General features: G+C 45.6%; 5 protein-coding genes across 6 annotated transcripts; 2 read left to right on the forward strand and 3 right to left on the reverse strand.

Annotated features, from left to right (window-relative positions):
• Nucleotides 1-13,294: 13,294 nt before the first annotated feature.
• Nucleotides 13,295-32,622, reverse strand: LOC140360445 (uncharacterized). Its single transcript, XM_072445651.1, has 11 exons — nt 32,390-32,622; nt 23,375-23,527; nt 22,290-22,397; nt 21,011-22,217; nt 19,635-19,865; nt 16,975-17,084; nt 16,422-16,569; nt 16,213-16,265; nt 15,873-16,139; nt 15,086-15,370; nt 13,295-14,395 (listed from the first exon to the last, which is right to left on the reverse strand). Exons 1-11 carry the CDS (start codon nt 32,408-32,410, stop codon nt 13,310-13,312), a joined length of 3,669 nt encoding a protein of 1,222 aa, XP_072301752.1. The 5' UTR covers nt 32,411-32,622; the 3' UTR covers nt 13,295-13,309.
• Nucleotides 32,623-49,974: 17,352 nt separating this feature from the next.
• LOC140360674 (hexokinase-2-like) lies at nt 49,975-81,401 on the reverse strand. The gene is made up of 11 exons (XM_072446000.1): nt 81,337-81,401; nt 78,789-78,858; nt 61,071-61,233; nt 59,822-59,970; nt 57,494-57,613; nt 56,899-56,994; nt 56,731-56,830; nt 55,439-55,622; nt 54,554-54,709; nt 51,616-51,849; nt 49,975-50,866 (listed from the first exon to the last, which is right to left on the reverse strand). The coding sequence occupies exons 2-11, from the start codon at nt 78,813-78,815 to the stop codon at nt 50,680-50,682; spliced, it is 1,416 nt and encodes a 471-aa protein (XP_072302101.1). The 5' UTR covers nt 78,816-78,858; nt 81,337-81,401; the 3' UTR covers nt 49,975-50,679.
• Nucleotides 81,402-83,594: 2,193 nt separating this feature from the next.
• Nucleotides 83,595-96,591, reverse strand: uimc1 (ubiquitin interaction motif containing 1). The gene is made up of 19 exons (XM_072446003.1): nt 96,558-96,591; nt 95,331-95,440; nt 95,128-95,218; nt 94,095-94,213; nt 92,617-92,856; nt 91,032-91,850; nt 89,853-89,962; nt 88,850-89,489; nt 88,222-88,326; nt 87,698-87,747; nt 87,234-87,421; nt 87,086-87,138; nt 86,908-87,007; nt 86,172-86,354; nt 85,974-86,037; nt 85,803-85,908; nt 85,613-85,664; nt 85,459-85,513; nt 83,595-84,734 (listed from the first exon to the last, which is right to left on the reverse strand). The coding sequence occupies exons 2-19, from the start codon at nt 95,424-95,426 to the stop codon at nt 84,500-84,502; spliced, it is 3,306 nt and encodes a 1,101-aa protein (XP_072302104.1). The 5' UTR covers nt 95,427-95,440; nt 96,558-96,591; the 3' UTR covers nt 83,595-84,499.
• Nucleotides 96,592-98,529: 1,938 nt separating this feature from the next.
• LOC140360679 (TRPM8 channel-associated factor homolog) lies at nt 98,530-107,888 on the forward strand. Of its 2 annotated transcripts, XM_072446004.1 has the most exons (12): nt 98,530-98,628; nt 99,349-100,002; nt 100,556-100,763; nt 100,835-101,126; nt 101,443-101,741; nt 101,824-101,998; nt 102,972-103,066; nt 103,687-103,900; nt 104,714-104,950; nt 105,068-105,297; nt 105,813-105,923; nt 107,523-107,888. In XM_072446004.1, exons 2-12 carry the CDS (start codon nt 99,371-99,373, stop codon nt 107,772-107,774), a joined length of 2,745 nt encoding a protein of 914 aa, XP_072302105.1. In that variant the 5' UTR covers nt 98,530-98,628; nt 99,349-99,370; the 3' UTR covers nt 107,775-107,888. The 2 variants fall into 2 exon arrangements, with proteins under 2 accessions (XP_072302105.1, XP_072302107.1); XM_072446006.1 differs by lacking the exon at nt 98,530-98,628 and having other exon boundaries at nt 99,308-100,002.
• A 17,653-nt stretch (nt 107,889-125,541) lies between these two features.
• znf346 (zinc finger protein 346) lies at nt 125,542-134,398 on the forward strand. Its single transcript, XM_072446008.1, has 8 exons — nt 125,542-125,642; nt 126,793-126,896; nt 128,074-128,163; nt 128,507-128,789; nt 129,363-129,514; nt 130,278-130,347; nt 130,429-130,528; nt 131,793-134,398. The coding sequence occupies exons 1-8, from the start codon at nt 125,585-125,587 to the stop codon at nt 132,085-132,087; spliced, it is 1,152 nt and encodes a 383-aa protein (XP_072302109.1). The 5' UTR covers nt 125,542-125,584; the 3' UTR covers nt 132,088-134,398.
• Nucleotides 134,399-143,452: the final 9,054 nt, after the last annotated feature.

A 143,452-nucleotide genomic window follows, 5' to 3' on the forward strand; every position in this document is an offset into this window, starting at 1 on the left:
CTGGTTCCGTCTCTGGTTCCGTCTCTCTGGTTCCGTCTCTCTGGTTCCGTCTCTCTGGTTCAGTCTCTTGTTCGGTCTCCGGTCGGGCGTGGCGTGTCGGTCCCACACTGGTCCCATGTTGGCCCCACGCTGGTCTGCAGAGGTATGTGGCCCCAAGCCAAAACGGGGGTTCACTGTTTGAAGAGGGGCACGGTCTCCACGGCAACCACCTCCAACGCTGACGGAAAACACAAAAAACCCTGAGAGACCGAATAAAGTGAAGAAATGTCAAGTCCTCCGAATACAACAAAGACCGGATGACTTCATTCACTTTTCAGGATGGTTTAGTCCTGGTTTACCCCTGGTTTAGTCCTGGTTTAGCCTTGGTTTAGCCCTGGTTTAGTCCTGGTTTAGTCCTGGTTTAGTCCTGGTTTAGCCCTGGTTTAGTCCTGGTTTAGTCCTGGTTCAGACCTGGTTTAGTCCTGGTTTAGTCCTGGTTTAGCCCTGGTTTAGTCCTGGTTTAGCCCTGGTTTAGCCCTGGTTTAGTCCAGGTTTAGTCCAAGTTTAGTCCAGGTTTTGACCTGATTTACTCCTTCAGTGTTCATTTCGTCAGAATCATAATTTTATTGACTAAAACTAAATTATAAGAAGACATTTTGTCGATGGAAACGAGACTAAAACTAGAACTGATTGATTTGGAAAGAGAAAGAAACCGTGTAAACAGAGCTAGTCTTATTTCGCCTAGTTCGTTCCAAACTAAATATAATCATGTTCCTCGTGTCGTCTGAATGTTTCTGAGGCTCAAAACTCAAACTGTGAATGTCGCAAGATTTAAAATATAAATGTCAAACTCAAACTGAGAGAGCGAAACTGACAAAGGCTTTAATCCAGCAACACACCAGGGTCTATTATTAGGCCCGAGCGCCACAAGCTGGCGAGAGGCCTATTAGTTCCGTAAGCCCGTGCAAAGCACGGCTGCGAAAGCGCACGAAATCGAGCGCGAAGCGCTCGCCCACTTCCAAACACTCACTAACGCACTCCTCCACTCATGCACGTCCCGTGCATACTAATTGGTAGTAGGAAAATGGAACATTATCGTTGTAAATTGGCGAAGCCCGTGCTAAAGTGCGCACCAAATAACATGGGTTTAGGGTTGACGACCGCTTCGCGCTCGTTTGAGCTAAGTAGCTCACAAATACATTCCCCATCTCTTGCATGTTCCGTGCATATAAGCATGTAATGCAAAAATTGAACATTATTACTGTATAGAGGACCACAAAAGTCAAAATTAACGAAAGTTAAAGACCAGGGACCCACACCATGTATAGTTTATGATATTTGAAAAATGGGAAATCTTCTTTTTTCTTCTTCTCGAGACCAACCCCCCTATTTTTCACCCAGTGAACATTGACGTAAAGTCCCAAAAATTTGCACACCTCTAAAAATTGTGCCTCTCTACATTCTGGCTATCTTCCTTTTCTATAATTAAAAGAATTGGCGCGTCAGCGCCCCCCAAATATCCAAAAGATGCATTGAGAGATAGGAAATGGCAAAAAAAAATCTGATTGTAGAATCATGAAATTTGGACGAGAGATAGATGGTGACAAGAGAAGTAAAAAATATCATTACGCAAACGCCGCCCGCCCAACCAAATGTCGGCCATATTGATCATCCATCCATCCATCTTCTGCCGCTTTATCCGGGGCCGGGTCGCGGGGGCAGCAGTCTGAGCAGGGACTCCCAGACTTCCCTCTCCCCAGACACTTCCTCTAACTCCTCCGGGGGGATCTCGAGGCGTTCCCAGGCCAGCCGAGAGACATAGTCTCTCCAGCGTGTCCTGGGTCTTCCCCGGGGCCTCTTCCCGGTGGGACATGCCTGAAACACCTCCCGAGGGAGGCGCCCAGGAGGCATCCGGAACAGATGCCCGAGCCACCTCAGCTGGCTCCTCTCAACATGGAGGAACAGCGGCTCTACTCCGAGCTCCCCCCGTGTGGCCGAGCTCCTCACCTTATCTCTAAGGGAGCGCCCAGTCACACGGCGGATGAAACTCATTTCGACCGCTTGTATCCGCGATCTTGTTCTTTCGGTCACTACCCAAAGCTCATGACCATAGGTAAGGGTAGGAACGTAGACCGACCGGTAAATCGAGAGCTTTGCTTTTCGACTCAGCTCCTCCTTTACCACAACGGTCCGATGCAGCGACTGCATCACTGCAGCCGCTGCACCGATCCGCCTGTCGATCTCACGCTCCATCCTTCCCTCACTCGTGAACAGTGTTGGTGAGACACGGTGTTGGTGAGACACTGCTTCCCCCTCCTGAGGCGCCGGACGGTTTGCCAGAATTTCTTTGGTGCCGACCGATAGTCCTCCTCCATGGCCTCCCTGAACTCCTCCCAGGCCCGGGTTTTTGCCTCTGCGACAGCACGAGCCGTGGCTCGCTTGGCCTGCCGATACCCGTCGATGACCTCCGGAGACCTACAAGCCAGAGTGGCCTGATAGGCCTCCTTCTTCAGTCTGACGGCATCCCTTACTTCCGGTGTCCACCACCGGGTTCGGGGGTTGCCGCCACGACAGGCACCGGAGACCTTGCGACCACAACTCCGAGCAGCCGCATCAACAATGGAGGCGGAGAACATGGTCCACTCGGACTCAATGTCCCCAACCTCCCCCGGGACATGGGAGAAGCTCTCCCGGAGGTGCGAGTTGAATACCCTACTGACAGAGGGCTCCACCAGACGTTCCCAACAGACCCTCACAATGCGCTTGGGTCTGCCAAGTCTGTCTGGCTTCCTCCTCCGCCAGCGGATCCAACTCACCACCAGGTGGTGATCGGTTGACAACTCTGCCCCTCTCTTCACCCGAGTGTCCAAGACACGCGGCCGGAGGTCTGATGACACGACAACAAAGTCGATCATTGACCTCCGGCCTAGGGTGTCCTGGTGCCATGTGCACTGATGAACACCCTTGTGCTTGAACATAGTGTTCGTTAAGGACAATCCGTGGCTAGCACAGAAGTCCAATAACTGAACACCGCTCGGGTTCAGATCGGGGAAGCCGTTCTTCCCAATCACCCCTCTCCAGGTGTCACTGTCATTGCCCACATGGGCGTTGAAGTCCCCCAGTAGAACAACGGAGTCCCCGGTCGGTGCACTGTCCAGTACCCCTCCCAAGGACTCCAAGAAGGCCGGGTACTCTGCACTGCTGTTCGGCCCGTAGGCCGCCACAACAGTGAGAGACCTGTCCCCCACCCGAAGGCGGAGGGACGCGACCCTCTCGTTCACCGGGGTAAACTCCAACACGTGACGGCTGAGCTGAGGGGCTATAAGCAAGCCCACACCAGCCCGCCGCCTCTCCCCGCGGGTAACACCAGAGAAGTGGAGCGTCCAGCCCCTCTCGAGGAGATGGGTTCCAGAGCCCAAACTGTGCGTGGAGGTGAGGCCGACTATATCTAGTCGGTATCGCTCAACCTCCCGCACAAGCTCAGGCTCTTTCCCCCCCCAGCGAGGTGACATTCCATGTCCCCCATATTTGATCAAAAAGTGCCAAATAAAGTCCGAAAACTGTTAAACTCTTTGCCCTAAACCTACTTGAAGTGAAATTAATAAATTTGGCGCGACAGCGCCCCCTACAGATTTTATATGGAGGGTAAAATGTTTAGTTTAGCTAAATTTTACAACATTTTACACAAAATTCAATTTTGGCATCCCGATGACAAATGTCAACGAGATCCATGTCATAATTGTTATGGCTTTGCCGTAGCGATGACAGAAACCACCCGTTATTCTAATGGGGAAATCGCCAGATCTCTGAAATTCGAACATGCTGACACTTTATACTTTCACAAACTCCTCCCAGGGCGTTAGCCCTATTAACCTGAAATTTGGTGAGACTCATCTTCAGGGGTGAACCATCAAAAGTTATCCACATTTTTATTCAAAGAGTCACGGTCTCTGTGCGGCTTTGCCGCACATTCTGCCAAGAATTCAAAACAAAATTGCTTTTTGAATGGTAAAACAAAGGGGAGAAGATGTGACAGCGTCACGGATTCAGCAGTAGGTGTAATAAAAGGACAATTGGGGTGCGTTAGCGCCCCCTGAAGATGAGTCTCACCAAATTTCACGTTAATAGGGCTAACGCCCTGGGAGGACTTCATGAAAGTATAAAGTGTAAGCATGTTCAAATGTCAGTGATCTGGCGATTTCCCCATTGGAATTACATGGGAGGTTTCGTCTCTTGCGGCGGCGGCGTGGCAAGGGCCGATCATTGTCATCCGATCATATATTTTTATTATCATTTTTATTATGTTTATTATAATTATTATTATTTAACTGGATTATTATTATTATTATAACTAATACTGGTGAGATATGTCCAGACATGTAGGCTCCTCCCTCTAAAAAAACATGTAGGCCCACCCCTCTAAACATGTAGGTTCCTACCTACCTAAAAAAACATCTAGGCTCCTCCCCACAATAAGTCATTCGGAAACACATAAAAGCTATAACAATAAGTCATTAAGAAACACATAAAAGCAGTCACAATAAGTCATTAAGAAACACATAAAAGCAGTCACAATAAGTCATTAAGATACACATAAAAGCAGTCACAATAAGTCATTAAGAAACACATAAAAGAAGTTACAATAAGTCATTAAACACATAAAAGCAGTCACAATAAGTCATTAAACACATAAAAGCAGTCACAATAAGTCATTAAACACATAAAAGCAGTCACAATAAGTCATTAAGATACACATAACAGCAGTCACAATAAGTCATTAAGATACACATAACAGCAGTCACAATAAGTCATTAAGATACACATAAAAGCAGTCACAATAAGTCATTAAGATACACATAAAAGCAGTCACAATAAGTCATTAAGATACACATAAAAGCAGTCACAATAAGTCATTAAGAAACACATAAAAGCAGTCACAATAAGTCATTAAGATACACATAAAAGCAGTTACAATAAGTCATTAAGAAACACATAAAAGCAGTCACAATAAGTCATTAAGAAACACATAAAAGCAGTCACAATAAGTCATTAAGATACACATAAAAGCAGTCACAATAAGTCATTAAGATACACATAAAAGCAGTCACAATAAGTCATTAAGAAACACATAAAAGCAGTCACAATAAGTCATTAAGAAACACATAAAAGCAGTTACAATAAGTCATTAAGATACACATAACAGCAGTCACAATAAGTCATTAAGATACACATAAAAGCAGTCACAATAAGTCATTAAGATACACATAAAAGCAGTCACAATAAGTCATTAAGATACACATAAACGCAGTCACAATAAGTCATTAAGAAACACATAAAAGCAGTCACAATAAGTCATTAAGATACACATAAAAGCAGTCACAATAAGTAATTAAGATACACATAAAAGCAGTCACAATAAGTCATTAAGAAACACATAAAAGCAGTCACAATAAGTCATTAAGATACACATAAAAGCAGTCACAATAAGTCATTAAGAAACACATAACAGCTATCACAATAAGTCATTAAGAAACACATAACAGCAGTCACAATAAGTCATTAAGAAACACATAAAAGCAGTCACAATAAGTCATTAAGATACACATAAAAGCAGTCACAATAAGTAATTAAGATACACATAAAAGCAGTCACAATAAGTCATTAAGAAACACATAAAAGCAGTCACAATAAGTCATTAAGATACACATAAAAGCAGTCACAATAAGTCATTAAGAAACACATAACAGCTATCACAATAAGTCATTAAGAAACACATAACAGCAGTCACAATAAGTCATTAAGAAACACATAAAAGCCGTTACAATAAGTCATTAAAAGTAACACCGACACCGACACAGAAAGAACATGCAAACACTGACTCTCTCTTTACAATCGAATCCTTTTTTTCCCCAGGCAGATCTGTATCTGAGCTTTTAAGAGCAGGTATCCATGGAAACGCTGCCACTAAAAAAGAAAGGCTTCCTCCTGAAACACGGCTCCACTTCCTGCTAAAAATAACTTTCCAGTTTCGAGTGAAAAAGCTCTGGAGCCGCGGGAAATGAGACATGATTAACATTCAGAAAGTGAGGAAAGAAATATCTGCGGTCGGTACTTAAGGTGCACTGTGTAACTTTTATCATCACCATTTTTGGCTCTAGCGTGTTAAATCCAACCACATAAACCTGGACTGAAGATCCGACACGTCTCAGTTTACATGAATTGTGCGTTTCCTCTTTTCTTTGGATCTTCTTGTTTCTACGTTATAAAAGTCTGGAAAAAACAAAACAAATCCCACCCCCAAGTTTCTTTGTGCAGCAGCCGAGGGAACCACATCGTGCCCGACGGGACAATGAACCGGGACGAGGGGGCCCCGTCCGCTGTCGCACGTCTGGGAGACCGTCCTGAGGAAGTCGGACTGCAGATGGCGCCGACGAGACGCGTGACGTTCTGACGACAACCGAACCGACGACGAGTGGTAAAGGTCGACGAAACAAAAAGTCAAAAAGTAAATCTACACATACATTTCACTGTTATTTGGTCGTGGCGTTGGTGTAATCTTTGTGAATAATTTTATAATCACAAGGTTTTTTGACACTAAAATGCAATATTGAGACGTTTGATTGGCTGGAAAAGGCCTTGGCTTTCATGAGAAGTGAAGGTCAAAGATACTGCACTCTAAAGATTCTGATCAGAAGTGACAACCCGCAAAACCCGATCTAAAACGAGACCAAAACTAAATGCTGACAGTAAATGTGAAATCAAAGAATGTGAATGAAGCGCTTCTCTTTTTAGCGCGAGGTTCATGATGAAGCAACGCCACCTAGTGTTCAATTGGAGGCATTACACCCGGTCAGCAGCAAAGTGAAAAGTCTGGACTTGTGTTCGGGTGAAGTCTTCATAAAAACTGCCAAAATGCACTTGTTCCTCTTTGTGTCATCATCTTTCACAAGAAGAACCCGTGAGCCCTTTATTTTATGATCATTTCCTTTGTTTGAATTTCAAAAGTAGAAGAAAACAAACACAATGGGAGCAAAAAAATCAATAGTAACAACGGTAACAAAAACGGCACAGTATGAGAACGTAAAATAGTAAAAGAATTACGGCAGAAAATGTCCTAAACAAAAGTTCCATTTGGTCCAAAGTCAGTCAAATTTGTCAATTTCCACATTAAGTCCGAATGTCATTTTTCCTCATTTGTTTAATGTCTGTTCCTCTCCCAGTCCAGCCCTCGATCGTCGGTGATGTTTGTGTCAGTCATTTTACAGACATCTTTCTTTGTGATGGACTTTTCCTGTTGCCTAAAGTACGTTCCAAAAGTATCCGTCTGTTGTGTCCACGGCAGGAGTTCTGAGGCACAAATTAAGTCTATAATATATTAAAATAAAAAAAATAAAAAAAAGATTAAAGCAGACTTTACTGTTGACGAGGCCGTTTCTTGACGTGTTACTTTACCAACTTTTCCTCTCACTTATGATTTTTTGGAGCATTTCGTTTTTACATTTGTGAAGCCGGTGTCGAGTTGACGAGTCTGCAGAAAACAGCAGTACCTTTTTCATACCACCAGCGGGCGCTGTACAGTGGACAAACACCTGTCAACGCTCTCTTCCTGAAGCCCGCCGCAGACGCCACGTGCTCCTTTCGGTTGGCATTAGATCAGACCCCAGCTGGCTCACGGAAGTCAGAATTCCAATATGGCGGACCGGTCCCGCTGATGCAGCTCAGGCAAGTCTCTTGGGTCCAATTCCGCTCTCTTGACCCGAACCCTAATCCCGACCCAAACCCAGTGTCTGAAGCGTATCGAGGGCCGCCATATAATTACATTCTTTTTGGGCCGCCATATTGGAGCCAATTTTGACTTCCGTGAGCCAGCGGGTGTGATCTAGTACTGACCCTCTTTCCCTTCTTAGTGACCACACAGCTGCGACGTCCAGAGAAAAGACGTTCTACACAGACTAAAAAGCCATGTTCAGGTCCAGGGAATCGCTGCAGTGTTGACCACGTGAACATTTTACACTGATCAATCGACTTTGGAAATGTAGAGCGAAATGTGCTCTAAACTATGGCCCATTTTTTTATTTGACAATTTTTCTTTGGCCCTCTGGCTTCCTGCAATGTTGGCCCAAACAACAAAAAGTAATAATTTTAGTGTTGAATTGTAAACGGTCAAACATTTTCAGGTTATAACATCCTAATATTAAAAGTGTGGAGGCGTCGAAACATTTAGAATGAGTCACTTCAATGTCGGTTGTGAAAAAAGTTTGATGATTTAAATCAGCGGCGCTCCCGCTGGAGAGGCACAATTACAGCGGGAAAGAGCTAAAAGTGGGTGGGGCAGAGTAACGTCAACACACAGTTTGAGCGCCTCGTCTGTCGTGTGCGACGTTTACTCCCAGTTTCAAATTGCAAAATCCCACACAAACTCTCGCCCTGTCGTTACAAAAATGTGGCACAGGCAGAACATGCAAACTCCCCCCGTGTGGAACAAAGAGCGCAGACCAGCGTTTGATATCGTGGTATTTTATTATAAATATACAGTGTGGAGATGGAATGGTACCTGACACGAGCTTCTACAAGAGAAAAGAGCGGCTTCGACTTCCACTCGCCAAAGAGAAAAAAGAAAATCAGCCCAAAAACCTGTTCAAGTCTGGAGCAGTTCACGGCCGCTGTGGAGACGCTGCGGATCACAAATCACACCCTAGATTTTAAAAAGCACAACAGGAACCAGAAAAAGAGCCGTAAAGATTTTTAACAGGTTTGAATTTTGGCGTTTTAAAAAGAGTCCCGAAGGTTTCAAATGACTTCCACAAATTTGAAATGTCCAAATGTAACAAACTGAACTTTAAGAGGCACGTTTTAAGCAGAATTAAACTTAACGTTGCATTATTCAAGCGTCGACTCAAAACTGACGAAACAATTATATTTATGTCTTTAAACGCGTTAGTTGAGGTTTGATAATCAAAAGGTGAAATGTCTGTAAAATGTATCACAAAATTACAGAAATATCGCCTTAAACTCTGATTTGAAAGTTTACGACGTAAACATAAAACAACAACTTTATATTAAAATGATCTAAAGTTCGATAATTATCGTCAACCCCAAGTTTCCTTTTGAAAAAGTGAAAAAGAATGAAGCTTTTTAAACTGAACATTTCACATGCAAAAACTCAATCTCTACGTTTTTTAATTTATTTTTGATACTTTTTGATATTCCCCAATAAAAACGAACGCTTAATTTATCGCTCAAAACATCAACGTTAAAGTGTTGACATTTGGGTCAGTTTTGAGTCAAACTTTGAGTATATTTGATACATTTTATGCATGAAAAAAAACCCTGATGTTGTAGAATGTTTCAAACCAATAAAAACATCAACTTTACGGCTCTTTTTGGTTGAAATCCCAGTTCTTTATCGTAAGAATCCTCTAAAAAAGGTCCAGTTGTTACTATTTTACACATTTAAAAAAAAATAATCAAAATGGTTCAAGTTATTGATTTTAGCTTTAGCGTCTTCTCAGATTAGCCGACATCACATTTTAGGCACTTTTTAAGAAATACTTTACAATTCGTGCCGCGTGCAAATCACCAGGTTCACCGAAGGCGTCGCATGCCAAAGCCACGGAAACGACACCACGTCTAACGGAAACTTAAATAAAGAGCGTCAAACACGTAACAATAGTAAATCCCTCTCGAGTCGGCCCAAACCGCACGCGACGACGTTTCAAAAACTAAAACCATCGTTCAGCGTTCACTCGAAAGAGTCGGATCGGATGAGCGAATGTCGCGCCAACACCGAGAGCCTCCAGAACGGCGAGGAAAAGACGACCATATTCACGTTTTTTGCTCTAATTTGGCTTTGGTTTTGTCCCAGCAACGTTTTTATTTTGACCAAAACATTGAGACATTCATTTATTCGGTTTAATACTTTAACGGTTTGTCAAAAAGTGTTATCGATGTGGCGGAAGTCAACGGTGATCGATTCCAATATCGCAACACTCTAAACGTAAGCGTCGTAATGTTTATCGTCTTTAAAACCATGGTCATAACTTTATACTGAATGTTTTAATGTGGAGAAGCGTTTCTACCGATCAGTCGTGTTTTCATTGTGTGTAACAAAACGCCAAAATACACATCAAATTTCGCCCAATTTTGTACAGACTTAAAACATGAATAAATCTGCCGTACAATTCACTAACGACAAATCCGTGAAGCGAATTTCGTCAAAATCTCGTCCAGTTTTAGACCGCGCGGTTTGGCGAGTGTCGGAGCCGCTTTGAGGGGAGCTTCCAGTGTGAAAACGCACTCGGAAGTTTACAACGTGCCAGAGAAATCTATGGATGAAGCGGATTAAATGACAGAATAAAACAGTTTTACGGAGCAGATTGGACACGTTTGTCGACACTTTGTGCGTCCGTTGCGTTCGTATGAAGTCGAATCGTTCCGACCCGGCTGTTCCTACGTCTTCTCTGTCGGGATGAACTAACTAAAAAAGGCTATTTTTTTTTCTCCAGAAAACGGCGCCGTCGTTGAACCTCGAAGGCGCGATCGTCGTCCGCTGAACGAACTTTGCTCCAGAAGATGAAAACCGCACGTTCCCCCTCGGCGAGCTTCGGGCATTTGTGAATTTTCCGTTCGAATACTTCAAGGAGACGTATTCTGCGTTACTTTTTGGTATTTCTATTGTCCTTTTAAAACTTGCTCTTGCACCTTTTTGAATTTAAAAACGGCAACTTTTTCTCCGTCAGGTGTGTTTTTGTGAGGCTCGCCGTTAAAAGGACCCCGCGAAAGGGACTATCGAAAGTGCGTACAAAGCTAAAAACGCAACCGCAGCCACGTTTTTGTTGGGAAAATAAGTTTCCTTTTTTTCACCACCGACGTTTGACCCGATTGTTTAAAAACTCTCAAATTCCCTAAAGTACAATTATAATCTTCAGCCGACCATCTTGTTCGGACCTAAAAAGGCAAAACGCCGACTCCGCTTTTCAAAATATCCAAAAACCGCGAAACGTTTACGATCCGAACCGACCCTCGAACGCAACAATTTAAGCGAATACAGGGTCAAACGCACAGAAGGTCTTAACTTTGTGTTAGCGTTGTTGTTATTGAAGTAAAAATAACCTAGTCACATCCAACTCGCTTTCCTTTGGTGTTTTTTGGCCTCGACAGCGACAATCTTTCCACATTTTCAGCCCCAAAAAACATATTTCACAAATCCAAAGAAAAACAAACAATAAATGCTCACTAAACAAAACTAAAACGCTAAAAAAAAAAAAAAAAAAACTCCCGCGCCGCCGCTAAATGGAAATATTTGCATTAGATAATAAAAACAACCCCAAAAACTAAAAATCCCATCGGTTAAAACAGCACCAATTGATCTCGGCGTCGCGGTCATTTTACCGACCGCGAAAGTTCAAAGTTTAAATACGTTTTTTTTTTCTTTTCTCGCCTAGGACAGAGGACAGAAGTGTGCAAATATAAAGGAGACGAGGAGGCAGGAAGCGGAGAGATAGTTCAGGGTTTGGAGGCTGCGCTTTACACAATGGCACTTTGAAAAAACGACAAAAAAATGACAAAAAAAAAGACGAAAACGACTAACGGTGGGTTAAAGGTGCATCGCCAAGCTCTTCCTAAAGGAGGCGCATTTGAGCGGTAAAACACTCGAGAAGGAGTAAGTTCAATGCCACAGATTCTTTAAAATGCATCACAAAGTTCAGAATTGTAGATTGGAGGAGACTTGATGGTGAAAATTAAGGTTAACTAAATCTACGCTACAATTGTATTCGAGCTTCACAGAAAGTTATTTATGGCAAAATATGTAATAAATCTTGTCCAGTCAAAAAAAAAAATCGTAAAAATAATTCACCAAAAATGCTTAATGTCTTTCATAATCGCCAATTTGAAAAATATTGAAAAAACAATCTTCGCGATTATTTGAATCATAAATGTTTGAAACGCCAGAAAAACAAGATCATGTTTTGGGGCTTAACGTGAACAGAATTTGATGTTTAAACGTTTAACGCTTAAATCACAAATATTAAATCACGATTAATTGTTTTGTAGTCGACAGTCGAGCAATGACTTCTATAGTTTTAAGTACATTTTGAATCAAACAAATGTTGAAATGTTGCGACTGGCAAAGAAGAAATCTATTCGTAAAGTGAAATTGTCGATGGATTTTTTGGCGTTTTGACTAGATTGCGGCGCCGTCCGTCACGAAACGTCTTTATTTCACGTAAAAGCATCGACATCTTCCGCTTTCGAGTCCATTTAGTCTTTGAAAAACAATGACATGAACAGATATTTCAGAATGAACGTCCCAATCGACCCTAATGCATGCTGGGAGAACAAAAAGGGAATGCGTTAGAACTGAAAGAGCCTGAGGTAGTCCGGGTGTAGTGCTGACATCTAGTGGCCGCGTCGCTGAATGACAGGAAACAGGGCTGGGCTTCTTTTTTTTTTTTTTCTTCCCCAGAACAAAAACTAAATTCTGACCCGATGTTTTCAATCTCATGACAAACATTTGATTTTTTTTTTTTTTTAAACGTTTCTCGTTTTTGTCCATTCTCCGTTTTGCTGAAAAAATATGTCGTATTTACAATGGACAAACAAATCGAGCCGTAAAATAAAACTTTAGCACACATTCGACTCGTTCATATACATTTGTTTTTGTTTTATTAAAAAGATAAATTCTCAGAAAAAGGTTAAAATCCAATGCAATACCCGCCCAGCCCTGTAGGAGGTCGGAAAAGCAGCAGCAGCAGCAGCAGCAGCCAACGCTAAAGTATCTCTCCATTTTCATGAGTTTAAGGCACATTTGTATAAGAAAAAGTTATATATGTTTTCATAATTCCACGAGCAGACTAGTATAGGCTTCACGCAACAAGCTATAAGTGAAACCGCCCGTTAACATCGAGCTAACACGCCTCGAAAAAGAACTACCGCCGCACCAAGTCCAGAGGTTATAATGACACTAAAGGACTAACAGTACAAGGAGGACGCCCATATTTGGAACATCATGTTTTCTTAATCAATATTTAGGTGTTAATAATAGTGTTATAATAATAATAATAATAATAATGATGAAGTTATGGCAGTGTTTTCAAATCTGGAGAACAAAAAAAAAAAAAAAAAAAAGAAAAAAAAAAAAAACAGGTTTAAAAAAAGGATGATCCTCCACGCGCGACTGTCAAAGTCTCTGTCTTCTGTCGACCAATCGCAGAGCGGGGGGTGTGTTCTTTTCCAAACCAAAACGGGAAATGAAACGGCGTGAAATGTCGCGCGCAGGATCCGCGTCGCCGTCTCGTCAGACCTTAAGAGTTTTGAGTCATTTTTAGTGTCAGCTGTGTTGCGCCAGGACCAAAGTCGACGGCGGCGGCTTCAGGACGTCGATGTTCTCCTCTGCGATTCCGTCGCCTGTCGCCTCCTTTCCGCCAAACTCCTCTTTGACAAAGACTACTGCCTCCTGCTCGTCTTCGTCGCGCTCGTCCTCCACGATGATCACGTCGTCGTCGTCTTGCCGCTTCATGCCCAGGTTCTCCACCTCCAGCCGCCGCGACTCCTGGTTCAGCCTCGGGAAGCGGGCGCCGTTAAGGTCCTCCTCGAGCTTCACCTGGAAGGGCGGGAGGCCCAGGAGAAACGCCCGGATGCGGCTCGGCGAACTCAGGTCGGCCGGCTCCTCCTGCGCCCGCAGCTCCTGCCCGCCGCCGTGCCTCGACCCAGAGTCCCCTTGCTGCCGCTGCCGCTTGGCCTCGCCGGCCTGTGCGCTCGCCCCTGCCCCGTCGCCGTGCGCCCGTTTCTGCGGCAGCCGCTTGCTCAGGTTCAGCGGCAGGTTCTGCTCGGGCGGCGGCGTTATGGGGGAACACGGGACGGGCTTGGAAGCGACGTCGTGGGACAGCGCCTCCGAGAGCCTCCTGGTGAACGTCTGGAACTGCGTGGAGCCCAAGCGCGTCCTCATCAGCTGGCGGACCTGCACGCTACAGTCCAGGTCGAGGGGAAGCACGCGCAGCGGCGGGAGCGGGAGCCGGTTACGAGTCGCCTCCGGGTTTTGGGAGACGTTTTGAGAGTTCTCCGCCATCTTGGGTTGGATGGAATAGACGATCTGGTGATGCTGCGGTTGGAGGTGCTGCGAGGGGTCTTGAGGGCGACTTCGGAACACGTCGAGGGGACAAAGACCTTTGATGGGGCTGAACCCGGAGACGAAGTGATGGGGCAGAGCGGAGAGGATGAGGCCCTGAGGGGGGACGGACACCGCAGCAGTGCCAGAGGTATTGTTGGTGGAAGAGGACTCAGGACGGTTGGGATCTTGAGGTTTTGATTGGAAGGTGAGGAAGGGGGCGGAGCGTGGGGAAAGGTCCGGGGTCAGAGGCATGTTGACCGAGATGAGGGCGGGCGCAATTGGCTGAGGCGTGTGCAGAGGTGGGACCTGAGCGGGGCCAGAAACAAAGAGATTAAGAAAGACGGAAGAGTAATTAAATAATATATAAATAGATCTATCTATAAATCTATCTCTATATAAAAATACCAACTTATTTACAACAATATTTCAGGTTTTAAAAAAAGGAAATAAGCACAAACAATGAAAGAAAGTAAAAGAAAGAAAGGAGGAAAGAAATGAGGAAAGAAAGAAAAGGAAGAAAGAAACGAAAAGAGAAAAGGAGGAAATAACCAAGGACAGAAGGGAGGAAAGAAGGAAAGGAGGGGGAAGTAAAGAAACTAGAGGAAGGAAATGAGGAAAGAAAAGACTGAAAGAAACAAAAAAGGAGGAAAGTAAGAAACAAGAGGAAATAAAGGAAACAGGGGAGGAATAAAGAAGGAAAGAAGGGAGGAAATAAAAAAGGAAAGAAAGAAACAAAAGGAGGAAAGAAATAAGGAAACAAGGGAGGAAATAAAGGACACTAGGGAGGAAAGAAAGAAACAAGAGGAAAGGAAGGAAAGAAAAAAAAGGAAAGAAAGAAGGACAGGAGGGAGGAAAGAAGGGACAGAAGGGGGGGAAAGAAACAAAAGGAGGAAAGAAAGAAGAAAACAAGGGAGGAAATAAAGGACAGAAGGGAGGAAAGAAAAAATAAGAACAGAAATAAGGGAGGAGAGAGGAAAGAAGGAAAGAAAGCCTTACCCTGTGGAGTGAGGGATGAGCGGGCGGTCTCCCTCTTCCCACTGGTCCGGTCCTGATCCCCGGTCCGGTTCTGATCCCGATCCCCGGTACGGTCCTGATCCCGATCCCTAGTCCGGTCCTGATCCCGATCCCTAGTCCGGTCCTGGTCTCCGTGGTAACAGTCCTGTTTTTGGCCTGTTGCTGGGACAGCAGTTTGGCCTGAGCGATGAGCGTGGCTTTGTTCTTTTTCCCCGGCGGACGCCCACGACCACGTTTCACCACCACCGTTCCATCAGGGTTTACAATCTGAAACGCACAAAAGGTCACAATCTGAGGCCAGAAAACGCACAAAGGTCACAATCTGAGGCCAGAAACAACTGCACGTAACTAAGCTAAATTTACGCTTTAACTCGTTTACAAGAATAAAGTCAGCGATCCCAACTTTAAAGTGAAATTAAAGTCCTATAAAAATCAGAAAAACTAAAGTATTCCTCACTTTCCTGACACTTTCTGATGAGTTCATGACAGAGGCCAGAGTGGAGTTAACGGTAAAGCTAACAACAACTAGCATGCTAACAACAATTAGCATGCTAACAACAACTAGCATGCTAACAGTGCACTTCCTGGTTCGCGGTTGATGAAACGCTTAATAATCTGAAGCTGACAGCAAACGGCCCCAGACCCCAAGGGATGATTTGATAAAGTATCTGATATTTGTAGTCTTTTGTATTTGTTGTCTTTTGTATGTCTTGTGCCATTATTAGACAAAAAGAGCCTTTTCAGGTCATGTATAATTAGATGTCCTCACCGTCCTCGGCCCAGAGGGGGCGCTGGACTTCTTGTCTTTTGGTTTGGGTCCTGGTTTCCGCCCGGGTTTTCGGCCCCTCATCCCTTTGGCCCGCACGGGCAGAGGGAATTCTGGGATGCGTATTTCGATGCCGCCGGCCCTCAGGTGCTCCTCGTATGGCAGCATGAGGCGCTCGTAGTGGCGGCGCGTGCACGTGGCGGCGCTGGTGCTGCCGGGGCAACCGCCCAGCTCGTTATAGACGATCTTCCACAGGCGGTCGTTAGTCACCTGCCAAACACAGAGCGGGCGCGGTCAGGGGGGCTCGGGTCTGACAAGGGCACGTGTGACAAGCTGCGCGTACCTGGTCGTATCCTCCGAGGCGTTTGACCACAGAGTACATGCGGAACAGGTCGACTGAAAAACAACAACAGAGTTCAAAACAACAACAACAGCAGCGTTCAATAACTTCAATTATCACATTTTACTATTTAAAAAAGCTGCTGCATGAGTGAGTTTCCCAGCACGCATTTTCATAATAATCAAATAAACATAATAAGTGAGAGTACTGACTCTTCTTGAAGCCAAGGTTGGGCACTTTGTGGATGGGCACGCCCTGTTTGTCCATGAAGGAGAAAAGCTGATCCAGGAAGAACTGTTCGTCTGGGTGAGGAAGCCACGCCCCTTCGCAGCCCGACTCCACACTGCCCATCACATTCTCCTGTAAACACACGGCCCAGAGGTCAGGCCTGCGCGTCAGGCGCACACACGTATCACTTCGCGGCCGCGCGCACACAGGGCACGCACGCACATTGCACGCGCGCACATCGCACGCACACAGGGCACCCGCGCACACAGGGCACGCGCGCACATCGCACGCACACATCGCACGCACACAGGTCACGCGCGCACATCGCACGCACACAGGTCACGCGCGCACATCGCACGCACACAGGTCACGCGCGCACATCGCACGCACAAGTGTCACGCGTGCACATCGCGGCCACGCGCACGCGTCACGCGTCACACGTCACACGAGCACACACCGCGCCGGATACGTTACACACGCACATTGCGCCCACGTCGCACACACGAGCACACCTAAAACTGGACAAACGGCAGTGACCTGCATCCGCTCGATCCAGGACTCTGATTGGCCAGACGTGGGCGAGTCTTTATCGTCACGACCTTTTCTTTTTCGAGGGCGACCTCTGAGGCTCAGGGAAGGGCATCCGGCTGAAAAGAAACAAATAAAAGTTTAATTAATGCAGGAAAACAGCCAAATGTAAATGACAAAACTCTTCCATTACAAACAGCATCGTTTACACTTTATAATCTACATAAATTAAACAAAAATCATGTTGATTGTAAACAATTCTAATTGTATTTTGATCATGAAAACGTTTCTCTGGACTAAAGCTTTTTAATTAGGGAGTGTCTGCAGTGCCGCGACACGCTGCCGAAACTGACAGGTTATTTTTGTGCCGGCCGCGCGCCGCGGCTCCTGAAACTGCGCCGCTATTTGACCGTGTTTTAGCGCCGTTTTAGACCGCGCCGGGTTAAGGTTAGGGTTAGCCATGAGGCTATAAAAGGGAAATGTCGCGGTCCCCAAAACTGTGCAGCAATTTGACTGCGCCGCGGCTCTCCAGCCACGACCTTTTAATAAAGACATTAAAACATGAAAAAACCTTTATTTGGTTGAAAGTCCCAATGTTCAATAATCGTCGCAGAAGCGTGTTAATTTAGTTTGTTTTGAGTCATATTTTGAAAATCGAATGTCATCATTTCCGCACTTATTCTGTTTTTTTCTTGAAGAGTTCGGTAATGTCGTCCTCAGGGTTTTTACGGCCGTCGTGACTTTATCCAGCAACTTCTGGATTCACAGAGACTTTTTATAAACATTTTCTGTAAAAAAACGCAGTGACTGAAGCTTCAAACGACAAAAAACAGAATTCGATTGTTTTTTTGGAGTCTATTTATCTAGAAAACAATTATAACGATCGAAACACGTCATTTAATAGTTTCCCTGATTGAGATTTGCATTTCAGGAATAATTACTGTTGTTTCAAATTTGATTTTTTAAAATGTATTTATTTTAACCACAAAATGCTGCTGTAAAACAAAACAAACTTGCTTTTAATGAGTAAAAAAATATTTTTTTGTCAAACATTTCAGCACATTTGTGACACGGGACAAGGTTTTAAAGTTATTCAACTTCTTTAAACGACTTTAAACGTAATCCAAGCGTAAAGCGCCCCCTACAGGTCGGACCACTCATTGAACTAAAACAGTTAATATATTTAGAATTTTTATCAAAATAGCAAAATCACAGAATAGCACAATTTTTAAGTTTATAATTTCACTTCCTGTTTGTAATTGACACCACACTAGGAAATTACCCAGAAAACACTGGGCCAAAACTCAACATTTTACATCTACTTAAAAATGAATTAAAAGTTGAATGGACGATTTTTTGACCAAAATCTGAGTCTTATTTCCTCGTGGCGTGGACTGCCGATTAATCTTGCCACGTATCAATCATAAAACGCACCTACCGCTCACCTTCAGCCGCGTGTGGCTCATCCCCCGAGAGCAGCACGTCTCCTCGTGTCTAAGGGCATGGATCTATCATAATAGTTCCCTCAGTGTATGGGACAAAATGAAGACGGAGAAAGACTGTTCGAGCTGACTCCTAAGAGACGGAAATCTACGGGAGACGAGAGATGCGATGCGATCCGTCGCGCAGATAAACAAACGCACGTGTGTGTTGTATCAGTCCGCACGGGGGAGTGCGCATGCGCACTTCCGCCTGCGTTCTCAAATCGCTGAAAAATCGTCCATTGCGCCTTTAATATGATTTTAAATGGTTTACGGAATGTGGAAAAGCGATACAGTAATTATCGCGACAAGCAAACTTTTAACGACCAATAAATCAAAACACTAACGAGCATTTCTACTGCGGTTCAAGACTAGTTTTTTTTACCAAATAAAAAAGTTGGAATATGACTTTCTAAATGAAGCAAATAACGACGTTATGTTGTTGTATAGTTGATTATTCATGATTAGTCCATTGATCATTGCATCGTTCTTAAGGCCTTAGTTATTTTATTACTTGGTTTACGGATCCGCCGCACATAGATGATTTATTTCTACAATATAAATAAAACTATTTTTTATTTAAAAAAAAAAAATAAAAAAATAAAAATAAAAAAAAAAATCATAAAATACCGCCGAAAGCGCAAAATAGCATTAAATTAAATGTAAAAAGCGGTATTAAGTCAAAAGATAAGAGCGCGCTAAGTAATTTCTCGCCAAACTCTTGCAGGAGTGAGAGACTGAGGTTTCTCCGAGCTGCTCTGTTCCTGGACCGGCTCTCGCCGGGACCGAGCGCGCGCCCGTCTCTCGGTCTGCTGCGCGCCTTTATATCGCAAATACACATTTTAAACCCGTTTACCACATTTTCTTCAGCGCGTTTTGCCGTGACTGGGTGGGTGGGGGAGGGTGCACACTTAAGCGTCAGTTCTGTCTGTCCGTCTAAAACACGCTAAATCTACAGTTACACGCTCCTGCGCGCCGCGTCCCACGACATTAATAACGAGAAAAATATTAAAGATGTTATCGTTATTAAGAACAAGAACATCTTTAAGAACGAGAAACACATTAACGAGAAAAACATTAACGAGAACACCATCAATAACGAGAAAACCATCAATAACGAGAAAAAACATTAATAACAAGAAAAACACAAATAAGAAGCTTTAAGTTGTCCAGAGGCTTTGCACTGACCGAACTGCCAGGAGAAGCTGGCATTGTTTTCCAGGGCCGGGTGGTTGAACGTGTCCCGGCAGTACATGACCCGCGTGTTGGACAGCGCCACCTTCAGGCCGCCCAGAGCCAGCACCAGCGGGTCCTGGAACTGGAGAGTGCCCGCTCCGCTCTGCGTCCGCCGCTGGAGCGAGCGAAACCTGCAGTACTGAGGGTAACTGAGCACCTTCACCCACTGGCGCTCCGACAGGCCTGTGAGGAGAGGAAACTGTGGTTACGGAGAGGAAACTGTGATCACGGAGCTTCACAAAACACACAACACACAATACATCTTTGGATAAAAGGAAAAACAATTAAATGTTTCTGTCAGTACTTAAACTACAACTATAAACTACAACAGTAAATGCGTTTAAAGCCGGCTCTGATGTCTGAGGCTTTTCACTTGGACAAAAACACCAGGATTTGTCCCATTTTGTGACATTCTGAGGTTTCTCCAGTGAAATCACGTCATGTTTGTCAAAATGTTGAGACTTGTCAGTCATTGCCAAATACAAATAAACTTGTTTGAATCATAAGAATTGACCAGTGTGAATAAGAAAAAGTCTCTGTGACTTAATTTTGGCCTGAGTAAAGTGAGGCCGTTTCCCACCAGCAGAGGGCAGACTCTGACACAAACAGTGACTCACCTCTGAAGGACACTTACATTACATCCAGGCTTTTATATAAACCTAGTGTCGTTACGAGAGCGGTGTAACCCTGAACAATCCTTCAAACTGCAAAAACATACATTTTTCACACCTAATTTTTGCCATAATTCCACTCTGTTAACACGGTTACGCAACATGTATTTGTAATAGTCGTTTGTCTTGATGTTTCAATGCGTGTTTCATCCACAAAAGAGTTCACATTAAGACAAAATGCATAAATAAAAGACAAAAATGGAGCGTCCACCGTTTAAAACATGAATCTACTCAGTACAATAAATAGGAGATGAATTACCGTATTTTCCGGACTATAAGTCGCATCTTATTTTTAATAGTTTTGGCCGGGGTGCGACTTATATTTATACTTATGTGATATTATTTGTAATTTTCACACTCCAGTGCAATTTATGTTTTTTTTCTTCTCTACGATGCATTTTTTTGCTGGTGTAACTTATACCCCGGAAAATACGGTAATAAAAAAGGTAATAAATACATAAAGATGCCTGTGCGTTTGGACATCATGACGCATCATCATTATTGCAGTATTTAAATATGAGACGTACATGCTTTAATTTAGAAGTCGAAATGGAAACAAAATTAAGAATAATTTTGATTTTTGACACTATCCATTTGAGATCGTGTCGCTCTAATTTGTCACTTTCAGATTTTAAAGAAGTTGTAAAGGCTCCTCACCCTCGACCTTCTCCTGTTGCAACGCCGAACCTTCTTCTGCTTTTAGCCCCACCTCTTCAATCTTAAGCCCCTCCTGCTTGATCTTTAGCTCCATCTTCTCCTCTTTCACTTCCTGGTCTTGGGTTTTGTTGTCTGTCCGTTCTTGGCCATGGTTTTCAGTTTGGGTCTGGGTATTTGGATGTTGGACAGGGTCTTGGCTCTGTGGTTCATTGGCGGAGTCCTGTGTCGGCGGGTCCTGTGTCGGCGGGTCCTGTGTCGGCGGGTCCTGTGTCGGCGGGTCCTGTGTCGGCGGGTCCTGTGTCGGCGGGTCCTGTGTCTGCGGGACGTGGGCCGGGTCCTGTGTCGGCCGGACGTGGGCCGGGTCCTGTGTCGGCCGCACGTGGGCCGGGTCCTGTGTCGGCCGCACGTGGGCCGGGTCCTGTGTCGGCCGCACGTGGGCCGGGTCCTGTGTCGGCCGCACGTGGGCCGGGTCCTGTGTCGGCCGCACGTGGGCCGGGTCCTGTGTCGGCCGCACGTGGGCCGGGTCCTGTGTCGGCCGCACGTGGGCCGGGTCCTGTGTCGGCCGCACGTGGGCCGGGTCCTGTGTCGGCCGCACGTGGGCCTGCGAGTCCTGGGACTGCGAGTCCTGGGACTGCGAGTCCTGGGACTGCGAGTCCTGGGACTGCGAGTCCTGGGACTGCGAGTCCTGGGACTGCGAGTCCTGGGACTGCGAGTCCTGGGTATGCGAGTCCTGGGTATGCGAGTCCTGGGTATGCGAGTCCTGGGTATGCGAGTCCTGGGTATGCGAGTCCTGGGTATGCGAGTCCTGGGTATGCGGGTGCAGTGTCTGCGGGACTTGGGTCTGCGGGTCCAGGGTATGCGGGTCCAGGGTATGCGGGTCCAGGGTATGCGGGTCCAGGGTATGCGGGTCCAGGGTATGCGGGTCCAGGGTATGCGGGTCCAGGGTATGCGGGTCCAGGGTATGCTGGTCCAGGGTATGCGGGTCCAGGGTATGCTGGTCCAGGGTATGCGGGTCCAGGGTATGCGGGTCCAGGGTATGCGGGTCCAGGGTATGCGGACCCCGGGTCTTTGGACCTTTGTGGACTCTGTTGATCCTGTGTAGACCTTGTGCACTGGAGACTTTCCAGCAGTCGTCCTCAGAACACGACCATCGCACCAGATCCTCCACTTTCACCACCATTTTCCTCGAAACCGCCAAAACTTCATCCTGAAAAAGCATCAAAGCAGAACATAAGGCGAGTTCATTCTTTTATCGTCGACACATTTCAAGCGAGCGCACCTCTCCATGGTCCCGGGTTCGACCTTTCGGCGTGTCCTCGGGCAGGAAGTATAGTCTGGCGCTGGCCAACAGGTGACGCTGCGTCTGGTCCTCCCACAGCAAGGTCACCTGAAAAACATCACTACTTCTGTAACTCCTACAACGGAAACGATTGATGGAATGGACTTTCGACTGCGACAAAAGAGATGGACGACCGAGGCGGAGGTCAAGGACCGGACTGAAAGAACTCTGGACACTGGGACAGAACGTGACGAGACAAAAGAGGACAAAACGATCTACTCTCGCGTCTTGTTTCAGATGACGCCTGTCAACATTTAAGTCGCTCAAATTAAAAGGGGCATTATGTAACCTTTCTAGATTACGATCGTAGACACTGATCATGGTCGGTCGTGGGTTCCGGGCCTTTTGTTTTCTTCCCGATTTGAAGTATTTGACAAGGAAACGGTCGTCATGGCAGCAGCACAGTTTAAATCTTAATATCATATCGTCCGTCCCAATCCTTGCACGCCGCTAACGAAGCCAACTTGACCTCCAGCCGTGTTTTTGAAGACGGGGCGGAGATAAAAACTGTATAGCGCATTTCCAGACTGCATTTCCGTGACGATCCAAGCCATTGTCGTGCCCTTTTTTAAATTCATTTCTAAAAACGTGTGTCGTTTTCAAACCGCAGCCGGTCGCGCTCCCGTTCTGGATTGATCTGGATCAATACCCAACGCTTTCCTCGCTCTGTTCTCGACCTAAAAACGCTCGACGCGCTCAATAATCAAACACTAGACGCGGCGACCTACTTAACGTCACAAGCTTTAGATTCACATCAACCCAAATGATGCACTTTTGACCATTTTCAGTTTTGGCAGATTTTTTGTTTAAATTTAAGTTTCATCCAGGGTTGATCATTTAAAAAGGGTAAAATATGATACAAATTTGACTTTCAAGAGCTTTTCCAGCTCATGAATTCAATAATAAATAATTAAATCAGATTAGTGTTTTACTTTTTAAACAGGTAACGACCAGACAAGAAACTGTCACAATGTGGAAAATAAACATCGCCATGGAGACGGCTTTGAAAAGAGTGTGATTCTGACCTCGGCGAGGCACACGGGCTCCTGAGGGCCACAGCGGATGAAGTAGAACTCGCCCAGTCTCCAGGTCTGGACCGGCCCATCGGGGCGAGTTCTGCTGCCCACCGACTTATAGAAGGAGAAGGAGCCTCTCTGACACGAAGGAGCACCCAGCCACTGGGGGGGAGAGGAGGAGAGGAGAGTTAGCTTTCAAAAAACAAAACATGTGGATTTGACGTTCATCTGAACTAAACGCAGACGTTTCCTTCATCAAACTCACTGAAGCCGAAACAGGAACAATATCAAACTTGTGGAGTTGCAAACGGAGCAAACTGAGCGCGTCGAGCCAGTTTGACCCGGAGTTTAGATTCAAGAGAAAGAGTCGTTTAAAAAGGTTTGAAAATGTGCTTTTTGATTATCCATCCATCTTTTGCTGCTTATCCGGGGCCGGGTCGCGGGGACAGCAGTTCAAGCAGGGACTCCCAGTACTTTGTTCAATTTTATTTTATTTACCTTATTTAATTTTTTTCTCATTTAAAAATTGTATTTGTTAATTTATTTAACCAGGTAAGAAAATAAATTCTAATGCATTTTGTTACAGGTGTCAGTGATTGTGAGGCTCAGAGAAGACGAGCTCTCGTAAACAGAAGCGAGTTTAAGAGGAAAGGTGTTGAAGAGAAGAGTGAGAGGTGAAGACTCAATGTGAATGAAAGTTTACACAAAATAATGTGAATGAAATGGAGCAAAGTGTTGATCGAGTTTGTGTTGTTCACTTTTGACGCTCTAAATGTTTGGAATAATCCTTAATCTGAACATGACACGGTCCAGAGTTCAAACACATTCTTCTGTAACGTGTTGAGAACGACCAACGTCTGAACAAACACTTCTGTTAACCGTGTTAGCGCCACCTACAGGGGGAATTACAGTCCCATGGGAAACAAACTGAAGTCCCTCAGGAGCATGTTTAATGGCCCAAAATACAAATGTGTGTAACATTTGTACTCCTTAACATCCGCATATTTCGCCCTGTGCACAATGGTTGGACAACGATTGCTTATTAAAAGAGGATGTTACGTTCCACATGCGCGTGTGATGCATCATTAGAAAGCTTAGGCCTTCTAGTTTCTGCAGATGTGCATACGACACTATCAGGGCTTCAGAACTCGCACTACAGAAGCCCAAACATACAAAATACATATTTTTTTAGTCTCGCCTGAATTTGTAAAGGTCCTGAGCATGACATACTTCATTGTGTGCTTATGCTGTTCACTGTACATTACGTTTATCTTGTTGACAACAACTGTGTAAAGTTTCAGATCTCTAGGAACAGGCATTTTGGTGCTGTTGATCTTTTTGTATCAGAAAGTATTTTCGGAAAAAGTGATCCAAATATGTGCCAACTGTGCCAAACTGTTTTTACAATTTTAGCTCCTCTATGATCATAAAACATTCGGATGTTTTGAAGACCACTAATACCTATTATAACTGCTTAAAACAATGTATGTGAAAATGTGTACGAGATGAAAAAAGAAAAATATTTTTTGGTATAATAATTCATATATCAAACGAAATTCGCGTCCTGGTGCCGCGTTAAAGCCAGAGAAGAACCACGTTTGACTTCAGTGTTTTTTGCTAAATTGATGGTTTAGAAACAGAAAAGTCTGAATCATCTCAACATTTGTGTTCTTATTCCAGAAAGTTGTTTCGACTTTTATTGCACTTGGAATGAAATCGGACGTGAATCCCGGAAACACAATTTGTTTTACTCAATGTCGTCCAGAAACAGCACATTTAATCTTTTCATCATAACGGGTTCTGACGGTTCCAGAAAAACAAATTAATTTATTTGGTTTCTAAAAAGGTCTTCATCCTGCATCATAAACATGCACCGCAAAGCACTTTTCAAAACGCATTTTTGAGCAGAAAGGACTTGGTTTTGCTTCTAAAATGGTCACATTTCTTTTAATTTGAATAAAAAAAAGACCTAATTGGAAAATTGTCACTTTTCTACAAATTTTATTCAAAAATAAATAAATTTACTTCTAAAAGGTCACGATTATCGAAAAAAAAATCTATTTGATAAATGGAAATAAATGTGGAAAACACTTTAAAACGGTAAATGTCACAAGAGCAACACTTTATTTAATCCCAATAATTTTATTTATTTGCACTTTTAGTCCTGCTCTCGTCCGGCCCCTTTCTTGAAATTTCATACAAAACAATAAAAATATAACAAAACCCGCCGTGTAACCTGCAAAACAAAGAGCCTAATGTAATTTTTGTGTTTCGTTTTTAGTGATTCTGTCGAGATTATCACGATGTTCACGTCCGACTTCACGTACGTCAGATGTGAAACCGATATTTACTCAAACTATTTGATCTTAGTTTGCGTTCCCTTTGAGCTCAAGGAGGACTTATACTTCTTTAACTTTTATGATGCATTAGACAAACTAAACTCTTTAACGTTTCATTCTGACATTTCCTGCTCATTGTGTTTAATTTTGCCTCGGATTATACCGTATTTTCTGGAGTATAAATCGCACCAGCCAAAAAATGCATAATAGAGAAGAAGTCACACTGGAGTATGAAATGCAGTTGCAAGCGTGAAAATAACAAATAATATCACATACAAGTCGCTCCATAGTGTAAGTATAAATATTAGTATAAGTCGCACCCTGGCCAAAACTATGAAAAAAGGTGCAATTTATAGTCCGGAAAATACGGTAATTTACTCCGATAAGAATTTAAATTACATCCGGTGTTTCTTTGTTAAATTCCGTCTGAAGTTTCTCCTGTTTTTCCAATTCTGACTAAGTTTGAAGATGTAGAACCTGTGCTAAATATGTATCACAGTTTGACTTCTGTTTAGTTGTAGTTTGTGAAGAAATTTAGAAAGAATTGCGTTTAAAATGACAGGAAGTAGAGTCGAGTCACTCTGATGTCATCAGTGTGCGACACAGACAGTTTAAACCATGGTTGGACTAAATAAAGGTTTTTTTTTTAATGGTATTATTGTGTCAGATCAGAAATGTTGTCATTTATGTGGATTCTGGCTCTTGTTTACAGTCTGGTTGCTAGGCAATAGCTGTGGAACGACCTCTAGCTGCATCATATCTGTGCTCACGTCCAACCAAGAAGTACAACAATAAAATTTACTGTGGAAAAATTGGCAAAATTTCGAGTGTTTTAGTGAAATGTGTGGACAAAATAATGTAACAAATATAACTGGTAGTAACGCGAATACTCTGACTCCCGTTTGTGCTTTTGTTGGGTTTTATTTCCTCTTAAAGTTAATTTGAATAAAAATGAGTTTTGGCAACTTGTTCCAGGCAGAATCCACAAAAGTTATATTAAATATTTTTGGTTGTTTTATTGTTTGACTGAAAATAAGAGTTACTCGCTTAAAAACGCCCCTTAAAAAAAGCACTTAAACTCTGCCAAACAAAAGCTCTGGTATATTAAAAAAAGGAAAGTTAAAATGTCAGATTTGTGAGCGGCAATTTCAAACGAATTCAGAAAAATAATCAATTTCCGTTCTGTATTCGACAAGTTAAATATTCCAAAACGTACGATATCGGTCGGGTTTAAAAATATTGCTAAATTTAAACATTTTCAAGTCATTTTCACACAATTGCGCCTTAGATTGAATCATGGAACTTCTAGCTCATGGAGCGTTTTGGAGACAGTTAGGCCGCAGTTATTTTATAACTTTGTTTACGGATTTTTAAATGAAATATATTGCACAGGCGGACGAAATATAAATATAATTTCAATTTCAAAAAGATGTTTTCTTCCGGGTTTGCCCAAAACGCACCACGGGAGGAGAGAGAGGGGAGACGCGCGCGCAGGAGCGTGTAACTGTAGATTTAGCGTGTTTTAGACGGACAGACAGAACTGACGCTTAAGTGTGCACCCTCCCCCACCCACCCAGTCACGGCAAAACGCGCTGAAGAAAATGTGGTAAACGGGTTTAAAATGTGTATTTGCGATATAAAGGCGCGCAGCAGACAGAGAGACGGGCGCGCGCTTTCGCCGGGACTCCCGCCGGGACCGCGCGCAGTGACAGACTCGCTCCGTCACAGACTCCCGCAGGAGTTTGGCGATTTTTTTTAGCGAAATTGCTTTACACGCTCTCGTCTTTTGACTTAATACTGCTTTTTACATTTAATTTAATGCTATTTTGCTTTGTCGGCGGTAATTTATATAAAAAAAATATCAATTTTATTTTTATATTGTAGAAATCAATAATCTAAGTGCGGCGGATCCGTAAACCAAGTGATAAAATAACTAAGGCCTTAAAGATGAATACATTAAATGTATTCATCTGTAAAGGCCTTAGTTATTTTATTACTTTGTTTACTTCATCGTTAAGTCGTAGTGCTTTGTTTGTTTACTGCACGAGTCATAATTAGACCGAGAGTTATGAAAGTAAACACAGTGACGGAGCTAACGTTAGTCGCTTAGCTTGGCTTGTGCTGGTAAAAGATTGACTGTTTCCCTTCAGATGCAAAAGCGATAATGGTAATAAAAATAATCATCATCCAGTCCGTGAAACAAACCCTGAGTTTGAGTGAGTTTTAGACAAAGTAATGTGACAAAAAGACTTACGTTTACTTCTAAAATTGCCATTATCATTTATTAGTCCTGAATCTCGACACTCCTGGTCCATAAAGTGCTGCAATATTGATACAATTGTGATTTAACATTTCTGTTCAATTTTTAAAAATGTATTCACGCTGTAATGCTACATTTGTAAAAACTTACTAAACCAGGGTCTAAAGCACATATTCGGATGGTTGGGCTCAGCTCAAACACGACAGCACGAGCCTGAGCAGGTTTGAGCTCCTGAAACACACGCTTTAATGTCACATGTATTTATAATGTAAAGAGCTGTGAGCGGGCCTTTCCACAAATAACACTTTGTAAACGTGAACGAGACGCTTTTACCCACAGACCCCCGAGAAACGAGCCGGTTTTACCCTCACAGACCGAGAAATTAACCGGTTTTACCCTCACAGACCCCCGAGAAACGAGCCGGTTTTACCCTCACAGACCCCCGAGAAACGAGCCGGATTTACCCTCACATACCCCCGAGAAACGAGCCGGTTTTACCCTCACAGACCCCCGAGAAACGAGCCGGTTTTACCCTCACAGACCCCCGAGAAACGAGCCGGTTTTACCCTCACAGACCCCCAAGAAACGAGCCGGTTTTACCCTCACAGACCCGAGACTCTAGGCGAAACGTCACAAGAACAGCCGCCATTTTGAACCACCATAAACAATCTGTAGTTTGTACTGTTAATCTTTAACGGTTTGTGGAAAACATAAAAAAATTTAAAAGGCCCTTTGTTAGATGAGAACTGCGCGGGAACAACTGACTAACACGGTGCTTTGTAAAACTTTTAATTCAATATAAAGAGCGGAAACTGACAATGTCGAGTTATTTCTATTGCACATCGAGATTTATAAATTTAAAGAGTCAAGTTTGAAATAAAGTGACTTAAGACGCTTAAGATGAGAATATTTACGAATAAAGTGTGTTTTAAAATGTTTTACGTCAATCTTGGACCAGTATGATTGCATTTAAAATAAATAAAAATTTTAAAAAACATTTGATATTTGGAGTCAAGAATGCTGACATCTTTGTGCATTTCAGACACTGCAGAATTCAGATTATATTCATAAAATGTATCATAAGTAAAAGAATCACAACTGCAGCGTTTGCCACAGATTTCAAACTGTGGTTTAAATGTTCTTTAATCCGCCCTTTTTTCCCCCAATAGTTTAAATGTTCGACAAAACAAAAGGGTGAGAACGTGTGACTTTGTATTAAACCGCGGCGACGGGACGATAAACAATAATATCCTTTATCGCAATAAAAAAGGGCGGATAATAAATCGATCATGGTTCATTTTGTAGAATTGTGATAATCGCAAAACAAAAAGACACTAAATCGCCCTTTGAGCACAAAAAAAACAAAGTTAGACATTGTTTTTTTAAAACAAAATCCAACTCTAAAAAATGTAATTTAGAATATATAAACTATAATTACGAATATGAAATCTGAGTCCACGCTTTTGAAAGACCCATCGAATCTTACGAGTAAATTTTCAAATCGAAATTAGGTCAATTTATTTCAATCTATGTTGAAAAAATAAAATAAAAACATTTAAAATCAGGAATACAGATGAAGCTGATGAACGCAGCGATATTCATAACTTAATATAAACGTTCCTCACGTCGTTCTGATGGAATTCCTGCTTCGTCTGAGCCATAAAACAATCACTTTTCCACAGTGCGAGCTCTGGTCCCGGTCTCAGTCCTGGTTCTGACACAGACTTTGGTTCTGGTTCCGACACGGACTTTGGTCCTGGTCCTGGTTGCGACACAGACTTTGGTCCTGGTCCTGGTTGCGACACAGACTTTAGTCCTGGTTCTGGTTCCGACACAGACTTTGGTTCTAGTTCTGGTTCCGATACGGACGTTGGTCCTGGTTCCGACACGGACTTTGGTCCTGGTCCTGGTTCCGACACAGACCTTAGTCCTGGTCCTGGTTCCGACACAGACTTTAGTCCTGGTCCTGGTTCCGACACAGACTTTAGTCCTGGTCCTGGTCATGGTTCCGACACAGACTTTAGTCCTGGTCATGGTTCTGACACAGACTTTAGTCCTGGTCCTGGTCCTGGTTCCGACACAGACTTTAGTCCTGGTCCTGGTTCCGACACAGACTTTAGTCCTGGTCCTGGTTCCGACACAGACTTTAGTCCTGGTCCTGGTCCTGGTCCTGGTTCCGACACAGACTTTAGTCCTGGTCCTGGTTCCGACACAGACTTTAGTCCTGGTCCTGGTCATGGTTCCGATACAGACTTTAGTCCTGGTCATGGTTCCGACACAGACTTTAGTCCTGGTCATGGTTCCGACACAGACTTTAGTCCTGGTCATGGTTCTGACACAGTGTTTGCATCAGATTCCCACATTTGCATTTTTCATTTTGGGGTTTTTGCATCAAAACTGTGCAAAAAGATGATTATTCAAGAACTTCAGAAAAAAACGGATTCAGAATCAAAGCATTTAGAGAAATGCCACATTAAGTACGAAAAAAGAGATTGTTGTGGATAAAAGGGTGGATTTCTGCAAAATATTAAATTAAATAAGTCAAACGCTAAATAAAAGGTTTTTATTACATAAATGTATATTTATGAAGCGCTTGTGTTTATCATAATGCTCTTCTTATTCATTTGTGTGTCTAAATGTATCACTGTTTTATTTTTTTATACCTTTTTTTCAGTAAATTGGTCATTCGTCAGCAATTATTTTCACACGTCACAAATGCTCCTTTTGTACGAGTTTGATTACTCCAGATAATGACAATGATTATTTGTTTATAGTCGACTAGTAATTATTAGTCGATTAATTCTTGTTGTCCTAATGTCATTTTTATTTATTTGTGTTTGTTCATTGTCGTCCCCCAAAAGGAGCCGACATTTTGACCGTTTAGAAGAATGCATTATTTTGGCCTGTATTGAATAACTGCAGAGAAAATCCCAAAATAGCACAATATCAGAGTGTGTGCGATATCACTGTCAAAACGTACACAAAAAACACACAAAACGCACACAAAAAACACGCAACAAAACACGGCTAAACGACACCATCCATGCGCAGGAATGTACGTGAAAGACAAACATAAATGCTGTTTTTGTGTAGGTTTGGGCCACATGTAGCAGGGGCCGGCCTAGCGGTGGAAACGAGGTACTGCAGGAAATATTGGAAAAAAAAAAAAAAAAAAAAAAAAAAAGAAAGAAGCCAGAGTATATAATATGAGCCTTGAGACGAGCCTCGAGCCCCAAACCGACGTAGACACGAGCTGAAGGTGGAAAACACGTCGATTGAAGCGAAGCGCCGCGTCGACACTCACGCATTTTTCAACAAAAACTCATTCATGTTTTGTTTTTTACTGTTTTAATCTCGATATCACATTTTACAGGGAGGAAGAGGGAGAGGAAAGGGACGAATATTAATAACACAAATATCCCCAGATTGCAAAATAAACTAACACATTCAGTCCAATACGGGCAGATTGACATTGTGTGCCGTTTCATACAAATATTTTCAGCAAAAGAGCAGAAAACAGAGCAAAAAAAAGTCTATATTCGGTGCATTTCTGATTTAAAAAAAGCAGCATTTCCTCTTGAAAAATGGCTGATCAAATTAATAGTTGATTAGATTGATATCGCGTCATCTACAAAATCCTGACCTCAAACTCAAATATTACATTAAAATGACATTAAAATGACATTCCTGCTTCAAAAAAAAAAAAAAAGGTGCAAAATTGCGCCGGGCACAAAATGTCGAGATGTTCCGTCCAAAGTAACAATGTGTTTCTTCTCCTAAAAAACACGCCTCATCTTTCGCCTGTCGACAATTATTGCACTCAAAATATTTGGCGTCAAATTCGAGCACATTTCGTGACTTTATCGCGCGGAGACTCGAGCGGAACCGAGCCCCGTTTTTGTCCAAAAATCGTCGAGCCGGAGAAAAGTTTGCGGATATTTTGAGTCCGGCGCGAGGCCAAAAATGTCATTTTTATTTGTCTAATGTTGTTCTCGCGCGGGTGGGGGAAGGTAACCGGAGACGCGCACGGGCGACACGACACACAAAGAAATTAATCATTAACACTGCGAAAATATCCCCAATATTAACGTGGATTCTAGCGCGGGGCTCGTGCGTGACCCGCCGCGACGGAACCACGCGGCGCACGGCGGAAAAAACATCCGCGTGAATCCCCGCAGCATCGGCCGCGGCGGCTCCGGGCGGTGGGGGAAGGAAAAGTTGCCCGAATAAAAAGTTGTAATTGCGGCGCAGCTCAACTCCGTCCGCGGCAAAACAATCACCGCGAACCGGGCGAAAGTGAATGAAACCGGACCGAGGGACGGCGTCGAATTGAGCAGACGCCGCGCGGGAGCCGTCCGGACGTGGCCCCGCGTGAATCGAGCCGTGTCCAGCTCAGTTTGGGGGACATTAGTGCGTGATTGTTACCTGTATTGCATTGTGCTCCATTGCAGTCCTGCATTCCCTCTGTAAAGGCCCACGCTCCGCTCCGCTCCGCCGCCGGGACGCAACGACACGCGAACAAACGCACCGCGGGAGGAGGAAAAAAAACTGCTTTTTCACGGAAAATAGGACCGGATCAAGGCGTGGTCAAAGTTTGCCACACGGACAAACTTAATCCTAATATTGAAAAATGATTTCCCCCTTTTTTTCTTTTTTTTTTTGTTACTGCGGCGACGGAGCGACGCGTTCCGGCTCCGGAATCTGCAACAATAAAGTCCGAATAAATGTGTCGAATCCACGCGACGCGGGCCCGGGCCGAGCGCCAGTGCTTAAGTCCAAAATCCGCGTCGCGTTCACAAATCAAAATAGTTGAGGCGATCCCGGAGCGGCGTGTGCATTATCGATGTGTGCGTGGACTGCGCATGCGCGGGACATAGACGCATGGCGAGAGACCGCGACGCAAACGCAAACTGGATCAAAGCCCAAATTTTGAGCTTCTTTCTTTTTTGGGGGAGTTCACGCGACACGAGCGGGGCGATGTGGCGCGTGCGTGGCGTCCCGCTCCCAAAACGCGTCACTCAAACGCGCGGGGATCGTTTAATGTCGATGTTTGGATTCTATATATTGAAGCTTAAATATTTGGGAGGCGCTTGTTTCTGCTCAAAACACGGCCACATCAGCCTGTGATGACACTGCTCCACCGCCAGGGCGCAAATAAGAGCTTTTAATATATTCTATAGCAGCCATATTGAGAACAAAGACGTGGGCTCGTGTTCGTCCCCCTAAAACTGCTGCAAAAAGACATGAAGCAAACATAAAGAAATAAATACAGGAGATATTGTAGTTTCTGCCTTAGCGCTTGTGAGAAAGCGTTGCAGATGACAACCATTTAATGTATTTACCATGGAAACCAAAGGGCGTCTGAATATTAATAACTCTAAATATGGAAGTGTGTGTGTGTGTGTGTGTGTGTGTGTGAAATTCCAGTGTTGGTACAGAAGTAAATAATAATAAAAAACAGATAACTAAAACTACTCTTATAAAAAGCTCTTATAAACCTTTTAAACTCGTAATAAATAATAATAACAATAGTAACACTCTTATTTACAGCTGTTATATGGCCAGAGAATATTGCACCAAGATGATTAACATTATGTCAAAGTATTGCACATGAATATGACAGTATTGCACATGAGTATGACAGTATTGCACACGAATATGACAGTATTGCACATGAGTATGACAGAATTGCACATGACAGTGTTGCACATGAATGACAGTATTGCACATGACAGTATTGCACATGACAGTGTTGCACATGACAGTGTTGCACATGAATATGACAGTGTTGCACATGACAGTATTGCACATGAGTATAACAGTATTGCACATGAGTATGATAGTATTGCACACAAATATGACAGTATTGCACATGAGTATGAGAGTATTGCACATGACAGTATTGCACATGACAGTGTTGCACATGGAAGTATTGCACATGACAGTATTGTACATGGCAGTATTGCACATGACAGTGTTGCACATGAATATGACAGTATTGCACATGACGGTGTTGCACATGAATATGACAGTATTGCATATGGCAGTATTGCACATGACAGTATTGTACATGAGTATGACAGTATTGCACATGACAGTATTGCACATGACAGTATTGCACATGACAGTGTTGCACATGAATATGACAGTATTGCACATGACAGTATTGCACATGACAGTATTGCACATGAGTATGACAGTATTGCACATGACAGTATTGCACATGACAGTGTTGCACATGAATATGACAGTATTGCACATGACAGTATTGCACATGACAGTGTTGCACATGAATATGACAGTATTGCACATGACAGTATTGTACATGGCAGTATTGTACATGAATATGACGGTATTGCACATGAGTATGACAGTATTGCACATGACAGTGTTGCACATGAATATGACAGTACTGCACATGACAGTGTTGCACATGAATATGACAGTATTGCACATGACAGTGTTGCACATGAGTATGACAGTATTGCACATGACAGTATTGCACATGACAGTGTTGCACATGAATATGACAGTATTGCACATGACAGTATTGCACATGACAGTGTTGCACATGAATATGACAGTATTGCACATGACAGTATTGTACATGGCAGTATTGTACATGAATATGACGGTATTGCACATGAGTATGACAGTATTGCACATGACAGTGTTGCACATGAATATGACAGTACTGCACATGACAGTGTTGCACATGAATATGACAGTATTGCACATGACAGTGTTGCACATGAGTATGACAGTATTGCACATGACAGTATTGTACAATGGCAGTATTGTACAATGGCCATATTTGCACATGAATATGACAGTATTGTAGTTATTACTGAAACTCAGAAAGAGTTGATTTGTTTTTTGTTTTTGTTATACATTTTGTTGTAATAGTCAAAATAGCTGAAAGTTTATGAAAGCAGGTCAGAATCCTCAGTAGAACTCGCTGTGTCAGAGGTCAGATGGTTCATGGTTCCTGTCTTCGTCATCACTGGTTCTATCCACATGTAACAAAAACTGACTCAAAGTTGAACGTCTTCTCTGTCGGTGTAAATACACAAAAGTGCAATATTTTTTTTACAAAAGTGGTGCCATTATTCTTTATTATCATTATTAGGCCCGAGCCTAGTTACGTAAGGCCGTGCGAAGCACAGCTGCAAAAGTGCGCACGTAGTGCACACGAAATCGAGCGCGAAGCGCTTGACTTCCAAACACTCACTAACGCACTCCTCCACTCATAGTAATACCGTAGTAGGAAAATGGAACATTAGCGTTGTAAACGGGCAACGCCCGTGCAAAAGTGCGCACTAAACGAGCGCTTTATATGGGGATGACGACCGCAACATATAAAGCGCTCATTTGCGCTAAGTAGCTCACGAATACGTTCCCCATCTCTTGCATGTTCCGTGCATATAAGCATGTAATGCAAAAATTGAACATTATTATTGTATAGAAGACCAAAAACACAAAGTGGGCGGAGCCCACTCAAAATTAACGAAAGGGCTTTCCGAAAATGTATAGTTTATGATATTTGAAAAATGGGAAACATTGTTTTTGCATCGGAATATTATTCTTTCTTCTTTCCTTTTCTTCTTCTCAGGACCAACTTCTCGTCAATGTTCCACCCAGTGAACATTGACGAAAATGTGCAAACCTCTAAAACCTCTAAAAATCGTGCCTCTCTACATTCTGGCTATCTTTCTTTTCTATAATTTAAAAAAATGGCGCGTCAGCGTCCCAAAAATGCATTGAGAGATAGGAAATGGCCAAAAAAAAATCGGATTGTAGAATCATGAAATTTGGTGCAGAGGTAGATGGTGACAAGAGAAGTAAAAAAAAAAGGTTATTACGTCAACGCCGTCCACCCAACCAAATGTCGGTCATATTGGTTCAAAAATGGCTAAGCTTGACTAGGGAGTTTTTCCAAACGTCATACTTTTACGAACTCCTCCCAGGGCGTTGGCCCTAAAAAGCTGAAATTGGGTGAAAATGGTGCTGAGGAGTGGGACATCAAAAGTTATTCAAATTACTTTGATATCTCTCACGGTCTCTGAGCGGCGAAGCCACAAACTGTAGCGAGAATTTCAGAAATTTCCCAAATTTTAAATTTGCTGCCGTTTGCGCAGATAAAGTCCGAATTGCGTCAAATTAGAATGAATTGTTTAACTCTTTGCCCTGAACTTACTTGAAGTGAAATAAGAGGGCGACAGCGCCCCCTACAGAGTGAAATACCATTTTATATGAAGGGTAAAATGTTTAGTTTGGCAAAATTTTACGAAATTTGGCACAAAATTCTATTTTTTCCATCCCGATCCAAAAAGTCAACAAGACCCATGTCATAATTGTTACGGCTTTGCCGTAGCGATGACAGAAACCGCCCATGTTATTCCAATGGGGAAATCGCCAGAACATGTTTACACTTTAGACTTTCACAAACTCCTCTCAGGGCGTTAGCCCTATTAACCTGAAATTTGGTGAGACTCATCTTCAGGGGTGGACCATCAAAAGTTATCCACATTTGTATTCTAAGAGTCATGGTCTCTGTGCGGCAAAGAATTTAAAATGAAATTGCTTTTTGAATGTTCAATAATAATAATGTTCAATTTTTTATTACAAATGCATATTATATATGCACGGAACATGCAAGAGATGGGGAACATATTCGTGAGCTACTTAGCGCAAACGAGCGCTTTATTTGGGGATGACGACCGCTCTTTCCAAACCCGGGGAGCAGATTCTAGTGATGACGCTCATTTTAGAGGCTTTTGTTTTACTGCAGGTTTGGCCTTTTTCTTCCCGGTTCTTTCTTTCGGCTGGAGCAGGTCTATCGCCATGACAACGCCGCCATTCTCCCGCTGTGGAAAGCACGGCGCGTCTTTGGAGTGAAGCCTGTTCATAAATGTATGTCGACAGATGTGTGACGGACACGAGGAACTATGAACCCCTCTGCTCTGAGAAGAACTATGAACCCCTTTGCTCTGAGAAGAACTATGGACCCCTCTGCTCTGAGAGGAACTATGGACCCCTCTGCTCTGAGAAGAACTATGAACCCCTCTGCTCTGAGAAGAACTATGGACCCCTCTGCTCTAAGAGGAACTATGGACCCCTCTGCTCTGAGAAGAACTATGAACCCCTTTGCTCTGAGAAGAACTATGAACCCCTCTGCTCTGAGAGGAACTATGGACCCCTCTGCTCTGAGAAGAACTATGAACCCCTTTGCTCTGAGAAGAACTATGGACCCCTCTGCTCTGAGAGGAACTATGGACCCCTCTGCTCTGAGAAGAACTATGGACCCCTCTGCTCTGAGAGGAACTATGGACCCCTCTGCTCTGAGAAGAACTATGGACCCCTCTGCTCTGAGAGGAACTATGGACCCCTCTGCTCTGAGAAGAACTATGAACCCCTCTGCTCTGAGAAGAACTATGGACCCCTCTGCTCTAAGAGGAACTATGAACCCCTCTCCTCTGAGAAGAACTATGGACCCCTCTGGTCTAAGAAGAACTATGAACCCCCTGCTCTGAGAGGAACTATGAACCCATTTTTTTACTAAACCAGGACTAAACCGGGTCTAAACCAGGACTAAACCAGGTCTAAACCAGGACTAAACCAGGACTAAACCAGGTCTAAACCAGGACTAAACCAGGACTAAACACAAGTGAAGCTTTAATACAGTTTGAGTTACAAACCGTGAGTATTTAGCGCCATCTTGTGGTTCATGTGCGAAATGCCTGATTGGAAAATGAAAAGCACGTGGTCACGTCGTGTCTTTCATTTCCTGCTTTTTAAGTCGATAGGCTAGAAAGGGCTTAGAAAATACTTTTTGTTATGGTTTCTATCAAGTAAAATAGTTAAACTTCTTCCACCAAAAGCTCCTCAAGCGGGAACTTTGCAGTTAATGGGTAAATCGTCTGTTGAAGTTGGGAAATGTACGAAAATATGCAAATATTAGCTTCTGATAGCATCTTAGACGATACAATGAATATTTGATATGTGAAATATCAGGTCGATGGGAGTGGTCGTCTTGAATTAGTCATATATTAATAAGCCATAATTTCAAAATGATCTCATATTGAAACAAGCTCACCATTAGGGTTGTGTTCAAAATATCGACACAGCGATGTCGCAGTATCGATATTTTTTATCTAAAAAAATTAAAATTATTTAAAAACAATTTAAATATATATATATATATATATATATATATATATATATATATATATATATATTAAAGTTTTGTGGCCCGTAGGCTTTAAACGAGGTGGAATAGTTATTTTATTATGCTGTTTGTGCTGTGCTCCTCTCGGCCGAGGTGAGAAGGAGATGTGGACCTGATCAGAAGCTGATCTGTGCAGAAGATGCTGCTGCAGCATGTTCAGACCATGAAACATACAATACTTTACTAGAATGTGTTCCATATATTTATATTTGGATCAGTTGGTTGGATGTATGAAGTTATTAGAGCAGAATGGATTACAAGTGCTTTGTGGATAAACATGGAGTAAATTTTTAAGACCCTATTTTTAAAAATATATCGGGATGCATATCGTAATGAGGGAATTGTATCAGAATATACAAGTATTGGTATACGTATTGTATCTGTATCGAGATACGTATCGTATCGCAAGGGTCTTGGCAATACCCAGCCCTACTCACCAAGGGGCCTAATTTTTCACATGCTACATTTCAGATTCAACTTCATTAGGCCCCTTAACTGATACTAATAACAAAATATTAAAATAAGTTAATTCTTTAATAATAAAAAATATACCAATGTACACAAATTCAATAATCAAACAGTTAATATCACGAGCTCCACAATAGGCTACTAGCAGAAAATAGTTTAATTATGCATAACCATCATACTATCAAATAAAAACTGTATCTAGACAAAAGATCTGGACAATTGTGATCAATATCTAAAGTGTTTCATCATCACTGTCGTCGCGATCATAAAGAATGTCCTCTTGACCAGCTGTTCTGGAAGCATTCTGACAGTTCTTGCAGCCACAAAGGTCAGCACAATTCAGGTTTGATGATTTGCAGGAGCACATTCACCTGTTTTACATTTACAGCTAATCAGCTTCAGCACATCTTTAGGAGCAGGATCTTTAGTCATCCAGTTGATAAACAGTTGATTTTCATGGATATTCTGATGCACCCACTATCCAGGCAAGGATGTTAAAAAGTTCTTGAGGCACAACATTAGATATTGGTGACATTAAACTCATCAGAAGTAGGAGGCCATGTCCACTGAACACCTGGCTTTTGTTTAACGGCATTCTTGGTTGCAATTCCAGCAGAGTACAATGTGTAGAGGAGGTCTCTTGGCTCCTTGTCTAGTCCTGAAGTCACATGCTCAGAAGTTCATAAAAAGATCTATCTTTCTGATGCAGAGTCTAAATCATCTAAAACAGTCCCAGTTGAAAGTGTTTCAACAAACACAAGTTCACTCTTATTCCTCAGAGTGGTCGATGTAAGTTGATCTGAGGATAATCTGCTTGAATCTTTGACTTGAGCTGGTCATTCCTGTCATTAAAAAGTCCCGGTAAGTGTGATGTACAATAATTCCGTGGAATGCTGGAGAATGAGATTTCAAAGAAAAAAACATAAATTGACTTCAGATATTCCCAGGTCAAGGCCCAGTCCTACAGAACTGCATTGATGATGATGCTCCAATGTGTTTTGGATTCATGGACCCACAAGTTCATTATTCAGTCCAAAACAAAATCTTACAATTGAGGCTCTTTGAAAAGGACTGTTTCCTGAGCCAAAAATCAAAATCAATTCAATAGCAAAAATATTTCTTTACTGCTGGTGATATTCAATAATTCTCTAAACAAAATTGTGTGTACCTGTAATTGGAGGCATCCAATGACTCCTGCTTCTGCACCATTTTCTTGAAGGTCTTTAGAAGACTCATCCCAAGAACTTCCTCTATCTTCCTAAAATCCTCTTGATTAATGACAGTATCACAGAATATCTTGTATCAGACATCTTTCCGACTCTGTAAAATGCATCATAGAATGACGATTAGTTTACAAGTGAATAACACTAGCAAGTGTGACCCCATTTTGAATTTTCTAATGGCCCATTCACTCCGCCCATTCACTCAAAGTCTATGTGGACGCGTGTTTTTGCGGCGTGAATCCTGCGTTTTGAGCGTCTGACACCGCTGACAGCGCTGGAGCGCAAAGCACTCGTTCAGTGCGGCTCGCAAAGTGGCGCCACTGAACGCTCGAGCTCAAAAGGAGGAGAGGGAGGGAAAGAGAGAAGAGGAGACAGGTAGTTCCAGAGCGTAATCTTACCTGTAAATGCTTTTTTATTCTTCACAAATCTGTTTGTTGTTGGCGTGAGCCAAAGGAAAGTCTGAAAGTTTCAAGCCCCTACCCCGAGCTGATCTCACTAATAAATGATATAACGCTTTAAAGAGCTACAATGAGGGGCCAATAAGCATACTTTTATATTATTTAATCCATTTGTGGTCATTTTATTTTTAAATTAATACGCTGTATTAAAGATTAGGGAAGTTAATTGTTTAAAAAACAAAAAATACAATATAAATGTTTCCTTACTTTTTGCTGATAATTGTGAATAATCGTAAAATTGTGATATTTCCCCTCATGATCATCGTGACTAAAATGAATATTGTGACATCCCTAATAACGAAACAAACAAAAGTCATCAAGTGTATGTAGCACTTTGCTTCACTGTGACTGAGGTGGAGACGAGGAAAGACCACCGTGTCCACTGTGTCTTCAAATTTTGGCAGTGACAGCATGAAGCCAAATGAATTACACATCAATAAAACACACACTCAATTCAGAATTAGCCATGACAGTTGACAGATGTAAAAATAGGCTTGCACTAGTCAATAATTAAAGCAATATCTAAGGAAAATAAGAGCCACTGAGGATAAAAATATCAAGATTCAGTGGCTTGATTAAAATGTAAATATTCCACAACAATTCCCTCAGCAAAGTTGAATTCTATCAGGTGTAACTTCACATTCTGTAAAAACATGTTTTGGGGATATACATGTCTCATGAATACATACCTTCCTGTTTCAGACTGATTCTTAGAAAGGAATCTAGTAAATACTCTGTAGCAGCTATAGTGATATCTGGCCTCCTCTGCTACACAATCTTTCCCATGGATCTGCATCAAAATTGTCTCATCATGCTTTAGCTCTGCTGCCTCCCCCAGTCGTCCTGAAAAATGTAATTCAAATTATATAAGGACTAGGCCCACTATTAATACAAGTACAATGTATAAAGAATCACATGTAGGCCTAGTAGAGACATAGGGGTCTGGACTACCACTACTAGTCAGCTCAATCTAAATGTTTTTGAAGTATGCTGTAGGCCTTAATGTGACTGCCTCACTTACAAATACGTCACAAGTTTTGATCTACTTTTGCTAGAATTTATAATTATTTTGAGTGACAAGGGAAGAAAATAAATAAAATACATTAAAATAGTAAACATATACCTACAAACATTGGAATACGAGACTGAAACATTTGAGATATTCCAAAATTTAATTACGCAAAAATACAGACTTACCGCAATTTTCTGTTTCTGCTTTGGCCAATTACTCCTTCACTCTCGTCCCCTTGACCACTGTAAAGCTTTCCTTTTTCAGACTTCAGGAAGAATTGCTGAAGATCCCTGAATTTCAGATTTCGAACGCAATCTCTCAGGGCAGCAGCACTCTCTGAAAATAACATTAATATAGTTTACAATTGATGCACTTTAATTTAAATTTATTATGATGACATGTCCCCAATATTTTCCCTCGGCTTATAAGATAGCATAGGCCTTGTAATAGAAATGCATTTTAACTTATTATTTTCTATGTATTGTCACGAATGCCACTACTACGTACACACGTTTGTTATTAAATAAAACGAGTTGTGTAACATATATAAATTGAGGTTTACAGGAACGATAGCAGGGGAGCGTTTCCAGTTCACTGTACTCGCTGTCCCACATGTGTACGATCGGCAACACGTCGTTGTTCTCTGTCCCTTTCAGCGAGATCCATTCTTTTGCGATCGTCCTGAATGTGTTCCATCTTGTTCGAGTCACGACACAGGTATTTTCGTCACAATTATCTACAATATGCATACAGAAAACTGTGAGGAGACCTTGCTCAACACCCGGTCGGGAGAGAGGGGAGATGGCGGAGGAGAGTGGATCGGTGGTCGAAGACGTTCTGGACGGCGTGGAGGAGCAGCCTTTTCTGCCTGCACGTGCCCGGAAACGTAAAAAGTCCCTTAGCTCGTCCGAGGGTTCTGGGAATGAGCAGCAGGATGAGGCTGAAGCTATTGATGTCCGGGGTGAGAGCAGAGACTGTAAGGTGATCATAAAGCTTGCACAGGATAGTGCATCCTTTAAGGAGTGGAATTCAGTGGCATTGTCAAAGAGCCTAACTGTAGCTGTGGGAGTGATCAAGAGTGCGAGTGTCCTTAGAGATGGCTCGCTGCTGGTCGTGTGCAAGGACGCGGCTCAGCAACGGAAGGCGATTGGAACTAAACGTCTGGGTGGAAAGGACATTCTTGTGTCTAATGCTGAAAGAAACACGGTCAGAGGAGTTATCGTAGGTGTCCCTACGCCGACGTCTGTGGATGAAGTTAAGGAGAATTTGACGGGAGTTACGGTGGTGGACGCTAGGCGTTTGAAGGTGACCCGGTTTGGGGTAAGATGTGACAGCTTGTCGGTAATGGTAACACTTGAAGGGAGGTGCCTGCCTAGTAAGGTGTTCATTGGGTACATGTGCTATAGCGTCAGGCCATATGTTCCGCCGCCCCTGCGTTGCTTTAAGTGCCAGCGCTTTGGGCATATTGCAGCGGTCTGTAGAGGGAGGCAAAGGTGTGGTAAATGTGCAGGAGATCATGAGTATGGGAAGTGTGACGTGGGTGCAAAACTGAAGTGCTGTAACTGTGGGGAAGAACATAGCTCTGCCTACGGGGGATGCAGGTTTAGCAAAAGAGCTGCTGAGGTGCAGAAAATAAAGGTCTCTCAAGGTATATCCTATGCAGATGCAGTCAAGAAAGTTTCAAGTAACAAGTTTAGAGTAAATACAGAGAGAGGAGCCAGCGCTGCTCTCAGCCAGGGCGAAATGAGAAAGGCCAGCGTGGCTCCCAAGAAGTGTGAAGGTTTCAAGAGTGGAGGTCCCAAGTGTGCAGGTTCCAGAATTAATGAGAATACCCTGGTTGTGGATAGAGAGGATTTTGTACTCTTTATGGTGGATGTTGTAAACTGTGCTGCTCAGACTCAAAGCAGAACTGAAAGGATCAGGATCATTGCTAAAGCTGCAGGGAGATTCCTTGGAACAAAGGAGCTTGATTGGGCAGATATAGAAAACAGGCTAAAGGCGCTAAATGGGAGTCGGAGTGATGGGGGTCTGCTTTTGGGGAGTCAGAGTGATCAGAGTGACGAGATGGGGGTGGGGGTGGTCTCCTGTCCTCGTCCAGTCTCGTAGACGCACGGCTACCAAGCGGCGACATCAGTGGACATATTAAAGCCTATAGAATGAAGCCTGAAGAATAAAGCTGTACGGTGGAAGCACCGAACGTCAAAGAAGGAGAGGAAGATGAAGAAGAGTCTCCCTGGAATAAAGCCGGTCACAAAGACATATCATGACCTCATGGGCTTTGTAACACCAAAGCAATGGAAGGAGTACTTTTACGGACTACGACAGAGTCTGAGGACTACGACAAAGTCTGAGGAATAAAGTCTGGCGGTAATGCAACACTTGGATGCCAACCGCCATAAAACAACAACAACAACAACAACAACAACTACGACAAAGTCTGAGGAATAAAGTCTGGCGGTAATGCAACACTTGGATGCCAACCGCCATAAAACAACAACAACAACAACAACAACAACAACAACAACAACAACACGCAGGACTTCCCTCTGGGTTCGGCATTGCGCGCTGCCGCGTTCGACAGGGCGCCGCCATCTTTGTTTACAAAAAGACCGGAAATGAAATCATCATCTTTACCGCTGAATGGTCGAACCGTGCTACATTTTCAGAATATGTTAAGAGATTCTATTTCCCAGGACCCTGGAACGGAACGACACGATACAGAAGCTAGCCGATGGCCTGTTTAAAGAAAGGTTCAAATGTGGTGGTTTTATACATTTCTGTAGTGAAATACAAACCACAAAAACTATTTCAATAATAAAAGGATAAAACATTTTTATTCAAATTAAAGTTGGACATTATGTTGGAATGTTTAGATCATATCGTGAATGTTGTTTGAAGATAAGCAACATTTTAAAATGTAGTTTTATTTAAATTAAAATTTAGACCCACAGACCCGAGACCCACAGACCCACAGACCCACAGACCCGAGACCCACAGACCCACAGACCCGAGACCCACAGACCCACAGACCCACAGACCCGAGACCCACAGACTCACAGACCCGAGACCCACAGACTCACAGATACACAGACCCGAGACCCACAGACTCACAGACCCACAGACCCGAGACCCACAGACTCACAGACCCACAGACCCGAGACCCACAGACTCACAGACTCACAGACCCGAGACCCACAGACCCACAGACTCACAGATACAGACCCGAGACCCACAGACTCACAGACCCACAGACCCGAGACCCACAGACTCACAGACCCACAGACCCGAGACCCACAGACCCACAGACTCACAGACCCGAGACCCACAGACTCACAGATACACAGACCCGAGACCCACAGACTCACAGACCCACAGACCCGAGACCCACAGACTCACAGACCCACAGACCCGAGACCCACAGACTCACAGACACACAGACCCGAGACCCACAGACCCACAGACTCACAGACCCGAGACCCACAGACTCACAGACCCGAGACCCACAGACTCACAGATACACAGACCCGAGACCCACAGACTCACAGACCCACAGACCCGAGACCCACAGACTCACAGACCCACAGACCCGAGACCCACAGACTCGCAGACCCACAGACCCGAGACCCACAGACTCACAGTCCCGAGACCCACAGACTCACAGACCCACAGACCCGAGACCCACAGACTCACAGACCCACAGACCCGAGACCCACAGACCCACAGACTCACAGACCCGAGACCCACAGACTCACAGATACACAGACCCGAGACCCACAGACTCACAGACCCACAGACCCGAGACCCACAGACTCACAGACACATAGACCCGAGACCCACAGACTCACAGACACACAGACCCGAGACCCACAGACTCACAGATACACAGACCTGAGACCCACAGACCCACAGACTCACAGACACACAGACCCGAGACCCACAGACTCACAGATACACAGACCTGAGACCCACAGACCCACAGACTCACAGACCCGAGACCCACAGACTCACAGACACACAGACCTGAGACCCACAGACCCACAGACTCACAGACCCGAGACCCACAGACTCACAGACCCACAGACCCACAGACTCACAGACCCACAGACCCACAGATCCAAGACCCACAGACTCACAGACCCACAGACTCACAGACTCGAGACCCACAGACACACAGACCCGAGACCCACAGACCCACAGACCCACAGACTCACAGACCCGAGACCCACAGACACACAGACCCACAGAATCACAGACCCGAGACCCACAGACCCACAGACACAAAGACCCACAGACCCGAGACCCACAGACCCGAGACCCAAGACCCACAGACTCACAGACACACAGACCCACAGACTCACAGACCCGAGACCCACAGACTCACAGACCCGAGACCCACAGACTAACAGATACACAGACCCGAGACCCACAGACTCACAGACCCACAGACCCGAGACCCACAGACTCACAGACTCACAGACCCGAGACCCACAGACTCACAGACCCGAGACCCACAGACTCACAGACCCACAGACCCGAGACCCACAGACTCACAGACCCACAGACCCGAGACCCACAGACCCACAGACTCACAGACCCGAGACCCACAGACTCACAGACCCACAGACCCGAGACCCACAGACTCACAGACACATAGACCCGAGACCCACAGACCCACAGACTCACAGACCCGAGACCCACAGACTCACAGACACACAGACCTGAGACCCACAGACCCACAGACTCACAGACCCGAGACCCACACACTCACAGACACATAGACCCGAGACCCACAGACCCACAGACTCACAGACCCACAGACCCACAGACTCACAGACCCACAGACCCACAGATCCAAGACCCACAGACTCACAGACCCACAGACTCACAGACTCGAGACCCACAGACACACAGACCCGAGACCCACAGACCCACAGACCCACCGACTCACAGACCCGAGACCCACAGACACACAGACTCACAGACCCGAGACCCACAGACCCACAGACTCACAGACCCGAGACCCACAGACCCACAGACCCACAGACACACAAACCCACAGACCCACAGACCCGAGACCCACAGACCCACAGACTCACAGACCCGAGACCCACAGACCCACAGACACAAAGACCCACAGACCCGAGACCCACAGACCCACAGACTCACAGACCCAAGACCCACAGACCCACAGACACACAGACCCAGAGACCCACAGACCCGAGACCCACAGACTCACAGATCCAGGACTAAACCAAACTTGCACTTATGGAGACACTGAAGGTGATTGAGGAAATAAAACATATAAAAAAAATCTCTTCATCTTCTTCTTCTGTAGTTTAATTACACAAACATATAGAGAAAAAAACTGTTTTTCACAATGGAATAAGCTCACTGGCCTCTCCAAACGAGTTGTAAAACAGCTGCAGTACATCCAGAACGCTGCTGCTCGGGTCCTGACTAGAACCAGGAAGTACCATCACATTAGTCCTGTTCTCAGGTCTCTGCACTGGCTCCTGTGGCTCAGAGAATAGACTTTAAAGCATCTGCTTGTGTACAAGTCTCTCCATGGCCTAGCACCAAATTACATCTCAGACATGTTGGTGCCATATGAACCATCTCAGACTCTGAGGACCTCAGGGACCGGTCTCCTGCTGGTGCCCAGAGTCGGGACTAAACATGGACCGGCGTCCTGCTGGTGCCAGAGTCAGGACTAAACATGGACCGGCCTCCTGCTGGTGCCAGAGTCAGGACTAAACATGGACCGGCCTCCTGCTGGTGCCAGAGTCAGGACTAAACATGGACCGGCCTCCTGCTGGTGCCAGAGTCAGGACTAAACATGGACCGGCCTCCTGCTGGTGCCAGAGTCAGGACTGAACATGGACCGGCCTCCTGCTGGTGCCAGAGTCAGGACTAAACATGGACCGGCCTCCTGCTGGTGCCAGAGTCAGGACTAAACATGGGCTAAAGTCTGGAACAGTCTCCCTGAAGATGTGAGACAGGTTCAACTCTGACAATGTTCAAATCTAAGCTAAAAACAGGTTTGTTTAGCTGTGCATACGACTGAAAGGATTTTTCTTTGCACTCTTCTCTTTTATTTCTCAAAATGTTTTGTAATTTCATTAGTTTAGACAATCAGTTGGACTGATTTAAAAAGGAGTTGGACTCCGAAACACGTTACCCTTAGTGGCTAGGTGTTTTTTTTAATTTTTTTTATTTAGTTAATTTTATTGTATTTCTGTTTCTGTAATTTCTTTGTGATTTTAATGCATTTTTCTTGCTGTGTAAAACCCGCTCCTCGTCTGTAAAAGCCGCTCCTCGTCTGTTAAACCCGCTCGTCTGTTAAACCCGCTCGTCTGTAAAACCCGCTCCTCATTTGTAAAACCCGCTCCTCGTCTGTAAAACCCGCTCCTCGTCTGTAAAACCCGCTCCTCGTCTGTTAAACCCGCTCCTCGTCTGTTAAACCCGCTCGTCTGTTAAACCCGCTCCTCGTCTGTAAAACCCGCTCTTCGTCTGTAAAACCCGCTCCTCGTCTGTTAAACCCGCTCCTCGTCTGTAAAACCCGCTCTTCGTCTGTTAAACCCGCTCGTCTGTAAAACCCCCTCCTCGTCTGTTAAATCTGCTTTTCGTCTGTTAAACCCGCTCCTCGTCTGTAAAACCCGCTCTTCGTCTGTAAAACCCGCTCCTCGTCTGTTAAACCCGCTCGTCTGTAAAACCCCCTCCTCGTCTGTTAAATCTGCTTTTCGTCTGTTAAACCCGCTCCTCGTCTGTAAAACCCGCTCCTCGTCTGTAAAACCCACTCCTCGTCTGTTAAACCCGCTCCTCGTCTGTAAAACCCGCTCCTCGCCTGTTAAACCCGCTCCTCGTCTGTAAAACCTGCTCCTTGTCTGTTAAACCCGCTCTTCGTCTGTTAAACCCGCTCCTCGTCTGTAAAACCCCCTCCTCGTCTGTTAAACCCGCTCCTCGTCTGTTAAACCCGCTCTTCGTCTGTAAAACCCGCTCCTCGTCTGTTAAACCCGCTCTTCGTCTGTTAAACCCGCTCCTCGTCTGTTAAACCCGCTCCTCGTCTGTAAAACCCTCTCCTCATTTGTAAAAGCCGCTCCTCGTCTGTTAAACCCTCTCCTCATCTGTAAAACCCGCTCTTCGTCTGTTAGACCCTCTCCTCGTCTGTTAAACCCTCTCCTTGTCTGTTAAACCCGCTCCTCGTCTGTAAAACCAGCTTCTCGTCTGTTAAACCTCGTCTGTTAAACCCTCTCCTCGTCTGTTAAACCCTCTCCTTGTCTGTTAAACCCGCTCCTCGTCTGTAAAACCCGCTTCTCGTCTGTTAAACCTCGTCTGTTAAACCCTCTCCTCGTCTGTTAAACCCGCTCCTCGTCTGTTAAATCTCGTCTGTTAAACCCGCTCCTCATCTGTTAAACCCGCTCCTCGTCTGTTAAACCCGCTCCTCGTCTGTTAAACCCGCTCTTCGTCTGTTAAACCCGCTCCTCGTCTGTTAAACCCGCTCTTCGTCTGTTAAACCCGCTCCCCGTCTGTAAAACCCCCTCCTCGTCTGTTAAACCTCGTCTGTAAAACCCGCTCCTCGTCTGTTAAACCTCGTCTGTTAAACCCTCTCCTCGTCTGTTAAACCCGCTCCTCGTCTGTTAAACCCGCTCCTCGTCTGTAAAACCCGCTCCTCGTCTGTTAAACCCGCTCCTCGTCTGTTAAACCCGCTCTTCGTCTGTTAAACCCGCTCCTCGTCTGTTAAACCCGCTCCTCGTCTGTTAAACCCGTTCCTCATCTGTAAAACCCTCTCCTCGTCTGTTAAACCCGCTCCTCGTCTGTTTAACCTCGTCTGTAAAACCCGCTCCTCGTCTGTTAAACCTCGTCTGTTAAACCCGTTCCTCATCTGTAAAACCCGCTCTTCGTCTGTTAGACCCTCTCCTCGTCTGTTAAACCCGCTCCTCGTCTGTTAAACCCGCTCCTCGTCTGTTTAACCTCATCTGTAAAACCCGCTCCTCGTCTGTTAAACCTCGTCTGTTAAACCCTCTCCTCGTCTGTTAAACCCGCTCTTCGTCTGTTTAACCCGCTCCTCGTCTGTTAAACCCGCTCTTCGTCTGTTAAACCCGCTCTTCGTCTGTTAAACCCGCTCCTCATCTGTAAAACCCGCTCCTCGTCTGTTAAACCTGCTCCCCGTCTGTAAAACCCGCTTTTCGTCTGTTAAACCCGCTCTTCGTCTGTCAAACCCGCTCCTCGTCTGTTAAACCCGCTGCCCGTCTGTAAAACCCGCTCTTCGTCTGTTAAACCCGCTCCTCGTCTGTAAAACCCGCTCTTCGTCTGTTAAACCCGCTCCTCGTCTGTTAAACCCGCTCCTCGTCTGTTAAACCCGCTCCTCGTCTGTTAAACCCGCTCCTCGTCTGTTAAACCCGCTCCTCGTCTGTTAAACCCGCTCCTCGTCTGTAAAACCCGCTCCTCGTCTGTTAAACCCGCTCCTTGTCTGTAAAACCCGCTCCTCGTCTGAAAAACCCGCTCCTCGTCTGTTAAACCCGCTCCTCGTCGCTCAAACGGACTGAACCAAGAGAAATAAAGGAGGGTTTGTTGGGGGAGGAGCTTGTGTAGCTTGTGTTTATTAATGAAATAAATAAACATATTTAGGGGCAGATTGAAGTACTTTATATACACGTTAGGCCACAGTTATTTCATTACTTGGTTTACGGATTTTTTAATGAAATATATTGAACAGACGGGCGAAATATATAATATATAATATAATTTCAATTTCAAAAGATTTTTTCTTCCGGGTTTTCCCAAAAGGCACCACGGGAGGAGGGGGGGAAGACGCGCGCGCAGGTGAGTGAAACAGTAGATTTAGCGTGTTTTGGTAGAATTGACGCTTCTAAGTGTGCACCCTTAGTCACGGCAAAACGCGCTGGAGAAAATGTGGTAAACGGGTTTAAAATGAGTATTTGCGATTAAAAGATTTGGCGCAGCGCACAGCAGATGGCCGTGGCTGCAGAGCCGCGGCGCGTCTAAATAACCCAGCAGTTTCAGGAGCCGCGAGACACAAAATAACAGCAGTTTCGGTTTTTTCGATTTTGTATTGTCGGCGGTACTTTATAAAAAAAAATGATAATAATTTATTTTATTTATATTGTAGAAATCAATAATCTAAGTGCGGCGGATCCGTAAACCAAGTAAAAAAATAACTGTGGCCTTATACAGTCAAACTTAAAAATAGCGACACAACGCTCTTTTCGACTTTCGTTGCGCTCTTCATTTTTTTGCGTTCACTGGAGGAAAAGCGACTGAGGTGTGTTGCTCGAGGACACGAGGATACACGCCTCGACGCTCGCTCAAACGTCCCGCGGCTCGTCGTCGTCGTCATCGCTGTCGTCGATCAGGTGCGATTGGGCGGCAATTCTCTGGGCCACGGCCGTTACCATGGCAGCTCCTTTGACGCTGCCGTCCTCCGAAACCCGGAAATCCAGAGTGCAACACGGGGCCAGATCCCGGACCACGGCCCGAAGCTCCTCGCTGAAGCTGCAACACAAGGACACGATTTAAGACTAAACCAGATCCAAAGGAGGAACCGGGACTAAACCAGGTCTAAAGGAGGAGGAACTGGGACTAAACCAGGTCTAAAGGAGGAACCAGGACTAAACCAGGTCTAAAGGAGGAGGAACCGGGACTAAACTAGGTCTAAAGGAGGAGGAACCGGGACTAAACCAGGTCTAAAAGAGGAGGAACCGGGTCCAAACCAGGTCTAAAGAAGGAGGAACCGGGACTAAACCAGGTCTAAAAGAGGAGGAATCGGGTCCAAACCAGGTCTAAAGAAGGAGGAACCGGGACTAAACCAGGTCCCACGTGTCAATCATTCTCTGCGTGCTGCTGCGCACCTGCAGCCTTGTTCCCAGGATAGCAGCACGTTTCCATGGTTACACATGTGTGGTTGATATGCCGGTGTGTGTTTAGTTCCTTCAGTTACAGCACAAACATGACACAGAGAAAGACTGAGAGCTCAGAAGAGACTGAAATCTGCCGAGACGAGAGACGATGCGATCCGTCGATCGCAACAAACGCACGTGTAGAGGCGGAGCTATTGCTGCTCACGCACGAGGTTTGATGGGAGGCGGAGTCTTGGAGAGAACAGGAGGGTGGGGCTGAGGGTGGGGGGTTAGAAAAACACGAGAACCTTCAAATGGCCTTTAAGCCGTAGTAGTCGTGGGTTTTCTGTCTTCAGAGGTCATAATCTTTGTGTCTACTAACAGAGAAGCCAGTTGTGGTCTTACTTTGGGTGCTTTTTGTAGACTGTCCCATCCACGCCCACGGTGGTCTTGAAATGGTCCAGGCCTCGGTTGGTGCGGATCCGGTTAGCGATAGCCGCTAACGCCGCCGCACATAGTCGAGCCGAGCGGGACGAGACCACGTCACAGACTGTACGCACCGCTCGGAGGTCGGCCGCGCCCCACTGCAGGCCCAGATCGGACAGGATGCGTTTGGTGTTCTCCTCCCCGGTGCCCTCCCTGAGACACAGAGACGGGCGGAGTCAGAGCCAGAGACGGGCGGAGTCAGAGCCAGAGACGGGCGGAGTCAGAGCCAAAGACGGGGGAGTCAGAGCCAGAGATGGGCGGAGTCAGAGCCATAGACGGGCGGAGTCAGAGCCAGAGACGGGCGGAGTCAGAGACGGGCGGAGTCAGAGACAGAGACGGGCGGAGTCAGAGCCAGAGACGGGCGGAGTCAGAGCCAGGAAGACAAGGCTCAATCATAAAAGCCACTGTTACAAGAAGACTGGAGCCGACCCATGAGCAACCTAGGAACCCCTAAACAGGGACTAAATAGGGACTAAACAGGGTCTGAACAGGGACTAAACAGGGTCTAAACAGGGTCTAAACAGGGACTAAATAGGGTCTAAACAGGGACTAAACAGGGACTAAACAGGGTCTAAACAGGGACAAAACAGGGACTAAAACAGGGACTAAACAAGGTCTAAACAGGGACTAAACAGAGACTAAAACAGAGACTAAACAGGGTCTTAACAGGGACTAAACGGTCTAAACAGGGACAAAACAGGGACAAAAACAGGGACTAAACAGGGACTGAACGGGGACTGAACGGGGAGTAAACAGGGACTAAACAGGGACTAAACAGGGACTAAACGGACTGAACCTGGACTTGACCCGGACTAAATATAATACTAGCTTCACACTTGTCTTGGTGTAATTAGGCCCGAGCGCCACAAGCTGGCGAGAGGCCTATTAATCTCGTAAGGCCGTGCGAAGGCACGTAGTGCGCACAAAATCGAGCGCGAAGCGCTCGCCCACTTCCAAACACTCACTAACGCACTCCTCCACTCATGCACGCCCCGTGCATACTAATTAGTTGTAGGAAAATGGAACATTACCGTTGTAAACGGGCGAAGCCCGTGCAAAAGTTCGCACTAAACGAGCACTTTACATTGGGATGACGACCGCGAAGCGGTCGTCATCCCCATATAAAGCACTCATTTGCGCTAAGTAGCTCACGAATACGTTCCCCATCTCTTGCATGTTCCGTGCATATAAGCATGTAAGGCAAAAATTGAACATTATTACTGTATAGAGGGCCAAAAACACAAAGTGGGCGGAGCCCACTCAAAATTATCGAAAGTACCCGTCAGTGACCAGGGACCCACACCATGAGGTAGGAAAGCGCGAGCGCTTTCCGAAAATGTATAGTTTATGATATTTGAAAAATGGGAAACATTGTTTTCGCATCGGAATATTATTCTTTCTTTCTTTCTTCTTCTTCTTCTTCTTCTCGGGACCAACCCCCCTATTTTTCACCCAGTGAACATTGACGAAAAGTCACAAAAATTTGCACGCCTCTAAAAATCGTGCCTCTCTACATTCTGGCTATTTCCCTTTTCTAAAATTAAAAAAATTGGCGCGTCAGCGCCCCCAAATGTACCAAAAATGCATTGAGAGATGGGAAATGACCCAAAAAAAATCTGATCGTAGAATCATGAAATTTGGCGCAGAGGTAGATGGTGACAAGAGAAGTAAAAAATATTATTACGGCAACGCCGTCCGCCCAACCAAATGTCGGCCATATTGCTTCAAAAATGGCTAAACATGACTTCGGAGTTTTTCCAAACGTCGTACTTTTACGAACTCCTCCCAGGGCGTTGGCCCTAAAAAGCTGAAATTTGGTGAAAATGCTACTGAGGAGTGGGACATCAAAAGTTATCCAAATTACATTGATACCTCTCACGGTCTCTGTGCGGCGAAGCCGCAAACTGTAGCTAGAATTTCAGAAATCTCCCATATTTAAAATTTCTGCCGTTTGCGCAGATAAAGTCCGAATTGCGTCAAATTAGAATCAGTTGTTAAACTCTTTGCCCTAAACCTACTTGAAGTGAAATAAATTCATTTGGCGCCACAGCGCCCCCTACAGATTTTATATGGAGGTTAAATGTTTAGTTTTGCGAAATTATATGAAATTTGACACACAACTCAATTTTAGCATCCCCATCAAAAAAGTCAATGACTCATGTCATAATTGTTATGGCGTTGCCGTAACGATGACCGAAACCTTTCATGTTATTCCAATGGGGAAATCGCCAGAACATGTTTACACTTTAGACTTTCACAAACTCCTCCCAGGGCGTCAGCCCTATTAACCTGAAATTTGGTGAGACTCATCTTCAAGACCATCAAAAGTTATCCACATTTTCATTCAAAGAGTCACGGTGTCTGTGCGGCAAAGCCGCACATTTTGCCAAGAATTCAAAATAAAATTGCTTTTTGATGGTAAAACAAAGGGGAGAAGATGTGACAGCGTCACAGATTCAGCAGTAGGCGTAATAAAAGGACAATTGGGGCGCGTTAGCGCCCCCTCCTCTTGCGGCGTGGCGGCGGTGTGGCGGCGGCGTGGCGGCGGCGTGGCGAGGGCCGATCATTGCCGCTTGCGGCTATATTTGTAGTTTATGCCTGAAGTAGAACTAGTTTGCACAATCACCATATGATTTTGACTAAACTGGGACCTAAACCAGAACTAAATCTGAACTAAACCAGGATTGAACCAGGACTAAAACTGGAGCAAAGCAAGAATCTATTTGGACACAAGATGGGCTAAAACTCGGACAAAACTGGGACAAAACCGGGACAAAACTAAGACAAAACCAGGACAAAACTAGGTATAAACTAGGTATAAACCAGGTCTAAACCAGGTCTACACGGTATAACTTACTCCTCTATCTCGGAGATGAACTTGGTGAGGAAAGCGTCTTTGGTTTGGAGTTGCGCTGAGACCTGCGCTGAGAACAGAAGTTGGTCCTTGGTCATCTTCACCAGCAGGAGGCGAACGATCTCACCCATGTACATGCCACTGATCATCTTCTCAAATCTGGAAAAAAAAGTCAAGAAAAGAGATATTTACATGTTTCTCAGTAAATTTGGTCAAGACTTGAGCCAGATCGGATCCTGAGCCGGATCTGGGCCGGGATCGTCCTTGTCACAGTAAACTTGTTGAAGTTTGAAAATTAAACCCAGGAAATCAGGGGGGGAAATTAAAAGTATATATTTTTTTCTACATTAAAATAGATAAATAATGATAATAACAACATTCTTGGTCCATCATTTTCTTAGTAATAAACATTTGTACCATTTTCACATCTGTAACTGTTTTTAACTGACTTTAATTCTAAAAACTATAGGATTTTTTATTCTGCGTGGTATAAATATGACCAGCAGATGGTGCTAATGTGCCTCATACTTACACTTTTAATAATTCTGTACAAACTTATTTAAAGCTTTAAACTTTCGCTAAATATACTACGATGGGTGAGCTACTGTGTCCGAGTAATAAAGTCTAAATTACTATAACTTAACTTTACACATTGAACACGTGTTTTTACCCAGCATGCTCGGCTCTTCACAGCTCACATGGGTTTAACTGTTTGAGCAGATTTATAAGAAGAAACCAGCAGGTGGCACTAAACTGTCACAGGTTTACTACTCTCCAAACCACCAGCATTAGTGTGTCAGAGCAGGGATTGAACCGGCAACCTTCCAGTCCACACTCCACCTCCTCTACCCGAGCTGTGGTGCTTTGTGACCTCGTGTCCTTTCTCACATGTGGACCCCGGGGTTGATGGAGGAGCGGTCCACCTCCAGGTCAAACTCGGTCTGAACGTCTCGCAGTGACCCGTCGTCGCCGAAGCCGCCCCACTCGGTGTTTATGCACATCCTGCCGCCCTCGCCCTCCACGCGCTGCACGTTACACATCTCCTCCATGTAACAGGCATTTGTCCCCGTCCCTGTCCAGAACACACACTCAGATGAAACGCCTCTAAATGTTGACAGACACATGAGCGGGTGAAATGTCTGTAAACACATTTCGCCGGTGCTGGAGTCTCTTCACTGGCTCACTTAAACTCCTACTCCTGACCTACAAAGCCATAAATGACATGGCCCCATCCTACCTCAAAGATGTACCATATCATCCAAACAGAGCTCTTCACTCTCAAAAATGCTGGCCTTCTGGTGGTCCCAAGAGTCTCTAAAAGCACAGTAGGAGGTAGAGCGTTTAGCTCCCAAGCTCCTGTGTTATGGAATCAGCTCCTGTCCATGTTAAAGAGGCCGACACAGTCTCTTCATTTAAGACCAGGCTTAAAACGTTCCTCTTTGAAGTCGCTTATGGTCAGTTAAGAACAGAAATATAAAGCTACAGTTTCAGCTCCGCTGCCCCAGGAGCAACTATGCTGAGGGAAGTATGGCATCCTGAGCTGTATCCTCTGCTGATGATGACCTGTAGATCCAGATGCTTCTTAACTGCCTCTGAACTCTCTCTACTCTAGATGAGCCTCCCTCGCTCCTGCTGATGGTTCTGGCTCCACAGTCCTTCTGCACAATGGAACTGTCAGTCCTGGGCCATCTTTTGTCCTGGGCCATCTTTAGTCCTGGGCCATCTTTTGTCCTGGGCCATCTTTAGTCCTGGGCCATCTTTAGTCCTGGGCCATCTTTAGTCTTGGGCCATCTTCAGTCCTGGGCCATCTTCGGTCCTGGACCATCTTTAGCTGGTCCGTCTGTGGGAGCAGGATCTCTCCTTCACTGTGGTTTCCCCGAAGTTTCTACTTTCTCCTCCTACAACTACTACTACTACTACTCCTACTACTAGTACAAAAAGGGTTTTGTATTTTTTCCTCCCTGCGAAGGAGGGTCTAAGCCCAGAAGAGGTTGGTACATTTATTGGTGAAACGTCTCTAAATGTTCACATATGCTGATATGTAATTCCTTGTTCATCGTCCGTCTGGCACGTTTCCGTTTTTCAATTTCCTGTTTGAGCCTGTGTCAATATTTGTTGTTTGTTTGAATGAAGTCAGACTGTAGGTGGCGCTGTCGGGTACACACCGGGTAGTTCTTTACCTATAATCATGCCGATTTCGCAGCTCTGGTTCTTGTACCCGCAGTTCATCAAAGTTCCCACGGTGTCATTCACCATGGCGACGAAGCCGAGCTCATAATCCTGAAAGGACAGACACAGTTATTCATTTGCCCTTCATCAGTTTCAGACGTGGCGTTTGGGAGACCGACCCCTCGTCTATGCACCGCCTCCTTCAGCAGCTGCACCACGTCTCGGCCCTCCACTCCAGAGCAGTTGAAGCCTTTGGTCCAGCGGATCAGGATGCTCTGCTCACGCAAGAAGAAGGGTTATATCTTCACACTATGAAACATTCACAATCCGAACCCACAAAAAAACACGAAAAGTAAAGAAAAGTTTGTTGTTTTTGTAGAAAACAAAACTAAAAACTAAAAAAACTGTGCAAACAAATTATTCGTAGTCGCTGTTGGTCTGGCGGCTGCTGAATTGGCCTAAATAACATAATAGTAAATGAAGTTCATGTCCAGTACATTAGTTTTAATGTAAATTGGATCATAACCTAAATAACAAACATTGTGATGTTAAACAGACCTTATTAAAGATGTGGCGACTCATCAAAACTACATCAAATGCAACCCTGTTTTATAAAGTGACTCCAAGTTGAAAGTTGTTGTTTTTTACACAACAGGGAAATAAAATTATCCGGGTGCAATTGTTTTAACAGATCTTTTATGTTAAATTGTCTGTGGCTGTGTGGAAACCTTTAAAGGATACATAAGTAAATGTTGTGTGTATGTGTGTTTGCACCTTGTCGATCTCCTTCTGCTCACACGGGAAGGAGAAGGTGAAGCCCAGAGGAAGAACCTGGTCTTTGAGGCCCTGACTTTCCAGGAACGTCCCGAGACACGCGGCGATGTGATCGAACAACTGCAACGGGTTTAGAGGGGCAGACGTTCACTGTGCGGGTATCGAACAACTGCAACAGGTTTAGAGGGGCAGACGTTCACTGTGCGGGTATCGAACAACTGCAACAGGTTTAGAGGGGCAGACGTTCACCGTGCGGGTATCGAACAACCACAACGGGTTTAGAGGGGCAGACGTTCACTGTGCGGGTATCGAACAACTGCAACAGGTTTAAAGGGGCAGACGTTCACTGTGCGGGTATCGAACAACTGCAACGGGTTTAGAGGGGCAGACGTTCACCGTGCGGGTATCGAACAACCACAACGGGTTTAGAGGGGCAGACGTTCACTGTGCGGGTATCGAACAACTGCAACGGGTTTAGAGGGGCACACATTCACTGTGCGGGTATCGAACAACTGTAACAGGTTTAGAGGGGCAGACGTTCACTGTGCGGGTATCGAACAACTGCAACAGGTTTAGAGGGGCAGACGTTCACTGTGCGGGTATCGAATAACTGCAACAGATTTAGAGGGGCAGACGTTCACTGTGCGGGTATCGAACAACCGTAACAGGTTTAGAGGGGCAGACGTTCACTGTGCGGGTATCGAACAACTGTAACGGGTTTAGAGGGGCAGACGTTCACTGTGCGGGTATCGAACAACTGCAACGGGTTTAGAGGGGCAGACGTTCACTGTGCGGGTATCGAACAACTGCAACGGGTTTAGAGGGGCAGACGTTCACTGTGCGGGTATCGAACAACCGCAACGGATTTAGAGGGGCAGACGTTCACTGTGCGGGTATCGAACAACCGCAACAGGTTTAGAGGGGCAGACGTTCACTGTGCGGGTATCGAACAACTGCAACAGGTTTAGAGGGGCAGACGTTCACTGTGCGGGTAACGAACAACTGCAACAGGTTTAGAGGGGCAGACGTTCACTGTGCGGGTATCGAACAACTGCAACAGGTTTAGAGGGGCAGACGTTCACCGTGCGGGTATCGAACAACCACAACGGGTTTAGAGGGGCAGACGTTCACTGTGCGGGTATCGAACAACTGCAACAGGTTTAGAGGGGCAGACGTTCACCGTGCGGGTATCGAACAACCACAACGGGTTTAGAGGGGCAGACGTTCACCGTGCGGGTATCGAACAACCACAACGGGTTTAGAGGGGCAGACGTTCACTGTGCGGGTATCGAACAACTGCAACGGATTTAGAGGGGCAGACGTTCACTGTGCGGGTATCGAACAACCGCAACAGGTTTAGAGGGGCAGACGTTCACTGTGCGGGTATCGAACAACCGCAACAGGTTTAGAGGGGCAGACGTTCACTGTGCGGGTATCGAACAACTGCAACAGGTTTAGAGGGGCAGACGTTCACTGTGCGGGTATCGAACAACTGCAACAGGTTTAGAGGGGCAGACGTTCACTGTGTGGGTATCGAACAACTGCAACAGGTTTAGAGGGGCAGACGTTCACTGTGCGGGTATCGAACAACTGCAACAGGTTTAGAGGGGCAGACGTTCAGTGTGCGGGTATCGAACAACTGCAACAGGTTTAGAGGGGCAGACTTCAGTGTGCGGGTATCGAACAACTGCAACAGGTTTAGAGGGGCAGACGTTCACTGTGCGGGTATCGAACAACTGCAACAGGTTTAGAGGGGCAGACGTTCACCGTGCGGGTATCGAACAACCACAACGGGTTTAGAGGGGCAGACGTTCACCGTGCGGGTATCGAACAACCACAACGGGTTTAGAGGGGCACACATTCACTGTGCAGGTCAGAGTTAGCAGCGGTCAGAGGCACAGGTTAAGGGTCGGCTCAGATAATAGTAGTAGTAGTAGTAGTAGTAGTAACATGATACAAGATATTGTTACAAAACATATTTAGATAAAAGTATTGGAAGAACTTCTAAAGCAGAATAATCTCAGTGGAGTTGCAACAAATAAAAAGCCAAATGATAAAATGTTGCAGTTGTTCAGGTTTAGTATCTATAAATATCCAACATTCTACTGCTCAAATCTTGTTGTAATCCAATAAATAGATGTAAAACATTCCCACTAATGCCAAGAAAATGTACACACAATAAATATTTAGCCAGAAAAATATTGTTCTATCTTCAAGCTATAGATAAATCTGCATCAGAAATGATTGTGATGGGTCTAGCAGTAGCAGTAGTAGTAGAGGTAGTAGAAGGAGCAGTATTAATAGGAGTAGTAGAAGTACTAGTGGTACCTGTTCTCCAGTCCCGGTCATTATCTCCCGGGGAATGGCGCAGATCTCACTGTCCATCTTCAGCACGTTCCGTTCGTCTTGTTGCACTCGGACATGAAACACTCTGAAGTTCGTCCCGCCCAAGTCCAAGGCCAGGAAGTCTCCCTCCTCTGTTTGGGGTCAAAGTAAGAGAATCATCAGGGTCGTGTTGCTCTTCACAAACTCCTCAAAGCCCAGTCGCGTCTCATTCTCACTACGACAGACGGAGATCGTACTTTCGACCTCCAGGTGTGCGGACAAACGGAGCTACTAACAGAGCTACTGTTTTCAGACCTGTGGCGCTGACGTCTGTAGTCATGAAGTCATTTGAGCGCCGGGTCCTTCCCCACCTCAAGTCCTTCACCTTCCCCCTGCTGGACCCCCTGCTGGACCTCCTGCTGCACCCCCAGCTGGACCCCCTGCTGCACCCCCTGCTGCACCCCCTGCTGGACCCCCTGCTGGACCCCCTGCTGCACCCCCTGCTGGACCCCCTGATGGACCCCCTGCAGTTCACCTACAGAGCCCACAGGTCTGTAGACAACGTCATCAACCTGACACTCCACTTCATCTTGCAGCCCCAGGAACATACGCGAGGATCCTGTTTGTGGCCTTCAGCTCTGCATTCAACACCATCCTCTCTGCTCTGCTCCAGGACAAGCTCTCCCGGCTCAACGTGCCTGTCTCCACCTGCAGGGGGAGCACTGACTCCACCTGCAGGGGGAGCACTGACTGCACCTGCAGGGGGAGCACTGACTCCACCTGCAGGGGAGCACTGACTTCCTGATGGATCAGAGGCAGTGTGTGCGCCTGGGGAAGAATGTCTCAGACACTCGGACTATCAGCACAGGAGCTCCACAGGGCTGTGTACTTTCCCCCCTGCTCTTCTACACAAACTGCTGCACCTCTTGCCACGACTCTGTAAAACTGTTTGCGGACGACACCACCCTCATCGGGCTCATCTCAGACGGGGATGAGTCTGTCTACAGGAGGGAGGTGGACCGGCCACTCCCCTCAGGCAGGAGGCTACAGTCCATCCGGACCAGAACCTCCTGCCACAAGAACAGATTCTTCCCTCTGCTGTTGGACTCATGAACACTTTATAACACCACTTATACCACCACGCCACTTTAACCATTCATTGCACTGTTCATTTTTTTCCCAGCACAATTTCTGACCAACTGTAAATTTTGTGTATATCAGAAGGCCGCAACAGTAGCTGTAGCAGTATTACCTGTCCCATCAGGTGTGGCTCTGACAAAAGTGGGCAGCATCTTTACCGAGGCCTTGTGGTGCGTGTGTCGGCCCAGGCCTTGGATCATGTTCTTGGTCAAACGAGTGGAAATGTCCCTGAGTGTCTCCAGAGAGAGACTAAAGGACTCCAGGAAACTCACCACCTGAAAGAGAGAAAATGTACCCTCTTAATTGAACAGGACAATCAACCAACTAGACACTTAGAGCTAACTCACTTTGCACCTGTAACTGACAAAACTGTCCAGATCATCACCAGTCTGCCTCCATGTGTGACCCTCCAGATTTCTAAAGTCTGTACTGAACAGTTTGTTAGCACCACTCACTCACATAGTTAACATGTCGCTTCATTCTGGAACATTCCCAATGTCTTTGAAAACTGCGGTCATAAAGCCTCTCCTAAAGAAGAGCAGGGGTCAGGGGGAGGGGTCAGGGGTCAGGGGGAGTGGTCATAAAGCCTCTCCTATAGAAGAGCAGTCTTGATGCCGCAGTAGAGTCCTTGAAAAGGTTGTTGACATCTGCCTGAAAAAAGCCTGTCTTAATTCTGTTGGATCTGAGCGCTGCTTTTGACACTGTCGATCATGGAACCCTCTTACAGAGACTAGAGGACTGGGTGGGCATCACTGACACTGCCAGTGACTTTAAAACAGCTCTGCTTGTGTACAAGTCTCTCCATGGCCTAGGACTAAAGTACATCTTGGACATGTTTGTGCCATATGAACCATCTCGAATTCTGAGGACCTCAGGGACTGGCCTCCTGCTGGTGCCAGACTCAAGACTAAACATGGACCGGCCTCCAGCTGGTGCCAGAGTCAGGACTAAACATGGACCGGCCTCCAGCTGGTGCCAGAGTCAGGACTAAACTCTATCTCACCTGGAAAAGCCTGGCAGCTCTGTGAGGATCCTGTTCTTTGATCTCTCCAGCGCCTTCAACACCATCCAGCCGCTGCTCCTGAGGGACAAGCTGGAGACGGCTGGTGTGGAGTATGACCTGGCAGAGTGGATCCTGGACTACCTCACAGACAGACCCGTTTGTGAGAGCACGGGACTGTGTGTCTGACACTCGGACCTGCAGTGTGGGGGCGCCCCAGGGCACTGTCCTTGTGCCCTTTCTTTTCACCCTTTACACTGCAGACCTCAGACACGACACGGACAGCTGTGTCCTGCAGAAGTTCTCTGACGACTCTGCCATCATCGGACTCATCACAGACGATGATGATGCGGAGTACAGAGGACTGGCGCAGGATTTTGTGGACTGGTGTCAGCGGAACCACCTCCTCATCAACGCGGGGAAGACCAAGGAGATGGTGGTGGATTTCCGCAGACGCCACCCCACTGCCCCCTCACCAGTGAACATCCAGGGACGGGACATTGAGAGAGTGGACTCATACAAGTACCTGGGTGTTCATCTGAACCACAAACTGGACTGGACTCATAACACAGACGCACTGTACAGGAAGAGCCAGAGTCGGCTCTACCTCCTGAGGAGACTCAGGTCTTTTGGAGTGACAGGGCCACTCCTGAAGACCTTCTATGACTCTGTGGTGGCATCAGCTCCTGTAGGTGTGGCCTGCTGGAGCAGCAGCATCACAGAGAGGGAGAGGAAGAAGCTGGACAAAGCTCCGTACTGGGCTGTGCTCTTGACTCGGTGCAGGAGGTGGGGGACAGAAGGGTCCTGGCTAAACTCACATCTATGCTGGACCATGAGTGTCGCCCCCTGCAGGACACTCTGTCCGCTCTGGAGAGCAGCTTCAGTGAGAGACTGATCCACCCTCGCTGTGTGAAGGAGACGTTTCACAGGTCTTTCCTTCTGCTGCTGTCAAAGACTTTATAACAAACACTGTTAGCCCTGTGCAATACTGACTTAACCATGTGCAATACCGTCATATTCATGTGCAATTAACTGATGTAAATAGTGTTTATTTTACTATTATTATTATTATTATTAGTATTATCTTGTCTTACGCTAGCTGTTTTTATTTTATTTCATTATTTTTATTTTATCTTTATTTTTCCCCTCCATTCCTTATTCGGAAAAAGAGGTTTTGTCTATCGGAGTTTTTGTTTATAAGAGTTTTGTTTATAAGAGTTCTTCTATTAAAGGTGGTATGGACGATTTTTTTCAGCAAATTTTTTATCATATTTCCTCGTGGCGTGGATAAATCATTTGTCCTGCCACGTATCAATCATAAAACGCACCTACCGCTCACCTGCAGCCGTGTCAGGCTCGTCCCCACGTTTCCGCGTGCCTAAGCGCATGGATCTATCATAATATAGTTCCCTCAGTGTACGGGGCAAAATGAAGACGGAGAAAGACAGTTCGAGCTGACGCAGAAGTGGACAGAAATCTACGGGAGACGAGAGATGCGATGCGCTCCGTTGCGCTAATAAACAAACACACGTGTGTGTTGTATCAGTCCGCACGGGGGAGGGCGCATGCGCACTTCCGCCTGCGTTCTCAAATTGCCGAAAAATCGTCCATACCGCCTTTAAGAGTGTTTTTTAAACTTCCTATACGTTATCTGTTCTTTTCCTCTGTATCTACCTGCGTTGCAACAATGAAATTTCCCCATGTGTGGACAATAAAGGAATATCTTATCTTAAACATGGACTGGCCTCTTGCTGGTGCCAGGGTCTCTTTTCTTTCTTAAACTGTTTTGTGATTTCTGTCATGTTTTTGTGATTTTAATAAATTTTTCCGGTCGTATGAAGCACTTTGAATTGTCTTGTGTACGAAGGGTAAACTCAAATAAACTTGACTTGGACAGTTACATTTCCCCACAACAAATCATTTCATCACAGACTCAAAAACATCACACACAGTGTGTGATCTTAAAGTGTGTGATCTTAAAGTGTGTGATCTTGTTGTTGTTGTTGTTGTTGTTGTTTTATGGCGGTTGGCATCCAAGTGTTGCATTACCGCCAGACTTTATTCCTCAGACTTTGTCGTAGTCGTTGTTGTTGTTGTTGTTTTATGGCGGTTGGCATCCGAGTGTTGCATTACCGCCAGACTTTATTCCCCAGACTTTGTCGTAGTCCTAAAAGTTGTTCTTCCAGTGCCCAGACCGGGTCACCTTCAACCGCCTAGCGTCCACCACCGTAGCTCCAGTCAAATTCTCCTTAACTTCATCCACAGACGTCGTCGTAGGGACACCTACGATAACTCCTCTGACCGTGTTTCTTTCAGCATCAGACACAAGAATGTCCTTTCCACCCAGACGTTTAGTTCCAATCGCCTTCCGTTGCTGAGCCGCGTCCTTGCACACGACCAGCAGCGAGCCATCTCTAAAGACACTCGCACTCTTGATCACTCCCACAGCTACAGTTAGGCTCTTTGACAATGCCACTGAATTCCACTCCTTAAAGGATGCACTATCCTGTGCAAGCTTTATGATCACCTTACAGTCTCTGCTCTCACTCCGGATATCAATAGCTTCAGCCTCATCCTGCTGCTCATTCCCAGAACCCTCGGACGAGCTAAGGGACTTTTTACGTTTCCGGGCACGTGCAGCCAGAAAAGGCTGCTCCTCCACGCCGTCCAGAACGTCTTCCATCCCCGATCCACTCTCCTCCGCCATCTCCCGTCTCTCCAGACCGGGTGTTGAGCAAGGTCTCCTCACAGTTTTGTACAATAATGGCGGTTGGCATCCAAGTGTTGCATCTGTTGTTGTTGTTGTTGTTGTTTTATGGCGGTTGGCATCCGAGTGTTGTCGTAGTCCTCAGACTCTGTCGTAGACCATAAAAGTACTCCTTCCATTGCTTTGTTGTTACAAAGCCCATGAGGTCATGATATGTCTTTGTGACTAGAATAGTTGTTGTTTCAGAGACCAACCGGCTTTATTCCAGGGAGACTCTTCTTCATCTTCCTCTCCTTCTTTGACGTTCGGTGCTTCCACCGTACAGCTTTATTCTTCAGGCTTCATTCTATAGGCTTTAATATGTCCACTGATGTCGCTGCTTGGTAGCCGTGCGTCTACGAGACTGGGCGAGGACAGGAGACCACCCCCACCCCCATCTCGTCACTCTGATCACTCTGACTCCCCACAAGCAGACCCCCATCACTCCGACTCCCATTTAGCGCCTTTAGCCTGTTTTCTATATCTGCCCAATCAAGCTCCTTTGTTCCAAGAAATCTCCCTGCAGCTTTAGCAATGATCCTGATCCTTTCAGTTCTGCTTTGAGTCTGAGCAGCACAGTTTACAACATCCACCATAAAGAGTACAAAATCCTCTCTATCCACAACCAGGGTATTCTCATTAATTCTGGAACCTGCACACTTGGGACCTCCACTCTTGAAACCTTCACACTTCTTGGGAGCCACGCTGGCCTTTCTCATTTCGCCCTGGCTGGGAGCAGCGCTGGCTCCTCTCTCTGTATTTACTCTAAACTCGTTACTTGAAACTTTCTTGACTGCATCTGCATAGGATATACCTTGAGAGACCTTTATTTTCTGCACCTCAGCAGCTCTTTTGCTAAACCTGCATCCCCCGTAGGCAGAGCTATGTTCTTCCCCACAGTTACAGCACTTCAGTTTTGCACCCACGTCACACTTCCCATACTCATGATCTCCTGCACATTTACCACATCTTTGCCTCCCTCTACAAACCGCTGCAATATGCCCAAAGCGCTGGCACTTAAAGCAACGCAGGGGCGGCGGAACATACGGCCTGACGCTATAGCACATGTACCCAATGAACACCTTACTAGGCAGGCACCTCCCTTCAAGTGTTACCATTACCGACAAGCTGTCACATCTTACCCCAAACCGGGTCACCTTCAAACGCCTAGCGTCCACCACCGTAACTCCAGTCAAATTCTCCTTAACTTCATCCACAGACGTCGCCGTAGGGACACCTACGATAACTCCTCTGACCGTGTTTCTTTCAGCATTAGATACAAGAATGTCCTTTCCACCCAGACGTTTAGTTCCAATCGCCTTCCGTTGCTGAGCCGCGTCCTTGCACACGACCAGCAGCGAGCCATCTCTAAGGACACTCGCACTCTTGATCACTCCCACAGCTACAGTTAGGCTCTTTGACAATGCCACTGAATTCCACTCCTTAAAGGATGCACTATCCTGTGCAAGCTTTATGATCACCTTACAGTCTCTGCTCTCACCCCGGATATCAATAGCTTCAGCTTCATCCTGCTGCTCATTCCCAGAACCCTCGGACGAGCTAAGGGACTTTTTACGTTTCCGGGCACGTGCAGGCAGAAAAGGCTGCTCCTCCACGCCGTCCAGAACGTCTTCCATCCCCGATCCACTCTCCTCCGCCATCTCCCGTCTCTCCAGACCGGGTGTTGAGCAAGGTCTCCTCACAGTTGTTTTTCCAATTGTTGCATTACCGCCAGGCGGTTGACATCCGAGTGTGTGCACTTAAAGTTGTGATCTTAAAGTGTGCATGATCTTAAAGTGTGTGATCTTAAAGTGTGTGATCTTAAAGTGTGTGATCTTAAAGTGTGTGATCTTAAAGTGTGTGATCTTGTTGTTGTTGTTGTTTTATGGCGGTTGGCATCCAATTGTTGCATTACCGCCAGACTTTATTCCTGACTTTTCGTAGTCCTCAGACTGTCGTAGTCCGTAAAAGTACTCCTTCCATTGCTTTGGTGTTACAAAGCCCATAAGGTCATGATATGTCTTTGTGACTAGAATAGTTGTTGTTGTTTCAGAGAGAGTCTGAGGACTACGAAACGTCTGAGGAATAAAGTCTGGCGGTAATGCAACACTCGGATGCCAACCGCCATAAAACAACAACAACAACAACAACAACAACCGGCTTTATAGAGTGGATCGGTGGTCGAAGACGTTCTGGACGGCGTGGAGGAGCAGCCTTTTCTGGCTGCACGTGCCCGGAAACGTAAAAAGTCCCTTAGCTCCTCCGAGGGTTCTGGGAATGAGCAGCAGGATGAGGCTGATGCTATTGATATCCGGGGTGAGAGCAGAGACTGTAAGGTGATCATAAAGCTTGCACAGGATAGTGCATCCTTTAAGGAGTGGAATTCAGTGGCATTGTCAAAGAGCCTAACTGTAGCTGTGGGAGTGATCAAGAGTGCGAGTGTCCTTAGAGATGGCTCGCTGCTGGTCGTGTGCAAGGACGCGGCTCAGCAACGGAAAGCGATTGGAACTAAACGTCTGGGTGGAAAGGACATTCTTGTGTCTGATGCTGAAAGAAACACGGTCAGAGGAGTTATCGTAGGTGTCCCTACGGCGACGTCTGTGGATGAAGTTAAGGAGAATTTGACTGGAGCTACGGTGGTGGACGCTAGGCGGTTGAAGGTGACCCGGTCTGGGGTAAGATGTGACAGCTTGTCGGTAATGGTAACACTTGAAGGGAGGTGCCTGCCTAGTAAGGTGTTCATTGGGTTCATGTGCCATGACGTTAGGCCATATGTTCCACCGCCCCTGCGTTGCTTTAAGTGCCAGCGCTTTGGGCATATTGCAGCGGTCTGTAGAGGGAGGCAAAGATGTGGTAAATGGAGGAGATCACGAGTATGGGAAGTGTGACGTGGGAGCAAAACTGAAGTGCTGTAACTGTGGGGAAGAACATAGCTCTGCCTACGGGGGATGCAGGTTTAGCAAAAGAGCTGCTGAGGTGCATAAAATAAAGGTCTCTCAAGGTATATCCTATGCAGATGCAGTCAAGAAAGTTTCAAGTAACGAGTTTAGAGTAAATACAGAGAGAGGAGCCAGCGCTGCTCTCAGCCAGGTCGAAATGAGAAAGGCCAGCGTGGCTCCCAAGAAGTGTGAAGGTTTCAAGAGTGGAGGTCCCAAGTGTGCAGGTTCCAGAATTAATGAGAATACCCTGGTTGTGGATAGAGAGGATTTTGTACTCTTTATGGTGGATGTTGTAAACTGTGCTGCTCAGACTCAAAGCAGAACTGAAAGGATCAGGATCATTGCTAAAGCTGCAGGGAGATTCCTTGGAACAAAGGAGCTTGATTGGGCAGATATAGAAAACAGGCTAAAGGCGCTAAATGGGAGTCGGAGTGATGGGGGTCTGCTTTTGGGGAGTCAGGGTGATCAGAGTGACGAGATGGGGGTGGGGGTGGTCTCCTGTCCTCGTCCAGTCTCGTAGACGCACGGCTACCAAGCAGCGCCATCAGTGGAAATATTAAAGCCTATAGAATGAAGCCTAAAGAATAAAGCTGTACGGTGGAAGCACCGAACGTCAAAGAAGGAGAGGAAGATGAAGAAGAGTCTCCCTGGAATAAAGCCGGTTGTTGTTGTTGTTGTTGTTGTTTTATGGCGGTTGGCATCCAATTGTTGCATTACCGCCAGACTTTATTCCTTAGACTTTTCGCAGTCCTCAGACTGTCGTAGTCCGTAAAAGTACTCCTTCCATTGCTTTGGTGTTACAAAGCCCATGAGGTCATGATATGTCTTTGTGACTAGAATAGTTGTTGTTGTTGTTGTTTTATGGCGGTTGGCATCCGAGTGTTGCATTACCGCCAGACTTTATTCCTCAGACGTTTCGTAGTCCTCAGACTCTCTCTGAAACAACAACTATTCTAGTCACAAAGACATATCATGACCTCATGGGCTTTGTAACACCAAAGCAATGGAAGGAGTACTTTTACGGACTACGACAGTCTGAGGACTACGAAAAGTCTGAGGAATAAAGTCTGGCGGTAATGCAACAATTGGATGCCAACCGCCATAAAACAACAACAACAACAACAACAACAACAACAACAACAACAACCGGCTTTATTCCAGGGAGACTCTTCTTCATCTTCCTCTCCTTCTTTGACGTTCGGTGCTTCCACTGTACAGCTTTATTCTTTAGGCTTCATTCTATAGGCTTTAATATTTCCACTGATGTCGCTGCTTGGTAGCCGTGCGTCTACGAGACTGGGCGAGGACAGGAGACCACCCCCACCCCCATCTCGTCACTCTGATCACTCCGACTCCCATTTAGCGCCTTTAGCCTGTTTTCTATATCTGCCCAATCAAGCTCCTTTGTTCCAAGGAATCTCCCTGCAGCTTTAGCAATGATCCTGATCCTTTCAGTTCTGCTTTGAGTCTGAGCAGCACAGTTTACAACATCCACCATAAAGAGTACAAAATCCTCTCTATCCACAACCAGGGTATTCTCACTAATTCTGGAACCTGCACACTTGGGACCTCCACTCTTGAAACCTTCACACTTCTTGGGAGCCACGCTGGCCTTTCTCATTTCGCCCTGGCAGGGAGCAGCGCTGGCTCCTCTCTCTGTATTTACTCTAAACTCGTTACTTGAAACTTTCTTGACTGCATCTGCATAGGATATACCTTGAGAGACCTTTATTTTATGCACCTCAGCAGCTCTTTTGCTAAATCTGCATCCGCCGTAGGCAGAGCTATGTTCTTCCCCACAGTTACAGCACTTCAGTTTTGCTCCCACGTCACACTTCCCATACTCGTGATCTCCTGCACATTTACCACATCTTTGCCTCCCTCTACAGACCGCTGCAATATGCCCAAAGCGCTGGCACTTAAAGCAACGCAGGGGCGGTGGAACATATGGCCTAACGTCATGGCACATGAACCCAATGAACACCTTACTAGGCAGGCACCTCCCTTCAAGTGTTACCATTACCGACAAGCTGTCACATCTTACCCCAGACCGGGTCACCTTCAACCGCCTAGCGTCCACCACCGTAGCTCCCGCCAAATTCTCCTTAACTTCATCCACAGACGTCGCCGTAGGGACACCTACGATAACTCTCCTCTGACCGTGTTTCTTTCAGCATCAGACACAAGAATGTCCTTTCCACCCAGACGTTTAGTTCCAATCGCCTTCCGTTGCTGAGCCGCGTCCTTGCACACGACCAGCAGCGAGCCATCTCTAAGGACACTCGCACTCTTGATCACTCCCACAGCTACAGTTAGGCTCTTTGACAATGCCACTGAATTCCACTCCTTAAAGGATGCACTATCCTGTGCAAGCTTTATGATCACCTTACAGTCTCTGCTCTCACTCCGGATATCAATAGCTTCAGCCTCATCCTGCTGCTCATTCCCAGAACCCTCGGACGAGCTAAGGGACTTTTTACGTTTCCGGGCACGTGCAGCCAGAAAAGGCTGCTCCTCCACGCCGTCCAGAACGTCTTCGACCACCGATCCACTCTCCTCCGCCATCTCCCGTCTCTCCAGACCGGAGACTAGCTCTTCTTCTTCTTCTTCTTCTTCTTTGGTGTTTTATCGTAGTCCTGTCGCATTAACCAAGAGTGTGGGAGGTGGGGGGTGTTGGAGACTAAAGTTGTGATCTTAAAGTGTGCATGATCTTAAAGTGTGTGATCTTAAAGTGTGTGATCTTAAAGTGTTTGATCTTAAAGTGTGTGATCTTAAAGTGTGTGTGATCTTAAAGTGTGTGATCTTAAAGTGTGTGTGATCTTAAAGTGTGTGATCTTAAAGTGTGCGTGATCTTAAAGTGTGTGTGATCTTAAAGTGTGTGTGATCTTAAAGTGTGTGTGATACGTCATAAGGCGCTGGTACAGCTGGCAGCCCGGTGTAAACGCTCTCTCTTCTTTCTCACACTTATTGTGCTTTATCTCCTATATTTTGTAAATATAATTAGTATATTTTTTCTATTTTACTGTACGATAGGGACACGCGCTGGAATAGTTTTTTAATTCAACTGTTTTTGACTTTTTTCGGCTGGATTTGAGCGTTTTTCGTCGTGTTGTTGTGACGTGAGCTAGCTCCGAGCGAGCCCACCAGCCCCCCCCCGCGCCCTCCGGCCGCCGCTAAAGTACGGCGTCTCGTCGGTACACGTTTATATACACGTTTATATGAAAGAGGAACTTCACGAACGATCGGGACACGCACTGGAATCGCTTTAAATTAACTTGTTTTGACTTTATTCGGCTGGATTGAGTGTTTTCGTCGTGTCGTTGCGATGTGTCTTGGCTCTGAGTCCCCCGGCTCCGGCCCCGCCCCCCGGCCGGCGCCGTACCGCGTTTACACAAAGGAGGAACTCATGAAACTGCGGAGAACAGTCGTCTTACCCGGAGATCGTCACGTTATCCCGGCGGACATCCTAAGGAAAACGCAACGAAGCAGACGGGCTGGACGTAAACTCCGAGAGAAGAGAGGGAAAAACAGGAAGTCGGTTCCCGCCGTAGTCATGGGTAACGTGAGGTCCCTTCAAAATAAAATGACGGAAATAGCGAGCCTCATGCGGTCCCAGAGGATTTATAGGGACAGCAGCGTCTTGATTTTCACAGAGACCTGGTTAACAGCAGAAATGCCAGACTCTATTGTAGGTTTGGACAATTTTCATCTGCTGTGGGCGGACAGAACGAGAGAATGCTTGAAGAAAAGAGGTGGAGGTCTGGCGGTGTATGTGAACACAAGCTGGTCCAAACCCGAACACTGCACAGTGAGGGAGCGGCTATGTAACAAGGATATTGAACTATTGGCTATTGGCATGAGGCCATATTATCTGCCCCGGGAGTTCTCACATGTGATTTTGATCGCAGTCTATGTGGCCCCGTCTGCCAATGCTGAAAATGCTTGTGAAGCACTGCTCTCCTGCACTTGTAGGCTGCAAACATGGCATCCACAGGCTCTCTTCCTCATCTCTGGTGACTTTAACCACGCTTCTCCCTCTTCTGTTCTACCAACATACACCCAGTATGTTACCTGCCCCACCAGAGAGAATAGAACATTGGACTTGTTTTTTGCCAACACCAAGGAGGCTTATTCTTCTTCCCCCCTCCCTCCCCTGGGCAGCTCGGACCACAACCTTGTACATCTGAGGCCTGTGTATGAACCCATCGTGCGCAGGCAGCCTGTGGTGTCCCGTGAGGTGAGGATGTGGTCTGCTGAGAGCGAGGAGGCTCTGAGGGACTGCTTCAGCACCACTGTCTGGACTGAGCTTTATGACCCACATGGGGAGGACATCAACACCATCACAGAGTGCATCACAGACTACATCAACTTCTGTTTTGAGAACATTGTTCCCTCCCGGACGGTGCGGTGTTTTCCAAACAACAAGCCATGGATTAACCGTGGACTGAAGGCTCTGCTGAAGGAGAAGAAGAGAGCCTTCAGGTCAGGGAACAAGGAGGAGCTGAGGACTGTGCAGAAGGAGCTGAGGAGGAAGATCAGGCAGGCTGAGGCCGGCTACAAGAGGAGGATGGAGGAGCAGCTGCAGCAAAAGAACATTCAGGGAGTGTGGAGGAGCCTGAAAACCATCTCGGGCTTCAAAATCCCCCCTGCCCAGACAGAGGGGGATCTACAGTGGGTGAATGATTTAAATGCTCACTTCTTGAGGTTTGATCGGTCACCCGCCCCTCCCCCTGCACAGCTGCATGCTCCCTCTTCCACAGCTGGACAATGCCCTGCATCTGTTCCTCTTCGCTTATCTGCCCTGGACCATCAGCTCCCCACTTCGCCTGGACTCACCCATCCCCCCAGCACACGGTCCCCCTGCCAACCACTGACTGTCACAGCAGCACAGGTGAGGAGTGAGCTGAAGAGGATTAAAGTGAGGAAGGCAGCAGGACCTGATGGCATCAGCCCCAGGCTCCTTAAGTCCTGCGCAGATGAACTGTGTGGAGTTGTGGAGCATGTCTTCAACATGAGCCTGAAGCTGAGGGTGGTACCACAGGTCTGGAAGACCTCCTGTCTGGTACCTGTGCCTAAGACACCGCGCCCCAAAGACCTCAACGGCTTCAGGCCAGTGGCTCTCCACCTGATGAAGACACTGGAGCGGCTAGTCCTGGACCACCTCCGCTCCACCGTGAGCTCAGCCATGGACCCGCTGCAGTTTGCATATCGGTCTGGCATCGGAGTGGAGGACGCCATCATCTCCCTGCTGCACGGCTCTCTCTCTCACCTGGAAAAGCCTGGCAGCTCTGTGAGGATTCTGTTCTTCGATCTTTCCAGCGCCTTCAACACCATCCAGCCGCTGCTCCTGAGGGACAAGCTGGAGACGGCTGGTGTGGAGTATGACCTGGCAGAATGGATCCTGGACTACCTCACAGACCGACCCCAGTTTGTGAGAGCCCGGAACTGTGTGTCTGACACTCGGACCTGCAGTGTGGGGGCGCCCCAGGGCACTGTCCTCGCGCCCTTTCTCTTCACCCTTTACACTGCAGACTTCAGACATGACACGGACAGCTGTGTCCTGCAGAAGTTCTCTGACGACTCTGCCATCATCGGACTCATCACGGACGACGATGATGCGGAGTACAGAGGACTGGCGCAGGACTTTGTGGACTGGTGTCAGCGGAACCACCTCCTCATCAACGCGGGGAAGACCAAGGAGATGGTGGTGGATTTCCGCAGACGCCACTCTGCTGCCTCCACACCAGTGAACATCCTGGGACGGGACATTGAGAGAGTGGACTCATACAAGTACCTGGGTGTTCATCTGAACCACAAACTGGACTGGACTCATAACACAGACGCACTGTACAGGAAGAGCCAGAGTCGGCTCTACCTCCTGAGGAGACTCAGGTCTTTTGGAGTGACAGGGCCACTCCTGAAGACCTTCTACGACTCTGTGGTGGCATCAGCCCTCCTGTATGGTGTTGCCTGCTGGAGCAGCAGCATCACAGAGAGGGAGAGGAGGAAGCTGGACAGAGTCATCAAGAAGTCCAGCTCCGTCCTGGGCTGTGCTCTGGACTCGGTGCAGGAGGTGGGGGACAGGAGGGTCCTGGCTAGATTCACATCTATGCTGGACCATGAGTGTCACCCCCTGCAGGACACTCTGTCCACTCTGGAGAGCAGCTTCAGTGAGAGACTGATCCACCCTCGATGTGTGAAGGAAAGGTTCCGTAGGTCTTTCCTTCCTGCTGCTGTCAGACTTTATAACAAAAACTGTTAGTACTGAACACTCGCAATACTGACCTAACCATGTGCAATTCTGTCATATGTGTAATTGCTGTTGGAATTCATGTGCAATCTATGTGCTGTCGTGACACATATTCATGTGCAATTACTGTCGTGATCACATGCAATGGTATTTATGTATTTATTTGTCTATGGGAGTTTTTATTTATTTATAGGAGATCTTCTACTGAAAGTGTTTTTCAGACTTCCTATAAGTGATCTGTTCTTCTGTATCTACCTCTGTATCTACCTGCGTTGCACCAATGAAATTTCCCCATGTGGGACAATAAAGGAATATCTTATCTTATCTTATCTTATCTTAAAGTGTGTGTGATCTTAAAGTGTGCGTGATCTTAAAGTGTGCGTGATCTTAAAGTGTGTGATCTTAAAGTGTGTGATCTTAAAGTTGTGATCTTAAAGTGTGCATGATCTTAAAGTGTGTGATCTTAAAGTGTGTGATCTTAAAGTGTGTGTGATCTTAAAGTGTGTGTGATCTTAAAGTGTGCGATCTTAAAGTGTGTGATCTTAAAGTGTGCATGATCTTAAAGTGTGTGATCTTAAAGTGTGTGTGATCTTAAAGTGTGCATGATCTTAAAGTGTGTGATCTTAAAGTGTGTGTGATCTTAAAGTGTGTGATCTTAAAGTGTGTGATCTTAAAGTGTGTGATCTTAAAGTGTGCATGATCTTAAAGTGTGTGATCTTAAAGTGTGTGATCTTAAAGTGTGTGATCTTAAAGTGTGTGATCTTAAAGTGTGCATGATCTTAAAGTGTGTGATCTTAAAGTGTGTGTGATCTTAAAGTGTGTGATCTTAAAGTGTGTGATCTTAAAGTGTGTGATCTTAAAGTGTGTGATCTTAAAGTGTGTGATCTTAAAGTGTGTGTGATCTTAAAGTGTGTGATCTTAAAGTGTGTGTGATCTTAAAGTGTGTGTGATCTTAAAGTGTGTGATCTTAAAGTGTGCGTGATCTTAAAGTGTGTGTGATCTTAAAGTGTGTGATCTTAAAGTGTGCGTGATCTTAAAGTGTGCGTGATCTTGAAGTGTGCGTGATCTTAAAGTGTGTGATCTTAAAGTGTGTGATCTTAAAGTGTGTGATCTTAAAGTGTGCGTGATCTTAAAGTGTGTGATCTTAAAGTGTGTGATCTTAAAGTGTGCGTGATCTTAAAGTGTGTGATCTTAAAGTGTGTGATCTTAAAGTGTGTGTGATCTTAAAGTGTGCGTAATCTTAAAGTGTGCGTGATCTTAAAGTGTGTGTGATCTTAAAGTGTGTGTGATCTTAAAGTGTGTGTGATCTTAAAGTGTGCGTGATCTTAAAGTGTGCGTGATCTTAAAGTGTGCGTGATCTTAAAGTGTGTGATCTTAAAGTGTGTGATCTTAAAGTGTGTGATCTTAAAGTGTGCGTGATCTTAAAGTGTGTGATCTTAAAGTGTGTGATCTTAAAGTGTGCGTGATCTTAAAGTGTGTGATCTTAAAGTGTGTGATCTTAAAGTGTGTGTGATCTTAAAGTGTGCGTAATCTTAAAGTGTGTGTGATCTTAAAGTGTGTGTGATCTTAAAGTGTGTGTGATCTTAAAGTGTGTGTGATCTTAAAGTGTGTGTGAACATGTGATGTTTGTGTCAGACTCGCTCTGCACGATGTGACATGAGTGACATGTTCTGACCCTGATCATCTTCCTCAGATTAAAGATTTGTGTTTTCTGACGTCAGATTGTCTAAAACATGTGGAGACAAGAGACGGGCGTGACTCAGGTCTAAACCAGGTCTAAACCAGGACTAAACCAGGTCCAAACCAGGTCTAAACCAGGACTAAACCAGGTCCAAACCAGGTCTAAACCAGGACTAAACCAGGTCTAAACCAGGTCTAAACCAGGACTAAACCAGGTCTAAACCAGGACTAAACCAGGTCTAAACCAGGACTAAACCAGGACTAAACCAGGTCTAAACCAGGACTAAACAAGGACTAAACAGGTCTAAACCAGGTCTAAACCAAGACTAAACCAGGTGTGAACCAGGACTAAACCAGGACTAAACCAGGTCCAAACCAGGTCTAAACCAGGACTAAACCAGGTCTAAACCAGGTCTAAACCAGGACTAAACCAGGTCTAAACCAGGACTAAACCAGGTCTAAACCAGGACTAAACCAGGGCTAAACCAGGTCTAAACCAGGACTAAACCAGGTCTAAACAGGTCTAAACCAGGTCTAAACCAAGACTAAACCAGGTGTGAACCAGGACTAAACCAGGACTAAAGCAGGACTAAACCAGGTCTAAACCAGGACTAAACCAGGTGTGAACCAGGTCTGAACCAGGTCTGAACCAGGTCTAAACCAGGACTAAACCAGGTGTGAACCAGGTGTGAACCAGGACTAAACCAGGTCTAAACAGGTCTAAACCAGGTCTAAACCAAGACTAAACCAGGTGTGAACCAGGACTAAACCAGGACTAAACCAGGACTAAACCAGGTCTAAACCAGGTCTAAGGTCTAAACCAGGTCTAAACCAGGTCTAAACCAGGTCTGAACCAGGTCTAAACCAGGTCTAAACCAGGACTTAACCAGGACTAAACCAGGTCTAAACCAGGTCTGAACCAGGTCTAAACCAGGTCTAAACCAGGACTAAACCAGGACTAAACCAGGACTGAACCAACATCAAGTCCCAATGGAAAAGTACAGATGATCAAATACTCCATTAAACAAATACACAAATGATACAGGACAAAGACATAATATTTGTACTTTACAGTATATGAAGTAGTATATAAAGTAGAGGGAGTTTGCAAGGGTTTGGCTTTGGGAAACAGCTCTACAGACTTCATTACGAGCCTCGTCTGTTTTATTCGTCTTGTGCAATGCCCATTAAACGAATGACAGAAACTCGCTGCAAGAGTTTGTCGAGACATGTCGTGAAACAAACACCGCGCTTTATGCAACGATCGGAACAAACGGAATGAAACATTGAGCAAGAACTTAGCAACGAAACCCTCGGACGAAGCGAGCCGCGGTGACGAGACACGCCTGAAGATTTAAAACAAATACCCCACAGTCATCGGGACTTGTGTGTGAGGTTTGGGCGGAGCTACAGATTATGTTCTTTCATTTGCAGTTTGTTTTAAGATCAAGATTAATTTTACAAGCCTTGACCTGTTGAAGCAGGGGTGGGCAATTATTTTCTTCCGAGGGCCATATTCGAATCCAGGCAAGTAGCGGAGGGCTGGCCCGCGATCATTGGTGTGAAAAAAAAAATCCAAAAAATTAAATATCAAATAAAATATCACTTTTCTGTCAAACATAGGCAATTAAATCTATTATTTTCATTTATTTCAAGTCATATTCATTAAGGATACAAGTGCAGACAGATGCCTGAGGGCAAAAAAGGAAGGGAAAAAAAATAAAGGATTTTTTTTTTTTTTAATATTACTTGGACAAGCTTGGCGGGCCGGATTGAAAGGCCAGGCGGGCCGGATGTGGCCCGCGGGCCGTAGTTTGCCCACCCCTATGTTAAAGGTGGAATGGACGATTTTTTTCAGCAATTTTTTTTATCATATTTCCTCGTGGCGTGGATAAATCATTTGTCCTGCCACGTATCAATCATAAAACGCACCTATCGCTCACCTGCAGCCGCGTGCGGTTCGTCCCCACGTTTCCACGTGCCTAAGCGCATGGATCTATCACAATATAGTTCCCTCAGTGTACGGGACAAAATGAAGACGGAGAAAGACAGTTCGAGCTGACGCAGAAGTGGACAGAAATCTACGGGAGACGAGCGATGCGATGCGCTCCGTTGCGCTAATAAACAAACACACGTGTGTGTTGTATCAGTCCGCACGGGGAGGGCGCATGTGCACTTCCACCTGCGTTCTCAAATCGCCGAAAAATCGTCCATTGCGCCTTTAAAGTGACGTATGACAGGGTTTTACCATTCTCTAATTTAGACTTTATTTGGTGCGTTTATACCTGTTGTACATATACATTATAGTTTTACACCGATCGAGCAGTTATTTGTGGAGAAAAGGTTGAAAAATCTGTAGAAAATGACAGGAAGTGACATCACACCAGGGACTCTCATTCCAGTCAAAGTTTACGCAGAATTTACACAAAGAAACAACTTTTTTGACTCTAAACATTAATTCAACAAAATAAAGTTGCTCTCATATATTTTTATTTGTCAAATTAAAAATTAACAGTACATGAGTTTTGGCCCAGTAATTAGTGTGATGTCATCAATTACAAACAGGAAGTACTTTAAAATAAATTCTATTCTGCAATATTTTTTTTAATAATTTTATGCAAAATGTAAAATATATTTATCTTAACTCCATTTTAGTTCAATGAGTCGTCCAACCTGTAGGGGGCGCTTTAAACTAATCTAAAGGTCTAAACTCCAGGGTGAAAGTAAAGCCGTTGTGACTCGTGTTGTTCATGTTTCTTGTATTAACACTTTGCATCGTCGCTGGGGGTGTGGCCCTTGCTAGTGAAGGATGTCTGTGCCAAATGGAGGCAGTTTTGGAGCTCCCGGAACTCGAGACCCCCATCTAGGAGATTCATTAGAATAATAATTAGAAGAGGGAGGGGAGGAGGGGAACAAAGTCACGAACGCTGATGTGTGTGACCCGGACGTCTAAACAGTGTAGCCACAGGAAGGGGCGTGAAAGGGGTGTGGTCCTGCTCCAAAACTTTAAATAACAAACATATTTTCATTTCTTGCCATTCTAAACAAAAAAGCCAATGATGGTGACCTCTGACTGTAAGAGTGTTACTCTGCCGTAGACTTACAGGTTTCACAATGTGTGGCACAACTATAACTTACCTCATTTTAACCGCCGGACGTTGCCAAAATACAGAAAAAACCTTTGGTTGTTAAATGTAAATTGAATACAATTTTACCTTTGCCAAAGTCGCGTCTTCACACATTCTGTGGTTTGAGCTGTTTGGACTGTTTCTGTGGAAATAAGTGCTGGAAAAAAAAACAAAAAAACAATTTTATTATTTCAATTAAGTGCAATAGTTAAAACTACAACAATAACAACAACAACATCTTCTTCCTGTGTTGGACCTGCTTTAGTCCTGATCTAGTTCTGCTTTAGAGCTACACCAGGCCTCGTTCAAAACAAGTCACATTGTATGATTTTTTTATCATTTATTTGTATGACGAGTGGGGTCAAATGTGACGTCATCATGCTTTAACCCTACGCGGGTCAAATGTGACTTCATCATACTTTAAACAGAACTAAATATGTAGATTTATGCACAATTTATTCATTATTTCAAAATCCTGGTTTAACAGAAACTAGAAATGTACATTTTTTTGGAGGAAGAGAAGAAGAGGAGCTGAAAGTGAAAGCGGTCTAAAGTCTCCTGAGGTCACGACCTTTTGGGTATCGCTCACGTGACTTTAGTTCCACATCTTATTCCTTTTGAAAGTCTTTACACGAGAACGAGTCCGGCTCAGTAACACAAACATGTTGAAAAATGATGACCAGGACAGGTAACCATGGCGCCCAATGGAAACGCTTCATCAGCTGAAGAAAGGTTTGGGTTGAACTTGAATCAAAGCCCTAAACCCTGAAGCGGGATTCTTGTGTGGAGACGCTGTAATGTCCCGGCGATAACAGCAGGTGGAGTCAAGTTCTCTAAACTCTCTGACTCTTCGGTCAGAACACGCCTCATGACGTCTGGGAAACGACAGAGATTTGACTGCCAAAACAAATGTAGCATCAGAGCCATTATTTCACTCTTGACACGCCCAAAACAAACAGCAGAACTCACTAATTACATAGAGCGACAGTAACTAAAAAAACACCTTGAAGTGACGTGACATTTTTAAGATCGTTTTAACCTGGTTGAAATGTGACGTTTCCATAGAGAATATTCACTCATGTCATTGATGGAAATAACTAAGAGTTAATTCTGATTTATTGACGACTTAACAACGTTTGGAGATTCCTTTTCGCGTCTTCCGACTTGAACACGTAAAAGTTGTATCTTTTCCGAAGGATGTGGCGCGTGTAAATGGCATCCGGAAATATTTAAAGTATTTAAACAAGAACGGCAGACCAAACCAGTTCGTCCACAAGCGCACGTCACAATGGAGGTTAAAGTGTGAGTCAAGTGTGCGTAAAGAGTGCGTTAAGTGTGCTTAAAGTGTGTGTAAAGAGTGAGTCCAGTGTGTGTAAAGTGTGCGTTAAGTGTGCTTCAAGTGTGAGTCAAGTGTGCTTCAAGTGTGAGTCAAGTGTGCTTAAAGTGTGTGTAAAGAGTGAGTCCAGTGTGTGTAAAGTGTGTGTTAAGTGTGCTTCAAGTGTGAGTCAAGTGTGCTTAAAGTGTGAGTCAAGTGTGCTTAAAGTGTGTGTAAAGAGTGAGTCCAGTGTGTGTAAAGTGTGCGTTAAGTGTGCTTAAAGTGTGTGTAAAGAGTGCGTTAAGTGTGCTTAAAGTGTGTGTAAAGAGTGAATCCAGTGTGTGTAAAGTGTGCGTTAAGTGTGCTTAAAGTGTGTGTAAAGAGTGAATCCAGTGTGTGTAAAGTGTGCGTTAAGTGTGCTTAAAGTGTGTGTAAAGAGTGAATCCAGTGTGTGTAAAGTGTGCGTTAAGTGTGCTTAAAGTGTGTGTAAAGAGTGAATCCAGTGTGTGTAAAGTGTGCGTTAAGTGTGCTTAAAGTGTGTGTAAAGAGTGTGTAAAGAGTGAGTCAAGTGTGCTTAAAGTGCGTTAAGTGTGCTTAAAGTATGTGTAAAGAGTGTGTAAAGAGTGAGTCAAGTGTGCTTAAAGTGTGTAAAGAGTGCGTAAAGTGTGCGTAAAGAGTGTGTAAAGTGTGCGGAAAGAGTGCGGAAAGTGTGCGTAAAGAGTGTGTAACGAGTGCGTAAAGTGTGGGTAAAGAGTGTGTAAAGAGTGTGTAAAGAGTGCGTAAAGTGTGCGTAAAGAGTGTGTAAAGAGTGTGTAAAGAGTGCGTAAAGTGTGGATAAAGAGTGCGTAACGAGTGCGTAAAGTGTGCGTAAAGAGTGCGTAAAGTGTGCGTAAAGAGTGCGTAAAGAGTACGTAAAGAGTGCGTAAAGTGTGGGTAAAGAGTGCGTAAAGTGTGCGTAAAGAGTGCGTAAAGTGTGGGTAAAGAGTGCGTAAAGTGTGCGTAAAGAGTGCGTAAAGTGTGGGTAAAGAGTGCGTAAAGTGTGCGTAAAGAGTGCGTAAAGAGTGCGTAAAGTGTGGGTAAAGAGTGCGTAAAGTGTGCGTAAAGAGTGTGTAAAGAGTGCGTAAAGTGTGCGTAAAGAGTGTGTAAAGAGTGCGTAAAGTGTGTGTAAAGAGTGCGTAAAGTGTGCGTAAAGTGTGTGTAAAGAGTACAGAAAGAGAGTGCGTAAAAAGTGCGTAAAGAGTACGGAAAGAGTGAAATGAATCGCACCTTCACAATCACGGCTTTTAATTGAACACTACTCCAGTCCGGACACATTCTCACCTGCTGCGGTTTGTCCTGCTGCGTAAACGTTGATCCAAAGAGAAGTTTCGCCTGGAGCTCGTGCGCTGCTGCGTCTAAAGAAACTCAGATGCTCACGCGCTTTTGCCATTTTAGAAACAGGTTCATGGTTCACGCCCACTTGACAAAATAATGATAAAAGCAGAAGCGGCGGGGCGGACGCACGTGACGCAAAGTGCCGCATCAGTGACTAGAGCAGAGCGCGCGCCTCTTGGGGACACGCACCGTCAACAGAATAAATTAACAAAAACACGAATAAATAAATGAATGCTAAAATAAGTGAATTAAGTGGAATAAGTGAAAAAATGAAATAAGTGAAAAAAATGAAATAAATGAAATAAATGAAAAAAACGAATAAGTGACATAACTGAAATAAGTGAAATAAGTGAAAAAAATGAAATAAGTTAAATAAATGAAATAAGTGGGGAAAAATGAAATAAGTGAAATAAATGAAATAAGTGAAACAAATGAAATAAGTGAAATAAATGAAATAAATGAAATAAGTGAAATAAATGAAATAAGTGAAAAAAATGAAATAAGTGAAAAAAATGAAATAAGTGAGGGGAAATGAAATAAGTGAAATAATTGAAATACAGAGACAGCTCTCCCTCATCTGCTTTGATCCTGCATCAGAAAGGGATGGAATGTTGTTTTTTGTTGAAGACGCACGGCACTATCGCCACAACGATATTGATTTCGCGGTACGATATTGCGATCATTTCAGAGGTAAACAGAAATGCCTTGTGAATGATTATTGTAATATTCCAAAGACTTCAAAGAGCAAACTTGTCCCAAAGGATCTGGTCCTAAACATAATCCCAGTTTTATGCTGATGGTGGAAGCGGCTCGTGTGTGGCAAGTGGCAGAAGCGGCTCGTGTGTGGCAGAAGCGGCTCGTGTGTGGCAGAAGTGGCAGAAGCGGCTCGTGTGTGGCAGAAGCGGCTCGTGTGTGGCAGAAGCGGCTCGTGTGTGGCAGAAGTGGCAGAAGCGGCTCGTGTGTGGCAGAAGTGGCTCGTGTGTGGCAGAAGTGGCTCGTGTGTGGCAGAAGTGGCTCGTGTGTGGCAGAAGTGGCTCGTGTGTGGCAGAAGCGGCTCGTGTGTGGCAGAAGCGGCTCGTGTGTGGCAGAAGTGGCTCGTGTGTGGCAGAAGTGGCTCGTGTGTGGCAGAAGTGGCAGAAGCGGCTCGTGTGTGGCAGAAGTGGCTCGTGTGTGGCAGAAGTGGCTCGTGTGTGGCAGAAGTGGCTCGTGTGTGGCAGAAGTGGCTCGTGTGTGGCAGAAGCGGCTCGTGTGTGGCAGAAGCGGCTCGTGTGTGGCAGAAGTGGCAGAAGCGGCTCGTGTGTGGCAGAAGCGGCTCGTGTGTGGCAGAAGTGGCAGAAGCGGCTCGTGTGTGGCAGAAGTGGCTCGTGTGTGGCAGAAGCGGCTCGTGTGTGGCAGAAGTGGCTCGTGTGTGGCAGAAGCGGCTCGTGTGTGGCAGAAGTGGCTCGTGTGTGGCAGAAGCGGCTCGTGTGTGGCAGAAGCGGCTCGTGTGTGGCAGAAGTGGCTCGTGTGTGGCAGAAGTGGCTCGTGTGTGGCAGAAGTGGCTCGTGTGTGGCAGAAGTGGCAGAAGCGGCTCGTGTGTGGCAGAAGCGGCTCGTGTGTGGCAGAAGTGGCTCGTGTGTGGCAGAAGTGGCTCGTGTGTGGCAGAAGTGGCTCGTGTGTGGCAGAAGCGGCTCGTGTGTGGCAGAAGCGGCTCGTGTGTGGCAGAAGTGGCAGAAGCGGCTCGTGTGTGGCAGAAGCGGCTCGTGTGTGGCAGAAGTGGCAGAAGCGGCTCGTGTGTGGCAGAAGTGGCTCGTGTGTGGCAGAAGCGGCTCGTGTGTGGCAGAAGTGGCTCGTGTGTGGCAGAAGCGGCTCGTGTGTGGCAGAAGTGGCTCGTGTGTGGCAGAAGTGGCTCGTGTGTGGCAGAAGCGGCTTTGGGGAAACCGTGAGCGTCTGAAACCAAACGGATCAAAGTTCCCTCAATTCCTTTAGCAAAACTTAACATTTAAGACTATTGTGAAAGTCCATATTAAAGACACTTATGGTATGGTTTAGACCTGGTGATGGGGCCCCTGTGCTACCACGATCAGGGCCCCTGTATCGGGGCCCCTGTGCTTCAGACCGGCTCTTTCTAGCCATTGGAACGGTCGAACGCCTTTTCACAAACTCTTGAGTCGCGACGTCGGAAACAGACCCCAAACTCGCCTTTGTGCACAAACCTCTTTATTATTTACAACAGTTCAGACCGTTTCTTCTGCAAAATCAAACCAAAACAAACAATTGCAAAACTCACACAGGAAAACGTTTCTTCTGTTTTTAAAGTCACACACTGATATTGCTCCATTTAATAAGGCAAAGGTCAAACTGAAGTCCTTTGGTAAACGAAAATTTAGGGCTTCCTCCTTTAAAGGGGCGACTCCTCTGGGACGTCCCGCAGTGTGGCTTTTAACACACCTGGCATTCAGAACGGCTTTTGTGACCAAGAAACCGTGAAAACCTCTAAAAGAACGTAACTGAGAAGACGATTAACTGAAAATGACATGTATGTAATGTGAATGTATAGAGGTCAAACAAAAGGTCATTAAACAGTCATCTTTTAATTGACCTATAAATACATACATTGACACAGTGCACCTTTAAACAGAAGTCGCTTTGAGCAGTAAAAACACAGAACAGTTGTCATGGTGATGATGATGATGGCGTCGTTGGAGCCACATCCTGAATGTAAACAATCTCACTTGTTTAATTGTGCCGACAGAGAAGAAAGTGAGCTTTGTGCCAGTTTCTGTTTGACGTGGGCTGATCCTGACCGTTAAACTAACCGTTAAACTGACCAGCTCTGAAGGACATTTCAGACTCCGACAACTGTTTGAGGAGAGAAGGTCCTGAGTTCATCCGTGTGTTGTTTTTTGTAGCAGCAGCTTTTGTGTCGTGATGTCATCGGCTTAAACCCTGCTGTGATTGGTTCAGAGCATCTTATTTCACAAGTTACAACATGGAAAAACACAGTAACAAGGTGTGTGCAGTGCCTTCTACAGGACGGAGGCCGTATTGACTGGTTAATGTGGCTTAAGGCGAACTGTAAACACAACTTTATTAAAGTCTTGTTTTGTTGAGGTAGCAGCGGCTCTCCTCACCTACGGCCCGCTCTGGGCCCCGCTCTGGGCCCCGCTGTGGGCCCTGCTCTGGCCCTCGCTGTGGGCCCCGCTCTGGGCCTGGGTCTCTTTCCGCGGTGTTGAGAGCTGAAGTCTATGAGACAGTCCTGAGCCTCAGAAATGGAGGTGAAGGAGCGGATGGGAGAGTCACTGACTCGGATCAAAGACACAGAGTCTTCGTCATCATCGTCGTCGATCAGGTCGATCACTTCTCTAAAGCAAAACAATCACATAACAAATTATGCTTCTGATGTCATGGAGCTGTAGAACGCTCTCTAAGAGTGTTTTTTAACTTCCTATAAGTTATCTGTCCTTTTCCTCTGTATCTACCTGCGTTGCAACAATGAAATTTACCCATGTGTGGACAATAAAGGATTGTCTTATCTTAACTGATGACACTGCAGACAGACCTGGGGGGCCTGAAGGACCTGAGGTCCCTCAGGCCCCTCAGGCCCCTCAGGTCCCTCAGGTCCCTCAGGCCCCTCAGGCCCTTCAGGTCCCTCAAGTACTTCAGGTCCCTCAGGCCCCTCATGTACTTCAAGTCCTTCAGGTCCTTCAGGCCCCTCAGGTCCTTCAGGTCCCTCAGGTCCTTCAGGTCCCTCAGGCCCCCTCAGGCCCCTCAGGCCCTTCAGGTCCCTCAGGTGGTCCCTCAGGCCCCTCAGGTCCTTCAGGTCCCTCAGGCCCTGGAGGCCCCTCATGTTTAAGGTGTTCATTTAAAACCTTTAGTAAATATATTTCGGTGAAGTTTATAATGTCACTTCCTGGTTGGCCAGTAGAACCACAACTGTTAGCAACCATACATATGGTGGCCATACCAAGCTAAGCAGGGGTGGGCGTGGTCAGTACTTGGATGGGCCCTCACAGCCGGGGTCCAGGCGATAAATGAAACACTTTACATTAGAACTAGTGATCATAGTAAAGAGTGTGAAAGTCTCACTGCGGCTGAAGTGCTCGAGGTCCAGAAGGTCCAGAAGGTCCAGAAGGTCCAGCCTCTGTCAAGACAAGAACAGAGTCAAACATGAGCAGAACAAACAGACTCACTACATCAGAACAAAGGAAGACTATACTGAAACTATGATGTAATGAGTCACCTGATGGATCCTTTTGTTCTGATTGGTCCAAAGCCGACAGCAGTCTTACAGTCTGAAACACAGGCAGAACAACCACAAGAGTTGAGCGCCGCGATAAGACCTTCCAGAGATAAGCCAGAGTCTAAACTCGAGTAGCGAGGAATATAATGATGACATATTAAAGGGGAGGTTAAAGGGGAGGTGTTCTCACGGCTGCAGCCCGTGGAGCTCGGCGCTGGAGACACTTCTCCGTGTGTCGGCCATACTCTCTGATGGGGACGCTTCTGTGGCAGATGTAGCACTTCTCCAGAGCGAGTCTGAGGAAACAAGACCAAGGATCAAACCAGATCTAAAAGTCTATCTCTAAATACATGTGACGTACTCGTGGTCATGGTGGTCGCCCGCTTCTTCTCGTCTCGCCCTTTTCCTCCTCGGTTTTGGTGACACTGAAAAAGAAAACACTAAGTGAAACTCTTTGGAGGATTCACTTGTAAAACTGCAGTTCGCCCCGTCACCACCAGACGTCAGCAAACTCCAGATCAACAGTATTTCCGGCGAGCGCAGCAGAGTCTCGTCTCACCTCGGTCGTGCGCCGCCGGCTCGCCGTCGCAGAAGGCCGCGTGCATCTCGATCTGGTCTGAGGGAAAGCCCCGCTGACAGAGGGGGCACTGGACCGGACCCGGGTCGGGGGACTCTGACCGCAGCGGTTCCGAACCCACCTCGGCAGGTTTGGAGTGGAGCGGCGCGGGAGGTTTCTCTGGCTCTAAAAGTGCAGTGCCAAAGCAACAATGTCAGATTAGAGCTCCCCCTGCAGCTCGTTTGAGGAAATACATTTTTATCCCCCTTTTATTCTTCCTTTCTTTATCATAACGAGGAAGAAAAATCACATACAAAAACAAGTCACGTTGCCAAATATAAAAAGAGAGCCAGGGTTTCTCTGGAGAGTTCGTCTTGGGCTGGTTTTCCACTCAGAGACTGCAGGGGGTGACGACGCATGCTTCAAACGCCCCAAAACGACACATTTAACATCACAGGGAGATACAAAGACGCTTCAAACGCACAGGCGCATGTCAACAGCTTACATCAAGAAAATCTGAAATGTTGGAAAACAATTAAAATTTGAAAACGAAACAAAAAAATAAAAAAACATGGGCGTGGACTGCTTTTTGGGGGCGGGGCTTGGACTGGACCCGCTGAACGACGCAAATAACGATTTTTTCACCGGTAAACAAGCGAAACGCACCAAGTTTCCCTCAAGTTAACTCTCCACTTTCAGATGTATCACGCTTGACTAAACAAACAAATGCAGACTTTACCCGGGCGAGACTCTGGCCCCGCCTCCATTGGCTCCTCTTGCTCGGCTTCGCTCGGAGAACCCGCTTGCATGGCTTCGACCTCGGGGCTTCTGACCAGAGCCTGAAACGGCAGAGAGAGACCGGGGGTAACCATTACGGACTGAAGACGATAAAACGGCACAGGGCGGGAATGACTCACCTGAGGAGGCGGAGTCAGCTCCTGAGTGCGGTCATCGTCGCTGAGCTGAGTTTCTGTGGAATAAACGCATTGGACGAGGTTTATTTATGTCAACGGCAAAAACGCAACAAGATAAATGTCGCTAACGCCGACGACAAACATCGTTTACCTGGACAAACCTCACAGTCCGACTCCTCCCTCGTCTCCTTCCTTTCCTCCTCCTGCGTCTCCTTCCTCGCCTCTTTCCTCATCTCCTCCCTCGTCTCTTCGTCTGCCTCCTCTTCCTGACTCCTCTGCGTTTCCTCCTCCTCGTCAGATTGGGGGTCCTTTGCGTTGCCTCTCCGTCTGCGAGAGCGTCTAAAACCAGGTACAAACAGAGCTTCAGACGGAGCAGTGCCTCCTGTTAGCTTCACATCGTCAGAGAAACTGTAACAACAGACGCTCATGTCTTTCATATTATCATGTGTCTTATATTAGTTTGAATACAATGTATTCATCTTTTAGGACCAATTTACATATTTTTGTTTGTTCTTTCTAGTATTGATTAGTATCTAGTATCAATACTTTAAACAACCTTTAATCTGTGTGTTCTGCCCCCTCCTGTTCAAAACATGCCACTGCGTGATACATTACCTCGCTTGGAGAAGAGTCTGAGGGGAGTTCGACTCTGCTGAGGGCGAATTCTGCAACAACAATATGTAAAACCACCAAGTTCAGATTTTCTTTTTAATTAAGTTTAATTTTCATAACCTCGACCTGCTCCTGAGGTCTTTTTTGGGTGTTTTTTTTAAATCAAACATACTGCCGGGGCAGTATGGGCCGTACCTCGGGCCGGGGCAGTATGGGGCAGTATGGGCCGTACTTCGGGCCGGGGCAGTATGGGGCAGTATGGGCCGTACCTCGGGCCGGGGCAGTATGGGCCGTACCTCGGGCCGGGGCAGTATGGGGCAGTATGGGCCCTACTTCGGGCCGGGGCAGTATGGGGCAGTATGGGCCGTACCTCGGGCCGGGGCAGTATGGGGCAGTACCTCGGGCCAGGGCAGTATGGGGCAGTATGGGTCATACCTCTGGCATGGGCAGTATGGGGCAGTATGGGGCAGTATGGGGCCGTATGGGGCCGTATGGGCCGGGGCAGTATGGAACAGTATGGGCCGTACCTCGGGCCGGGGCAGAATGGGCTGGCCCCAGGTCACTTTGGGGAGCAGACTCCTCTGAGCCCACTTCAGACTCTTCTCGTAAACCTCAAGCTGGGCCACGATCACCTGACACACAAGAACATCAGAAACAGATAAACCAATAAACAAATGACACAGGAAATATAAAGTATTCTCTTGAAGTACAGTAGGATCATGTGTACATGACTGTATTTAGAGATATAAAAGTATTCTCTTGAAGTACAGTAGGATCATGTGTACATGACTGTATTTAGAGATATAAAAGTATTCTCTTGAAGTACAGTAGGATCATGTGTACATGACTGTATTTAGAGATATAAAAGTATTCTCTTGAAGTACAATAGGATCATGTGTACATGACTGTATTTAGAGATATAAAAGTATTCTCTTGAAGTACAGTAGGATCTTGTGTACATGACTGTGTATTTAGAGATATAAAAGTATTCTCTTGAAGTACATTAGGATTATGTGTACATGGCTGTGTATTTAGAGATTTAAAAGTGTTCTCTTGAAGTACAGTAGGATCATGTGTACATGGCTGTGTATTAGAGATTTAAAAGTATTCTCTTTGAAGTACAGTAGGATCAAGTGTATTAAAGCTCTGACTTGCCTTGGTGTAGTCGCTGGGGTCCAGGCCTCGGGGGCAGAAGGGCACCCCCCAATAATAATGCACCGTGGCCTGAGCAGGGGCGTGTCCAGAGGAACAGGGGGCGTGAGCGGGGGCGTGTCCAGAGGAACAGGGGGCGTGAGCGGGGGCGTGTCCAGAGGAACAGGGGGCCTCAGCGGGGGAGTGTCCAGAGGAACAGGGGGCCTCAGCGGGGGAGTGTCCAGAGGAACAGGGGGCCTCAGCGGGGGAGTGTCCAGAGGAACAGGGGGCCTCAGGGGGGGAGTGTCCAGAGGAACAGGGGGCCTCAGTGGGGGAGCGTCCAGAAGAACAGGGGGCCTCAGTGGGGGCGTGTCCAGAGGAACAGGGGGCCTCAGCGGGGGAGTGTCCAGAAGAACAGGGGGCCTCAGCAGGGGCATGTCCAGAGGAACAGGGGGCCTCAGCTGGGGCGTGTCCAGAGGAACAGGGGGCCTCAGCGGGGGCGTGTCCAGAAGAACAGGGGGCCTCAGCGGGGGAGTGTCGAGAGGAACAGGGGGGCTCAGCGGGGGCGTGTCCAGAGGAACAGAGGGCTTCAGCGGGGGCGTGTCCAGAGGAACAGGGGGCCTCAGCGGGGGCCTGTCCAGAGGAACAGGGGGCCTCACTCGTTCTGGGACACAGTGCAGTTTTAGACTTATAACATTACAAACAGTGACATTCCCTCATTTTTATGATAATATTTACTTATTGCTCAATAAATAATAGCTGTAACAATACTTATTTTTGTGTTTTCAAAACAAAGATGTGAAAGAACAGAAATTATAATAAAATACTTTAAAGAAGCTATGAACATGCCATACTGCCCCGGCCCCTTTCATAAAAACCTTGGAGACCCCTGAGAATGACTGGTCTGGATAATAATATATAAATATAAAAGTGGATTAGTCAGGATTGTTCAGAATAACTGTTACAGCCCTAAAGTTGAGCTCTTTAATTTTTTCCCGTGTTGGAGGAGCAGAGTGAGCTCATTTACCTGCAGAGCTTCTCTGTCGGGGCAGATTCCTGCTTCTCTCTCACAGTTCGGACGTCGTTTTGAGGAACACATTTCTCTTCTGGGAAAACAGGACTTGGAGACGCCACAGGCTGAACACAGAGCACTAGTAAGTCTTTGAGGGCCTGGGGCCTATTTCATCAGAGCAAAACCACATTTAAAGGTCCTAAATATCCTTTATTGTGAGCTCAGCGGATATTCAGGGTCCACTACATTCAGGGTCCACTACATTCAGGGTCCACTACATTCAGGGTCCACTACATTCAGGGTCCATTACATTCAGGGTCCACTACATTCAGGGTCCACTACATTCAGGGTCCACTACATTCAGGGTCCATTACATTCAGGGTCCATTACATTCAGGGTCCACTACATTCAGGGTCCATTACATTCAGGGTCCATTACATTCAGGGTCCACTACATTCAGGGTCCACTACATTCAGGGTCCATTACATTCAGGGTCCATTACATTCAGGGTCCACTACATTCAGGGTCCACTACATTCAGGGTCCACTACATTCAGGGTCCACTACATTCAGGGTCCATTACATTCAGGGTCCACTACATTCAGGGTCCACTACATTCAGGGTACACTACATTCAGGGTCCACTACATTCAGGGTCCACTACATTCAGGGTCCACTACATTCAGGGTCCACTACATTCAGGGTTCACTACATTCAGGGTCCCCTACAGTCAGGGTTCCATACATTCAGGGTCCCCTACATTCAGGGTCCACTACATTCAGGGTCCCCTACATTTAGGGTCCACTACATTCAGGGTCCCCTACATTCAGGGTCCCCTACATTCAGGGTCCCCTACATTCAGGGTCCACTACATTCAGGGTCCCCTAAATTCAGGGTCCACTACATTCAGGGTTCACGGTCAAATGAACAGAACCACCAATCTCCAGCAGAGGGCAGTGTGGTGTTGGATTAGGGTCAATACTGTGTGTCATTTATGTTCATTTAGGCTCTTGTTTACAGTCTGGTTGCTGGGTAACAGCTGTGGAATGACCTCTACCTGTGTCAAAACAGGAAGTACATTTATAAACTGTACTGGGGGAAAACTGGCAAAATGTTGAGTGAAATCTGAAATATATTTGTGTTACGTGCGCTTTAGCAGTGGAAGAAGACGAAGATAACCACTCTGCCGCTCTTACCGTGGCGTCGCCCTCGCCCTCGTCCGACCAGCGCAACGTCATGTCGCAGGTCAGCTCCCGCTCGGACAGGTTCCACGTGTTCTGTTGCTCCTCGGCGTTGGCGTCTGCGGCGTTGGCGTCTGCGACGTTGGCGTCTGCGGCGTTGGCGGCTGCGGCGTTGGCGTCTGCGGCGTTGGCGTCTGCGGCGTTGGCGTCTGCGGCGTTGGCGTCTGCGGCGTTGGCGGCTGCGGCGTTGGTGTCTGCGGCGTCGCCTTCGCTCATCTCTTCTGTCCGTTTAGTCGTCCCGAGCACTGGACTTCCGCGGCCGCGCTCCTCGACTCCGCCCGGCCCGCGTTGCGTCTTCGAAAACACCGGGCTTTTGACGAAATTGACGTCTTTTCCCAGACAAAATGACGAGGCGCTTTCCTGAGAGGAGAACACCGGCGCCGTGGCATCACTGGTTTGGGATTTTAAGGCACTTTTTGAGTCTGTTTGCCCAAAAACTGGACTGCTGCACCGTGCAGGGTTTGGGTCCAGCTGCGTGCCATTTGCCACATCTAAAATCTCCGTTTGTGACCGCTTGGAGGTGGTGTTTGTGGCGCAGAGGGCGGGGCTTTTGGGGAAGGTGGGGCTGCGTACATGTTGATGGAAGTGGGAGTTCTGAGTGGGTGCGCTGCTGTCCTGAGAGCAGAGGACGAAGCCGGACGAGGTGCAGGAGTCCAGCAGGGTCTGCTCCAGTCGGGGGATCTGGACCAAGACCTGGACCGGAGCTGGAGAGGACGAGGGGAAGACAGGGGATTTGGGGAGGTCACAGTCCTCAATCTGGGTGGAGTCACAGCTCTGGGAGGAGACACAAGCTCAGTTATAAACGGTCTCATGCAAAGTGGCATTCACAGAAATGTAAGAAAAGGAAACGTAAGGATCCACAAATATATATATATTTTCTGTGACAATATTACATTTTGAAAGCGGTTTAAAGGACGTTCTTAAGTCTGGACTATCCCGAGTTCTCCTTTTGCACATATGCTGCAGTATTTATAGATTTAGAACCTAAAATAATGTATCTACTGAAAGCCACACATGAAAAGCTAGCTTGCCCCGATATGCTAATGTAAGCACACAGTTGTAATGAAGGCGATTTGAGTGACTTGGCCCGTATGGGGATTGGCGGCCGGTAGAAGGGTAACTGCGGCCCGTGGGGGGAGCGGCGGCCCGTAGGGGGGAGCGGTGGCCCGTAGGGGGGAGCGGCGGCCGTAGGGTGGGAGCGGCGGCCCGTATGGGGGAGCGGGGGCCCGTAGGGTGGGAGCGGCGGCCCGTATGGGGGAGCGGCGGCCCGTAGGGTGGGAGCGGCGGCCCGTAGGGTGGGAGCGGCGGCCCGTATGGGGGAGCGGGGGCCCGTAGGGTGGGAACGGCGGCCCGTAGGGTGGGAGCGGCGGCCCGTATGGGGGAGCGGCGGCCCGTAGGGTGGGAGCGGCGGCCCGTATGGGAGAGCGGCGGCCCGTATGGGAGAGCTGCGGCCCGTATGGTAGAGCGGCGGCCCGTAGGGTGGGAGCGGCGGCCCGTAGGGTGGGAGCGGTGGCCCGTAGGGGGGACGTGCCTCACAAACCTGAGGAGAGCACAGCGCCGCAGTCTCGGGGCTGCTGGGAGACGGCTGCGTTTGGGACAGGTCCGGCAGCTCCATCAGAGGACTACCCTCCGCTGGTCTGCGCGTCCTGGTCCAGGTCATGTGACTTGCTGTCCTTTGACCTCTGCCGTCCTGAGATTCTCCGTTTGAATAAACCAGTTTCCGTCGAGAGGAGACGCAGAGAGCAGCGTCCTCCATCAGGCTCTGGGAATCATTGAACATCTGAGAAACATGGTTAAGTCCACTTTCCATCAAACAAAGACTTACTAAAGCTTATGTATCCATTTATCTGAATCACAGAATCAAATATCTAAATGATTTCTCCTTTGTACTTGACTATGAATAATCGTATGCTTTAATGTTACCTGGACAACGCAGACACAAAAAGACCTTTTGTCACAGCAACTACGGCACGAATGGATCAAAATGGCAGAATAGATTAAATAAATACCCTTTAGGCTGAGCAAAATGATATGTCCGTTTGCTGTAACCCGACCGACCCGGTGTGAAACTAGCCGATTGAATTTTTTTTTATCAGCATTTTGTTGAAAAAACGTCGAATTCTTTTATTTTTCAATTATTTTGCCGACTCACCGACCGGACTTCCCTAAACCACTGTGTCGAATATATTTATCACGCTTGTTATCCTGTATTTCATCCTTATAGCAAAGAAAACACACTGCGCTACGCATGTGCGTCTGCATAGTCGAACCCCACATGTGTCTGTAACAAAACAGACCGCGAGTTAATGACGAGATATTGCCTTAAACAAGTTGGTGTGCCTCTGTCGGCGCCACTCTAGTGTCCATAGGACATGCCAGGCTCTGTCAGGGTGTTTTACGCAATACATTTTGGGATTGACACATGCCCAGTAGCGTCATCACAGTCTAGTAGCGTCATCACAACAAACATGGCAGCGCCCGTGTCCCCCGCATGTTCCCCCCGCTCGCCTTCGCTACCAAAATAAAGGATAGCGGCGTACAAAAGGTTGATTGAAATGTCTTAAAATCGTGAGATTTAGTCTCCTGATCGTGTTGATAGAGACGTTTTCCGTCATTGACTGTTGAAGCTTGACCCCTGGTGGTCACTCCGACTCAAAAAATCTTTTTTTTTGCCTTCAAAGTAAAAAAAATAAGAATTTACCTACCGTCCGACCCACTTAAAAAATGTTGACTCGGGTTACAGCAAACAGACAATTTATTTGGGGTAGCCTTAATTGTAAATATTCTCAATCTAGGAGCCATATTTCAATCTTTATTTGGTTGATCGTGTATTGAAAAAGTCTGAATGTACAATAAAAACAATAGTACTAACAGAGGAAGGAAAGGTCGTAAGTTCAACTGTGCGCGAGCCCAAAGTCTGTGTCAGCGATAAATGTGATCGCGGTCTTAGCACGTCATCAGCCCGTCATTAGCATGTCATTAGCCCGTCGTTAGCCTGTAGCAGCTCGGTGGACTCACGCTGTCCTGGATGGCCTTCCTCACGGCCTCATCCTCCTCCTGAAGCCGCCGCGCCGTCACGCTCGCCTCCTGCTCGCTCAGACGCAGGGCCAGGTCCATCATCTCCTCCTCTGTCATATCTGCAGCATTAAGAGCTCGTCTGTAACACGGGGGCGTCGCCTGCACATCTCCATGGAGATACACAGGTTTAACGTGCCTACGACAGGTTTTTACAATGTTCTACTTTAGACTTTATTTGGTGTTTATACTTGTTGTACATATAAAGTATAGTTTTACGCCGACCGAGCAGGTATTTGTGGAGAAAACTTGACAGGAAGTGACATCGCACCAGGGACACTCGTTCCAGTCAAAGTTTATGCAGAACTTACATAAAGAAACAACTTTTTTGACTCTCTAAACGTTAATTCAACAAAATAAAGTCGCTCTCCGTGTTTGCTGGGTAATTTCCTACTGTGATGTCATCAATTACAAACAGGAAGTGAAATTCTAAACCTAAAAAATGTGCTATTCTGGGATAACATTTTGATCAGTTTTAGCTAAATTGAAAATATATTTATCTCAACTGCGTTTAAGTTCAATGAGTCGTCCGACCTGTGTTTACTTCCACAAGTTTACCAAAGCATCAGTATTACCCCAAATCACTAAATCCACTGAATTCTTCTTCCTCTGCGTCACCTCTAAACAACAACTCCACAAACTCTGGAGGTAGAGGAAGTGCAGATTCTTCTTCTGCATCGCTAAGAGCCTTGAGCGCCCTCTTGAGCGCGGCCATAAACATGCCGGACCAATAGTTGGCGTGTTTTCTCGTCGTCACCTGGACACATGGCGCCGGGTGGTCTTTCGCAAGTGGCATGGGCGGGGCATGTCGTGTCTTTCCGTATGTTTCGTTTTGTGTCTTTTCGTGTCTGGTGTCTTTTCGTATGTTTCGTGTCTTTTCGTGTCTTTTTGTACGTTTCATGTCTTTTCGTACGTTTCGTGTCTTTTCGTGTGTTTGTGTCTTGTGTCTTTTTGTATGTTTTGTGTCTTTTCGTACGTTTCGTGTCTTCTGCACCACCTTTGGTCTTCATCTTGTGCGGTCGCTCTCGTCTAAGTCGCTCTCTCGTGGCTGGACTCGACACTTCATCCTTTAATGTCAAAACAAAGTTGTCACATGATCAGGGGTTTTACTGAAGCACAAGCCGATGCAGTACTTTTCTACCTCTACCTGGCAGTGGGTTATTGAAAAGCGATTACTACCTTGTCGGAGTGAACGTTGTCTTCCTGAGTTTTGTCCTCTTCCTGTTGACCAAAAACTCCAGCGTGTTCTCGGTTTATCCGTTTCCTTAAAGGCATCGTGGTTTTTTTACCTGAAAAACGAGAGACAATGCCTTAAGTCTAGTCTCCACCCGACTTTAGAACTATGTACGTGGGCCGCTGAACTCCTGTCAGAGGCACAATGACTGGATACTTTTGGAATGAGACAAATTTGAACGACTATGCACCAAATGGGACTTTTTTATATTTGTATTATTTTACATTTTGCTCTCTGGTTGTGTTCCGTTTGTTTTTGTGTTTTATTCTTCCTGTAGTCCCAGGACCCACAGTTCTGACCCTGAGCTCTGACCACCAGCTCTGACCCTCAGCTCTGACCCTCAGCTCTGACCCTCAGCTCTGACCCTTGCTCACAGGCTTCAGTCCCAGGACCCTCAGCTCTGACCCTCAGCTCTGACCCTCGTCCAAAGGCTTCAGTCCCAGGACCCACAGTTCTGACCCTAAGCTCTGACCACCAGCTCTGACCCTCAGCTCTGACCCTTGCTCACAGGCTTCAGTCCCAGGACCCTCAGCTCTGACCCTCAGCTCTGACCCTCGTCCAAAGGCTTCAGTCCCAGGACCCTCAGCTCTGACCCTTGCTCACAGGCTTCAGTCCCAGGACCCTCAGTTCTGACCCTCAGCTCTGACCCTCGTCCAAAGGCTTCAGTCCCAGCACCCTCAGCTCTGACCCTTGTCCGAAGGCTTCAGTTTAAGTTAATGCAAAGTAAATGCAAAATACACAAATAGCTTTATCTTCTTCTTCTATGGTGTTATATGGCGGAATAGCTTCATCTTAAGCCGCAGTTATTATATTACTTAGCATTACGTGACACGTGACTTGAAAACGTGCTTATTGTTTATACTCGATTCCATGTTAATTCTTTCATATGTAGATAATGAGCTGCCAAACGTGTTAAGAGAAACGGGTTTGGTTCAGATTATTACCGTTAATTAAACTTTGCCGTTAGTAGTGAATCTGTCAAACTTGGTTGACATGGAAACAGAGGAGATTTTAACGCCGGCCCATAAGATTGTATAAGGTTTCAACAGTACAAACAACAACAAAATAAAAAAAAAAACTAAGGTGAAGGGCTGCGGTAGTGGTCGTTTCGGGGGCTTATTAATAGACAAACATCACAGTAAAGTGTGAAATGTTGGTTAAAAATCACTCACGGCGCAGTTCCTCACTTTCGCGGAGCCATGTTTGTTAGGGGATCACGTGACTGAGCGTACCGGAAGTGACGCAGCTACGTTGTACCGTCAGCGCAGGCAAAATAAAATAAATAAAAAAAAAACATAAAACACCTACGGCTCAAGAAAAAAAAAAAATACATAGCTCAAGCAAAACAATACATAAAATAAATGCGAGTTAAGAGTGGTAATTGTCTCTTTCTCTCTCCTTTTTTTCTTTTTTTTTTAACGGTAGATTCTAAAACGCATTCTTTGAAGACGTGCAACTACAGTAGGCGGCGGTAAATGCACATTTTCAGGTGGCTGCCAACCGCCATAAAAAGTAACACCACCACAATAACAACAAACACAACAGGCTGGTGATGGTGATGGTGCCAGTTCTGAACTGGTTGGGGGTTTTCTGGTGCTGAAATAAGGCCCTTGTCATAAAACCGAGCGGCTAGTTTATACGGTTTACTCCTAAAACTGCAGAGCTCCACTTCCTGCTCCAATCCAGCCATTCTCGCTCAAATAAATCAATAATTACAGTTAAGACCTTTACGTACCATGTAAATACTTCACCTGGAGACATCTATATGTTTATAAAAGTAAGGGCTTTTGTCGCTAAACTAATGCTACCATACAATAAATGTCATCAATAACTGAACTAACATGTTTTCAAAAACATTCTTTGAACTTTGATCAAGTTTGTGTGTTTAATATTTAAGCTAATATGTGTTAGCCTTTATCTCTGAGACAAAAACACTTTTATAAACACGGAGGTTTCCTCTGTGACATTTACATGGTTCGTAAAAGTCTGAACCAGTGATTATCCATCTGGAATTCTTTTCTCTTCTCTTCTCTTCTGTCAATTTTTTTTTAATTTTCATTTACTTGAGCACGACTCGGCTTAATTCTCAGAGAGAATGGAGAATGAATGAAACTGTTAGAAGAGATCTGCAGTTTTACGGCAACCGGAACTAGCCGGGCCTATCCTGTAAAGGGCCTATCCTGAAAAGGGCCTATCCAGCAAAGGGCCTATCCTGCAATGGGCCTATCCTGCAATGGGCCAATCCTGCAAAGGGCCTATCCTGCAAAGGGCCTATCCTGCAATGGGCCTATCCTGCAATGGGCCTATCCTGCAATGGGCCTATCCTGTAAAGGGCCTATCCAGCAAAGGGCCTATTCTGCAAAGGGCCTATCCTGAAAAGGGCCTATCGTGAAAAAGGCCTTTCCTGCAAAGGGCCTATCGTGCAAAGGGCCTATCGTGCAAAGGGCCTATCCTGCAAAGGGCCTATCCTGCAAAGGGCCTATCCTGCAAAGGGCCTATCCTGCAATGGGCCTATCCTGCAAAGGGCCTATCCTGCAAAGGGCCTATCCTGCAAAGGGCCTATCCTGCAATGGGCCTATCCTGCAAAGGGCCTATCCAGCAAAGGGCCTATCCTGCAAAGGGCCTATCCTGCAATGGGCCTATCCTGCAATGGGCCTATCCTGCAAAGGGCCTATCCTGCAAAGGGCCTATCCTGCAATGGGCCTATCCTGCAATGGCCTATCCTGCAAAGGGCCTATCCAGCAAAGGGCCTATTCTGCAAAGGGCCTATCCTGCAAAGGGCCTATCGTGAAAAAGGCCTTTCCTGCAAAGGGCCTATCGTGCAAAGGGCCTATCGTGCAAAGGGCCTATCCTGCAAAGGGCCTATCCTGCAAAGGGCCTATCAGGCAAAGGGCCTGTTGGTTCTGATTCTGTAAATGTTAACAGCTGGGTCAGAAAGGAGAAGGGAGCTGAGCTGTATATATCTGTAAATGTACAGGTTGGAACATGCAGGATTTTGTATGAAGCAATACAAGAGAAAGAAACACATCGTTCCCTATGAACATGAATCAATCTGTTTTATTCACTGTCGCCCCTCGAGGCAACTGCTGTTGCGTTACAAAATAATTGTAATTTAATTGAAGTTCACAGAACACGAAAGGCAGCTCCAGGAGCCAGGAACATATAAAGTGAGCAGTCTTCGTCAGAAGAAGCCACAGACGTGTGAAGGATCGCGTCTCTTTAGACTCATCACAGCAAACTGAGGTGAGCTCCGCATTCACTCGAATTTGTCTTTACATTTTGCATTTTATGTTTGCGCTAACTGTTCCTTCTGTTTGTTTCTTCTGTTTGTTCCTTCTGTTTGTTTCTTCTGTTTACCTTTGCTCTGTGTATTTAATTGTTTAGAATCAAATCTGCCTTAAATACCGAGATGAATAAAGATTCTTGCAGAGCTTTTTCCAAGAAAAATACACAAGTCCGTAATCTAATCTCAGAACTATGGCTGGTTAGTACGACAGAAAGATTGTACTTTCATTGCATTGAAAGACCCAACATAAATCCCAACACCTCCAGTTGACTAACTTTTTCTATGATACTTGATTTTCAGCCACCTAAAGTTGAACCCTGACAATACTGGCTCAATTTGAAAATACCATCGATACGTAAGAAAGGTTTATGGTGTCTACCTCTTCGATAGATAACTCTGATTCTAGGATCATATTAGTGGCCACAGGTTACAACCAATCATGAACAAAAGTGGTGGCTTTTTTTTCCATGTCTAGTTGATCTAAAAATACCAAAAAATGGGGAGAGCACTCATCAAAAAAAAGCTCTGGATCAATCTTCTTGACAAATCCTACTTTATCCCTAAGAATAATTTGTTGCAACACAGTCTATAATCTTGTTTTTAATAGTATGTTACGATCCACACCCGTCATCTGTACTCAAACAAGACCGACCGTGTAACTGTGCGTGTCTCTGCAGGATACAAGGCTCCGGCTTCACCATGGCAACCTCTGAATCACAACAACAAGCCTACGCCGCTCTAACGAAAGGCCTGACGGAGGTGAACCTTGAGGACTCTTCTGTCCCTGGAGCGTTCGTTCTGAGTGGAGACCATGCGTTTCCACTGGCGACGGACAGCAAAGGCAAAGTCCAGGCCGCCGCTTCCCTGTACGGCGCCGGGCGTTTGGTCGCGCTGTCCCACGAAACCTACTTGACCGCTTTACCCAATCTGGTGGAAAATGCCCTGAACTGGCTGAGGGGAGAGTCAGACAACGCAATTGTAGGGGTCCATCAGAGTGTCAAAGCAGTGGCCAACAATCCCTTCAAGACCAATGTTCAAATCAAGGTTATGCAGAGTTTCAGCGGTGACCAAGGGATCAGGGTGTACGTAACAGATGCCTTGAGCGTGGAGGGAAGCGATAAAGAGATTGTCGCATTCATGAAGGCGGGCGGAGGAGTGCTCATCGTGGGACAAGCCTGGCAGTGGTCCAACGAACACCCAAATGACAACACTCTACTGGAATACTGCGGCAACAAAGTGTCGGCTGCGGCTGGCGTGTACTTCTATGCCGAGTCCGGAGAAAGAGAGCGGATTAACGTGGGGCCACAGATCCCGTCCTGGAAAACCGTTGGGTAAGTAAAGGCCCCGGTTTATGTGGAAAGACCTAATTGCGATCGGATCTCTGTAAAACGCAAACATAGATACATTTCCTTGAACGCTCTTCCAGCTGTCGGCCTTCGTTCTGAATGAGCGACAGACCGCTTCGACAGAACACGGCGAAGTGCGAATGCTCGGAACGTACAGCGCACTCAAAGGAAACTCGGCAGACACAGGGAGAGCGTTCAAACTCTGCACACACAAGAAGTCCCTAGTCATTATTTCTCTCCAAAACGATGTACTAAAAGTTTTGGTCCGTCTCATCCACCGAGCGCAAACCCATCAAGCCAAATCATACTCAATAGGTAAAATCCTCCAGCTAATGTTCTGGACAAGCTCAAGATATCTTATAAAAGATAAAAACTACATATTTTATAGGCAATTTCAACCAGTGTTTATATTTTGTGACAACTTAGAAAATAAATCAAATGTTTAGTTAAATCAACATTGTTAAATGAATTTAAACTATAGATGATATTTTTTTTATGGCCTTATAATGTTGTCTGTGTTCTTGGTGCTTCTCTGCAGATTCAGTGAGAGTTTGACAAAAGACCGGGAGATTCTGAGTGAGGGCGTGTCCGAACTGAATTTTCTTAAGAGCTCTTTAGGCTCGGAAATCCTGGTGCACGGCCAATTGTCTTTCCCCATCGCTTGGAACAACGACGGAAAAGTGTTTTTGGCCGGTGGCTACTACGGGAAAGGCAGAGTCATTGCAGCCGCGCACGAGAGACTACTGGTATGATTTTTACCCTCAAAGAGATTTTAACCAAGCTCAAATTGTTTATCTTTTCAATATTCTGTTTACAGGAGGCTAACGAACGCTTTTGGGATAACGCTCTCCTCTGGTTGGATCAAGGTCGTCAGGGGGTTGTTGGCGTGGATCCGTATCACACACTCACCACCCTCCAAAAATCCAAGTTGAATATTGAGGGAACAGAGTTTAAGTCTGGTCTCAGTGTTTACGTGTGCACCACCTGGAAGGACACCTACATCAAGGAGATGTTGGAGTTCGTGGCTGAGGGTGGAGGACTGGTGCTCGCAGGGCAAGTCTGGACCTTCATACTACGAAACGACGTAAACTATCTGACGGAGTGCCCTGGTATGTGTCCGCCAAACACTGCAATTATCTTATGCAAAGTCAACTTTTAAGAGCTTTTAACCATATTAAAACTGTTTTCCCTTCTCACTTCCCCCCTGCAAGTTTGAATAATCTTTACACTCTTGCATTTAAATCGTCATTTCACGTCATACATGCCAACTGCAACGGTGTCAAAAGTCCAAAATACAAAATAATGACATAATGATGATAACTATAGCAGACAAAAGCACAATATGTCTCCTTTTGATTACAATAACAACGTTAGTCGTTAGGCGTTTGAAATATTGGGTTTAAAATCCTTGTTTTTGTTTTTCAGGAAACAAAATCCTGAATCCGATGGGGCTTGTTCAGTTATCGACGAAGGTTGGAGGAGGTGTCTTCAAAGCTCCTGAGCCCAGCACAACTGTGAAAAACCACCATTTCCTTAATTTCTTAAACTTATTTGTTGGTTTAATGACTGAGGACAGAACCCTAACTCCGGAAGAGGAGAACACTATGAAATCCAGGATACACCACATTAGCGCCTTTGTGCAAACCCATAATCACCAGAGTTATTTCTATCGGCAGACAGTGTCCAAACTGGTGGAGGTTTTCAAAAATACAGGATTTCCCCAGGTACATGACTCATATTTAAAGTTCATTCACACAAGCTTGCATCTTAGAATATATTTGACGATTTTGTTTTGCCTGTTTAAAGCTGGACGGTCTTACTCCAGCGACGAGCCTCAAGGACAAGCTGCTCCTGAGCCTCGTAGCAGAAGTGTACGAGGTCTGCCCTGATCAGGATGAGCTGACGCAAAGTCTCTTCAAGGATCCACCACAGCTGTCCACGGTTCAGGACCAACAGATCAGCGTGAGCGTCGACACCGGAGGTCAGAAGCAAATATTACACGAGTCGCTTGTTGTACCGAAGCTGAACTCAACATTGGTCCGTGATGCCTAATTGTACTCTGCCTGGCCACGGACAAAAAAGGGTCACACACTCTGACTTTTTTGTTGGACGGTCTTTAGCTTTGATCACAGCACACATTTCAAGAAGCTTCTGCAATGTCAAAGGATAAATTCCTCACACAGATCTTCAGCGTGTCATTGTTCCTCACACAGATCTACAGCGTGTCATTGTTCCTCACACACATCTTCAGCGTGTCATTGTTCCTCACACAGATCTACAGCGTGTCATTGTTCCTCACACAGATCTACAGCGTGTCATTGTTCCTCACACAGATCTTCAGCGTGTCATTGTTCCTCTCACAGATCTACAGCGTGTCATTGTTCCTCACACACATCTTCAGCGTGTCATTGTTCCTCACACAGATCTACAGCGTGTCATTGTTCCTCACACACATCTTCAGCGTGTCATTGTTCCTCACACAGATCTACAGCGTGTCATTGTTCCTCACACACATCTTCAGCGTGTCATTGTTCCTCACACACATCTTCAGCGTGTCATTGTTCCTCACACACATCTTCAGCGTGTCATTTGATATTGTATTGATGATGGAGAGTGACCACTGCACAAAGCCTTCTCCATCTCGTCCTAAACACTCAAAGAGGGGGTTCAGATCTGCAGTAGATTAGCTTCTAGTTGTTTTCTCTGCTCGATGCCAATGATCTGACCCTTTTCAAACACACTGACATCTTTTCCACAACCACAAGACTCGTCTTTCCACATGAGAAGTCACTCACTTCATCAGTTGGGTTTGAATACCGTGTTGCAGCTGAAAGATCATCATCACCTGCAGCAGTTCTCTAGGAGGAGGAGAGGACTTGTTAGCTTAGTTGAACCAGTGGCAGTGGCCTTTTGGGGGTCAGGCACTGTGTGTATGAAATGTGTTGTGTTCCCAGATGAAGAAGAGTGGGTCAGCACAGGGCTTTACCTTCCTCCAAGGATGAAGACCAACATGACCTTCCCAACAGAGATGGTCAACAAGGGATGGAAGGTGTGAGACACTTTATACTAAAGAGTGACAATTAACTGAGGAATAAGTTAAAAGAGGGCTTAAACTTTACCCTAACCCTTTTCCTGACCTTATCCTTTACCCTTTAACCTGACCCTTCTCTTCTCTTAACTTTACCCTAACCCTTTTCCTGATCATACCCTTTACCCTTTTACCCAACCCTTCTCCTAACTTTACACTAACCCTTTTCCTGATCGTACCCTTTACCCTTTTACCCGACCCTTCTCCTAACTTTACCTTAACCCTTTTCCTCACCGTACCCTTTACCCTTTAACCTAACTCTTCTCCTAACTTTACCCTTTACCCTTTAACCCGACCCTTCTCCTAACTTTACCCTTTAACCCGACCCTTCTCCTAACTTTACCCTTTACCCTTTAACCCGACCCTTCTCCTAACTTTACCCTAACCCTTTCCTAACTCTGTAACTTCGAATGACCAACCATGCTGACACAAGCACGAACCCTTCGACTAGCTTGTTTGCTAACTGCAGTTGGAGTTTTACGCGTATCGACAGAAAATAAAGTGTGATTAATTGTTACACGGACAGTTGTGATTCACGATGTGGTCGTTGGCCTCTCTGAGACTCTTTGTTTGCTTCGCAGGTGCAGATTAGTTGTCAGACAGACTCACTTGACCCACAGGAGGACCTACACCGGGCTCCGTCAGTCTCCTCCAGGTTCAACGTTCTTTCTCAGACGACGCAGGTGCACAACTTTTGGGGCGGCCTCATTTATCTGATAGCTCCTCTCAACGCTAAACTGACCGGAGTGGAGGTCGGAGTTCAAGAGGCGGTCCTGGCTCCTTATTATAGATCTGGTGCGTTTTATTCACTGTATCCAAAATTGAAAGTATCATGAAATGCTGAATGATCTTAAACAATATATCAAGTATGTGTTCATAGTTTCATTTCATAGTTAAATGTTACTTTTGGGGGCACCTCTGCTGGTAAGAGCGGTGAATGTTGGGATGAGTTGGTCCTACACCAGGGGTGGGCAATTATTTTCCTCCGAGGGCCATATTCGAATCCAGGCAAGTAGCGGAGGGCCGGCTCACGATCATTGGTGTGAAAAAAAAATAAAATCCCCAAAATCAAATATCACTTTTCTGTCAAATATGGGCTATTGAAGCTATTATTTAATGCATTTCACGTCATATTTATTAAGGATACAAGTGCAGAAAGATGCCTGAGGGCAAGAAAAAAAAAATATATATATATACATATATATATATATTTTTTTTCTAAATATTTCTTGGACAAGCCTGGCGGATTGAAAGCCCCAGCGGGCCGGATGTGGCCCGCGGGCCATAGTTTGCCCACCCTTGTCCTACACTGACCTATAAGCAGCTGCCTATCCCCCCAAAGGTACCTCCATGTCTTTGTTCCACTAGAACCATGGAACCCTAACTATGACCTTGTTTTCCAAACCTAGAAAAAAATGCTTTTGTAGTGAAAGGAAGTTAGGCAACAATAAATACAAGTCAGTGACCAAAGGCTGTGCACCAAATAACGTGGATGTGATGTGCACCAGTGACAGTATCTTTATAATAAATGTGTATTATATTCAGCGCATTGTGGGAGTTTCAACGGCCAAGAGGACTGTTGTCTATCTATATCTGTTTGTGTTTCAGGAGTGACCACGCTGTCTGACTGGCTTCAGCTCCGCAGCGCCCCCTCGCCCTGGGCCGAGCTGGAGTTTGAGAACATCATTCTGACAGTCCCATCGGACGTGGTGAGGGCCATGGACCTCCCCGACGAAGTGGCCGCTCTCTGGGACAAGATCATGAGGGCCGTCGCCGATTTGGCTGCCATTCCACCCAAATTCAAACGAAAGGAGCGATTTGTCTGTGACGTGCAGATTTCAGCTGGTGATCTTTGACACAAGCGTCATTTGACACACTTACGACACACTCTTAATTGAGATGGCGTTGTGTGAAATAACAGCGTTTCTAACTGTCCGCGGCTTTATCACCGTTTGCCCTCAGGTTTATTGCATGCTGGTTACCCGGTTATGGCGCACACTCCGAAAGCTGCAGTTGTGACGAGTCTTTCAGAGATTCAGAAACAGGGGCTGTGGGGTCCCATCCACGAACTGGGGCACAACCAGCAGAGATGGAAGACAGAGTTTCGCCCTCACACCAAAGAGGCCACGTGTAACCTGTGGTCCGTGTACGTACATGAGACTGTGCTCGGCGTGTCCAAGGACATGTACCAGGTGAGGACAACATCATGCACGGCTTTAGTAGTGGCGGGCAATAAAACTGACCCGTTGTCTGATCCTGGTGATGATATGGTTGTGATATCTGAAGATTTCCATCTTATAAATGTATTTGTATGCCTTCAAATAAACGTTTCCAATATATTATGATATATTATGCACAATTCAGATAAGTATTTTTCATCATGTGGTAGTATTTTGGGCATTTTGTTTTGCCATCAGACCCATTTTCACAGGGTCACGGGGTTTTATAAGAAACCTAAATTATTTCATCTGGGCCTATGTCCTGAAAGTTAAAAAAAATTGATAGAAATAAGGCTACTTTGTCAATTTGTGGGTAGATTTTTTTTTGTGTTTGGGGGTCACGAATGCCAACAGTTGGTATTTTTTTATTTTGGGGGTCGTAACTGAAAAAGGTTGAGAACCACTGGTTTGACGCCATCTAGTAGTAGTAGTAGTAGTTGTAGTTTACAACAACTGACAATAGAAATAAACAACTTTGTCCCAAACAGGCGGCTGAACTGACAGAGGAATATCGAAATGGCATCATACAAAAGTATGTCAATGATGGCAAAAAACTGGATGACTGGAACACGTGGGTGGCGCTGGAGACTTATTTACAGGTAAAACGTTCATGTAATAGACATAAAGCATTCATAGAGGATATTAAAATGTGGCTTCATTCGACCTAACATTAAAGGTCCTCTTGTCATCTGCACTGACCGCACACTCGAGGGGTCTTCCAGGAAGCATAGAACCAAAGTTACATTGGTAACTTTGGGTTGATCATAAAATCACATGATCCATATTGAAACAAACGTGGAGAGAAACAAAGAGCGAAGTGGATTGACAAACTGTTTGTGTCAAATCATAGAGTAAAACACAGGATGAGAAAAGTTACATGTCTCATCCTGAATACACAAAGAGACACACAAAGGGACTGGGCCTGATTTTCTTCCATGTAATAAAGTCACACATGTTCAGATTTACTGTGAAAGCAGCTCTAGGGTGAAAATTTGTCCACTGTGCGTTGCCTGAATCTTATTATAGAGCGTTTTATTGAGCGTCTGCTTATGATGTCATAAAGCAGACACTATATGTTCAGGATTTTTGACGCGTTTCAACTCCTTGATACGTTCACAGATTTTAACCGATCGCTTTCACCACCGTATTGCTGCTGTTGCTTTTGACATTTGTACATCTTGTATTTTTTTCAGTATTCGCTTATATTTTTTCAACTCCTTAGCACTTTCACCGATTTCAACAAGCTATACCGCTTTACAATCGCTTTCACCGTCTTAGGGGGGCTATTGCTTTAGACATTTATACATACCGGAATATTTTTCAGTATTTGCAACAGTACATTGCTAATGCTAATGCTAACCCCAATGCTAACGCTAATGCTAAGCATCTCTACAGGGAGGAGGGGGTGCAGCCGGGTCACCGAGGCGCTCTCTCTTTCTCCCTGCTCAGGTCTGCGTTCAGCACGATCTTGCAATTTGTCAGGACAAACAACTATTTGAGTTGCAAACTACATTCATCAACTGTGAATTACTGAGCGTCATTGGTGTGCCGCAAAACGCAGCAGAAAACATGCCTTCCCGCGCGGGAAGGCTGATTATTTTTCAACAAATATTGAACATTTTTAACGACACATGTAGTACTCTGACACACATGTGTTTCACAAATGCAGTACTTTCACACAAATGCAGTACCTTTTCCACAAATTTTGCACATTACACTTCTTTACACAACTAAACTACATGTTGTTTTTGTTGTTTCATGGCTACTGGTATCCAAGTGTTACATTGGCGCCAGACTTTATTCTTCAAACTTTATTCTGTGTTTCTTGGAATGAACATTCCATTCCATGGCTCGAGCCTAACAAGAATAAAGTCTTTACTGCACACATGTAGTACTTTTACGCAAGAATGCAAATGATCTAGTTCTCTGTGAAGTATAACGTGCACTGTTAGACTACTGTGACTGAAAGAGTCCTTGACCCTTCTGCATTCAAACAGGAAGTCAGAGGGGCTCCAGTAACAAAGAAACGTAAAACAAAATGTAGAATTGTAAAAAGCAGGTATCGATGCCTGGTTTGCCCTGGGAGACCACATGTTTCTAGGGAATGTTACCCCCACAAATGATAAACTATACAATGTATTTAATAACATTCTTCTTGTTTATTGTTCTTGCCCTGTTCATGAACATTGTGTCCACAGCTTCAGGAGAAGTTTGGCTGGGAGCCGTTTAAGAAAGTCTTCGCTGCCTATCACACCATGGACGATTCAACTATCCCCAGTGACAACCCAGGAAAGATGAACCTGTACGCAGTGACCTTCTCTCAGGTGGTGGGCATGGACCTGACTGGGTTCCTCAAATCCTGGGCTTGGCCCATAGATGGCGTCACTGAGCAGAAACTCTCCAACCTGCCGGCCTGGACTGACCATCCCATGACCAAGTTTAACAAATAAACATCACATATAATGTTGACCACATTATCTCTGCATGAATATAGAGTGGGTTAGAGTTATATGCTGTGGACAGAGGGTCTCTATGTCTGTCGTCAAACCATTAAAATACTACTGAGCACAAAAGAGTTGTGTTTGTTCCAATATGGCAGACTTCCTGTTTGACTTAGGGCGGGGTCATAATATTATGTCCTCACATTAACTATTTTTTGGAGTGAGCGTCATATTTTTATGGCCATTTTTTGGGGCGTCGGGCTCCCATTGGCCCCATGTTAATCGATTTTTGAGATGGCGCTACTGAGCTGTCTTTCTATATTTTTTCACAAAACCTTCATTTAAAATTAGAACTCACGGAGTTCTAATTTTTCATACCACTCACAAGCATATCCGTCTTGGTTTAGTACTAGATATTTGCGTTTTTCCAGCCCCCGGACACAATTATATAAGTCCCTTGCCGGGACGATACTCGTCCTTCGGCTCGGGCCTAATAATAACGGAAACTTTTTTTATGCCCATTTTTTTTCAGCTATAAAAACTCAAGCTAGAGTCACGTAATTTTGTCATATTGTGCCCGGTCATAAATTAATTTAAAAAAAATTTCAGTTGTGTACGACAAATGAATGGTCTTTTATGAATTTTTCTAAATCAAATTTGGAGAGGGCGCTAGAGAGACGTTTTATTAGCTAGCCACTACATTTGCATATCATTGCATTTTTACTTTAAAATTCCCAGAAACGCTACATAAAAACTTTCCCAACATTTGTTTGAAAAGAAATTTAGAATTTTTCTAAGATTTCCATAAATCGCGATTTTGTATACCGAACGTGATCATGTAAAATTGCAGTACTCGAATGGATTCTCTACATTCTTTAGAATAAAGAGAATACACGCTTTCGTTCAGTATACTATTATATAAACATAAGATAATTTTACCTGTTTTTGGCAAAGATCCCAAACTATCTATTCATCTACGAGCATTTTTTGTTGTTATTGTTTTAATGGCGGTTGGTATCCAAGTGTTGCATTACCGCCAGACTTTATTCTCTACACTTGATTTTTCAGAGTCCAACCGGCTTCATTCCAGGGCTGACTCTTCTTCATCTTTCTCTCCTTCTTTGATGTTCGGCGCTTCCGCCGTACAGCTTTATACTTCAGGCTTGATTCTTTAGGCTTTGATATTTCCACTGATGTCGTTGCTGATGTCGTTGCTTTTCGTGCATCTACTAGACTGGGCGAGGACGGGAGACTGCCCCACCTCCAGATAGTTTATTTTTCTGTTAGCGTGTATTCTAAAGAATAAAGCGTGTATTCTGAAGGATAAAGTCTAAGGAATAAATCCTAAGCAATGTAAGACTTGGATACCAGCCGCCATATAGCAGCGGTCTGCAGAGGGAAGCAAAGATGTGGTAAATCTGTAGGAGATCACGAGTATGGGAAGTTTGACGAAGGAGCGAAACTGAAGTTCTGTAACTGGGGGGAAGAACATAGCTCTCCCTACGGGGGATGCAGGTTTAGCAAAAGAGCTGCTGAGGTGCAGAAAATTAAGGTCTCTCAAGGTATTTCCTATGTGGATGCAGTCAAGAAAGTTTCAAGTAACGAGGTTAAAGTAAATAGAGAGAGAGGAGCCAGCGCTGCTCCCAGCCAGGGCAAAATGAGAGAAGCCAGCATTGCCCCCAAGAAGTGTGAAGGTTCCAAGTGTGGAGGTCCCAAGTGTGAAGGTTCCAAAATTAATGAGAATACCTTGGTTGTGGATAGAGAGGATTTTGTACTTTTTATGGTGGATGGTATAAACTGTGCTGCTCAAACTCAAAGCAGGACTGAAAGGATCAGGATCATTGCTAAAGCTGCAGGGAGATTCCTTGGGACAAAAGAGCTTGACTGGGCAGAAATAGAAAACAGGCTAAAGGCACTAAATGGGAGTCGGAGTGATGGGGGTCTACTTTTGGGGAATCAGAGTGATCCGAGTGAAGAAATAGAGGTGGGGGTGGTTGTTGTTGTTGTTGTTGTTGTTGTTTTATGGCACTTCCTAAAAGTGCTTCCAGTGCCTTGACTTCCAGTACTTTGACAAAGCCCAAGAGGTCATGAGATACCTTTGTTGTTGTATCCTACAGAAGTCCTTCCTCCCCTCAGACTTTGTCGTAGTCCTTAAAAATTCTTATTCCATTGCTTGTTTGTGTGTTTTCTTCTTTGGTGTTTTATGGCGGCTGGTATCAGAGTGTTACATTACCACCACCTACTTTATTCTTTTGACTTTATTCTTTAGACTTTCTTCTTCTTTGGTGTTTCATGGCGGTTGGTATCCAAGTGTTTATTATGGCCACCTACTGTAGTTAGACTTTATTCTTGAGACTTTATTCTTGAGACTTTACTCTTTAGACTTTATTCTTGAGACTTTACTCTTTAGACTTGTTGTTGTTGTTGTTGTTGTTGTTTTATGGCGGTTGGCATCCAATTGTTGCATTACCGCCAGACTTTATTCCTCAGACTTTTCGTAGTTGTTGTTGTTGTTGTTGTTTTATGGCGGTTGGCATCCAATTGTTGCATTACCGCCAGACTTTATTCCTCAGACTTTTCGTAGTCCTCAGACTGTCGTAGTCCGTAAAAGTACTCCTTCCATTGCTTTGGTGTTACAAAGCCCATGAGGTCATGATATGTCTTTGTGACTAGAATAGTTGTTGTTGTTTCAGAGACCAACGTCTGAGGAATAAAGTCTGGCGGTAATGCAACAATTGGATGCCAACCGCCATAAAACAACAACAACAACAACAACAACCGGCTTTATTCCAGGGAGACTCTTCTTCATCTTCCTCTCCTTCTTTGACGTTCGGTGCTTCCACCGTACAGCTTTATTCTTTAGGCTTCATTCCATAGGCTTTAATATTTCCACTGATGTCGCTGCTTGGTAGCCGTGCGTCTACGAGACTGGGCGAGGACAGGAGACCACCCCCACCCCCATCTCGTCACTGATCACTCTGACTCCCCAAAAGTAGACCCCCATCACTCCGACTCCCATTTAGCGCCTTTAGCCTGTTTTCTATATCTGCCCAATCAAGCTCCTTTGTTCCAAGGAATCTCCCTGCAGCTTTAGCAATGATCCTGATCCTTTCAGTTCTGCTTTGAGTCTGAGCAGCACAGTTTACAACATCCACCATAAAGAGTACAAAATCCTCTCTATCCACAACCAGGGTATTCTCATTAATTCTGGAACCTGCACACTTGGGACCTCCACTCTTGAAACCTTCACACTTCTTGGGAGCCACGCTGGCCTTTCTCATTTCGCCCTGGCTGGGAGCAGCGCTGGCTCCTCTCTCTGTATTTACTCTAAACTCGTTACTTGAAACTTTCTTGACTGCATCTGCATAGGATATACCTTGAGAGACCTTTATTTTATGCACCTCAGCAGCTCTTTTGCTAAACCTGCATCCCCCGTAGGCAGAGCTATGTTCTTCCCCACAGTTACAGCACTTCAGTTTTGCTCCCACGTCACACTTCCCATACTCGTGATCTCCTGCACATTTACCACATCTTTGCCTCCCTCTACAGACCGCTGCAATATGCCCAAAGCGCTGGCACTTAAAACAACACAGGGGCGGTGGAACATATGGCCTAACGTCATGGCACATGAACCCAATGAACACCTTACTAGGCAGGCACCTCCCTTCAAGTGTTACCATTACCGACAAGCTGTCACATCTTACCCCAGACCGGGTCATCTTCAACCGCCTAGCGTCCACCACCGTAGCTCCAGTCAAATTCTCCTTAACTTCATCCACAGACGTCGCCGTAGGGACACCTACGATAACTCCTCTGACCGTGTTTCTTTCAGCATTAGACACAAGAATGTCCTTTCCACCCAGACGTTTGGTTCCAATCGCCTTCCGTTGCTGAGCCGCGTCCTTGCACACGACCAGCAGCGAGCCATCTCTAAGGACACTCGCACTCTTGATCACTCCCACAGCTACAGTTAGGCTCTTTGACAATGCCACTGAATTCCACTCCTTAAAGGATGCACTATCTTGTGCAAGCTTTATGATCACCTTACAGTCTCTGCTCTCACCCCGGATATCAATAGCTTCAGCCTCATCCTGCTGCTCATTCCCAGAACCCTCGGACGAGCTAAGGGACTTTTTACGTTTCCGGGCATGTGCAGCCAGAAAAGGCTGCTCCTCCACGCCGTCCAGAACGTCTTCGACCACCGATCCACTCTCCTCCGCCATCTCCCGTCTCTCCAGACCGGAGACTAGCTCTTCTTCTTCTTCTTCTTCTTCTTCTTCTTCTTTGGTGTTTTATCGTAGTCCTGTCGCATTGTTGGTGCAGCCTGTTCTCATCTGGGAACAGTCTCTGAAACAACAACAACTATTCTAGTCACAAAGACATATCATGACCTCATAGGCTTTGTAACACCAAAGCAATGGAAGGAGTACTTTTACGGACTACGACAGAGTCTGAGGACTATGAAAAGTCTGAAGAATAAAGTCTGGCGGTAATGCAACAATTGGATGCCAACCGCCATAAAACAACAACAACAACAACAACATGAAGACAACAAGTCTGAAGAATCTCATGGGCTTTGTAACACCAAAGCAATGGAAGGAGTACTTTTACGGACTACGACAGTCTGAGGACTACGAAAAGTCTGAGAAATAAAGTCTGGCGGTAATGCAACACTTGGATGCCAACCGCCATAAAACAACAACAACAAAAAACAACAACAGCATAAACAACAAGAATTAAAGCCGCAAGCGGCATCGACTCTGCTCTCAGCATTTTACAGAGATGGCGCTAACGCGCCTTCATTGTGTGTGTTATCTAAGAACTAGGACAGCGACACATTGTACATGGCCAATGCTGTGCTTAAAGATCCCATAACATGCTAAATCGACTTTTCAGAGCTTTTAACCTTCTTACATTGCTATTTATGCTTCATATATGTACCCAGAGTGTTTTTTTGATTGATTCCCGCAGTTTTTAGCTATAGTACAGACTATCTCCTTTCCTCGAATCTCCAAACTGACGGGGGTGGGTGCAAGACCGCGTCATAAGGGCAGGCACGCGTCACCATCCCCCCCGGGCATGCAAACTGTCACGCACCGCTGTCTGTGCTGGAGCTCCGGATATATAAGTCTATCTGTTCTGCGGACGCTGTAGAATTAACATCAGTTTAGTACACACTTTGTTGATCTGAAGTTTTATCGGTTGTTACTCACTCGCGTGCGGACGGAGCGGCTCGCGGCGGAGCTGATAGCTGTTCAGCCCGGTGTAGGTTACCCGGGCATGCAGACTCACGCACCGCCTGCCTGCGCTGGAGAATAAATGCTGTAGAATAACATCAGTTTTATTCAACCGTAGAGCCTTTGATCAAAATTGGGACTTGTGAACCATGGGACCAGTGGGCTTGGAGATATCTGGAAGAGTCGGGATTTAGGCATAAAATATGGATTTGAGTTGATTGATCGCAGCTTTTCTAAATATTGACCTCTGTGTAGCTCATCCAAGGAGTTTGTGGCCTCTGAAAGCACTGGGGGCTCCATAATGTACGTTTGAGATCACTTTCCACGCTCTATCAGTGGTCTGGTCGATTCCCGGACCAGACCAACATCACATGATCTCTCTGGGTGGAGTCTGCATGTCCTCCCTGTGTTACCGTGGGTTCTCTCCGGGTTCTCCGGCTTCCTCCCAAATGGTAAATTGGCAACTCTAAATTGGCCCAGTGGACAGGTGTTGAAAATTAGCATATTCTGCTACATACACTTAAAACATTGCATCTGGTTTGTCCAATGTAAATGTCCTTAAATAAATAAATAAAAGGAAGGCAACAAGTGATGGCCAAGGGGCGGCAACGTATGACAAGGGGACCGGCCCCGTCGTCTTTCACCGCCGCTAGAATCGAAAACGTGATTATTGAGTTAGTTTGTTTACACCCCCACCGTCTCCAGGGTGGGCGGGGCACACACGCGCTCTCTGAGACTACGTCACGGGTGGGCGGGGCACACACTCGCTCTCTGAGACTACGTCACGGGTGGGCGGGGCACACACTCGCTCTCTGAGACTACGTCACGGGTGGGCGGGGCACACATGCGCTCTCTGAGACTACGTCACGGGTTGGGCGGGGGAGCCAGATCGCTCTTCGCATGGGTGGGGGCGAATATCAAACCAAGCCGTTTGCATTTCCGGGTTGGTGAGTGGGGTCCAAGAGATTTTGCGTTTTGTGACAGTATATTTGCGGCTCCACCACACAGAGACCGTAGCACTTAGAATCAAAATTTGGATAACTTTTGATGCCCCGCTTGTGTAGATGATTTTCCCCAAATATGAACTTGATCGGGCTATCGCCCTAGGAGGAGTTTGTTAAAGTGTGAAGCGTAAAAATGTGGTAATTTTAGAGATGACATTTGTGACAGCATATTTGCGGCTCCGCCGTACAGAGACCGTAGCACTCAGAATCAAAATATGATATATAACTGTCGCCACTTGAGGAAACTGCTGTTGTGATTTTGGCCGTTAAGAAAATTTATTCAATTTAATAGAAGTGACAGTTCACAGAACATGAAAGGCAGCTCCAGGAGCCAGGAACATTATAGATGTCGGCGCACAAACAGCGCTAAGCCTTTTAAGGACATTTTCACTGCTAATGAAAGGGGCCTGTCGTAAGAAGGGCCTATGGTGAAAAGGGCCTGTCGTAAGAAGGGCCTATCGTGAAAAGGCCCTATGGTGAAAAGGGCCTATGGTGAAAAGGGCCTGTCGTGAGAAGGGCATATTGTGAAAAGGGCCTATCGTAAAAAGGGTCTATTGGTTCTGACGGGGCACCTGTTAACAGCTGGGTCAGAAATGAGAAGGGAGCTGGAGGTCACTATGCCCTCCAGCATTGCGCTCAAGCCACATTTACTGCTTGTCTGCCCTTTGAGATCAGACTGAAGCAATCCTTCTCTTATGCTGCTCCCACAGCTTGGAACTCTCTTCAGTCTGAACTGGGGCCTTGTGAACTGGTTTCAGAGAGGTTTTTGCTTTGAAAACAAAGAAAGAGAATCCTATGAATGAATTGTCAGTGCTTTTGAATTAAGTTTCTTAAAAGTCTCTTGATGGTTTTTTTGTTTTCATGATTGTGAGCTGCAATTTCCACTTTGGCCCAGGTCACCCTTAAAAAAGAGCTTTTGTGGCTCATCAACACTATGTGAGGCCCTATTACTCACAAATACTAGACTGAGATCAGTGAGTGTCTTAAACACTGATATTCAATTTGGCTTTAAAGCAATATACTTGGGATGTAGGACTCCAGCGATGGAGATGATTCGAGTGCATTAAAAAAGCCTGTAATAGATGAAGAAGGACTGTGAAGGACTGGACTGAGAATATAACTTTTTAATCCTTCATTATAAATGCTAATGACACACCAGGTGGTGTGAGGGAGCACTGGCCACTGGGGAGGACAATCATCCAACCCACCCTTTGGAGGCGCCCCTGCATAAGTGGTTTGGCAAGTATATGGCGTTCAAGTTGTTTCAAATAGTTGAAAGTTGATGTATAAATACTTCTGCTCCACTAAATATATGTATTTGTATGTGTATGTAAATGTACAGGTTGGAACATGCAGGATTTTGCATAAAGCAATACAAGTGACAGCAATACATCGCTGTCGCCCTTGAGGTAACTGCTGTTGTGATTTTGGGTGTTACAAAAATAACTTTAATTTAATTTAAGTTCATAGAACAGGAGAGACAACTCCAGGAGCCAGGAACATTAGTTAACATTAGATGTTGGCGCACAAAGAACGCAAAGCCTTATAAGGACATTTTCACTGCTAATAAAGTGAGCAGTCTCCGTCAGAAGAAGCCACAGTCGTGTGAAGGATCACGTCTCATTAGACTCATCACAGCAAACTGAGGTGAGCTCCCCATTCACTCGAATTTGTCTTTACATTTTGCATTTTATTTTTGCACTCACTGTAGTTTGCATGTGTCGCTGTTTGTTTCTTCTGTTTGTTTCTTCTGTTTGTTTCTTCTGTTTGTTTCTTCTGTTTGTTTCTTCTGTTTGTGGGTCCAAGGCTCTGGACTGACGCTCCATGTAATCTACACAAGTGTTATATGCCTTGTATGTACAATGTCCGACCGTGTAACTGTGCGTGTCTCTGCAGGATACAAGGCTCCGGCTTCACCATGGCGACCTCTGAATCCCAACAACAAGCCTACGCCGCTCTAACGAAAGGCCTGACGGAGGTTAACCTGGAGGACTCTTCTGTCCCTGGAGCGTTCGTTCTGAGTGGAGACCATGCGTTTCCACTGGCGACGGACAGCAAAGGCAAAGTCCAGGCCGCCGCTTCCCTGTATGGCGCCGAGCGTTGGCTACTATGGGAAAGGCCGAGTCATTGCAGCCACGCACGAGAGACTACTGGTATGATTTTTACCCTCAAAGAGATTTTAACCAAGCTCAAATTGTTTATCTTTTCAATATTCTTTTTACAGGAGGCTAACGAACGCTTTTGGGATAACGCTCTCCTCTGGTTGGCTCAAGGTCGTCAGGGGGTTGTTGGCGTGGATCCGTATCACACACTCACCACCCTCCAAATATCCAAGTTGAATATTGAGGGAACAGAGTTTAAAAGTCCCATAACATGCAAAATCGACTTTGATTGATTCCCGCAGTGTTTAGCTATATTACAGACTATCTCCTTTCCTCGAATCTCCAAACTGACGGGCGGTGGGGCAAGACCACGTCATAAGGGCAAGCACGCGTCATCATCCCCCCTCATATATATATATATATATATATATATATATATATATATATATATATATATATATATATATATATATATATATATATATATATCTGTTCTGCGCACGCTGTAGAATAAACACCAGATTTATTTAGGCTCAAAGTAGTGTTGATCTGAAGTTCTATCGTTTCTCACTCACTCGCGCGGCAGGAGCGGCGCAGCGCGCAGCAGACAGCTGTGGGACTACGTCACGGGTGGGCGGGGCACACACGCGCTCTGAGACTACGTCACGGGTTGGGCGGGGGAGCCAGATCGCTCTTCGCAAGGGTGGGGGCGAATATCAAACCAAGCCGTCTGCATTTCCCGGTTGGTGAGGGGGTCCAAGGTCTGGGTGATATTTCTTAACTATTATGTTAAGGGTGTTGCACAACCCTTATTATTATCAATTATACACTTAGGATAGACTACGAAACGTGAAAAAAAGCATGTTATGGCACCTTTAAGTCTGGTCTCAGTGTTTACGTGTGCACCACCTGGAAGGACACCTACATCAAGGAGATGTTGGAGTTCGTGGCTGAGGGTGGAGGACTGGTGCTCGCAGGACAAGTCTGGACCTTCATACTACGAAACGACGTAAACTATCTGACGGAGTTTCCTGGTATGTGTCCGCCAAACACTGCAATTATCTTATGCAAAGTCAACTTTTAAGAGCTTTTAACCATATTAAAACTGTTTTCCCTTCTCACTTCCCCCCTGCAAGTTTGAATAATCTTTACACTCTTGCATTTAAATTATAATTTCTCTGACTCTCCACGACTGATACACACCAACTGCAACGGTGTCAAACGTCCAAAATACAAAATAATGGCATAATGATCATACCTATAGAAGACAAAAACACAATATGTCTCCTTTTAATTACAATAACAGCAATAGTCGTTAGTCGTTTGAAACATTGGGTTCAAAATCCTTGTTTTTGTTTTTCAGGAAACAAAATCCTGAATCCGATGGGGCTTGTTCAGTTATCGACGAAGGTTGAAGGAGGTGTCTTCAAAGCTCCTGGGCCCAGCACAACTGTGAAAAACCACCATTTCCTTAATTTCTTAAACTTTTTTGTTGGTTTAATGACTGAGGACAGAACCCTAACTCCGGAAGAGGAGAACACTATGAAATCCAGGATACACCACATTAGCGCCTTTGTGCGAACCCATAATCACCAGAGTTATTTCTATCGGCAGACAGTGTCCAAACTGGTGGAGGTTTTCAAAAAGACAGGATTTCCCCAGGTACATGACTCATATTTAAAGTTCATTCACACAAGCTTGGATCTTAGAATATATTTGACAATTTTGTTTTGCCTGTTTAAAGCTGGACGGTCTTACTCCAGCGACGAGCCTCAAGGACAAGCTGCACCTGAGCCTCGTAGCAGAAGTGTACGAGGTCTGCCCTGATCAGGATGAGCTGACCCAAAGTCTCTTCAAGGATCCACCACATCTGTCCACGGTTCAGGACCAACAGATCAGCGTGAGCGTCGACACCGGAGGTCAGAAGCAAATATTACACGAGTCGCTTGTTGTACCGAAGCTGAACTCAGTGTTGCAGCTGAAAGATCATCATCACCTGCAGCAGTTCTCCAGAAGGAGGAGAGGACCTGTTAGCTTAGTTCAGGCATGTCCAAACTAGGGCCCGGGGGCCAAATGCGGCCCTCAGACAATTTTTTGTTGGCCTTCCAGCTTCTTGTTATGTTGGCCCAAACAACAAAAAGTAGTACTTTTTAATGTGAAATTGTATAATATTAATGTTCTAGTCGGTGTAATCCCTCATTCGTCCAGGCGTGTTCCATAGTAGAAAAAGCTTCAGTTGTAGTCATCTGGACTCAGTTAGAAAAAACGTTTAGACTCTCATCCAAGAGTCATTGTCAATAAAAGAATTTAGGTCGAGAACTCCGATATTTATACTGTTCTGTGGTAAGTCCAGCCCATTGGGCGAAGCCTTCCTGAAGTAGAAAGAGTTGTTTGTTTCAACAGAAACTCCCCCCTTGTATCTACCGAGCTAGCCTATTCAGAATTTTAATGGGCTATTAGAATCTTCTTTGTCTTTGTGAGACCCTGGCTCAACCACCCTGAGTACCTGATTAGCATCTAAATGTCCTGGTCCTGGTCCTCTACCTTTCCAGGGGTTCAGTATACCATTATAGATACCAGGAAGATTGAATCTTAGCCCTCCATTCTTGTTTAAAGAAGGTCTTTCTTTTTTAACAAAAATAGCTTCCTTAACTCCTCTTTCAAACCATCTTTTCTCCCTGCTTAAAAGCTTCACCTCACCGTCTTCAAACGAGTGATTAGCGGCAACTCTGGCTCTTCCTGTACAGTGCGTCTGTGTTATGAGTCCAGTCCAGTTTGTGGTTCAGATGAACACCCAGGTACTTGTATGAGTCCACTCTCTCAATGTCCCTTCCCTGGATGTTCACTGGTGAGGGGGCAGTGAGGTGGCGTCTGCGGAAATCCACCACCATCTCCTTGGTGTTCCCCGCGTTGATGAGGAGGTGGTTCCGCTGACACCAGTCCACAAAGTCCTGCGCCAGTCCCCTGTACTTCGCATCATCGTCGTCTGTGATGAGTCCGATGATGGCAGAGTCATCAGAGAACTTCTGCAGGACACAGCTGTCCATGTCGTGTCTGAAGACTGCAGTGTAAAGGGTGAAGAGAAAGGGCACAAGGACAGTGCCCTGGGGCGCCCCCACACTGAATGTCCGAGTGTCAGACACACAGTCCCGTGCTCTCACAAACGGGGGTCGGTCCGTGAGGTAGTCCAGGATCCACTTTGCCAGGTCATACTCCACTCAAGCAGTCTCCAGCTTGTTGTGTTGAAGGCGATGGAAAGATCGAAGAACTGGACAGAGAGAGAGAGCGGTGCAGCAGGGAGATGACGGCGTCCTCCACTCCGATGCCAGGCCGGTATGCAAACTGCAGCGGGTCCATGGCTGAGCTCACGGTGGAGCGGAGGTGGTCCAGGACCAGCCGCTCCAGTGTCTTCATCAGGTGGGACGTGAGAGCCATCGGCCTGAAGCTGTTGAGGTCTTTGGCACGCGGTGTCTTGGGCACAGGTACCAGACAGGAGGTCTTCCAGACTTGAGGGTGGTACCACCCTCAGCTTCAGCTTCATGTTGAAGACATGCTCCATAACTCCACACAGTTCATCTGCGCAGGACTTAAGGAGCCTGGGGCTGATACCGTCAGGTCCTGCTGCCTTCCTCACTTTAATCCTCTTCAGCTCACCCCTCACCTGTGCTGCTGTGACAGTCAGTGGTTGGCAGGGGGACTGTGTGCTGGGGGAATGGGTGAGTCCAGGCGAAGTGGGGAGCTGATGGTCCGGGGCGCAGAAGTGAAGAGGAACAGATGCAGGGCATTGTCCAGCTGTGGAAGAGGGAGCATGCAGCTGTGCGGGGGGAGGGGTGGGTGACCGATCAAATCTCAAGAAGTGAGCATTTAAATCATTCACCCACTGTAGATCCCCCTCTGTCTGGGCAGGGGGGATTTTGAAGCTCGAGATGGTTTTCAGGCTTCTCACACTCCCTGAATGTTCTTCTGCTGCAGCTGCTCCTCCATCCTCCTCTTGTAGCCGGCTTCAGCCTGCCTGATCTTCCTCCTCAGCTCTTTCTGCACAGTCCTCAACTCCTCCTTGTTCCCTGACCTGAAGGCCCTCTTCTTCTCCTTCAGCAGAGCCTTCAGTTCACGGTTAATCCATGGCTTGTTGTTTGGAAAATACCGCACCGTCCGGGAGGGAACAGTGTTCTCAAAACAGAAGTTGATGTAGTCCGTGATGCACTCTGTGATGGTGTTGATGTCCTTCCCATGTGGGCCATAGAGCTCAGTCCAGACAGTGGTGCTGAAGCAGTCCCTCAGAGCCTCCTCGCTCTCAGCAGACCACATCCTCACCTCACGGGACACCACAGGCTGCCTGCGCACGATGGGTTCATACACAGGCCTCAGATGTACAAGGTTGTGGTCCGAGCTGCCCAGGGGAGGGAGGGGGGAAGAAGAATAAGCCTCTTTGGTGTTGGCAAAAAACTAATCCAATGTTCTATTGTTTCTGGTGGGGCAGGTAACATACTGGGTGTATGTTGGTAGAACAGAAGAGGGAGAAGCGTGGTTAAAGTCACCAGAGACGAGGAAGAGAGCCTGTGCGTGCTATGTTTGCAGCCTACAAGTGCAGGAGAGCAGTGCTTCACAAGCAATCATCATTCAAAAGCATTCATAGAGGATATTAAAATGTGGCTTCATTCGACCTAACATTAAAGGTCCTCTTGTCATCTGCACTGACCGCACCCTCGAGGGGTCTTCCAGAAACCGTAACTTTGGGTTGATCATAATGATCATATGATCCATATTGAAACAAACATGGAGAGAAACAAAGAGCAAAGTGGATTGACTGTGTCAAATCATCGAGTAAAACACAGGATGAGAAAAGTTACACGTCTCATCCTGAATAATACACAAAGAGACACACAAAGGGACTGGGCCTAATTTTCTTCCATGTAATAAAGTCACATATGTTCAGATTTACTGTGAAAGCAGCTCTAGGGTGAAAATTAGTCCACTGTGCGCTGCCTGTAGGGCTGCAACGATTACTCGAGTTAATCGAATAATTCGATAACAAAAAAGCTTTGATTATTATTTTATTGCCTCGATGCTTCGTTCAATTTATATATTTTATTAAAAACACATGAATCTGTGGCGCTCGGAGCGCACGGAACGACTTTTGTTTCCCTTAAATCCCCTTGGAGCTTCTTCCTGAAGCAACTGAAGCACAACAGAGAGAGCGGCGTGTTTTAAACTCAAGTGCGACCCATGGATTTATTAAAGGTGCGACAGTGAAGAGTTTTCTTGTGTAAAAGAGCAGGTGCCGCGAGCTGTCGCTCAAACCACCACAACCGCTCCAGCCTCCGCGTCCTCACCGCGCCACCGCGGACCCCCGCTCCACACTCTGCTTCCCAGTCACACTTGTACGTTTCATACATGCCACACGCTCCTCTGCTGCGCCTTGAAACAGCCAACACATCTATGGAAACAGCAGGAGGACCGCGACCATTATAATAATCTGATGTGAAACAGAAAGTCCGCGATGGCACGGAGCCAACGCTGTAAAGTGACAAAATGCAAAATGTAGGGCCACCGCTCCAAACACCAGCATCACTGTCCCACACACAATGTTTTACAAACTAATGTCTTATTTTAAGTTATGTGACAGAAACGCAAATGAATTCATACTGCAACTGTTTACAAACCGTCTGGTGACAAGTTAATTAGACCTTTATATATATTCTTTATATACAAACAGAACACTTTGGACTCAAGTGAAATGTTGCTGTTTTGGGGACAAACTTATGTGAAATTAAGAATAAAATGTTAACAAAAAATTAACCGATTAATCAAAGAAAAAATCAATAGATTAATCGATTACTAAAAGAATCGATAGCTGCAGCCCTAGCTGCCTGCATCTAATTATCGAGCGTTTTATTCTCTGTGAAATAGAACGTGCACTGTTAGGGTGCTAGTTGTAGTTAGCTTAAGCGTGAGTGGTGACTGAAAGAGTCCTTGACCCTTCTGCATTCAAACAGGAAGTCAGAGGGGCTCCAGTAACAAAGAAACGAAAAACAAAATGTAGAATTGTAAAAAGCAGGTATCGATGCCTGGTTGGTCCTGGGAGACCACATGTTTCTAGGGAATGTTACCCCCACAAATGATAAACTATACAATGTATTTAATAACATTCTTCTTGTTTATTGTTCTTGCCCTGTTCATGAACATTGTGTCCACAGCTTCAGGAGAAGTTTGGCTGGGAGCCGTTTAAGAAAGTCTTCGCTGCCTATCACACCATGGACGATTCAACTATCCCCAGTGACAACCCAGGAAAGATGAACCTGTACGCAGTGACCTTCTCTCAGGTGGTGGGCATGGACCTGACTGGGTTCCTCAAATCCTGGGCTTGGCCCATAGATGGCGTCACTGAGCAGAAACTCTCCAACCTGCCGGCCTGGACTGACCATCCCATGACCAAGTTAAAACAAATAAACATTGCATATAATGTTGACCACATTATCTCTGCACGAATATAGAGTGGGTTAGAGTTATATGCTGTGGACAGAGGGTCTCTATGTCTGTCGTCAAACCATTAAAATACTACTGAGCACAAAAGAATTGTGTAATAAGATAAGATAAGATATTCCTTTATTGTCCCACATGGGGAAATTTCATTGGCGCAACGCAGGTAGATACAGAGGTAGATACAGAAGAACAGATCACTTATAGGAAGTCTGACAAACACTTTCAGTAGAAGATCTCCTATAAATAAATAAAAACTCCCATAGACAAATAAATAAATAAATACCATGTCATGTGATCCCGACAGTAATTGCACATGAATATGTGTCACGACAGCACATAGATTGCACATGAATTTCACAGTAATTGCACATGAATTCCAACAGCAATTGCACATACGACAGAATTGCACATCAGTATTAGGTTAGGTCAGTATTGCGCCGGGATAACGTGACGATCTCCGGGTAAGACGACAGTTCTCCGCAGTTTCATGAGTTCCTCCTTTGTGGAAACGCGGTACGAGCCGGGGGGCGGGGCCGGAGCCGGGGGGCGGGGCCGGAGCCGGGGGACTCAGAGCCAAGACACATCGCAACGACACGACGAAAACACTCAATCCAGCCGAATAAAGTCAAAACAAGTTAATTTAAAGCGATTCCAGTGCGTGTCCCGATCGTTCGTGAAGTTCCTCTTTCATATAAACGTGTATATAAACGTGTATATAAACGTGTACCGACGAAACGCCGTACTTTAGCGCGGCCGGAGGGCGCGGGGGGGGGCTGGTGGGCTCGCTCGGAGCTAGCTCACGTCACAACAACACGACGAACGCAACGAAAAACGCTCAAATCCAGCCGAAAAAAGTCAAAAACAATTGAATTAGAAAACTATTCCAGCGCGTGTCCCTATCGTACAGTAAAATAGAAAAAATATACTAACTATATTTACAAAATATAGGAGATAAAGCACAATAAGTGTGAGAAAGAAGAGAGAGCGTTTACACCGGGCTGCCAGCTGTACCAGCGCCTTATGACATAATACCTGTGTAATACTTGTGTAATACTTCTGTCTCTAGTGTGGGACGTCTCATGGTTTATTTACGACAACATATCAAAACTATAAAACTTTTACTGCAAAAGTAAAATATATAAGATATATTATACAACTTATTAATCATATCCATGGAGAAAACAGACAAGCAGATGATGTCACCAGGCCAAGTTACAGGTCAGATCTGTGGAGAGGCCACTCCACTCATTGTAACAATACATGTTTTTTTCACTAAAAGCACCTGTAATTAAATTAAAATATAAGCTTGATAAGGTTAATGCTGTGGGCCATTCCAGACAGAGCAATAACATCTCTTTCGAGACGGGCAGGTGACGGAGCCCCAGTGTTTTGTTCCACATGGGCTTCATAAACCAACTAAAGTCCTCCATCTTTAGAGTTTACTTTAGGTTGTATTTTGAGTCCAGCAAGATTGAGTGCTCAGAAATGTCCCACATCCCTGTGTAACCAGTTCATATATTATTGTATAATCACACAAAATCGTTGTTATTTTTGTTTTATTGTGCTGTCAGTGTCCTCCAGCCCCCTTCTTCTTCGTGTGTTCCCTTATATTCCCCCTATAAATGTGATGGACGTGACTTCCTCTTCCCTTCTGTTATCTCCGTGCGGGGAAGAGGTCAGTCATCCTTCGGGTCGTCCTTCATGTTTTGTATGTAGTGTGTTGATTTAATTGTGTTATAACCCTTCTGTTATCTCCGTGCGGGGAAGAGTTTGGGCTGGAGTTGCCTCGTGGCACGTTTGACTTTTATTTTTTTGTTTCTGTTTACCAGTTTACCAGAATAAACGGATAAAACCGTGTCTCGTGGCCACTCAATTAATCCACAACGCAGGAACGATCCGGTCACGTCTGTACTAATTTGCAATCATAAAAATAAGAAAAAAACATGTCATGCTTCTCAGGGGTGTCCAAACTTCATGTTGCATTTGACATAGTTTCGATGAACCTCCAACTTTAATGAGACTTGGAACATTAATATTAGTACAGTAAAAAAGTACTAAGAAGAAGAAGAAGAAGAAAATGGACCTGGTTCTATTTAAGGCTGTTTTAGATCAATATTGTGATTTACAATGAATCAAATGTTATAAAAGATCAACATATGTTGAAGTTTATAACTAAATGCATTTTCAAAACACAAGATGTTGCTTTTAATAATAATAATAATAATAATAATAATAACATTAATAATAATAATAATAATAATGATATTTGACTGAGGTACGTGTGTGGAGTGATATTTGACCCGGTATATCAGTACTATGACTGCAGTAGAAGTACACAGTACTTTTAGTGGGAGTTCTTTTGGGCCAGGTGTATCAGTACTATGACTGCAGTAGAAGTACACAGTACCTTTAGTGGGAGTTCATTTAGGCCAGGTATATCAGTACTATGACTGCAGTAGAAGTACACAGTACTTTTAGTGGGACTTCATTTAGGCCAGGTATATCAGTACTATGACTGCAGTAGAAGTACACAGTACTTTTAGTGGGAGTTCATTTAGGCCAGGTATATCAGTACTATGACTGCAGTAGAAGTACACAGTACTTTTAGTGGGAGTTCATTTAGGCCAGGTATATCAGTACTATGACTGCAGTAGAAGTACACAGTACTTTTAGTGGGAGTTCATTTAGGCCAGGTATATCAGTACTATGACTGCAGTAGAAGTACACAGTACTTTTAGTGGGACTTCATTTAGGCCAGGTATATCAGTACTATGACTGCAGTAGAAGTACACAGTACTTTTAGTGGGAGTTCATTTAGGCCAGGTATATCAGTACTATGACTGCAGTAGAAGTACACAGTACTTTTAGTGGGAGTTCATTTAGGCCAGGTATATCAGTACTATGACTGCAGTAGAAGTACACAGTACTTTTAGTGGGAGTTCATTTAGGCCAGGTGTCTGTGCGCATGCGCTTCAGAAGCAGCTGTGAGCGTCATGGCGGACACGATGCAAACCGACAATTTTCCGTATTTACCTTCGGGTTTAGCGGAAGGTAAGGCACTTTTCTTCACCGATCTTTCACCGGGAACTGTGGGGACACGTGCGAGCGTGTCTGCGGCAGGATTAGCGCGTGTTTGCGGCGGTGTGCGTGTTTAAAGTGCGCAAAAGCAGCGCATGGTGCAGCCCGGAGCTAATGCTAAGGCTAAAGTTAGCCGCAGCGCTCCGAGCTCCAAGGTCGACGAGAGCATGAAGCATCCGAGCTTTGCGCTCCTCTCACGGGTTCTTTCTCTCACATTTCACCCGCAGCATCAGCATCAAACTGGCCCCGCGTCAGAGCGCGGGACATGTCTCAGCAAAAGCACCTAAAGCAGGCATTATCTCCTTTGTTTGCAGACAGAACTACAACTGCACCGTCTCATCGTGAAGAATGATCGTTTCATTCAAATGCTTTGCAACAACAAATGTGCTATGACCTGACAAACTGGGGTTTAATAAGTTTAATATTGCCCACATTGGGAAAATTTCACAAACGACGATATTTTTTCTTCATCATCGAAAATAATATTCGGTTGAATCCACTGGTAGTAAAGGATTATAACATTTACAGCCTGAAATGTGAAGGTGTTTGTGGAGGTTTGATGCTCTTATGTGTAATTTCGGGGACATAAATGTGACGAGTTAGGATTATTTGGGTCAAAATATAATTACAAGGGCTAAACTAATTGTGACTAATTTTACAAGCTAAATTATGTCATTTCTATTCTATCTGGACCCCACAAAGTCCTGTCAAATGTACAGTGAGTTTTATGTGGCAATTTTTATCACAGTAACTCGAGTTTGTGAAGCTGTTTAAGTTTGAATGGAACAGTGAAGATGCCTTAAAACCAAAGGAAATTAAGTATTTCACTTTTACTTTGTCATGTTCCAATAATCGTTAAATTGTGATGGATTGCGCTTAAAATACTTTTACTATACTTTATTTTGCTTCTGAAATTATCATTTTTACTCTTTGGTTCTTACGATTAGGAATGTCACAATGTCACATTTTAGTCGCGATTATTGTGAAAAAAAAGCATGTGGCGAGGGCCACGATCAGACCCTGAAGTCGGCCACTCCGAGGGCCACGATCGGACCGCGATGTTGCCGCTCGTCCCTCTCAAACGTCTTGTCTTTCTTTCATGTTTTTCTCTTTGTCTTTCCAGTGAATAAAATGATCGCCGAGCACAGCGACCTGTTTTCCGACTCGCAGTGTAAAGTGTGCAGCGCCGTCCTCATTTCCGAGTCCCAGAAGCTCACCCATTACCAGGTCAGTCCCGCCGCCGCCCCGCTTCGGCTTCCACTTTGCTCCTGTTTCGGTTCTGGCGTCCCTTTGCCACCGGAGACGTTATTGCGAGAGGAAACGTCGCGGTTTAACGATTGTTCGCGCCCGATCGGGAACGGAAAGAACGCAGTACTTTTCCCTCCACGAACGACAAACTATCCTGTCAAACGCCGCATGGAAAACAGCGTTTGAATGTGAACTTTGAACAGAATCCAGTCGCTGAAAGATACATCTACGTTTTCTCTAATCATGACTTAGTTTCGTAGAACCTGTGCTGAATATTTACCACATTTTTGGTTCCGTTAAGTTGCAGTTTGTGAAGAAAAACTTTTAAAAATAAGAGTTTTTAGAATGACAGGAAGTGGAGCTGAATCCCTCTGCGATGTCATCAGTCAGTTTACACCGACACACTTTCTGACAGTTTGAACCATTGTTGGACTAAATAAAGGTGTTTTATGGTGTGATTGTGTGTCAGAACTGTTGTCATTTATGTTGATTTGGCTCTTGTTTACAGTCTGGTTGCTAGGTAACAGCGGTGGAATCACCTCTACCTGTGTCAAACCAGAAGTACAATTATCAACTTTATTGGGAACAAACGGGCTGAATGTTTAGTCTGATCTGACATATAATTGTGTTCAGTGCGTTTGAGTGAAATGTGTAGTTTAAAGTGTCACATGGACTTTAATGTTCAAATAGTCCACAACTTTATCAAATTGAACTTTACACAAACGGCCGGATATAAAAGCTCTTAAATCATTTCGGTTCTAGTTTTGATAAGTAAAGCGGAATGTAGGTTCTGATTCTAAAATGTTTTTTAGTCGGTACGATTACATTATGACCTGAATATTAATAATAAACGATGAGACTTTCTACATTATCAACCATAAAAAGGACAAAATGTGGCTTCTTCATAGAGAGTACTCACAAATAAAGTGTATTACAGATGAAACCAGCAACAGTTTATTCATTTTTGACACGTTTTAGTTAACAATGCCACCGTCTTTGTCGTAAAAAGTCTTGTGTGCGTTTTAAAGTCCGTTTAGTCCAGATAACAATTGCGATGGTCGAAATACGATCCGTTTCGTAGTCGACGAGTGGCAGACCAACGCTGACGACCGACTTCCTCAAATATTGGTTCTATTCTGGCCTTTTCCATTCCCAGAGCAAGAAACACGCCAACAAAGTGCGACGCTACTTCTTCATCCAGAACGAGAACGAGCCGACGCTAAAGAAGCCGTCGACGGAAGAGACCGTGAGTAAAGTCTGAAACGCCACGGAGTGGATTACGTCGCGGTGAAGCCTGTCGTTCAAGAGACAGGGACTCTCTGACCCTGTCATCCTATGATCCTCTGACCCTGCGACCCTCTGACTCTCTACCCCTGCGACCCTCTGCCACTCGGACCCTCTGTTCCTCTGACTCTCTTCCCCTGTGACCCTCTTCCCCTGTGACCCTCTTCCCCTGTGACCCTCTTCCCCTGTGACCCTCTTCCCCTCTGTTCCTCTGACTCTCTGTTCCTCTGACTCTCTGTTCCTCTGACTCTCTGTTCCTCTGACCCTCTGCTCCTCTGACCCTTTGACCCTTTGACCCTCCTCAGGACTGTAACAACGGCGAGACAGACCGGTACAAGGCATGTCTGGTGTGCAACATGACGTTCACGTCCCCCGTGATGGCCGAGTCCCATTATCAGGGGAAAGTCCACGCCAGGAACCTGCGGCTGAAGACCGTGGGGCCCCAGAATGCGGGGGCCCAGAACGCGGGAGCCCAGACCGCGGGGGCCCAGACCGCGGGGCCCCAGACCGCGGGGCCCCAGACCGCGGGGCCCCAGACCGCGGGGCCCCAGACCGCGGGGCCCCAGACCGCTGGGCCACAGAACACAGGTAGGGGGCCGTTTTATGGCCGCAGCACCACTAATCTGGTCACGACGGCGTTTGACTCCTGCATGTTTGAGTTCATCCCGTTCTCACCTACCCCCTGTCCCCACCCATGTCCTTGTGCTTTGTTACCATTATTTGAAAATAAATTTTTATAAATGTCAGAGCAGATTTAAAAAAATCAAAACAATTTGCCAGTATTATTATTATTGAATTCTATATCAATATTGCACTTTAAAATTAACAAAAAGTAAAATATCATAGTTCAAAACTAAGAATCAGAAAAACACACATTATGCCTTCTTTAAAAGCAATAAAAACTTAAGTTCTACAAAACCAGTACGTTTCAAATATAACGGTGTCAAAATGTGTTATAATTAAACCTCTTAACGACAATAGTACAATAGCTTCTGATGTGTTGAATTACAGGCTTCCATTTGTCTTTGATTACAGTTAAAAACTATAATAACGCCACAAACGTCACATTAAAAAATATTATACTGTTGTTTTTTAGAATTTTTCTTTTTCGATGTGTATTTGTATATTTGTACATCAAAGTTGTGTTCACGTCTTCCCCAGCGGCGCCTCAGACCACGGCGCCACCTACAGTCCAAGCCAAGAAACAGAAGACGGGCGAGTCTTCGCTGAGCGACAAGTCCGACCCCGACCACTTCTGCTCCGTGTGCCAAGCGTCCTTCAACAACCCTCTGATGGCCCGGCAGCACTACCAGGTACTGACCCGCATGCCCCGCGCCCGCCCTGGCCCGCATGCCCGGCCCCGTCCTGACCCGGATGCCCTGCGCATGTCCTGACCCGGGTGCCCCACGCCCGTCCTGACCCAAATGCCCCGCCCCCGCCCTGACCCATATGCCCCGCGCCCGCCCTGACCCGGATGCCCCGCGCCCGTCCTGACCCGGATGCCCAGTCGCGTTCGGCTGTGGCCACGCCTGCGGAAACACACAGCTCTGTTAGCGCAGCGGTCATGCTACCCAAAGGCCTCTTCTATTTATTTTTTCACTGTTCATTCCCACTGCCGCCAACAGAGGGCGCTCCAGTGCCCAAATACCTCACTGGAAACGGAACTGTAGTTTGTATGACGTCAAGACAATTGGGTCAATCGATAATCTTGATTTTTTTTTTAAGACCAAAAAATGTATAAACGTGACATTTTTAGAAGAAAAAATGTGTTTTTCGTTTTTTAATTTGCAGAAAAATGACAATTTTAGAACTAAAATTAGGTCTTTTTTAATTTAAATGAAAAGAAATATGACGATTTTAGAAGCAAAATTGAGTCTGTTTCCGCTCAAGACCATGTAGGATTTCGTTGTGGTTTTGTTTGTGACGTTGATAATGGCGAACAATCGTTAAATCGCTACGTCCCGGGCAGTTAGTACGGCGTAAATGTGATAAAAAGAAGGTTTAAATGTAAGTCCACGAAAAAGCATTCATGAAAAGGCTTCACTCAAACGTCTTCTGTCTTTTGTCTTTGTCCAGGGCAAAAAGCACCAGAAACACTTGAAGAAGCAGAAGCTGATGGAGACGTACGGCCCGGCCACAGCTCCAGGTCAGACACAGCGAGTCGGTTCGTGGTTTTTTGGGGTTTTAAACGAGTCGGATCTAACCCTCGGTCTGGTCGTTCCCACAGCGACCACGGTGAAGGGCTATCCCTGCGCCATCTGCAAGATTGAGCTGAACTCCGTGGAGCAGTACCAGTCCCACATCAGCGGCGCCAAACACAAGAACCAGTGAGCGCTCCCGTCCTGTGTCTGTCAATCTGCCCCGTCCGACCTCTGACCCGGAGGCTGTGAAGTCCATTAATCGGTCGAGGGCGTCTCGGTTTCCCCGGTCGAGTTATTCAGGCGGATTTTGTGGGATTCGTGTTCACAGCAGCAGAAAGGAGAAGTTTAATCTTCGGTGTTTACTGCCGTTTGGGACCTTTTTCTGCCATAAACTTTAAAATCCATGTGACGCTTTAAACCTCACACGTGACTCAAACGCACTCGACACGATTATATTTCAGATTTGACTCGACATTTAACATGTTTGTCCCTGGTAAAGTTTATAGTTGTACTTCCTGGTTGGACGTGAGCACAAATAGGACACAGGTAGAGGTGATTCAACAGCTGTTACCTAGCAACCAGACTGTAAACACGAGCCAGACTCCACATAAATGACACAACAGTTCTGATCTGACACACAATAACACCATAAAACACCTTTATTTGGTCCAACCATGGTTTAAACTGTGTCGCACACTGATGACATCACAGAGGGATTCAGTTCCACTTGTCATTTCAAACTTCGTTTTTTTCCAAATTTCTTCACAAACTGCAACTTTACGGGAGTAAAACTGATAAATATTTAGCACAGGTTCTACACCAGAGAAACCGGAGAAGCTTAATGTGGACTTTAATTTATTAAAACTTACTCTTTTTAAGTGTAATCTGCTGTTCTCATAATAATAGTTTTGAGATGTTTTTCCTGCTCGTTTTAGCAGTCGATGTTTTTAAGAGGTTTAAGAGGTGTGTTTATACTTGTCGTACATATAAATTATAGTTTTACACCGATCGAGCAGGTATTTGTGGAGAAAACATTGAAAAATCTGTAGAAAATGACAGGAAGTGACATCACGCCAGGGACACTCCTTCCAGTCAAACTTTTTTGACTCTTTAAACATTACTTCAACAAAATAAAGTCGCTCTCATATATATTTACATTAGATGAGTTTTGGTCCAGTGTTTGCTGGGTTATTTCCTAGTATGATGTCATCAATTTCCCCATGTGGGACAATAAAGGAATATCTTATCTTATCAATTACAAACAGGAAGTGAAATTATAAACCTAAAAAAATAACTTTTCTGTGATAACATCTTTTCTAAATTTTTTTAGCAAAGTTCAAAATATTTTTTATCTCAACTGCGTTTTAGTCTGACTAGTCGTCCGACCTGTAGGGGGCGCTCTCGGCTGCAGAATAATCTTTGCAGATCTAACCTGGCATTTGCTCCTCAGGCTGAAGAAGGCGGGGCTGGCTCCCTCGGACACGCTCCAGGCCTCGGACGTCCTGAGCCTCGAGTTCCCCGAGCAGGAGCCGCAGCAGGAGATGCAGCAGGAGGCGCAGCAGGAGGCGCAGCAGGAGATGCAGCAGGAGGAGCAGGATGAGCAGCAGTACGGCGCACAGGACGAGCAGCAGTACGGCGCGCAGGACGAGCAGTGGCAGGCCGACCCATTCGCCGCCACGGACGAGACCTACGTCGAGGAGGACCCGGGCTTCTGCGAGGAGTACCAGACCTACTCCAAAAACTGAGAACATTTCCACGCGGACACTGTGCGAAGGCGAGCTGCGCGGCCCGACCACGCGGCGAGCTGCGCGGCCCGACCACGCGGCGAGCTGCGCGGCCCGACCACGCGGCGAGCTGCGCGGCCCGACCACGCGGCGAGCTGCGCGGCCCGACCACGCGGCGAGCGGTTTATCCTTCCACACTCGATGCTTTTTTTTACGTTAAAGCCCGACCATTATATACTATTAGCGTTCTAATTCCATCGTCTAATCATGAAACGCCGCCGGGAGCAGACCGAGCGCCACAGATACACAGGCAATGGCAAAACTCGCCGCTGGTAAAGCTCTAAAATAAAACCGTGGCGTCCTTTTTAATCCACTCGTACTTTTCCTCTGCGCCGTCAATCCAGTTACAAATCAAAAGTCGAGTAAATGGCGGCGAGGATCAACCGCAGCAAACGCAAGCGAATCGCCGTCCTTTCGTGCCCATCGCAGCTTTCACGTGCAAAAATATTTGACCGTTGCGTGGTTGACAAAAAAGAACGGCACGGTTTTGAGACCCGGAGCGCCGTAGAGTGCGCCGGCCTCGACTTGGCGTTCGTCTGCGATCGCGGCGCCGCTACGCTTCGCGTGATAGGCTTTTCTCTGATATTTCTTTTCCGTCTCCGTCCTCATGATAGTCCTCGGTGGGCGGGGTTTACGACAGGAATCCAGGCGACGAATGGGGCACTGTGCGCTACATTGCAGGGCTAGCGCAGCGTTTTTGCAGAGTCGCTCAAATCGCTAGCTCAGTGCTGCTTCCTGTCCAGTTCTAGCTGCGTTTTTGCCGAGTCACTTGAATAAATTAAAGACATGAATTAATCGTTAGAGACTTGTGTTTAAAGCGGCTGTCATTCCCAAAGTCGAGTCGTCTGCCCAATTTGCGCCAGTCATGCTAGCCGTTAGCTTGACACTTTAATCATTATTTTACCGGAAACGGTAAAAAAGCTTCTGTCAGTTGTAGCTTCCAGTCATTTTAAGTTCAATAGAGTTTGTTAGGAAAGTTTCATGATATTTTTGAGAAAGACACGTAAACTCTCGGATACTTCCGCTGTCACAAAACACGTTAAATATGACCCAGAAGTCGGTTGTCCTCCACGTTTCATTTTCATGCCCGCGCAGCTAATTTTTATGCGTTTGAAGATGAGAGGGCGATGTAGTTTGTCTTGAGTACGTGTCGCCGCAGTAACAGACCAACTTTTGCGCAGAAGCTTTCTGAGCATGTGCAGACTCATTATCTCATTAGGGAAATCTGTGTTTACAGTTCAGTGCTAATGCTAATGCTAATTTTGAGGCATATTACAAATAAAAACAATCGGGTCGCGTTTACTTCAGATTTGAATAGGTCGTTTCGTTGAATGTTATGTTTTAGTAAAAATTAGCATTAGCGGCACGAGCATTAGCAGCGTTAGCTTAACGGCGTCAGCTTAGCCCCCCGCTGCTGCGCACAGAGCCCGTTCTCGCAGGATTTTAAAACGCAGTGGAGGAAATGGATCGATGAACGTTTATGTGACTTCTGGTTTGCATTTTATTGTGTTTTATTACGTTTTTATATTGATTATTGCATCGTCACAGAAACGTTCGCATCGTTGAAAGACTTGATTTATCGTTTAAACCGTCGTTTATCGTCGACGCTCACAATTCTTTTATCAAACGGCCGCAGATCGTGTCCAACTGATGTCAAAACGAAAATATGTCAAGGAGTTTTATAAATGGAAAACAGGAGGAAAAAACAGTCAAATATAATCAGGGCTTAACTTTATTTACCGTATAACTTTTACAGAACACGGGATTCGTCTTTTTTTGGAAGTGTTGGAGGTTTAAAGTTGTAAAGTTAAGCCCGATCGAGTCGTTTTATGTTTGGTCTTTTTGTCGTTTTCAAACGTCGGACACTGAGTTTGAGGGTTTTATTTTGAAGCTTTGTTGTGCTTTTTGTTCTTTTACTTTTTACTCAAGAATCCTGAGAACGGAGAGACGAAATGTGACTCGAATGTTGTCGTTTTTTTGTTTTTTTTTCGGTGTGATTTTTGTCCGAACGAAGTGTCGCAGTTTTAGTTTCTTAACCGTCAAAATGCTTCACAAATAAGTAAGTTTTTCAGTATCAGCCGCTATTTTGACTAATCTTTCTGGTAGATTCAGTTTATTCTGAACTAAAAAAGTAAAGTTTTTGGATGTATTTGATAAAACGAGGACTTGTAAAACTGTAAAAAAAAGTAAAAAAAAAAAGAAGTGACTTGTAAAGACGTTTCAAAAAAGTGGCGGGAAAACTGTGTTGAATAAAACGTTTGTAAAGAAAGCACCATTTTCTCTGTTTTGTACTTTGTCTTGAGCTGCAACGATTAGGAAACTTTATTAGTAATTATTCCTTGTCCAGAACTCGTATTTAAACACTTAATGGTAAAAATGTTAACTAAAATGGCACATTGTACAATAAGAATGACCGTTTGACTAAAGTGATCGTTAGCTAGCTCTGGAGTTTTGAAAATACAAATCCACAAAACAATTTTATGTACTTGTATTCGTTTGGTTTTGGTTTTTGACACATTATTGTTGCAAATTTTTTAGGGCTCTTCGTTATTTTACCCGTCGACCAGTCAAACGGTTATTTCAGTTTTAAACGTTTTTAAAGAGATTACCGGTCAAATAACGGTTGAAATGTGGCGACTGACGGCTTCTGAAGAGAGAGAATATGAACGAGTTTAAGCATTTTATTGTGGAAAATTTGCCATCGTTTGTTCACCTTTGACATTTCGATGTAATAATGTGTAAAAGGTCCGTTTAGTCCAGTTAACGATCACGATGGTCAATTCATTGCAGTTGGATATGGGCCGCTGTTAAATCTTAAAATCTGACTTAAAAGCTGTATTTTACCATCCAATTCTGACTGGATTGTGTGATGTGCTTACCCGTGTCCACAAGATGGCGCTGAAACTCCACTGACAGAATGCTGGTGTGAGTTTGTCCTTAGGGTCGTGCTGCATCTGAAGTCTTATTCAAACGTGACAGAGAGAGACGACTCCCGTGGTCATGTGTTTGTGGAGAAGCAGAAGCTCGTCTGCTGCGGATGAATAATGTGACTCTGGATGAAAGTAAATCTCATTGAAGCAAAGCTGCAGTGTGAACTTTTCTTCTTTACAGGCCGTGATTGATATAACTCCATAACTGATCTGAAACAAAGTTTAAATGACAGTAAAATGATAAACTATGATTGACACTGGCTCCATTCAAATTCACGTCGAAAATCTGATATTTAATATTTAAGATGACTTTAATCAAATGGATGTGACCAGAAAGAGACCAGAGGATTCAGCAGTTTACATGTGATTTTTATAAACGTTTAACCACATAAATGGGACAAACATCAGAGGATGAGGTCTTTCTGAGCCTGAGAGTCGGTCGAGTCAGCGTTTTGTGTGAGTTTGTGTTCTCTCTTGTCCTCTGGGGGGGGCTAGTGCCTCTCGCTAACCCCCGAAAGAGGCTGGTCCCTGGTCCCTGGTCCCTGGTCCCTGGTTCCTGGTCTTGGTCTGGTCCCTGGTCCCTGGTCCTGTCAGACCCTGTGACCGAGGGGCACGAGGACAGCCGTCCGTCTGCTGAACTGAACCAGAGCTGAACCTCTCGGGCTTCACCGGGATGAGACTCGGGACAGACGTCGTACAGACAAATGACAGGCACGTTTTGCCGATCACCTTCTCAGCAGAGCGCGCTGTAGTCTCTGTTTGTCCCTGGCTGTGGCTCCAGCGTACCACACGGTGATGTGTTTTTGTACCTCGTGTACCTCTTAGGCAGCGTGCTTCAGGTTTGGGCATCTGGTTGTATCTCTTGGGTTCTTTCCAGGACTTCAGAGTTCTGTACTATTCTGGGACGTCCCACCAAGCGCGCCCCTGCTGCTGCTGCTGCGGTCCAGGCTGGCTCCAGGATTAAAGAGCGTGTCTGTGGCTCTGAGGCTGGAGGAGGTCCAAACGTGTCGGCTAACGATGGACGAACTCAGCTGCCAAGATGTGTTTTTCATGTTTTTAACGCGTTCAATAACGTTTATCTGTCAAAGACGTAAACGAGACGAGTGAGCGAAGTATCATGAAGAAACGCTGGTGATTAGACCATAGAAATAGAGACAATAGAAACATAAAGTGCCCCCTACAGGTCGGACGACTCATTGAACTAAAATGCAGTTAAGATAAATATATTTTGAATTTAGCTCATCAAAAATCACAATTTTTTTAGGTTTATAATTTCACTTCCTGTTTGTAATTGATGACATCAAACTGAGAAATTACCCAGCAAACACTGGGCCAAAACTCATCTAATGTCACCATTTATTTTATTTGACAAATAAAAATATATATATATTTATTTTGATGAATTAATGTTTAGAGTCATAAAAGTTGTTTCTTTGTGCATAAACTTTGACATGGAACGAGTGTCCCTGGTGTGATGTCACTTCCTGTCATTTTCTACAGATTTTTCAGAGTTTTCTCATAAATACCTGCTCGATCGGTGTAAAACTATAATTTATACATGACACGTGTCATATGTCACTTTAAAGGAGAGATATTTGCTCAATTGTTTCCACGGAGACTTCACCTGTTTCTCTCTTTTGATCATCACGCCATTCGAGCCTCTGTCCCGCGTCACACAGACGTCAGTGTGAGTCAAAGGCTCCAGAGGAAGCAGGTTTGTGAATGTCACAAGAAGAACGTATGGATTCATTCTGGCACATTTACGTTGTATATTCATAACACGAACCGTCCCTTTTTCTGCCGTGGGCCGTGATTATTGAGTTAATCGTGGTTATTCAGGCCGCAATAAGAACCAATATGATCGATAATCGTTTTTTACCCACAATAATCGTAACACTACAATTTGTTGTGACATCCCGACTACTGGACAAATGAGGGATTACATCGACTTGACGAATGACCCGTAAAGAGCAGAAATCCCCTGACGCACTTATTGTAAACACACGGTCAGGTTTTATCTCCCAACGTTTTGCCGCTTTTGCCCGTTTTCTTACTCGACGTTGCGCCCAACGTTCCAGACTACAAAACGCTCGACATTGTGGCCGTGACCGCAAACCCAAGTGCGTTTGGCGCCAGGCCCCGATCGCGGCCGCGTGACAGCGTTGTTGGTCCAGGGCTGGTTTGTTTGTGGAGCGCAGGGGGCCAGGAAGTGCCCCGTGTTCATTTGAGTTGGGATGAAAACAGCTCAGGATTCAGGGAGGCGCAGGATTCAGGTGAGGGCCACTTCTCCAGGCCTAATGATGAGTGGAACTGAAACAAAAATCTGCACAGTTACGCCACTAAATAAATTAAAAAAAAAAACAGGAAAGAGAAGGTAATCTTGTTTTGACGGATGAAGAGTGAGAAAATGTGTGTCCTGTTGCTCAGAAATATCCGACAGAAGTTCACAATGCGCTGCAGAACTACGTGTACTCGGGCCTCAGAACTCCTGCCACGGACACAATAGATGGATACACCTTTAGAACGTACTGTTGGCGGAGAAATTTACATTTTTTTGGGAAATGGACAAATTTCAAAGGCTCAGTGGGACTTTTACGATGTCTTCTGTTTTTCCTTTGACCCTTTTCTCCGTGTCCAGCTCTGTTTTCCTGCTTTGTTTTGTTCATATACATTTTTAAATTTGAAGGGAAAAATAAAGCACCTTGTATTGCTGTATAATGATAATAACTAAGCAACTAATAATAACTAATAATGATCTTGTTGTATTTCTGGGCCGGACCTTGACTAGAACATTGATTTTCGACCATTGTGCCGGGGAACACAGGAGTGCCTTGAAAAAATGCCCAATTTGACAGATTCACACGTGTTTTCAGCCGATTTCTAATCCAGAAAAAAGAAAGCAAAACAGTCTTTGCCCAATTTATCGACATGAACACTTTCCCCCCTCTAAGGCGTGATTTGGTGTTATGTTTTGTAGGTGGATTAAAGTAGTTATATCTCGGTTTCTTTTTTCTGTATAGATTGTTATCAGTCAGATTCTGATTCAATGAGCGAAATACGGAACCGTTCATGTGAGGCCAGAGACGTTTGTTCTGTGAGACAAACGACCAATGACCTGGGAGCGGACCAGACTCACTCCGAGAGAGGACAGGACTTGTCGCAGGACGAATCAATTGAAAAGCAACTCGGAGTTTGCAAATGATGAGCGAAAACCCGTTCTCATTTAGATTTTCTGGCCAGAAGGATTTATTTGACAGGGCAGTTGAAGAGTGAAATGGGGAGCGGAGAGAGGAGAGACATTCGGTAATCAGTCACATTCACTGCAAAGATTCAATATTTGATATTTCTGGTAATGTTTGGTCATTTCTGTTCAAAATTAAAGGAAAAGACCCAAACTTCAAACCACTAGAGGTGTAAATGAGACCTAAACTAAGGGTAAATTTAGCCCTCTTTAGTCCAGGTTTAGCTTTGGGTTTAGTCCTGGTTTTGTCCAAGAGCTTTCCAGAACTATATCAAGACAAAACCAAGACATAATCTGGAATAAAGATCTGCTGTTGTTGCCCATGTCTTCAGGATGTGATGGTGAGGAGTGATTGAGAGACTTAAAGAAGGGTCCTTAAACGGCCCCAGGACTGGACCCAGGCCAGTTTCAGACCAGGGCTAGTCCAGGCTCATCTGCCCCGGCTCCAGGACTCCAGCCGGCGCGGGATAATCGTGTTTACTGTCCTCAAGGAAAGAAGGGAAAGGTTAAAGTTTAGATCTGGATTAGATCATTAGTTGAGTCCAGGTTTCAGGTCAGTGTTCATGTTTATTTTCACAAAAAGTTTTTCAGTAATTCCAAGTTTGTGTGTGTGAGGGGCGTGGCTAAAGCTAGCGTAAACAGGAACAGTTTTGCCTCATTTCTTTGACTTCTCTCAAAGCCTCTACTGCGTTTGAACCTCTCTTTATGTCGTGCTTTGGCTTTGGATCATGTCAGACGCATTATGACCTGGAAATATCAGATTCTGGCTCTCGGCAAAGCGAGTGCCGCGCGGCGATAAACAGGAAATGGCTGATGCTAACGCGCTTTGCTAGCTTTGTGTTGCTAAGGCTCGACATATAAGTTAGCATCAGTGGAAACACGGCGCTTTATCAAGATGACAAATCGGTGACGAATGATTCCTTTTGTGTTTCTCTCCTTTTTGCCGTCTTGTTTTAGCCTGAGTCTGCGTTCTCTCTGGTCCAATCGTCTTGCTGTGGTGTGAAGCTCCTCCTCCTGAGCTCACCTGGACCACTTAAACGGGACAGTTTACTTGCGGCAGTGGAGACACTTTCGGGCCATCCCGTTCCACGCCAAAGCGAACCAGCAGAAACATTCCCTTAAATAGAAGAACGTTCAGAATCAGAATCAGAATAAGGTTTATAGGTTTATACGTTGTCTTCGCACTCTTTGAAACTCGGACGCGGTTCCGTCAGTTTGGTCTGGATCCACGGCTGATGTCCCCAAATCGACTGAAAAATACCTAGATAAATGCTCTTTCGCTTTGTGAGTATTTGGAGTGGATTTGAGAGCGGCACGTTTTCTCATTCGAGCTGTACGTTTGTGTTTTTCCAGCAGACGGGCCCCTTTTATGCCAGAGCAGAGACAGAGGGACAGGAAGTGGCACAAAGGGACAGGAAGTTGGACAATCCAGAGATGGACAGTGAACAAACGTGCACAAAAGCTTTGAGCGACGTATCTGTGTTTCTGTGAATGAGCCGGGGCCCACAGAGCGAGAGGAGGGGCCCACAGAGCAAGAGCCGGGGCCCACAGAGCGAGAGGAGAGGGGGTGTCGCTCCCCCAAACCCCCTTGCACGCCCCCCTCCTGCACCGGGCCCTGGTCAAGGTCAGGGTGAGTGAATAAGGCCCATCCACCTGCAGTTGGGGCCTCTCTCACTCCGGGGGCCCCTGTGAGACAAAAGGCCCACTCCATGCAGTACATTTACATACAAGTACAAGCAGGGCAATTACCAGCAAAACACCAGCACCAGACGCTGTGGATTATAAACCATCATGTTTTTGGAGCTTTCAACTGTTTTTCACGCCTCAAAATAAACGTTTGAATGTCAAATGTGGTGCAAGATTTTTATTTAATAAATCATAGACACGACTTATCCATGTCCCCCTGGTTCAACAAGGTCACATTGGGGTCATCTGGACCAGGTCTTCCATGAGTCCTGCGTCGTACGTGAGAATAGACCCTGTTTAAGGATATTCCACACCCGAATGTCCCGTCCAGGAACAACAAGTACTAAATTTGCTGGAGAGTGGGAGGAGACAGGAGTAGAGGCAAGCTCTCTCCCACTGGGATTCACTCGACTTCCCTCACCACAGACACTTCCTCCAGATCCTGAGGCATTCCCAGGCCACACAGAGACCCTCCAGCAGGTCCTGGGTCTTTCCCCGGGGCCTCGTCCTGCAGGCTCCGGAACAGAAGCCCGAGCCTCAGCCGGAGCAGCAGCGGCTCTACTCCGAGCTCCTCTTGTGTGACTGAGCTCCTCCCCCTGTCTCCAGCTCAAACTGAAGTCTCTCAGAAGCCCACCAGCTCAAACTGAAGTCTCTCAGAAGCCCACCAGCTCAAACTTAAGTCTCTCAGAAGCCCACCAGCTCAAACTGAAGTCTCTCAGAAGCCCACCAGCTCAAACTGAAGTCTCTCAGAAGCCCACCAGCTCAAACTGAAGTCTCTCAGAAGCCCACCAGCTCAAACTTAAGTCTCTCAGAAGCCCACCAGCTCAAACTGAAGTCTCTCAGAAGCCCACCAGCTCAAACTGAAGTCTCTCAGAAGCCCACCAGCTCAAACTGAAGTCTCTCAGAAGCCCACCAGCTCAAACTGAAGTCTCTCAGAAGCCCACCAGCTCAAACTGAAATCTCTCAGAAGCCCACCAGCTCAAACTGAAGTCTCTCAGAAGCCCACCAGCTCAAACTGAAGTCTCTCAGAAGCCCACCAGCTCAAACTGAAGTCTCTCAGAAGCCCACCAGCTCAAACTGAAGTCTCTCAGAAGCCCACCAGCTCAAACTGAAGTCTCTCAGAAGCTCACCAGCTCAGACTGAAATCTCTAACTGTGCCACGAGGGAATGCCGCATCGTTGTGAATGTCCTTCCCGCTCTCATCCCCATTTCCAGCTGCTCTGTCCATTAAAGCCGACAGGCTGATGAACCATGATCAGGAGCCACTGCCTGCTGTCGCCAGCAGAGGGCGACAAACACCAAGCTTACGCTGTAAATGTGGAAATAAAGATGAATGCAGTTTTTTTTAGCAGAAGTCATCAAAAGTAACATATTTCTACCAAGTTGTCCTTATAGTTGTCCCAAGTTGTAGGTTTTACACGTTATTTCATCTCCTTTAGTTAAACGTTCTGTTGTTTACACTTTTTGTCACACAAGCATGAAATAACTCACTCGTGAGTTATTTCATGAGTGACAGAATGAGCCGCGAGCGCTTCAGTGCGAGTGTCATTAGTCGTTTGGAGCTGCAGTGAACGGCTCGACTCTCAAACAGAGAAACCGTTCAGGTCGGCACCATCTGCGTCATGACCTTTCACCTCTGACCCCCGAGACCCCCGAACGAGAGTCCCTGAACGAGGGTCCCTGAACGAGGGTCCCAGAACGAGGGTCCCAGAAGACACCTGGACCGGACCTGATCGCCGTCACGGCCCGGTTTTAATGACAAACACAACATAACCACATTTCTTTGGACAGACGCAGTTTGTTCTGTGAATGAGTCGCCGTGACGATCGGGGGGTTGGAGGACACACACACACACACACATCGGCCGCCGCATTTACGCTTTGTCCAGTTTCAGGGCAGCTGCGGCTTCAGGAGGACGCAGCAAATCAAATCAAATCAAATCAAATCAAATCAATTTATTTTTGTAAGGCCCAAAATCACAACAACAGTTGCCTCTGAGGGCCACAGGGAGAGATGAATCAACAATGTCTGTGGTGGCGATGAAGTCAGACAATGTCTGTGGTGGCGATGAAGTCAGACAATGTCTGTGGTGGCAAGGGACGATGTCCCAGGGTCCTCTGTCCTTAGACTCTCCTTCTCGGCCAGGAAAAACTACAAAAAAAACCTCTTTGGGAAAAAAGCGTAGAAACCTGGAGGAGTTCCAGTGAAGGAGAGATCTGACTCTCACAGACGGACAGACGGACACGAGGGAGACTGGAGCTGGACCCACTCTTCAGGCAGATGAGGGACCGTCTGAGTCGAGCTGGACCCACTCTTCAGGCAGAAGAGGGACCGTCGGAGGCAAGCTGGACCCACTCTTCAGGCAGATGAGGGACCGTCGGAGGCGAACTGGACCCACTCTTCAGGCAGATGAGGGACCGTCGGAGGCGAGCTGGACCCACTCTTCAGGCAGATGAGGGACCGACTGAGGCGAACTGGAGCCACTCTTCAGGCAGATGAGGGACCGTCCACACAGGGCAGGGACCACTTCACCAGGAGAGGGGCATCTGGGTCCACAGGTCCTCAGGAGTGAGAGAAAGAAAAGAAGGCGGTGAACAGTTTGCAAGTGGAATCAAAAAATAAATATTGTTTGATAGCATAAGTAGTCAGAAGAAGAGGATAGTGCTCAAGCTGTCATACTTCCCCCAGCATAGTTACTCCTAGGGCAGCGTAGCTAAAGCTGTGGGTTTATGTTTCTGTTCCTAACTGGTCTGACCATAAGCGATTTCGAAGAGGAACGTTTTAAGCCTGGACTTAAATGAAGAGACTGTGTCAGCATATTTAACATGGGTCGGGAGCTGATTCCATAACACAGGAGCTTGGTAGCTAAACGCTCTACCTCCTACAGTACTTTTAGAGACTCTTGGCACCACCAGAAGGCCAGCATTCTGAGAGCGAAGAGCTCTGTTTGGATGATATGGTTCTATAGCAGCAGCCACGTGATTTCTGAACCTCGGAAACTGACGGGATTTTTAACAACAGTTTGATTTCACTTCTTCCTGTTGTGACGCTTTCGACCAATCAGATTCCAAAGATGCCTCCTGACTCCGCCTTTTCCCGAGTGCATTTGCCAAGTGACGCACGTGTCACTCAATGTCTACAATACGGCCGACGCCAAAAGATTCATCACGTTTTACTCGCGGTCTGGACCCAGCGAAATAAAAAGTAAAACTACTATCTTAAAATTAAACATATAGAACTTTTATACAGATTCTGAACTTTTTATTACTTTTTTATTACAATTTTTAGTGAAATTAACTTAAAGGCGTTATGGACGATTTTTCGGCGATTTGAGAACTCAGGCGGAAGTGCGCATGCGCACTCCCCGTGCGGACTGATACAACACACACGTGCGTTTGTTTATTAGCGCAACGGATCACATCACATCTCTTGTCTCCTGTAGATTTCCGTCTTCTTATGAGTCAGCTCG

The sequence above is a fragment of the Eucyclogobius newberryi genome, unplaced genomic scaffold (assembly GCF_026437365.1).
Source record: "Eucyclogobius newberryi isolate DKJ021-1_F unplaced genomic scaffold, fEucNew1.0.hap1 SCAF_15, whole genome shotgun sequence".
Classification (NCBI taxonomy): domain Eukaryota; kingdom Metazoa; phylum Chordata; class Actinopteri; order Gobiiformes; family Gobiidae; genus Eucyclogobius; species Eucyclogobius newberryi.

Coding starts and splice junctions, on each gene's coding strand:
- LOC140360445 (XM_072445651.1), bottom strand. CDS start 32,410: ATGGAGCACAATGCAATACAG. Junction 23,528..32,389: donor TGGAGCACAATGCAATACAG/GTAACAATCACG, acceptor TCTCCCCCCCAG/TGGCTGGGTGCTCCTTCGTG. Junction 19,866..21,010: donor GCAACAGGAGAAGGTCGAGG/GTGAGGAGCCTT, acceptor CTCTCCTCACAG/GCCTGTCGGAGCGCCAGTGG.
- LOC140360674 (XM_072446000.1), bottom strand. CDS start 78,815: ATGTGTGAAGACGCGACTTTGGCAAAG. Junction 55,623..56,730: donor CGAAATCGGCATGATTATAG/GTAAAGAACTAC, acceptor TGTTCTGGACAG/GGACGGGGACAAATGCCTGT. Junction 51,850..54,553: donor TTCATCTCCGAGATAGAGGA/GTAAGTTATACC, acceptor TCTGTGTCTCAG/GGAGGGCACCGGGGAGGAGA.
- uimc1 (XM_072446003.1), bottom strand. CDS start 95,426: ATGCCTTTAAGGAAACGGATAAACCGAGAACACGCTGGAGTTTTTGGT. Junction 91,851..92,616: donor CGGCGCTGTGCTCTCCTCAG/GTTTGTGAGGCA, acceptor GTCTCCTCCCAG/AGCTGTGACTCCACCCAGAT. Junction 88,327..88,849: donor ACCCCAGCGACTACACCAAG/GCAAGTCAGAGC, acceptor CTTGTGTGTCAG/GTGATCGTGGCCCAGCTTGA.
- LOC140360679 (XM_072446004.1), top strand. CDS start 99,371: ATGGCAACCTCTGAATCACAACAACAAGCCTACGCCGCTCTAACGAAA. Junction 103,067..103,686: donor TGGTCAACAAGGGATGGAAG/GTGTGAGACACT, acceptor TTTGCTTCGCAG/GTGCAGATTAGTTGTCAGAC. Junction 104,951..105,067: donor TGACGTGCAGATTTCAGCTG/GTGATCTTTGAC, acceptor GTTTGCCCTCAG/GTTTATTGCATGCTGGTTAC.
- znf346 (XM_072446008.1), top strand. CDS start 125,585: ATGGCGGACACGATGCAAACCGACAATTTTCCGTATTTACCTTCGGGT. Junction 126,897..128,073: donor AGAAGCTCACCCATTACCAG/GTCAGTCCCGCC, acceptor TTCCATTCCCAG/AGCAAGAAACACGCCAACAA. Junction 128,790..129,362: donor CGCTGGGCCACAGAACACAG/GTAGGGGGCCGT, acceptor CGTCTTCCCCAG/CGGCGCCTCAGACCACGGCG.